The 143,007-nt window shown below is 41.8% G+C and overlaps 10 protein-coding genes and 2 long non-coding RNA genes across 19 annotated transcripts in view; 6 read left to right on the top strand and 6 right to left on the bottom strand.

Annotated features, from left to right (window-relative positions):
- Nucleotides 1-11,005, top strand: part of LOC108275466 (cadherin-11) — a 20,524-nt gene extending 9,519 nt beyond the window's left edge. Inside the window, exons 5-13 of one of the 2 annotated variants that reach the window (XM_017486306.3) lie at nt 392-573; nt 2,352-2,608; nt 2,717-2,853; nt 4,606-4,727; nt 5,404-5,521; nt 6,167-6,508; nt 7,165-7,339; nt 7,428-7,710; nt 7,927-11,005. In XM_017486306.3, coding sequence (XP_017341795.1) covers nt 392-573; nt 2,352-2,608; nt 2,717-2,853; nt 4,606-4,727; nt 5,404-5,521; nt 6,167-6,508; nt 7,165-7,339; nt 7,428-7,710; nt 7,927-8,592 — 2,282 coding nt within the window. In that variant the 3' untranslated portion in view covers nt 8,593-11,005. The remainder of the gene's footprint in view (nt 1-391; nt 574-2,351; nt 2,609-2,716; nt 2,854-4,605; nt 4,728-5,403; nt 5,522-6,166; nt 6,509-7,164; nt 7,340-7,427; nt 7,711-7,926) is intronic. The other variant, XM_017486307.3, reaches the window with a different exon arrangement.
- A 4,608-nt stretch (nt 11,006-15,613) lies between these two features.
- Nucleotides 15,614-18,834, bottom strand: mdp1 (magnesium dependent phosphatase 1). Its single transcript, XM_017486305.2, has 6 exons — nt 18,713-18,834; nt 18,059-18,122; nt 17,799-17,906; nt 17,235-17,342; nt 17,036-17,121; nt 15,614-16,620 (listed from the first exon to the last, which is right to left on the bottom strand). The coding sequence occupies exons 1-6, from the start codon at nt 18,744-18,746 to the stop codon at nt 16,538-16,540; spliced, it is 483 nt and encodes a 160-aa protein (XP_017341794.1). The 5' UTR covers nt 18,747-18,834; the 3' UTR covers nt 15,614-16,537.
- A 4,855-nt stretch (nt 18,835-23,689) lies between these two features.
- cltrn (collectrin, amino acid transport regulator) lies at nt 23,690-29,038 on the bottom strand. Its single transcript, XM_017486715.3, has 6 exons — nt 28,812-29,038; nt 28,290-28,351; nt 28,103-28,188; nt 26,276-26,392; nt 25,649-25,843; nt 23,690-25,093 (listed from the first exon to the last, which is right to left on the bottom strand). Exons 1-6 carry the CDS (start codon nt 28,876-28,878, stop codon nt 24,955-24,957), a joined length of 666 nt encoding a protein of 221 aa, XP_017342204.1. The 5' UTR covers nt 28,879-29,038; the 3' UTR covers nt 23,690-24,954.
- A 2,889-nt stretch (nt 29,039-31,927) lies between these two features.
- Nucleotides 31,928-50,998, top strand: reps2 (RALBP1 associated Eps domain containing 2). Of its 3 annotated transcripts, none has more exons than XM_017486710.3 (15): nt 31,928-32,121; nt 37,723-37,795; nt 39,406-39,523; nt 39,781-39,844; nt 39,985-40,132; nt 41,052-41,102; nt 41,766-41,817; nt 42,331-42,384; nt 42,632-42,701; nt 42,779-42,906; nt 44,520-44,584; nt 45,698-45,790; nt 47,408-47,550; nt 47,845-47,938; nt 49,150-50,998. In XM_017486710.3, the coding sequence occupies exons 3-15, from the start codon at nt 39,406-39,408 to the stop codon at nt 49,216-49,218; spliced, it is 1,149 nt and encodes a 382-aa protein (XP_017342199.1). In that variant the 5' UTR covers nt 31,928-32,121; nt 37,723-37,795; the 3' UTR covers nt 49,219-50,998. The 3 variants fall into 3 exon arrangements, with proteins under 3 accessions (XP_017342199.1, XP_017342197.1, XP_017342200.1); XM_017486708.3 differs by having other exon boundaries at nt 45,695-45,790; XM_017486711.3 differs by having other exon boundaries at nt 31,930-32,121; nt 42,653-42,701; nt 45,695-45,790.
- LOC128635105 (uncharacterized) lies at nt 42,703-44,511 on the bottom strand. The gene is made up of 2 exons (XR_008397973.1): nt 44,302-44,511; nt 42,703-42,896 (listed from the first exon to the last, which is right to left on the bottom strand). It is a non-coding gene; the product is annotated as an uncharacterized LOC128635105 (long non-coding RNA).
- Nucleotides 50,338-55,315, bottom strand: LOC128635106 (uncharacterized). Its single transcript, XR_008397974.1, has 2 exons — nt 55,260-55,315; nt 50,338-51,493 (listed from the first exon to the last, which is right to left on the bottom strand). It is a non-coding gene; the product is annotated as an uncharacterized LOC128635106 (long non-coding RNA).
- A 73-nt stretch (nt 55,316-55,388) lies between these two features.
- Nucleotides 55,389-101,211, top strand: nhsa (Nance-Horan syndrome a (congenital cataracts and dental anomalies)). 2 transcript variants are annotated; one of them, XM_017486702.3, is made up of 9 exons: nt 55,389-55,900; nt 88,007-88,159; nt 88,430-88,530; nt 89,312-89,374; nt 91,438-91,642; nt 94,399-94,530; nt 94,630-97,395; nt 97,526-97,649; nt 97,769-101,211. In XM_017486702.3, the coding sequence occupies exons 1-9, from the start codon at nt 55,612-55,614 to the stop codon at nt 98,346-98,348; spliced, it is 4,413 nt and encodes a 1,470-aa protein (XP_017342191.1). In that variant the 5' UTR covers nt 55,389-55,611; the 3' UTR covers nt 98,349-101,211. The 2 variants fall into 2 exon arrangements, with proteins under 2 accessions (XP_017342191.1, XP_017342192.1); XM_017486703.3 differs by having other exon boundaries at nt 55,390-55,900; nt 91,459-91,642.
- Nucleotides 101,212-102,125: 914 nt separating this feature from the next.
- LOC108275758 (BEN domain-containing protein 2) lies at nt 102,126-112,539 on the top strand. The gene is made up of 9 exons (XM_017486707.3): nt 102,126-102,295; nt 102,850-102,950; nt 103,377-103,454; nt 103,925-104,032; nt 104,158-104,512; nt 105,554-105,675; nt 107,524-107,728; nt 108,579-108,782; nt 112,258-112,539. The coding sequence occupies exons 1-9, from the start codon at nt 102,283-102,285 to the stop codon at nt 112,407-112,409; spliced, it is 1,338 nt and encodes a 445-aa protein (XP_017342196.1). The 5' UTR covers nt 102,126-102,282; the 3' UTR covers nt 112,410-112,539.
- A 541-nt stretch (nt 112,540-113,080) lies between these two features.
- Nucleotides 113,081-119,621, top strand: zgc:113423 (BEN domain-containing protein). Its single transcript, XM_017486704.3, has 10 exons — nt 113,081-113,247; nt 113,786-113,886; nt 114,316-114,393; nt 114,864-114,971; nt 115,097-115,451; nt 115,774-115,962; nt 116,907-117,028; nt 118,241-118,445; nt 118,607-118,810; nt 119,378-119,621. The coding sequence occupies exons 1-10, from the start codon at nt 113,235-113,237 to the stop codon at nt 119,533-119,535; spliced, it is 1,533 nt and encodes a 510-aa protein (XP_017342193.1). The 5' UTR covers nt 113,081-113,234; the 3' UTR covers nt 119,536-119,621.
- Nucleotides 119,622-119,623: 2 nt separating this feature from the next.
- Nucleotides 119,624-124,705, bottom strand: si:zfos-905g2.1 (uncharacterized). The gene is made up of 7 exons (XM_047160599.1): nt 124,669-124,705; nt 123,763-123,921; nt 123,386-123,481; nt 121,927-122,010; nt 121,230-121,574; nt 121,028-121,107; nt 119,624-119,847 (listed from the first exon to the last, which is right to left on the bottom strand). The coding sequence occupies exons 2-7, from the start codon at nt 123,763-123,765 to the stop codon at nt 119,835-119,837; spliced, it is 621 nt and encodes a 206-aa protein (XP_047016555.1). The 5' UTR covers nt 123,766-123,921; nt 124,669-124,705; the 3' UTR covers nt 119,624-119,834.
- Nucleotides 124,690-140,406, bottom strand: LOC108275754 (uncharacterized). 3 transcript variants are annotated; one of them, XM_017486699.3, is made up of 22 exons: nt 139,762-140,406; nt 138,399-138,505; nt 136,976-137,260; nt 136,457-136,807; nt 135,913-136,161; nt 135,338-135,595; nt 134,709-135,245; nt 133,215-133,469; nt 132,882-133,130; nt 132,552-132,788; nt 131,631-131,876; nt 131,288-131,536; nt 130,627-130,875; nt 130,204-130,452; nt 129,509-129,757; nt 128,907-129,155; nt 127,960-128,208; nt 127,267-127,515; nt 126,912-127,160; nt 126,580-126,828; nt 126,136-126,378; nt 124,690-125,696 (listed from the first exon to the last, which is right to left on the bottom strand). In XM_017486699.3, the coding sequence occupies exons 1-22, from the start codon at nt 140,063-140,065 to the stop codon at nt 125,451-125,453; spliced, it is 5,808 nt and encodes a 1,935-aa protein (XP_017342188.1). In that variant the 5' UTR covers nt 140,066-140,406; the 3' UTR covers nt 124,690-125,450. The 3 variants fall into 3 exon arrangements, with proteins under 3 accessions (XP_017342188.1, XP_017342189.1, XP_017342190.1); XM_017486700.3 differs by having other exon boundaries at nt 137,399-138,505; nt 139,762-139,779; XM_017486701.3 differs by lacking the exons at nt 134,709-135,245; nt 135,338-135,595 and having other exon boundaries at nt 139,762-140,404.
- Nucleotides 140,407-141,874: 1,468 nt separating this feature from the next.
- Nucleotides 141,875-143,007, top strand: part of scp2b (sterol carrier protein 2b) — a 4,574-nt gene continuing 3,441 nt past the window's right edge. The window contains exon 1 of one of the 2 annotated variants that reach the window (XM_017486697.3): nt 141,875-142,017. In XM_017486697.3, the coding sequence (XP_017342186.1) occupies nt 141,959-142,017 (59 nt within the window). In that variant the 5' untranslated portion in view covers nt 141,875-141,958. The remainder of the gene's footprint in view (nt 142,018-143,007) is intronic. The other variant, XM_017486698.3, reaches the window with a different exon arrangement.

Below are 143,007 nucleotides of genomic sequence, written 5' to 3'. Positions count from 1 at the left end.
GTGAAAAGACGTATGTCTCGGTAGAGTTTTTTAAAAAACAGTTGTGTATGAGAGTGTGTTGCTGCGTCTCCGTACTGTGTGCACTGGGAGTTAATTAGAAGGAGAAGGAAAGTGAATCAGAAGAGCTGGATGCCGCAGGCTGTTAAATGGACTGTTATAAATGACATCCACAGCTGGGTAAAGCCTCACTGTGTGATCACATAGGACTCGAGATCACGAGTGTGATTTTATAAATAGACAGCAGAGTTCCTGGGAAAAGAAGTTGCTAGAAATTCATTTGTCTTGGTTTATAGGCGTTCAGATGTGAAAGTTTTAGTACGGATCCTGCAGCGGGACATTGTAATGATGGTACTGCTGAAGATGATTCTCTCTCTCTCTCTCTCTCTCTCAGGCGTGTGGACGTTCTCCGTATCAGAGTTAGCGCTCCCCGGTGCTGAAGTAGGCCGTGTGAGTGCTACAGATGCTGATGTGGGTGAGAACGCTCGACTCGAGTTTACCATCTCGGACGGAGATGGGGGGGAAATGTTCAACATCACCGGACTGAACCAAGAGGGCGTGATTATACTCAACCAGGTAAATGCGAGGGTCAAACAGTCGATTACAGTCATTTGTCTTACTGAAATAGAACAGAAAGGGCTTGTGGGCAGTAAATGTGTGTGTGTGTGTGTGTGTGTTCTGGAGTGTGCACTGCATTAGCAAAAATTTCTAACTGATCTTTTGCATCAGTGTGAAGTGAGAAACTATCTGGACTGAAAGGGAAAGACAGGGACAGAGAACATGAGCGATAGACGAACAGAGAAAATAAATAAAAGAAGAGATAGGGAAACAGAGACAGAGTAAAACAGGGATAAAAAGGCAGAGAGCAAGAGTTAGAAAACAGAGTGATGAGAGAGCGTAAGCAAAAGAGGAGAAAAGAAAAAGATAGAAATGGAGAACGGAAAAGGGAAAAAGAAAGAGAGAGAAACAGGGACTGAGAGAGAGATACAAAAAAAGAATGAGAGGGCAAAGGAGAGATGGCAAAAAGAGAGAAATAGAATGAGTGAGAGAAAGAGGGGAAGAGAGGGAAGGATGAGAAAACAGACAGAAAGCGTGAGAGATAAGGACACACGATGAGAGAGAACAAAAGTGAAATAGAGATAAAAAAAACAAGAAAAAAGAAAAAGCGAGAGAGAAAAGAGAAAGACGATCAAAGAAGAAAGTGAGTAAAAAAAGAGAAAGACAGACAAAGAGAGAGAGAGAGAGATTGGATGTGATTAGATTAGACAGATAAATAGATGGAATTGTTTAAACATCAGACTGAGACACATAAAGTGATAACGTGGCTTTAAAGTGCAGCACGAAATAATCAGCAGCTGAATGAAAAGCAGAGAGGCGAATCTTCTGGAAACACACACACACACACACACACACACACACACACACACACACACAGAAAAAAAACACACTGCAAAATGAGTAGCGAGTTATTTTACGGCCTGATGGGCTCCTATAGAGACAGCAGTGTGTGTGTGTGTGAGTGAGAGAGAGAGCGAGAGAGAGAGAGAGTTAAACGCTTCACTCGAAGGAGTGTGTGATAAGCAGGAACTGCACAGCGTCTGATAATAGGAGGCAGAGAGGAGAGAGAGAAGGTCTTAGAGATAAAGAGACTCTCTCAGAGAAATGAAAAGAGACTAGAGACTGAACGCCTGAGAGAACGAGTGCAGGAGCATGAGGAAAGGATGGAATGGAACAGAGAGAGAGAGAGAGAGAGAGAGAGAGAATGAAAGGAGGCCCTGATTAACATGTGGCTAGCAAACTGGTTTTATAGCCTCCATTCTCGCTGTAAACAAAATCATTTGCTGCGTTCTCCGGTGTAATGAAACATCCAAGACATGTGTGCATCTTCATTTATCCACTGTAGCTAACAAACTAACAGATAAGAGACGGTTATAACTGCCAGTGTAGCGCTGCGCAAACGACAAGGAGCCTAGATGCAAACTAATTTATTAATAAATAATTCACACAGGAAATGAGAGAAGTCATGAATACTTTTTTCATGGAAACTTCAAAATTCGAATTTGCTAGTTCTGGCTAACGTTTCTCAATATGCCACAACCTGTGTCTTTATTAGCAGATAATGCTAGGTGAGTTTACAGTTTAATTTTAGTTGTACAGAGTGTTTTCTTAGAAACTTGCCAGCATATCTGAGGTAAATATCGATGTTCCAGACAATATTTTCTCATTTCTATGATCACTCTGTCTTCACATTGTCTGTATGGAAGACTAACTCGTGTGTGTGTGTGTGTGTGTGTGTGTGTGTGTGTGTGTATGTGTGTGTGTGTGTGTATGTGTGTGATCTCCTGCCTCCACAGGGATTAGACTTTGAGACACGTAGCTCATACACACTCTCAGTGGAGGTCCAGAACCCAAGTGTGGATATGCGGTTCCTCCGTGGTGGTGTGTTTAAGGATGAGGCGGTGGTGAGGATCAGTGTCCTGAACGCAGACGAGCCGCCGCACTTCACTCGCAGTCATTACACACTGAACATCACAGAGAACTGCAGAGCGCCGTGCAGCGTGGGACGAGTTCACGCTGTGGACCCTGATACAGGACACAGCACCAGTATAGAGTATGTATACACACACACACACATTTTATTGACACTTTCTTATCTTTTCTGTCAGCCATCCACTCATCCACTATTCTCTCTCTCTCTCTCTTTCTCTCTCTCTCTCAGGTACTCGATTGTCCCTGCGTCTGACCCTAAGGCTGTGTTTCGTATCTCCCCTGTTAGTGGCCTCATTACCGCGGTGAAGGTGTTGGATCGAGAGCGTGAACAGTGGCACAACATCACTGTCACTGCTGCTCAGAGAGGTAGCATATTATTAATACAGCTTCAGACTGTTAAATGGTCAGCGCATTATTACTGACAGATCAGTATCTCACTGTCAGACTCTTAAAGGGCCAGTTCACTATTACTGACAGCACGGTATCTCACAATCAGACTCTTAAAGGGCCAGTGCGCTATTACTGACAGCACGGTATCTCACAATCAGACTCTTAAAGGGCCAGCGCGTTATTACTGACAGCACAGTATCTCACTGTCAGACTCTTAAAGGGCCAGTGCGCTATTACTGACAGCACGGTATCAAACTGTCAGACTCTTAAAGGGCCAGTGCGTTATTACTGACAGCACAGTATCACACTTTCAGACTCCTAAAGGGTCAGTGCACAATTACTGACAGCACAGTATCACACTTTCAGACTCCTAAAGGGCCAGTGCACTATTACTGACAGCACAGTATCATACTGTCAGACTCTTAAAACGCCAGTGCACGATTACTGACAGCACAGTATCACTCCATCAGAGTGTTAAAGGGCCAGTGTGTTGTTACTGACAGCACAGTATCACACCATCAGGCTCTTAAAGGGCCAGTGTGTTATTACTGACAAAACAGTATCACACCATCAGATTCTTAAAGGGCCTTCACAATATTATTCACAGGAAAACATCACACTATTAGATTCTTTAAGGCCAGTGCACTGACCATCTTCCTTCACAATTTCTTGATTCTGCCTTATGTTATAGTTTCTTCATTCAGAAAAACACTCATGCTTTATCTATAATGAAAACTTGGGAGCGTGACCTGGAGGCTTATGGTTTCCAACCTGAGTGGAAGAATGTGTGGATTAATCTCTCACAAACATCAAAAGTGTAGCACACCAGTTGATGCATTATAAGCTAAATCATCAGGCTAATGCTACACAATATAGACAGACGTATGTTTTGGGACTGTCAGCTTATTTAAAAAAATTCTGGACATTTGTAAACATGTCTTTGTCAGAATGGATTGGAGTAGACTGTGATCTCAGTCCATGCCTGTGTCTTCATAATGACAATTCAGATTTCACCCTTAACTAACACAGGTTGATTTTTGCTGGATTTACTGCTACTACAGTTCAGTGAAGACGTGGTGTGAAGGTTGGAAGAAGGTAGAAGAATTCGAGTGTCCTGCACAGAGCCTGACCTCAACCCACTGAACACCTTTGGGATGAACTGGAACTGGAGTCTCCTCACATCATCACTACCTAACCTCAACATCACTAATGCTCTCGTAGCTGAATGAACACAAATCCCCACAGCCACGCCCCAAAATCTAATTTGAAGCCTTCCCAGAAGAGAGACTGGAGCACATTATAACAGAAAAGAGGGACCAACTCCGTGATAATGGCCATGGTTTTGGAGTGGGCATATTCTGTAAGGGTGTGATGGTCAGGTGTATATATAGTGTATATTTAAATTAATAACACAGGCAGGGATAACACAGTCAGACTCCTAAAGGGCCAGCACATTATTACTAACTAGAAGACGAGTCTGCTGTGGATGCGTCCTAAACTGCCCCCATTTTCACTATACAGGTCATGGGTTATTTTCATATCGGACACTACCTGGGATTTCAAGATGGCTGCACTGGATATTATGACAAAATAGTGCACTTTGTAGTGAACAAATTTTATTTTTAGACATGAGACAGACGTCTATGTTTTTAAGTATTTCTGTATCATTATTCAAGCCATGATGCTGTCTTCCTGATCCCCCCCCCCTTTTTTTTATCTCATTCCTAGACAGCCCCAATCAGGTTACCAGGGTAGGGGTTGCCATAGAAACGCTGGATGTGAATGACAACCCCCCTGAGCTGGACGGACCATATGAGACGGCAGTTTGTGACACCAGCACCGCTGGACAGGTCTGCCCTTTAACACCACCTGAAATAAGAAATATCAGGACGTCTGCGTGGAATGAGAATGAGAATAAATATTACACTCTGAGCCAAGCATAAGAGCTGAGAGTTAATTATAAAACAATAACAGTTACCAATGTGACACATGAAATACATATGCTGTGATGTGGAAAAATAATGGCACCCCATTTACTGGTTGATAACTTGATAATGTGCTTTAAAGAAAAAACTTTCTGTAAGTTTTTCTTGTTAGTTTTCCATCCATGCATTTATAAAACACTCAGGTCTGTGAAAATGAAGGAAATTCTAATTATTGATTGGGAATTGTTTTAATTAAATTGGATTTGTCGTCTCTTGTTTCTTCATGTTGCTCTGTTCCCTTAAAATCACTTCCCTTCCCACATGGAGTGACCTTTTTTGCTTAACCCTGGAGAAAATAATAGTAAAGTGTGACTGCTACTCAAGAGTAAAATCTTTTTGTTCCAAAACAAACAAACAAACAAACAAACAAACAAACAAACAAACAAAAAACAATTATCCACTTTTTATATGGAAATGTGTTGAATGCAGCATGGAGGATATTCAAATTGGTCGTGTGGACACTTTACAAAGATTTTTCTGTTTTAATCAGAAAAGTAAGTGTGTGTGTGTGTGTGTGTGTGTGTGTGTGTGTGTGTGTCAGGTGGTGCAGGTGATTCGAGCCATAGACAGAGACGAGATCAGCTCCGGTTCACCCGTACACTTCAGTGTGTCTGCGCACAGCAGCCGGTCTCTGAACTTCACCACTCATGCGAGAGGAAGTGAGCTCTGTTCCACTGTTTCTCTCTTTCTTTTATCTGTCTCTTCATGTTTATGACCAGGAGGTAACCCCGTGCTTTGTCAGAATCTCTTACATATTTACTTATTAATGCTCAGAGCTCAGAGCAGACAGAAGAGAAAGAAAATTCATTTTTAAAAGGTGAGAAATAATCACCTGAAGCAAAAAGCAAGTTAAGAGTCTATTCATTTCTTTTGGTCGTAAGTCACCGAATTTCTTTACGCACTGATGAGCTGAAAATTTGAATAAGACGAACACTCTTGGACTGTGATTGACAGGTGGGCAGATAATTTGAAGTGGGCAAATTTAGTAAGATTACATTAAAAAACTTGTCACATTATACTATTTATATTTATAGTTATATTAAATGTCAGTGATATGAGTTCGTTCCTGTTCGCACTTACGTTATAGCAGCTATAAACAATCGCTCACTAGACTCTCTATATTTCCGCCTTTAGTGGATTAATACCACTAATTATCTAATCCACAAATTTGTTTCTACAGTAACAATAAATAACTCACGTCAACATGAACTTACAGTGCTACCTCCTAGCCGTGACCTCTTGAACCCTGTCTCTGTAATACTCTTCTCTGTATTAACCTATAATAACTCCACCCACTTTTTTAGATCACACAGCCAATCTGCTGCTCCTGTCCTCTCTGAAGCCCATCCCTCGCCCCGCCTCTTCTCCTTTACACACTGTAAAAGTACCCATAATCCTCCGGGACAGAGCGTCTGAGCTGAGCAGCACGGGGACGGTGACAGTGACGCTGTGCCCCTGTCAGAATGGAGGGATGTGGGTGGAGGAGAGAAGGAGAGGGATGGATGGATGGAGGAGTGGTGATGGAGAGGTGCTGATGGAGTGGGAGAGACAGATGGTGTGTTTGTCTCTGCCGAGGTCCTCCATGCTGTTGGGATTCAGCTCGGCCACCATGTTGGCCATCCTGGCCTGTTCCTCCGTCCTCATCGGTACAGTCGAAATTTACATTTTCTTTTACTTCTTTACTCACTTACGAGTTTCTTCTTTTCTTTCTTTCTTCTATTTTATTTTTCTTTGCTCATTTTTCTTTGTTTGTTTCGTTGTTAGTTTTTTTTTTTTATCCTTTCCTTTTTTCTTTCTTGTCTGTTTTCTTTTATGTATTATTTTCACCATCTGTCCACTTCATGCGCTCATCAATCTGTCTGTTCGACCAACCTTCTATTTTTCCATCCATCCATCCATCCAGTCACCATTCCCACCCTTCAGCTATCCATTTATTCTTATGTTCTAGCCAACCTTCATCCATTCGTCCATCCATCCACCTATCCATTTTTCTATTTCTCCACCCATCCATCCATCCCTCCATCCATACACCCACCATCTATCCATCTGTCCATCCATTTGACTATATCGCCATCCATCCATTCATCCATCCGTCTATCTGCTAATTCATTCCTCTTATCCATACATTTATTGTTTTATTTATCCTACCATCTATCCATTCATTCATCTACCATCCTTCCACCCAAAAATCAGTCAATTTTTCAATTGTTCTATTCATCCATCTGTCTCAGAGTGTCATAAAATGTTCTCTCTCACTCTCTTTCTGTCTCTCTCTCTCTCTCTCTCTCTCTCTCTCTCTCAGTAGTGGTGGTCTTGTCGCTGTCCATGCGGAGGAAGAAGAGTGACTCTCTCTCTCCGGTGGAGGACGATGAGATCAGAGAGAACATTATTACATATGATGATGAGGGTGGAGGAGAGGAAGACACAGCTGCGTTCGACATCACTGCACTGAAGAGTGTCCCACACGCCATACACACGTGAGTCACAGAGTGTGTGTGTTTGTGTGTGTATGGTAACAATACACTATTATTATTATTATTATTATTATTATTATTATTACTCTAGGCGAGGTGTTGGTTCCGTCCCTCTGTACGGTCCTCTGTGCTACAGCATACACACAGCGAGTGGGAGCCTGTTTGGTGGGGGTGAGTCTCGGCTAGATCGGGATAAACCAGCGCACACACTCCCTAGCGGATACACACTGAACATCGAGCTGCTAGAACCGGGTTCTACACTCACAGAACCGGCTGAGGAATGGAAGAGTCCAGATCAGAACAGGCCTGAAGATTCTGATGATATCATACTGAAAAAGAGCCAGACAGGAAGTGATGTCATCGCTCAAGATCAGGTAATGAAACAATATTAGCTAATGATACTCTTTCTTCTCATTTCACTTGCCCCTAGTTATCACTTTCTGCTCTCAGCTTTCCCTTCTCTCTCTCCCTTTCTTAATTTTCACATGTATGTTTTTCTCTCTTTTTATGTCATGCTTTACTCTTTCTTTCACCTCCATTTCTTTCTTTACCTCTTCTCTCTCTCTCTCTCTCTCCCTGTCTGTGATCAGACTCCGTTAGTCCTAAATGACTCTGCAGATCATCCGGTCGCATCTCATACAGCTCACCTCCACTCCTCCGTCTCCTCATCTGTCGCTCCAGATGAAATCACGCCTCCACACAGCACAGGAATCAGCACAGCTCCGTTCAGAACCATGGAGGGAACTTTACTAAGAGCTGGCGGAGGGATACATCTGACCAGAACTCCTTTTATGTACCTGAATACAGGCCAGGACTGCATTCAGCACCTTGTCGGGCTACGTGTTGGAGGGCGGAGCTTCTTTAGACCTGATTTAGGGGGTGTGGCTGTCCCTCTGACTCTTAGTATAGAAGAATTGCTGCAGCACCGACTCGCCCGAGTGACCTTTGACCCCATGCAGCCCCCGTACGATTCACTGCAGATGTATGAGCATGAGGGGGCGGAGTCAGAGACCGCCTCGCTCAGCTCTTTGGAGAGCGAAGGAGATGGAGGGATGGAGGGGGAAGGGTTAATTGATTGGGGGCCCAAGTTTAACAAGCTGCTGGAGATTTTTAGAGAGAGGGAACTGAAGAAAGATGGACAGACGAAAGAGGAGGAAACGGAGGAGAGACAAATACATGGAGAGCAGCAGAAGAGTGTGGAGGAAGTGGACGGAAAACAAGAAGTACGGAATGAACTAGATAGCAGAAAGGATTGAGAGAATAAAGAATGATTTCTCTTCAGAGAGATGAGAGAGTGAACGATGAAGGAGAAAGAGTGATACTTAACAAGTTGCTGGAGATCATGAGAGACGGTAGGAGTATAGGCAAGGAGAAAAGATGGAGGGAATAAAGAGGAGCAGAGAAGAGGTTCAGTGAAAAGGAATGGAAAAAGCGAAAGGCAGAACAAAAGAGAAAGATAGAAGGGTGAGATAGAAGACGAGAGAGGCGGATTGAGCTGGTAGAGATCTTTAGGGAAAGTAGATGAAATGTGAGAGAAGAAAGAAGAACTGAGGTGAAAGAAAGCATGGAAGAGAAAAATAAACATGTGAAGGGGAGGCAAAAAGGAATAGAAGGTGGAAGAGAAAGAGAGAGAGAGAGAAAGCAAAGGCTAATCTAGCAAGCATAGCTCTTGTGTAACGTTGCAGGCGGAGTCTCAGACAGCTGTCAATCAAGTGTGCTCATTAGAATATTAGGCTACGCCCACACCTAAAGACTGAGTTAAGCTGCTGTTTGCGTGTTTTACAACATTTCTATTCTGTCTATAATATAACAGTGAACTTTGGAATCATACAAACACCTTTAATATTTTACTCCTCCTTCCCCATGATCACGGAGTGAGAAGTTACAAAACAGCTGAAATATTGATTTGGCTGTGTGAGCAGCATTGTGTTAAAAAAAATAATAAATGAATAAATAAAAGAGGCCTCATAAATAATACACGGTCTTCCGAATCTAAGGAAATAGAAACATCTCTCCCACAGGATAGAACCAAAAATCAGGTTTTAGGGAGAGCGAGAATAAAAATGTTTCTTTATAGAAAGTCACAAGTGAATATGCATGTACACACACACCCACACACACACACACACACGCACACACACACACACTATCCTATGTGCATAACTTGGTAAAACTCCTTCCGACGTCCTTTTCCTTCACTGAACAGATCCAAACTCCAGACGTTGCACATCAGTAGTGAGAGAGTGAGAAATCAATCTCACGCTAAACCATTTAGGATGCAAGAAGAAGTCTTATCAGTCAAAAAAAGCTTTCAAAACGTCTTCCATTCTTCCTTCCAGCCTTTATGTATCTCCATTCAGTTGCTTTTGTGCTGTGATTATTGAGCAGCGCTTGAAGAGCTTTAGCTGCCGTCATTGTTCTCCATGTCCATCTCACAGAACAGACCCAGAACACGAGTGAACCAAGCCAGGCAGCAGAATTCACACGCTGCTTTGGAACTCTCTCGATCCTTTATCAGTAATGCATATAAACGTGTTCATAACATTTGATATCATGTGCATAATTACATAATTATCATCCCTGGATTAAACCTGTATAAATATGTATAAAGTCTCGTTACTATAATTGCACTTTATAACACGAGTGGATGACTTCATCATGCCCCGCCCTCCACATAACGCATTATAATATCGGTACGTAAGGACATATAAGGTAAACAATGATTATAATACATAATACACGTTACGGTTTCTATAGTGACAGCTCATGTACAGCGAGCACTCCACTGATAATAAACAGATAAAAAAAACCTATGGTGAAAATTTCTATAAGGAGAAATTTGATTATGGAAGGAGTCTCCAGTGTCAGCGCTTTGTAACGGTCAGAGGTAAAGCTGTAACTTTAAGTTTTCCCACATCTTCAGGACAAAGAGGTTTACACTTCTTTGTGGGTTCTCAATAACATGCGTAACAAGCTGTGTTTCTTTTGTCTTATTGACTTGAAGAGAGAGAATAGAGAGAGAGAATAGAGAGAGAATAGAGAGAGGGCTGGTGAGGGAACGAGTGTTTAGAGCTGCTATAACGTGAGTGAAAACAGGAACTGACTCGTTTCACTGACGTTCCATGACATTAAATGTAACTATAAATGGATAAAAGTATGACTATGTATGACTATGAGTATGTTCTTTAATAATACATTTTACATTTACATTTAATTGTTGGCAGATTGTTGCAGATAATTGCAGATGATCTTTTTATTCAATTAAATTGCAGATTATTTATTTTTTAAACAATGGCGTTTTTTTTATCCGTTTATAGTTACATTAAACATTATGGAAGTTTCACAAGTCAGAGCTGCTGTTGTTATTATTTTGCTATTATTATTCAACACCCTCACAACGTGGTATAAAGTGATTTTAATTCCTGAAACTCTGCCTTTTAATTTAACATCACGATCACGATGCATTCACTGTGATGGTTCGTGATGTAAGGAGTTTCCTTCCAGTTTCCGGACTTTACGGGTTCCACTTTCAAATAAATGTTGTGAACATTTTTTTTTTTATGTTGGTGAAAGTGACTCTGCATGAAACGAGCAGGTGAACGAAGCGTTCCAGTTATTCGGGTTGTCTTCGATTAACAATTAAAGATACTTCTGAACTATTTTTTCTCATTTCCTGGTCCTTGTCCTCCTTGACATTCTGTTGTCTCAGCTTTGTAACTTTTCTGCAACAGTTCAAATAAATCTCGACCGATTTTACTGTAACGTCTGAAAAAAATCAGCTCCACAGAAATGTTTACCAGAGAATCAGGAAGTCATAAACATTAAATGTAGCCTACATTAATTATCATAAGAATATCATATTGTTGTATTTACTGTATACGAATCTCTAGCTTGATCTGTGACGATCTTGCGTTCTGTGATTTTGCGCCCGTTTCACCCTGAACATTTTGCGGCACGTGTATTATGAAAAATACACCTGCTTGCTGTTTCAAGACTTGCATCATCCACATGATGGCTCAATCTTGCGCGTTCCTGACACGTGTCTCGCACGAGAGTAAGCCCAGGAAGTAACACAAAAGCAAGTCTTTGAACTATCAGCTGAAAATAGCGGCGCTGCTCGGTCCAGTTTTTGTTTACCGTCAATGATTCATGGAATGATGCATGCTGGGAAATACAGCTTAGGACTATACTTAGCCATTTTTCTGGAGGGTAATATGATATATAACATCATATATCTTGCACCGCTACTGTTTATTTTCTCACAGTCCTGGACCAGAATTCCAGATGATGCCAAGTCCTGATGTTATCATGACCATCAGTGGGTCAGTGAAGCTGGACCTTCTTTTAAATCATACAAATTGCTTAGCATAAAACTCTGGTTGTAATTACACTTTATAACAGTTTAGCAACATTAGCTACGCTGCTACGCTAATAGTGGCCAGTAAACTTGACCTTGTTAGTAGCTAACTATCTAAAATAGCAATTAAAACTAGTAGGTCTGCTAAGTTTATAGTGTAATATCCATGCTAACATTTTTATCTAGCCAAACATTTTCTAACGAGATGTTTTCTCTGTAGTCTGAGAACATTCTTTGAGAACATGATTGGCTTTCGTGCCACTGCGACCAAAGATGGCCAACACTAAAGTATCAGTCAGTGTGAAAAATTTGTGATGAAATTCTGAGTTTGAGCGCTGCTACAACGCTCATCTCAAATCCACTAATAGGAAACTCACAGGACAGCTACAAACTCGCTAACGGCGATGGCGAAACGTAAACGAAACATGCTAATGGCTCATTTTATTCACGTTTTCTAGACGAGTTGATTTCTGGATCACGCTGATTGATGACATAAGCAGCGCTGCACTGTAGGTAGTCATTTTTTAAATCTTTGTTGCAGATCTCCATCATATAATTTTATAACACTTTGAACATACGCTATAACAGTCTGCTACAGAATTCAGCCCAGATTTTTATGATGATCTCGTACAGTGTGACGAGTAAATAATCAGCTGAATTCACCCCCCAGTTTCAGTCAGTTTGGATAAGAGTCTCAACCAAATGTCATAAACGTAAATGTAAATGTAGTGAAGGCCTTGCTCAATTACACACACAAACCGAATGTGGGTAAATCAATGCCAGATTGCTAGGCTAATTACAAACCGTGCTAATTGCAAATGGCTGATCTCCATATTTTCATCCTATATGACAAACACCTTCACATGAATGAATAATATCACAATTTGCACAACAAAGCAATTAATTTTGACGACTGCTAGACACAATGAGGGAATAAACCTGGTTCATTATGAGGAATTATCATATTTTATTTCAAACACACACTCAAATGAATATTGTTATCACTTGGAAAAAAACAACAACAACAAACCTTCCATTTTGATGAACGTCCTGTTCACTGAGCGGGAAAAAAGAGCAAAAGTGTGTGATGTTTATCCTGCAGGGGTTTCGTCTCAAAGATAGAGATAGAGTGTGTGTAGAGGCTGAGTATCTCAAACAAACACACACACACACACACACACACACACACACACATATATATATATATATATATATATATATATATATATATATATATATGCCTCCAGGCTGTGTGGCCTCTGACAGCATCACAGATCACAGAAGAATTTCTGTCTGCTTTTAGTTTCAGCTTGTAGCGCTGCAGATATACACGGATGTGACGGGAAACCGTTATAAAGGATCTGAAATGATTATGAACGCAACACTGGCCCTCGTTTTCACCCTGGATAGGAACACATGTTTTCATAAATCATTCTCAGGAGCTTGTGCTCAAGAAATGTGGTGTTCATGCAGAACTAGTTAGTACGGGTTAGTAGTTAGTACATTTATACACCGATTTACATGGTGACGTTTAAATCGCTTATTTCAGTTATGCACCAATGCAATGAACATTTCATCGAATTCACTCATTTTAATATTTTCGAAGCAATTTCAAAATCCATGAATTAAGATGAATAAGACGAGCTGTTCAATTTGGATAAATGTAACACACTGTAATAAGAGTAAGAGTTCGCATGGTAGTTGGTGCACTGCGGTGGCTGAGCTGGATTACTGAAGGATTTTCCACTGTTTAGTCGCCATTTTATGATCTTCAGCTCTCTGTGAGCTTTGCCTTTATTTTTGTATGTGTGGCAGAATGTAAATCAGCTGTACTGTGAACAAACTTCGTTGTTTACAACTGACTGACATTCGTCAACATACACAGTAAGAAAATCGGCAGAAAAATGGTAAGAAATTCAGTTTGTATCTGTTCCAGTACTTTCCGTCGCTTGTCTTTCCCCATTTCTGCAGTAATATGGCATTTAAGTTAACTTCCCTGCTTTACAACACTCACTCCAAGACAGCAACAGATGTTAATTATATAATTATAATTATAAGTGATAATTATAAGTAAGTGGATTCAGGTGTGTTAGAGCAGGAAAACATTCAAATGTGCAAGGCAGAAGGTTCTCCGGGGTCAGGGTTGGGACATAGCCAAAGCACAGCGCTTACTTCAAGAGTTCTTTAAGGAGTTCATTGTATAATTAAAGTTTCTTAGCATCCAAAACACTATTGTAGAGTTCTACATAGAAACATTAAGGGTTCTTCTGTAGAGGAACGCCCAAAGAACCCAAATTATTTTTAAGAATGTATTAAATGAATACTTAAAGAATGATTCATTATGGCCACATATCAAATCTTCGGAAAGTTCTATCTGAATTTATTATAAATATGATATATAAATAAATACATATTAACAGTTGTATCTGAGAGTTAAAATTTTTATTCATAGAATTATCAGGCCATTATTCGGAGATGCTGAAATGTCATCACTGCAGATTTATGATTTATATGCAGATCGTGTATTGTGACTTTTGACGGTACATAAACTTCATATTTATTCAGAGTGACTAACAGCTATTGTCAGAACCCAGTAAATTCACAATATAAATTTATATCATTACTCGGAACAGGGCGCAGACTGACTCGCTCTCCGACCCTGAAAACGACCTCCTGGAAATACGAGCCATTCATTTTCAATCCCTGCACCTGAGACGCCATTAGAGCCGTAAAAATAAAGCAGGGGAAAGTCCTTTAGCTGTGAATAATGTAGCGCAGTATTAACAGTGCTGTCACACACTGCCATTTTCACGTAATGAATGAATCATGCTGCTCAGGAGAACGACACAGCGCTGAATCAATGATTTATGAGCTCAAAAATAGATTCAAATACCTAGGAATGGAGTCAAAAGTTTTCTTTTATAGTCTGTCTGCACATGTAACTAAAAACTATTTTTTCTGATTTCCTGATGTCAGAAAAAAACACCACTCCACTTGGACGCATCATGAATCAGAGCCTGTGAGATGATACTTTCTCATGGTGTTGGTACATATTGATTTGTGTCGTTTTTGATATAGCTCACGACTCCTGACTTATGTGCTCTTGTGCATGTAGGGTGTAAACCAGCTTTCACAGTTTTGTCAGGAAATATTATAATGCCGTTACAAATATGACCTATATTTAAATCTACACGTGTGGCGTGTTGTTCACAAACGAGTCGATTCAAATACATGAGCGATTGTTTTTGGTAGATTTGGCGTATTACTATATTCTTTTTATGAGGACAGGTTTTTACAGTTTTACAGTTATTCAAATAGATTTCGGTGACATTTCACACTTTCAGTGACATTTAAATAGAGATGTTGTAAATATAAGAGGTATGATGCTGTAAAGTCCAAAACGATCAGCTTGAATGACTCCTCAGACCAATCTCATGGAGCGTGTCTTCTCATGTTTCTTCAGTTCCTCGCTCACAACTTTAGTTCCTACCTGCAATCAGTTTCCGTTTACTGTAACAAGAAAAAACTTATAAGCTTGGTTTCATCTTCTCCTGTCATTAAAGGTGTATAGGGACATTATGAGGAAAAAAATCAAGCTTTCAAGGAAGTAGCAGAGATCGTTGGTTCCTTTGGTGATTGTACGTATGTAGCTACACTGCTGGAAAAAAAAAAAAAAAAAAAAAAAACACAATAAAAACCGTCATAGAATTTAGTATGGTTTTAATGGTTAGAAAGGGAATTGTATTGGTTTTAATGGAAACTGTAATGGTCCCTGTGAGTCTTATGGGTTTTAGAGTCGACTCTCAGGGATGAGCGGAGTCAAATGATCTGACTCACTGAAAAGAACCATCATTGGGTATGGTGCTAATATATCACAAACCACACACACACACACACACACACACACACACACACGAGGAGACTGGATGAATATGGTTAATTTAATATTGTAAAATACATTTTAAATTATTTAGAATGAGCAGTAACAGACATTTAAAAATAGGTAGATATAACAGTTACCTCTGTAAACTCTTTCTCTAATACACTGATGTCTCTAACAGCTTTATGTGTAAATATAGCCACATTTTTTTCTAACAGTTCCACATGATGCTGTTGATCTCTTAAATTAACGTTAATATTTGGAGTAAAGTCAAGGGTGTAACCATGGTATGGACACTGGGGGGGTCCAACGAACTCGGCGGGAGGATATGCAAGTGAATGTAACGTTAATGGTCTTCGTGCGTATGCAAATATCAAAAGTTAATTGACGTTCTTAAGAACAAACCAAGCCATGCTATGATGCCTTCTATACTAAGCTAAGGTTACCTACTATTTAGGTATCTAGTTACTTACTGTCTGAAAAAAAAGCTTGTATGTTCTGCTGCACTTTTCTACGCTTGGCTGCTGTCTCCATTTCTTACAGACTGAGCTGGTGAAATATATCAACGAACTTACTTGAGTATAGGCGCAACCAAGCGTACAATTGGAGTGGGGGCACACACCTATTTTCCTTAACAAACGGAAATATATTTAAAAGTAATAGAAATAAATAAATAGAATAGATGAAGAAAAGACAGATCTGTTGGCAGGGTTCATTAAATGGGGACATATAGAAAATATTTTGTACTGTATATTGAGGGGACAGATTGGTATTTCCTCAACATTGGGGGGGACACGAATCACCCCCCCCACCCCCACCCCCACCCCCCAGTAACGCGTGGTTAGCCCATGAGTAAAATCAAAAATACACTCTTCACAAAGTGTTACAGTACGCAGTGATGAGAGTGATGATCTCTGCTGCCCCCTGCAGGACACACTGTACACTGCAGCAGAGATTTACACACTCAGGTCCTCTTCATGAACTTCTGAAGCTCATCATGAAGGAGTTTAGAGGTAACACCATCAGGAACAAGGACACAGTGCACACCTGAGGGACATACAGAGACAGATCAGGCGAAGACAGTATCAGTTCAGTGTGTTCGTTTTTTTTTTTTTTTTTTTTTTTTTAAAAAGCATTAGTGTCTGTGGTTAGTAGTGTACAGGGTTGAGTGTGATTAATTTTGGGATTTAACCAGGATATAGGTTTGAGTATGGATGGTTTAGCAACCCTTGCTAGGGGACAAAGTTCAATGTGAATGGTGTAGGGACTCCAGGCAGGGGCATGGAGAGTTTAGGGAGCCATAATAAGGCTCATGTTTGATTGGCCGTATAACATTATAGGCTCATTTATATTAAAAAACCATCTGAATGTTTATCCCTGTAATAGGATATAGGTTTAAGTGTGGGTGGATTAGGGACCCTACAAAGGGTATAGGGTAAGTGTGAGTGGGTTAGATTTGTACCCAGCCTGCCGACTTCAATGATGTTTCTGGGTTCATCATCAAAGAACATCATGTCTGTGTAGCACACACCACTGTCTGCCTGCAATCTAGAAAACACACACACACACACACAATGTACTATAAGTCTCCTCATATTGTTCTTTTCCCCCAAACACACACATTACACCATCTTAATTACACAGATTCCTCTTTGCCTTACCTGTTAAAGTGTGGGACCTTTGACCCTGGGTAAATCTCTTTGAAGGTAATGTATTGGTCGAGGTTGTAGAGTGAGAGTAGCTCATTGGCTCCATCCACTTCCCCTGTGCTGAAACACACACCCACACACACACACACACACACACACACACACAATAATAATAATTATAATAATAATAATAAGAAGATGTATGATATACTGTATTATAATAGAATAATATATAATCATGGGATTAAACTGCCATTAATAAAATGCAGTAAACAAAGTAAAAAGTAAATAAAAATCAATAATCAACAAATATTATAGTCTTAAGAGTCCCCTCTCCATTTTTAATTTTCTTTAAAAAAAAAACCCTTTTAATGGCTCAGTCTTTATTACAGTAATGACAAAGTCCACACAGGTAAATGCGCAGGTATTATTTGCTTATCAACCAGTTTATTCTACATTCTTGAATGCTTGTTTTAGGCGTGTCAGGGGTTTTAAATGTGATGAGAAAACAAAGTGGACTTTGTGTTCGGGATTAGGAAACAATGCTGTAGAGATAGTGATGAGTGTGTTTCTCACCGCGAAGCCACGCCGATCTGTATGCCCTGAGTGTGCAGAAAGCGGAGAACGTCTACGGTGTCTTCATAAAGCCGGACATGTTCATTGCATGAGTCCACCACCCTCCCACTGTGAGAGAGGGAGAGAGAGAGAGAGAGAGAGAGAGAGAGAGAGAGAGAGAGAGAGAGAGAGAGATCATACTCAATTATAAAAGCAGTATTATTGAAAATGTTAGGGTTATTAACATAAACACATAATGAACAATAAGAAAATAAACTAACCTCTTATCCTTGCGGAAAGGAGGATTGACGTGGGTATCCACCCAGTAAGGCCACAGTGTGAAATCTATTCAGTGATACATTACAGTAAATCTCATATCACTAAACACCTAATTAAACACCAATAAAATTGATTGGGGGGGGGGGGGGGGGGGGGGGGGTCAGGTGCCAGTGACCCTGACAAGGCAGTTACTAAGGATGAATGAATAAACGCTGCAATGAATGAATGAACGCTTTGCCATTTCTCAAAGTTACTGATATTAACTTATTAACATATAAGTATTTCAGGTTGGCTCGTTTTTGACATGTTTTTAATCAGGAAGATTAACTCTTCCTCTCAATTCTGACCTGCTTATAACTAGTTTTTTTTTTATTTAGGACATTTCAGTGAACCTGACGGATTTGGATTGCAGATTTACATTTTAAATAATAATAAAATACACATTTCTATAATATAAAATTACTATTCAAGGTCGCATACAAGTACAATGACTATTCAGGTTACTGTATTAATAAAATCCCCAGATGTCTCTCTCTCTCTCTCACACACACACACACATACACACAGGCGCGTGCATGAAAGTTAGCGAACGTTTCTTTACAGACCGGAAGTGTTGTAAGTCTGTGATTACATGGTGTTTAAAAATGTCAACTTACCGAGGTCAAACACAACTAATTTGGGTTTAGACATGTCTAAACCTCAGCTTTCCCCTAGTACAAGGAAATACTTTTTTTTTCGTACTGTTCACGTGATGTTACGTCATTTCCGCATTTGTCTTACACCTCCCTGAATACGTTGGGCGCACGATTTTAGTCCGTTAAAAACGTATTGTTGTTTTAAAACCACGAGATACTTTATAAAAATACAAGTAAATTAATAAAATGACAGTTTGGCTCCTCTTAAAATATTTACAAAGCGCTTAAAGCAACAGTCGTTTGATTTCACCTCCAATTAGGTTTTGTACTCATTTGTAAAATCACTACAAAGACAGTATCACTAAGGAAGCAATTAAAATATCAACAATCCATCATGCCACCTTCATTAATACAATTTAACGGAAAACTTCACACTGGAACACATTAAATATGTTTTTTTTTTTTATATTGAAGTAGGTGTATTTGTGATGTGTTTGATGATTGGTGTTCATTTGTTGTCCAGTGCTGTATTTTTGTTGTACCTGTGAGAAGTTAGTGGTTATTGCTAATGCAGAACAATGGCATTTTATAGAAGAAACATTTTGAACAATCTCAAACATAAGTGATAACGATCAGGTGCCAAAAACCAAAAGAGAAAGAGCACCATTTCCCTACGATGTTCAACATCATAGTAATGAGACATCCAGAGCAGAAGTAGTGGAGATATCAAGCAGCTGTGCCGAGTTACAGCAGAGACTGGTCTCGGCTAGTTAACGATCTACTAGATGACGGTGGTATTAGCTTGAAAGTTGAAGCTTTGGAAGCTGTCCTGTTTGAGCAGAGGGTACAGATGAGGAGGTGGGAGAGCTTCACAGACTACAGGGCTGAAGCGCCACCGCATCACTCAATGCGATCGGGGGTAATGTAGGACTCTACTAAACCAAAAAGAAAATCGTTTCATCAACATGTCGATTAAATAAATTTAAACAAAAACAAAAAAAAGAATTTAATTATGAAATAAATCTCAGATGCCATTGAAGCTCAGATGATAATGATAAAGATTAATATGCAAGTTATTCAGGGTGGAGTTTGAGTTCCTTCGAGATCGGCCCAGTTGTCACTGCAGTGAAAGTTTGGTGTTTTTATAAAGTTCATGAATCTCAGCAGGACCTCTAACACAACCCAGTGATCCAGATTTAGTCAGGCAGAGATTAGGATCTAAAAATATCAGCTTAATGACAGAGTAAACCTCCCGGGTTCTGAATGCGTTTGCCTTTGGAGTCGTGCGTCAGCAGATAATTGATTAAGGTGGTGATGGTGCGCCAGCCTTGTGGGCTTACCAATCTGTCCCCTTGTGGGCATGGCCGCCCTACAGCATGACAGTCACTGAGCAATGAGATTAGTTTAATGTATGGCTGCCTTTATATTGCATTCTCTGTAGGCATGTCTGTATGCAGCCAGTTTGCTTTTCTGAAAGTGTGTGTTTTTGCTCGGTGTCTTACTCACACTCACTCTCTCTCTCTCTCTCTCTCTCTCTCTCTCTCTCTCTCTCTCTCTCTCTCTCTCTCTCTCTCTCTCTCTCTCACTCACACACACACACACACTCACACTCAAGGCTGTTTTACCTCAAGCAGGGTCACACAGCCCCTGTGTTTAGTCAACACACTCTCAGTTTAGTGATTTTGTTGACTTTCCACTGTTTTTCCCACAGGCTCAGGCCGACATTGAAGACGCTGACTCAATCTTTTTCATACGCAGCACACACTTTCTTTTCAAATGGAAAGGTTCAAGAAGCAACCTTGTTTAGCTCAGTGAGCCTTTTGAAAAAAACATCAGCTGTGTTTTATGGTGTGAGGGACTTCAGGGCATTTGTTCATCAGCAAAAAAAAAAAAAGTGTAATAAAAAAAAGGTGAAATAGCTGCTGCTTATACAGTAGCTACGTCATATACACTTTAACAGGAACACCCGTACACCTGCTCACTTGTACTCATGCTGCCACACCATTGTCTGATTTTTTTAATTGCACAAATGAGCAGATGTATAGGTTCATCAGAGCTGCTGTTATAGAAAATTAATCAACTCCTGGTATAAAACGGATCACAGAATGTGCTGCAATATCAATTAACACTAAATACATCTTACAAAAATATATCAAACACATGAATTCACTCTATATGTCTTCACACACACACACACACACACACACACACACACACACACACACACACACACACACACACACACACCTGCTGGTTGGTGCGTCCCCAAACTTGAGACTTGCTATTGTGTGTCTTTAGTGTTCATCTAGAACCTGGTTGGTCCTTTCAAATGTTATTTTCTGTCTCAGCTGCTCAAAGTCAATATGAGCTGTGAACTGTAGATCTATTGCTAAGTACGGGCAGAGCGCAGGGGTTAATCAGCACGTGGCTTTGTGTTCAAATGTGGTTTTATCCTGGTTTCAGTGACAGGTGGTGATAGATAATGGAAAAGCATCGAAAAACAGCTTAATATGGAGTTAATGTTTAATCTGACCTGATGGTAGCTCAGCAGTTTATATACTCATAACTCTCTTACACACACACACACACACACACACACACACACACACACATTTGTCTTACTCTTTGTGAGGACCTTTCATTTACATAATTATTAATGTGGCAAATTAAATTTCAGCTCTTTTAGTTTCTTAAATTAAAGCTGCGCTTTTTCTCTCTTTTTTTGTGTGTAAAAAAGGCGTTTTCTTCATGGGGATCAACCAAATGTCCCCAAAAGATATTCCTATACTTGTGGATAAACACACACACACACACACACACACACACACACACACACACACACACACACACACACACACACACACACTCATTGCTTCGTAGCAGTGGTAAAAAAAAATAATGGCCTCTGAAACTCTGTCATCTGATTAAAATGTATTAGAAATATTGTGATGATGTCATCACCTTTTAATCTCTAATACAGTTTATATTGTGTATCTCAAATGTGCTTTAAGTATATCAATAACTTAGAAAGAATGGGGAAGATAAAGCTATTTAAAATACAGATAACAAATGCACACAGAGTAACGTAAAGGACATCGTGCTGTGAACTGATTGTGTGTGTAAATATGAAACACGGCTAGGATTAACTTTTAGATGTACAGTGTAATATATGTACAGTACGTCCTGTGTGTGGAGAAATCAGAAAGCAGTGAATGCAGATTTAGTTCACAATGCTAAACTGGTAACATCATTGTCATCGTCATCATCGTCATCATCATCCTGAAATCACTAAACAAGCATCTTAAAGTGGATTTTAGTTCTAAAACACTTCAGAAACTTTTAGCTAAACACATGCAGGTCCGAAATATGCCTGCACTCGTCTTTTAATCGAGTGTGTGAGAGGAAAGACTTCCACACTTTCAGTCAACATCATTCAGTTGTCCATTAAAAATATTTCAAATATAAAACTCTCCAAAGCCTTATTATCTTTATCTTTTATTATAACATCAGGGTCATAAGAAGGAAGGTCAGAGGAAAGAAGCAAGGAAAGAAAGAAAGAAAACTAACAAAAGGAAAAGACAGAAAGAAAGAAATGTGAAAAGTGTGACAGTGCTGTTTTTTTTTGTTTTGTTTTTTTTACCAGTAACTCATTTACTCAGCAGAAACGTTCTAAATGTTCTCAGCTCTCCGTGAACAGGAGCGTAATCAGTGTTCCAGAGATAACACATTTATACTCACAGCACTTTTACTTTCTTCATTTCCTTTTTGCCCAGGAATTAGCCTCGCCCCCAGCCTCCTACACAATTCAGCAGTTCACAAACTTCTTTATTCCCCTGAAAGTCTCACTGTGTGGAAAGAACATCACTGTATTGTTCCTTTTATGCCACAGGAATTCGTATACATTTTTAATTTATTAAGGAATGACACGTCATACTTCTTATCCGTTTATAGCTACATTTAATGTCGGTGAAACGAGTTAGTTCCTGTTCTCGCTTACGTTATAGCAGCTGTAAACATTCATTCCCTCACCACCCCTCTCTTTATTCTCTCTCTCTCTCTATTCCCTCTCTTTATTCTCTCTCTATTCTCTCTCTTCATTCCCTCTCTTTATTCTCACTCTCTTTATTCTCTCTCTTTATTCTCTCTCTATATACTCTTTCTTTATTCTCTCTCTCTATACTCTCTCTTCATTCTCTCTCTCTCTATTCTCTCCCTCTATTCTCTCTCTATTCTTTCTCTTTATTCTCTCTCTCTATTCTCTCTCTTCATTCCCTCTTTATTCTCTATTCTCTCTATTCTCTCTCTCTTTATTCTCTCTCTCTTTATTCTGTCTCTCTATTCTCTCTCTTTATTCCCTCTTTATTCTCTCTCTCTAGTTATTCTCTCTATTCTCGCTCTCTTTATTCTATCTCTCTATTCTCTCTCTTTATTCCCTCTCTTTATTCTCTCTCTTCAAGTTAATAAGACAAAAAAACTTCGCTTGTCGTGTTACCAAGAAACCGCAAAGAAGCATAACCCCGTCTGTCCTGAAGATGAGGGAAAACTTCTAATGTTACAGCTTTACCTCTGACTGTTACAGAGCACTAACACTGGAGACTCCTTCCTTACGTGTTACGCAAACACATTTCTCCTTACTTCAAAAAAAGTTAGCATATCAACGTTTACACGCATTATTAAATGTTTATTATCAGTGGAGCGTCCGCTGTACACGTCCCTGTGAACAAGCTGTTACTATAGAAACCATAACATATCGGAACGAGTTATTATAAACCTGCTCTACTGTCAGAGCTGCTGTTATAGAAAACTAATCAACTCCTTCTATCGTAACTCTTACATGCTGAGAGAAAGAAGCTCTCAGTTTAACAGTGATTGCAACAATGAGTGAATGTTTTTGTGCTGATTCTGAAGAATGAATGTCTGTGAATGATCATTAAGCTGCACACACACACACACACACACACACACACACACACACACGGCCGAGTCCAAAAGTCCACGTGTGATACAAACTGCTTTTATTTCATCACGTACGCTGTGTGAAAAACTCTAAACATTTACACATTTACCTTAATTCCTCAAATCAACCTGAAATATCATTCAGTTTATTTCCTCAAGCTGGTCTTTATATTCACACACAGCTCATTCACACACAGCTCCAGACTCAGTATTAATCATTATTCACTGTACTGGATTTATATTAGTGCAGTATAGCAGGTGGAGAAATGGCATTTGACAAATTAGCATGATTAAAAACAAATAACAAAAAATTACAAAAAAAAAAAAAAAGGTTAAAGTTATGATGATATTCGTCATAACAGTTACGTAACTAATAATTTTAGAATAATTTCCACCTGCATGACCATCTTGCATATAATTATAGCTATTATATAAATCTGAATATAAAACTGATTCGCTTCAGAAAGAATTGGGTAATATTTTTAATCATACAGTCAGCTCACATTACATTTTTTCACCTATATTACTGTTTTATTTCAGCTTTTATATCACACTATTTTTATATGTAAATATAATAATAATAATAATAATAATAATAATAATAATAATAATAATGAAATCTGACCTTTAATTCTTTGTCAATTTATTGAAACAAATTTTTTTTTCTTCTTTGATTATTTTTATTTTTATTTTTTTTACATTTTAGAATAAATTTACTTATAAATTAAAGCTTAGATTCCTGCTATGTTTTCAGTGGTTCCAGATTAACCGCAGTTTCCTAGCTAAATAAATAGCAAAACAAATTTATTTGTTCACAAAGACTTTTTTCATAACCTTTTCTTACACAGAATCAATATCGGACTGATACCAGCAAAAAATGGTTTATCGGATATTGAAGAGAACATCTGGGATATCAGAACAAATGGCAAAGATTGGAATTGGATTTAGTAAAGAAATTTATTTGGAACCGACAAATTGTTGGGATTGGTACAATGTAAAGTAAGTGATTTTTGTGTGTAAGAGTGTAACTGTGAAGTGCTTCAGTTAAAAGAAAGAAAAGAAAGGAAGCTTAATAGTTTTAAAAGAAAACGATATCGGAGTCGGCTGATGCTCAAGGTTTCAGTATCAGAAAAGAAAAGTGGTATCGTGCCATATTTATGTTTTACCAATATTTATTTACCAAGGCTGCCAATAATTCTGGAGCTGAGTGGAAGTAAAGGCTAGTGAAGCCTGACTTCTGCTACTAGCAACATTAGCTCAGTTGTTTGCACTAAGTTCCTGATAAACGTGTTAAACTGCATCGGTCTTTAGAGTTGGGTGAAGCGATCATCAGCGAATCCTCGGTTATCAAAGCCATCTTTCTCCTTCAGAATCTCACACGTTATTCCATTTCCTGTCACTCTTTCTCCGGTTTCCTCCACTTCCTCAGAGTGTTTCCTCTTCGCCCTGAGAGGAGGAGAAGAGGGCAGAGTTGGGTTTTAGTTACTATAGGAACGATCTCTGGCCTTCTCCACCTGAACACCGTGATTGGAATTTCTAGAATCTGTTGTTTTTTTTATTTAATATTTTTTGTTTTGTATTATTAAATTGTTTTGGGTTTTTTTTCATGAATGCAGCTTTGAAAGATGCTTGTTTTATTTAAAAACTGCCATATGGGTGGGCTATACGACAAATATATCATATCGCGATACTTTAGGACACTTCTTCGCCGGACAAGATGTGTGACAATATGTGGGTTTGCTAACAAACTGCCAGCACAATGTACTCACAATTGTACTCTGCACAATGACAATAAAGTTATAATCAAATAGAATCTAATCTAATCTCACTATCAATATTATATAATCATATTGCCCAGCCCTAACACACACACACACACGCACACACACGCACACACACACGCGCACACACACGCGCACACACGCGCACACACACACGCACACACACGCACACACACGCACACACACGCACACACACGCACACACACGCACACACACTGACCGTGTCTTCTGGATGAAGGAGCTGAAGAGCATGGCAATGATGCCGGCACACACGATTCCCATCACCACTCCGAACACGATGAGCCATGGTGGAGTGTCGTACTGCACCGGAGCCGCCAGAGTCGGGTTTATTCCCACAAACTCCAGTGTCTGATCCGTCAGCAAAAACGCGTTATTGATCCGATTCCTCGAATTCCTGAAAAAAAAAACTTCCCTCAGAAATTTATGACATGAAACTTTAACCTTATAGGAGTCAATAATACATCGTGTGTAATATAACCTACATACTACAGTATATACAGCAAGTGACCGACATATAACATATAAAACACTGTGTGGCGCTATTCTAGTAATGTACTGTTACCAAGAAGATGATTATTTTCCTCTAACAGCACATCCCCAAAGTGTTTATTCCTTTTACACCTGTGATATGCAGCTGCGCTACTGTCTTTATAGGTCTGCTGTTCTAGAAAACTAATCAACACCTTCTGACGGATATTAAATAATAATGTAATCATTGTTAGATAATTGATGGGCAAAAAGCCAACATTAGATCTTTATAATTTTGAGAAATAAATGAAGGTGCCAGAGTTTTATTGGATGAACCATGTGAAGTGTGTGTTTTTACCTGATGGCGTTCTCCACCACATTTTTGGGAATGAGCTGAGAGCTGTCGCTCGGCGACGACACCACGAACCAAAATGATACTCGCTTTGTTTCATTACACACCAAGACGTTTGAGGCGCTGGACAAAAACACACAAATATGCATGAAATGCTCAGTTCAGCTCAGACTGACCCATTTTAAATGATTAATAAAAGTGAGAAAATACTACGGATGGTTTTGCCACAGTTTGTCTGCATTTCTCTATTCCTACAACTGTTTTTATTTCTTTATTTATCATACTGACGAACGTGTAAGATGCAAACTAACAAAACTAGCATTAAGCTAGATTACACAAAGTTCAAAGACTAGCATAAAGCTAGTCAGGGTGATGTACGCCACAATGACATCACTAAACAATATCACAATATTGATAATAATGATAATAACTCAACAATAGACTGAGAATTTTTAAACGACCTTCCATTTTCCAGACAAGAGAAAAAGGCATGATCATAAAAGTAATGGCACCCCATACCATGTCCCAGCATCCATTATCTTGTATTTACAAAATACAAATTTCAGATGTCTGTTATCTACATTTATATAAACAAAGAAGCTGACGTATAGGCAAGCATGTAGCTTATATACACAAAATACAAAGCTAGCATAAAGCTGGAATATATCAACGCTAGCTGTTAACTGAGAGTGACCTAATGGCCACACTTCCACTGTCACCACCAATCTTCCATCCATCCATCCATCTTCAACCACTTACTCCTTTTCAGGGTCATGGGGGAACCTGGAGCCTATCCCAGGAAGCATCAGGCACAAGGCGGGGTACACCCTGGACAGGTTGCAAGTCCATAGCAGGGCACAATCACATACACACTCAGACACCCATTCATACACTACGGACACTTTAGACAAGCCAATCAGCCTACCATGCATGTCTTTGACTGGGGGAGGAAACCGGAACACCCGGAGGTGGAAGTTAGTAAAGAGGTCCTTTGACTCTGTTAATTAGTCCTGTACAATGCTAAACTGGTGGCGATTTGTTTCCCTTATTTCTTAGCTACATTAGCTTCATAGCCCAGTGCAAACTTCAGCCCCGTGATGGATGACTCTCAGAGTGATAGAAACATTGTGAGTTTGTCATTGTTCGCTGTTACAGAAATAGTGTAAATAAAGAGTTTTTGTATTCCTGTATTAACATTTTTGTTCAAACTCAAAAAAAAAATGGGTTCAAGGCGAATCTTAGAAATGTTTGTGATGTTTTATTTTATTCATTTAAAACAAACAAACTCTAAATCTCATTGAAAGTGTGTTTAAATACAAAGATTTAGGTATTTGATTCAATATTTGTTGATTTTTTTATAGTTATATAAATGGTAAATGGCACACTTATATAGTGCTTTTATCCAAAGCGCTTTACACTGTGTCTCATTCACCCATTCACTCGTACCCCAATGGTAGCAGAGCTGCCATGCAAGGCGCTAACTTGCCATCGGGAGCAACTTGGGGTTCAGTGTCTTGCCCAAGGACACTTTGACATGTGGAGTCACCCAGGCCAGGAATTGAACCACCAACCCTACGATTAGTGGACAACCCTCTCTACCACCCGCACCACAGCCGCCCCAGTTATATAATTGAGGAGTTAATGCTGGGACATTCTGTGTAGCGTTCCGAACAACATTAATGGATAATCTCGAGTATCTTTATACAGTTGGCTTTATATTTAACACTGCAGTAACAGTGTGTGTGTGTGTGTGTGTGTGTGTGTGTGTGTGTGTGTGTGTGTGTGTGTGTGTGTGTGTGTGTGTGTGTGTGTGTGTGTGTGTGTTCCACTCACGTGTAATTCTCATTGTTGGTGTAGCTCATCATTGCGAAGGCCACTGAGGCTCTGAAGAAGTACATCTCACTGTCGTTCCAGTCATACTGTCACCACAAGCATTATTCTTTTAATCGTTTAATAAAACAGCTACATGAACAGGCAAAACAAGGGCTCAGACATTTTCAGGAGATAAATAGAAACTTACAGCATTATCTCCCAGCTCTGTTTTAATACTGAGCCTGACAAGATAGCCATTGCTCTGCGATTCTACAGACAGAGAGAAGAGAGAGGCGTTATTTCACATCTAATGAAAAGTTCTCTGTCAGAGTCGTCTTCAAACGTCCAGGTACCACCGAGGAAATCCGAGTACCATTCACATAAAGGTGCTGTGAGGAAAAAAGTGATCCTGGTTGTCCAAGATGGCCGCCGCTGTGATGTTCTAGTGTTCAGCTTCATGGTGAGGTTTATTCTGTGTTTATAGCTGTTATTGTTCGGTTATTGTTAGCAGTTATTGAGGCAGATATCCACTAAGAATCTGAATCTTTAACTTTGACACTTAGAGATAATGAGACACACTGGGAGACTTTAAGAGAGATTTTGAGATAATGAGACAGACTGAGAGACTTTAAGAGAGATTTTGAGATAATGAGACATTGAGAGATTTTAAGAGAGATTTTGAGATAATGAGACACACTGAGAGAAACACTGAGACCTGGCTGAGTCTTACCTGATTTACATATGCTGCTCCCTAGAGCTGGAGCCACACACAACACACACACAATCCACAACTTCATCCCTTCTTCTGTTTTCCTTTTATCCCTCTATCACAAACTTTTTCCTCTCTCTCGGTTTCACACACGTACACACACACCGGGTCGTATCTGAACTGAGAAAGAAGTGCGTGTATCGCTGTTGTTTCCAGGACTGGACAGGAAGAGTGGAGAGGGTGGGGCAGAGGGGTTTAATGGTTAAGCAAAGTGCTGCATGTGATAAATGTCTTACACACACGCACACACAGAGACAGAGACAGAGAGAACACTGGATTGTGAGCTGGATAGAGCTCCTAGGTAAACACTACTCTCTTAAACTGCTCATTATAACGCTAGTTTGTGTTTTAACCTTTTAACTGTCATGCTAGTTTATATGTTAGCAGTCCTCTTCATATATATTTAGGGTTACTGTTGTTTGTATCTCCTTCTTTCATGTCAAACAGATTAACCCACGAACTAGCATTGTAGATAACACATTAACACATAAGTGTTTTAGTGAACCAGCCAATCCACTATCTAGCTTTACACGTGAACTAGCATTATAGTAAACATGCTAAAACATGAAGCTAGCGTTATAGTAAACAGCTTGAAACACAACCAGCGTTACTACACCATCCTATACTCTATATGCAATTCACAACTAGCCTAATTTAAAGTGAGACTAGTTTAAAAGTAACTGAAAACAGGAATATATCAACTTATTTTTCGTTATTGAAAGTCAACATGTAAAAACTTCAGTTCATGTTGATCAGGTTCATCAGGGTGTATCTTTAAAGAAATGCAAACACATTGAAAATCATAAAATAGAGCTACCTGTGAGAGCCTATTCCTAAAAATATGGTTATTTTATACCACAGTACAGCACTTTGGAACTGAGAATCCATTAAAGAAAAATGAATAAAGAATGAACTCTCCCTTTGGCTATAAAGCATTTCAGAAAGGTTATCCATAAAGCCATGTATGACCATAAAAATGTATTCATAAAATATAATGAGCGATTGGGTATTGAATATATGAGCTATGCGTAATCGTGTTTATAAGCAGTTCTTTTACAAGTAGGGAACGTCATTAGGAATTAAACTGATGTACTTAACAAGAGTTTTACAGAAGCACAAACACATCAGTATTAACTCTGCTATATAAATACAGCTAGCTTATATTTTCCAAATATATAGCATTACAAATATTTCACATAAAATCGTGTGGAAAATAGAAGCTGAAATGTCACTTTAGTCCATTCACTATAAAACATGATTGCCCTATTAAGTAATGTGAATTTATTTATTCTCTTTAACTCCAATTGTCATGACAAGTTTTGGATATTGAGCTCAAGTTTGTAAGTTTTCAAAAATTAAACTTCAGGTAATCCATTGTCACGATTTTATGGCAGCAAGTGAACTTTTGTTTTGAAGGTTAACCATCTGAAATGTTGTACAGAGTTTAAAAAACAAACAAACAAACAAACAAACAAAACTTTGGTGTTGGAAATGTGCTTCATAAAATTCACCTGAAAAAACCTACAAATCTAATCGTCTAAAATAAATTTAAGTAAATAAATAAAGAAAATAAGCCTGTTTGAAAATAAAACATCACCTGAGTGAAAGTGTCTTCTGTAACGTTTTCATCCTAAACACTTTGTAAAATGCATAATGCCTTTATATCAACAAAAGACAAACTGTTAAGAGACAGGAAGACATAAATAAGAGACATTTTAATGAAATAAAGACGTCTATCCGAATAAATACGATCTCGGAGAACGTTACTGTAGAACAAAAAAACAAACAAACAAACAAACTGGAGAGTTTCTCCGGAAACTGCAGTCCTTAAAATAAAAATAAATTAGATAGAAGTGATGTGAAGTTCAAATGAAGAATGATCTGACCTGAAACACATGAGTGTGATGAGATACATAACATGTACCGTTTGTAATAAAGTAAAAATGTGCTTGTGCAGCTGATGAATAAAAGACTTTTGGCCAAAACGTCCGGTTTATCTTTACATTTATTACTCTAAAGTTAGAAACATGGGTGAAAAACAAGATGTAGGTTTGGTTTCTGTTTTAGTCTGATGGCTTTTGTTTATTTTATTTATTTATTTTGCAGAAAATTATTAATATGCAGACCCGAGCACACTACATTTCCTGTTTGAACACTGAACTGAAGAATGATGGGGTGTTTGTGGAGCATTACTAGACATAAACTAAATTAAAATGTGATAACTGATGAAGCAGTAAAATGAGTCAGTTCTCTCTCTAACCACACGGTGGCAGCACAAATCCACCTCCTCAATCCCCGCCACCAGGAGTTCTGGATGCTGATTGGTCAGAAGGTGTTGATTAGTTTTCTGACAGTAGTGCAGTTGCACATGACAGGTTTATATTAATGCGCTCGTTCTAATACGTAATCCTTTCTATAGTAACAGCTTGTCCGCAGGGACACGACAGCAGATGCTCCACATAAACAGATTTTAAAAAATTGTTATGATGGTGAAGTTTTCTAAAAGTAAGGAGACGTTTATTTAATGTTTATAAAAGGAGTCTCCAGTGAGCTAGGTAAATGATTCAGTATAAACAGATTTTTCAGATTGTTTATTGAATAGCAAGGATACAAGGGATGTACATAAGCCATGCTTCCTTCCCTAATAATATCAGATACATAAGCCACGCCTCCCTTACTGGTTCTGTCAGGTGCATGAGCCATGCCTCCTTCACTGGGACTGAAAGATACATAATGCACGCCTCCTTCCCTAATATTGACAGGTACATAAGTCATACCTGCCTTACTGGTACTGTCAGGTACATAAGCCACGCCTCCTTCACTGGTTCTGTCACGGAATAAGCCACGCCTCCTTCATTATTATTGTAAGGTACATAAGCCACGTCTCTTTCTCTAATACTGAATTAAGTCACGCCCCTTCACTGGGATTGCCAGGTACGTAAGCCACGCCTCCTTCATAGCTCGTTAGAGGTGTGTGTGTGTGTGTGTGTGTGTGTGTGTGTGTGTGTGTGCGTGCGCGTGCGTGCGCGAGCTATAGGTTCGCGCACTGCAGAGGCCGCGCCTCTCTCTCTCTCTCAATCTCTCTCTCTCATCTGTTCTTCCTTTCTCGTGATCGGATCACAGTGTCTCACACACACACACACACACACTGCAGATCGGCGTGAATGCGCGTGGAAGGTGGGCGGGGTTTTGAGATACGGATGGATCTCTCCTCCTCCTCTCTCTCTCTCTCTCTCTCTCTCGGTGTTTATACTCGGTGACAGGCGGCCAGGTGAGTAACACACTCGAGTTTCGGTATATATACATATCTATATATATATGTGTGTGTGTGTGTGTGTGTGTGTGTGTGTGTGTGTGTGTGTGTGTGTATGTTCACAGTAGAGTTTGTGTATTGCTGCCTCTTCTGTTTCTCTCTCTTTTATGTGCCGGTGTGCTCACGTGCTCACAGCAGGATTGGACTGTGTAATTTGGCGGATATAATGATTTTTAAAAATGATAATTAGATATATATTTTCTTGCTGGTGCTCTAGACAGAGCAGGAAAGCCCAGAAACCCTGATCTTTAATGTTCATTCATTCTGATCTTCATGGAGCTTCAGCAGCAGCAGGCAGACTGGCTTTACTACACAATCCTGTGTGGAGTCCAGTTCAGTTTCACTTCATTTTCTCCGATGAATTATGAAATAACTCCTTTTGTTATTTAGTTTTCCATTTCAGATCATATTTATCTTTGCTCTTTGTTTACCGTCAGTTTTACATTTACACCTGGTTAGAGCATTTAGCAGCGCATTGTTGCTGACTCTGGCTTTTATTTCCTATTGTCACTCTCCTTGTAAAATACATGTTTATACATATTTTAAGATTAAAAGCATTTAGCATTAGTATTAGTTGAGGGTGTTTAATTTGAAGGAGGATTTGTTTTTATTTTATTGTGTTTTGAGGAGGACGGGTCACGGTGGCTTAGTGGTTAGCATGTTTGCTTCACACCTTCAGAGCTGTGGGTTTGATTCTCCCTGTGAGTTTGCATGTTCTCCTTGTGCTTCAGGGGTTTCCTCTGGGTCCTCCGGTTTCCTCCCCCAGTCCAAAGACATGCGTTGTAGGCTGATTGGCATCTCTAAATTGTCCGTGGTGTGTGAATGTGTGTGTGAATGTGCCCTGAGATGGGTTGGCTCCCCGTCGTGACCCTGTGTAGGATTAGCGCTACAGAAAATGGACGGCTGGATGGATGGATGGATGGATGGTTTTGAGGATTGCCCTGAGGATAGAGATAGAATTGAGAGATAACAAATTTGTATTTAAGATCATTAAAATGCCATGCTATTTTATGCTAATTGAGAATGATTATTGAATGTCAGCCTGACTTCCATGAAAACACCACATCATTTCACAATCATCAGTCACTCCAGGATTTTGCAGTTTTGCGATCGCAGAAATGAACGCAAAATCAGGAAACAAAATTTTCAGAGGAGGGTGTAATTTTTCAAAATTACAGAGATTCGGGCGAGATGTGTCATGTGACATCATCACGACGCGCGTTCAGCCAAAGCCCTCTACAATTCATGAGCATCGAACATGACTACAGCTAAAAGGTCTCGTTTACCAACAATCATCACTGTGAAAGAGCGCGCGGTGCTATTTCCTGCAAATGCAATTTCGCCAATTCAGTTTTCTGATGAATTATGTGTTGATGGATAATTCACTCAACACAATACTAACTGAATCTCATTAAAGCAGCAGTGTGTTATAGCTTTATATTATTTCTTATTCAGCTTTTCTCTCTTTACCGGTTCATTTCACACACACTTTATCATTCAAATAAGGAAATGGCCTTGAAGGGTTTGTTTTTTTTACTTCTTAAACAAAAAATAGAGCTTCTGTTAAAAAAAGTAAAAGTCAACATACCTGTTTCTGCTTACTCAAGTGTTAGAGTTACCTTTAGACTGAAAAATCATTAACCAATGATAAAACCATGTGTGTGTGTGTGTGTGTGTGATAGAGGTGACAGGAAATGTATTAGTTTCCCCCACAGACCTGATTCTGAGTCAGTGATTAACACCACACCTCGGATTTGTTTTTTGTTTGTTTGTTTTGATTAGTCTACACGAATTGATTTTATTTTAGGATTAAAGAAAACTTTCCTACTCTTGTGTTGCTTTACTTATTATTTACTTATTTACAGTTCTTTACTTACTACCTACTTCAAGTACTTACTTGTCTGTGTACTTATTTACTGCACTTTACATAATATTGACATATTTAGCTACCTACTTATTTATGTACTTTATACACTTGTTTACTTAATTGTTTACTTACTGCACTAACATTACTTATTTACTTTACATACAGTACATATTTACTTAAATCCGTATTTACTGCTTACTTTACTTACTTATTTACTTTACATACTACTTACTTAGTTACTTTACACAGAGTACTTGTGTACTTAATTCTTACTGTAATTTCTTTACTTACTACTTATAAACTATACTTACTGATGCAGTTATTTAATTAATTCTTACTTATCACTTCATTATATAGTTACTTTACACACTTATTTATTTACGTCTTGCAGGTATTTACTTAATTCTTTATTTACTTTGCACATTTACTTACTATATTACTCTACCTTACCCACTACTTACATTATGTCCTTCATTTATTATTTATATACTTATTATTTACTGTACTTTATTTACTACTTACTTACTTACTTACTTTACTTATCAGCTTAATTTTAAGTGCTTATCTACTTAATTCTTTAGTTACTCTAATTACTATAATTACTTACTTTACTGTATTTTAATTACTACTTATGTAGAATGTACTTTACACACTTATTTACTTAATTCTTTAGTTATTACTTATTTTACTCATTTACCTGTTTACTTACCTTATTACTGTACTTTACTTACTCCTTGCATTATGTCCATTATTTAGTTTTTATATACTTATTATTTACTGTACTTCATGTATAACTTACTTGCTTAGCTACTTATTTACTTATTTTGGTTACTTTATGTACTTCCTCTACTAATTTACCTACTTTACATATTTATTTACTTTATTTATTTACTTTCTGTACTTCACTTACTGACATGCTTAACTGTAATTTACTTATTTACCTACAAGCTTTTTAGAATATTTCTTCGGTTTTAATTCTCAGGGATTTTCTAACTCACACTCTATTAAGAGCTGCAGTGAACACACAGATGCAGTGTGGATCAGAAGTGTGTGTGTGTATATTTTGTGCCAGTCCATGGGGGATTCCTCGCCCTATTGTGTGTCTCTGCATGGACAGGATGTGCAGTTTGGACCACTGATCTGTTTCCTGTCGATCGGGGGACCCTTAGTGACACTGATTGGCACACACACACACACACACACACACACACACACACACACACACACACACACACACACACACACACACACAGATAGCTGGAGCGTTGAGTAGAAGAAGGGCCTCGTTGTGTTCGGTTTTGAAAAAGTTAAATATTATAAAGAATTACAAATGATATCATCAAAAAAACACCAGTCACACACACAGACCCGAAGAGACTTTCTTCATCCATGCCATGTTACAGACAAAGGGAGAATCATATAAATAAGAAACAATAAATGAATTTATATTGAAATTTGATGTATAAACGATACAAATGAGACACGTGTTTATTCACTGAGCTGACTGGGAAGAGGATTCTGGGTAAATTCGGCACCTTGTGAAGTTCTGATGGAAAAAAAATATTCAGTTCAAGCCCTTGCTCATGTTTTCCCTTCTTTCAGGATCACTAAGAATTTTCCAAATATTTGTTTTCTATTTTTCCACTTTACTCTGCACTTCTCACACGCACGCGCACACACGCGCACACACACACACACACACACACACACACACAGATACAGCAGGATGTTCCTGGTGTGTAGACAGGACTGACCTGTCTGACCCGTCAAACGTTGGTGTGGTTTCCTGATGTGATGAGCTTCACGTCATTCACAGCTTCGAAGATCTGCGGCTGTGCCTTCATCACACCGTTTACAGGAAAATATTAGACATCGGGATGGAGTGATGAAGCGGGGTTACCATTACCACTCTGGAGTTCATTATGTTCTTCTAACAGAACTTCCCTGAGTGTTTAAATCCTCTGTGTAGTAAAACTTTCACTTACAGCTTTACCTCTGATTGGAACAAAGGGCTGACACTGGAGACTCCATCCATACGTGTTACACAAACAGTTTAACGTTAAAAAAAAATTCATAACAATTGTAGAAATGAAAACGTATCAGAGCGAGCGCATTAATATAAGCTTTGATTTGCAGCTGCACTACTCTCAGTGCTGCTGTTATAGAAAACTAACCAAATGGTAAATGGTCTGCACTTATATAGCACTTTTTAATTCACACACACACACACCAATGGTAGCAGAGATGTCATGCAAGGCACTAGCTTGCCATCGGGAGCAACTTGGGGTTCAGTGTCTTGTTCAAGGACACTTCAGCATATGGAGTCATGTGGGCCGGGAATCGAACCACCAACCCAACGATCAGTGGACAACCCTCTCTACCACCTGAGTCACAGCTGCTCTAATCAACACCTTCTTTCTGACCAATCACAATCCAGAACTGTGTCATTAAGCCCAAACCTCCCCTTCATACCCAGAGAGACATAAAGCGCTGTTGTTGTGTTGTTGTGAGTCTCAGGGTGACTCACGGATTTCCTCTCTGATCAGGAAACTATGCGGCCTGAACCACACACACACATTCTAATTGGAGCTGCAGCTAAATATACTCTAATAAACACAGTAACACTGACACTGTAATACACACGGGCATAGAGAGAGAGAGAGCGTGTGTGTGTGTCCATCTGGTCTGGCAAGGCCACACACTAAGCCAGGTGGTGTTCTGATTATAAACAAAAGCCGAATTTGTTGTTTAATCGTTTGATCGATCTCACCATATTGATAGCGTCGGCCTAAAACGCCTTCATTACAAATCCGCCACATAATAAATGAGTAAAATGCGACTCTGTTAATTCGGGAAAATTATGTTTTATTTAACGTCACCCTGATATATCTGTGCTCAGAGTGTAGAGATCTGACCGGTAGCTTCCAAACAGAACCTTTGTCTTGTTAACAATAAATGAATGATTTAACAATAAAAAAAATGACGTCACATGACGCATCTTGGCCCAAATCTGCGGAAATTTTCGAAAATTGCACAAAAATTTTGCGCTAATTCCTGCGATTTTCTTGATCTGGAGTGACTCGTAAGAGGCCGTGCGTTATAATCCTTTTCTTGTTTACTCGTGATCACCACGTCATTTTCTCGCCATCATGACGTAACAAAAAGCTGTTTTCTCACAACGAGAAAATCCACGCTCATGAATGGGACTGGTCAGATGCAGACTGTTTTTAAACACCATCTTTCAAACGTCATTGCGTAGCCGTGCGGTTTACCCGGTCCCTTGAGTTGGCTTTCAGTGTAACTGACTACACGTTCAGGGTTGCTATATCGTCTTCAAGCCATAAAGTTGTGGACATAACAGCCTCAATCCCAAGCGTTGGACTCTAGTGTACGGTACATACAGCTATTTCAGCTCAAGCGCGTCCCTAATCAAAGCAAATACGCTTTTGCTGCCTCCAGAACAATAAGAACATGTTGTGCCGATATCAAACAAGAAGGAGAAGGACAAAAAACAAGAAGGAAGAATAACACTAATGCATGTGTGTTTATATATATATATATATATATATATATATATATATATATATATATATATATAATGTTTGATGTTTTACCATGGCTGTATTGGACTTGTCTATTACAAACACACTAATCATGTGGTCACTAATTGTGTCTCTTTTTTCCTGTCCCAGATAACGGAGGTGTGTGCGTGTGTGAGGTGGAGCGGCAGCAGGAGCGTCCTGTGTGAGTGAAGAGCATGAGGAGGTAAGGCGGAAGCGAGAGAGAAAAACAAACAGCATGAGAGGATTAGCTCTGCTTGCAGGGTTTTACACTAAAGACCGAAGAATCCCTGAAGTTTATCCAAAGCTATGCAGGGAGTCCTATCTCGCTAATGCAGAACCTGTAGCTTATTTCATTAGCTTCAGTGGTTCAGACTGGACATAAGTTTGACTGGCAGTGTGACGACTTGACTTTAGATCAGTGATGAGATTTTTCACTGACAAATGATACAGAGTGGTGTATGAGGCCCCCCCCCCCCCCCCCCCCAAAAAAAAAAAATCACCATCCCATTCTGTATATGAAAAGAGAATTATACACAGCTAGCATTGTTAGCTAGCACGACTGGGATTAGCCTGGATTCCTGATTAGCTTTGTTTCAGTCACACTGAGAAATAAGCTAAAGCCTTAGAGCTAAGCTGCAGGTCAGTGTGAGGCCAAAGCTAAAACAGTGTGTGTGTGTGTGTGTGTGTGTGTGTGTGTGTGTGTGTGTGTGTGTGTGTGTGTGTGTGTGTGTGTGTGTTATAAGCTAATACAACAAACCTGCCATGTTTAGCCATCATGCTCATGTCTTTGTGGCTTCGTGATCGGCGAAAGTTCTTAAAAGTCAGACTCTGAGATATACAAGAAAATTTTCCTCCAGATTTGCTGAGGAAATCACCCCTATTTGACACAAATGTAGCATAACTTAACTACTCTGACTCTTTATGTTCTCAAGCACAGCTCTTCATATGCTAGCCTACCATAGCACAGTCATAGGTTCACACCTACAGTAACAAGGTTAGCACCTGACATACATTTCGCACAAAGCTACAGGATACAGTATGTAAACTAGCATATAAACATCATACATTTGCTGCTATAGTGAATAGAAAAGTAGCAGAAAGCAGTAGCAGAAGTTAGCATTAGCAAGCGTAGGCAGATATCCACTAATAGCGTTCAGGACATTCCTGTAAAACCGTTCAGCTTTACTAGTCATGGAAGTGCATTAAAGTTTCTCACTGCACCACAGCAGCCTGTATTTATGCTAAGCACAACGTATTTAGCTAGCTATTTAGCTATATTATTATGTTAATGTTATTAACTGACAGTTTAGTGCTAATTACGTCTGTGTCCGGCTCGACTCCTCAGACCACATTCCTTCCAGAACTTTCTCTCCCTCGCTGATTCAAATGTTGGGTGTGACATAAATAACATTTATGAGAATGTGTGTGTGTGTGTGTGTGTGTGTGTGTGTGTGTGCACTAGCAGCTGTCTAATTAATGCTCTCTTGTGGTGTATCAGTGTCTCTGTAATCTCCCACCTGTTACACAGGCAGCATTTCCCCTGACACACACACACACACACACATACACACACACACACACACACACACACAGCCTAGCAGTGCATTATAATAAAACACCAAAGCACTGATCTCTCTTCTGCCTTTTTCTCTGTCTATGTTCATGATGTTATTTTCTTTTATCTGTTCTTTCTCTTCACTTTCCTCCTCTTCTCTCCTCTTTTCCTTTCCCCTCCTCTTCTCTTCCTCTCCCCTTCCTCTCCTCCTCTCCTCTTCCTCTCCTCCTCTCCTCCTGTCCTCCTCTCCTCTGCAGATGGATGTGGATCAGTGTGATTATTCGGATGATCCGTGGGTGATCACGGCTGAACAGTTGGATTATTACACGCATCAGTTCCTCAGTCTTCAGCGCGACCTGAGCGGCCTCGTCCTGGGTGAGAGAGAGCGGAGAGCCAAGAGCTTCCACCTCCTCGACCCCATAATTCCCACAATTCCCATAATTCTCTTCACAATTTACATTTTAAATACCTGTTACGACGGGTCAGGTGTTAATTCATGTTAATCCACTACTGCAGAAATCCCTTTTGTTTTTCTTTGTGTGATTTTCTGTGTAAACATTTTAAATTGATCAAGCTCATTTTAAATTGTGTTGATTCAGTGCTGATATAGTGTTTTATTTTTTATTTTTCAGGCCCTGATGCGAAAAACTTCTTCACAAAGTCGAAGCTGCCCATCCGTGAGCTCTCTCATATATGGCGAGTCCAACATAGAATATCTTTGCTATACAGTATTTCTGTAAAACAAACATTATCTGTTTTTTTCATTTTCGTGTTATTCTCGTCTCGGAGTGGACGGATGTGTTTTCGTTATTAACCCTCCTCCCTTCGTCCTGTAGGGAGCTGAGCGATGTGGATCGGGACGGAGCCCTCACCTTCCCAGAATTCTGCACGGCGTTTCACCTGGTCGTGGCACGAAAAAATGGTTACCCGCTTCCTGATCACCTGCCGCTCACACTCCTCTCAGCTTTCAGACCTGCACCTCAGGTTTATTTATCATTAACGCGCACGTTCTGATACGTTATCGTTTCCATAGTAACAGCTCATTCACAGGGACGAGTACAGTGGATGCTCCTCTGATAATAAACAGATTTTTTTTTTAAAAACATTAATACGGTGAAGTTTTCTGTAAGGAGAGATGTGTTTATGTAACATGTAATATGGAAGGAGTCTCCAGTGTCAGCGCTGTGTAACAATCAGAGGTAAAAGATGTAACTATAGGTTTTGCCACATCTTCAGGACGGACGAGTTTACGCTTCTTTTCTTATTTATTTGTTTGTTTTGTTTTGCTAACCGTAAGAGAGAGAGGAAGAGAGGGAATAAAGAGAGAGAATAAAAAAGGGAAGAAAGAGAGGGAAGAAAGAAAGAGTAGAAAGAGAGAGAATAAAAAGAGAGAAGAAAGAAAGGGACGAAAGAGAGAGAATAAAGAGAGAGAATAGAGAGAGAATAGTGAGAGAGAAGAAAGAGAGAGAATAAGAAATAGAAGAAAGAGAGAATAGAGAGAGAGAGTAAAGGGAGAGAATAGAAAGAGAGAGAATAAGAAACAGAAGAAAGAGAGAATAGAGTGAGGTTGGTGAGAGAACGAGTGTTTATATCTGCTATAATGTACATGAGAACAGGAACTAACTCATTGCCACAACATTAAATGTAAGTATCAACAAATAAAAGCTATGATGTGTTGTTGTTTAATGAATAAAATTTGAACTCATTTGTGAGTCGCTGTGGTGTAAGAGGAATAAAACACTTCCAGGTGGTAAGAGTAACTCCTCTTCATCACTCCTCTCAGTATTTCCCTGTAACAGCGATTTATTCCTTAATGAACCAAAACTACAGAACCGTTCTATTATAATGAAGGTGTTAATCATCTCAGTGTGGCACTGATCATGTCACCGTGGTGGTTTTACAGGACTCGCAGCCTCTCATCGTGTTTGAGGACGCAGAGACACTCAGGCAAAAGGTACTTCAAAATACTCCTTATTTTAAAAATCAATGAAGACGAACGTGGTCACGTGACATTGCCACATGTCGCTGGGACCAGAACGTGGATTCTAGATAAAATTCTGCAGTTAATTTTTTCTTTAGAAAAGAAATGGACAAAAATAGAACATTACTGTTATCATGTAAGTACAATGAAATGAGGTTAGCATCACCTACTAAAATAATACGGTGCTGTGCGTTTAGTTTAGCTTACGTTAGCTAGCTTGTGTCTAGTGCTGTAGAGTTAGCGTGAGGTAAGTTAGTGTGTTAGCTTGCTAACTTTAGTACAGCGATAATGTTGTGAGATGGTTATATTTGATCGTTTATTCGCATGTAGTACGCCGAGCCGAACGAATTAAACGAACGTTTGATTCTTTTTGCTGGAAAATCAGGGCTTGACCGTTTGTTTTATATCCGTGTTTATTTACATTGTGCATTCAGACTAACTAGTGACAAGGTTTATTATTGAGTATAGTATGTCAAGCTAATGAAATGACCTTATTTACGTCTTTTGACTTAAACATGCCCGTTAGTCTGTAAAATTAAGACATATTGTATTGACACCTATTTTTTTTTTCTGATATAAATCTACAAGTCCTGTCATTTTATCTGTGTGTAATGTAAACGTTGTTGTGTTGGACAGGATATAGACATTATCAACCAGCAGGAAGTCAGAGACAAGATGCATGAGCAAGGTACTGTGTATATAATATGTGATATATTGTTAAGAATAAGATAGAGTAGACTGAGGTGTGATTGTGTTTTAGTCTGTGATCATTTTTTAAATATTTGATATTAGATAGGATAATATGTGCACCTACTGAGCAGCACTGTTGGATTATCAGTATTCATGATAGAGAGCCCCCTGGTGGTGAGGATGTGTAGAACCGTCACTGTGAGACTGAACTACAGCTAGCACAATGACTACTATGTTTGTGCACTACACCATTGTGGGGCAGTGGTGGCTTAAGGCTCTGGGATAAGGCTTACTGATCGGAAGGTCGGGGGTTCAAGCCCCAGCAAGTTGAGCAAGGCCCTTAACCTCTCTGCTCCAGGGACGCTGTATCATGGCTCACCCTGTGCTCTGACCGAAGAAAAGAATTTCACTGTGCATATGTATATGTGATCAATAAAGTGAACAGGCGTGACGGTGTTCCCTGTGTGTCGTCTCTGAGCTTCTACGGTGATTTGTGTTTCTGTTTCTGCAGATTTCAGTCAGGAGAGAGCAGATGAAAACCAGCAAAGCAGCACTTTAAAACTAGGTAACACACATGTGCACACACACAGTTAGAGACAGAATTACTGCTTGATCTAAAACACCAGATTTCCCCAGACTGGCACAAGCCATATTCAGTACCGAGTAATGTCAGTACATTTAGTACCAGTCTTTTTGAGAACCAATCATTTTCAATACCATTATTTTCCAGACCAGCTATTTTGGGTGCTAGTATTCTCTTCATATCAACTGTTATTACTATTGTATTATTACTTTTGTAATAATGTGTGTAGGAATGTGTGTGTGTGTTTCAGATCCTCCTACTGAGCTGGATATTAATGCGAAGTCAAGAACGAGACCCAGGTATAGTAAAAGTTTTTATTAGATGCCCTGGTTCATGATATACTCTTTACATATATGTGTGTGTGTGTGATTCACAGGTCTTACTCCAGCACCTCTATAGACGACGCTATGAAGAAATCAGAAGAGCCCCCAACTCCTCCACCACGTCCTCAGAAAACACACTCTCGCGCTTCATCGCTGGATCTGAACAAACTCCTGCAGCAGGGTAACACACTGTTATACACTGATACATTACATTTGTGGCATTTAGCAGATGCCCTTATACAGAGCGACTTACATTTTTTTTTATATATATATATCTCAGCAGTTGAGGGTTAAGGGGCTTGCTCATGGGCCCAACAGTGGCAGCTTGGCAGTGCTGGGGTTTGAACTCACGACCTTCTGATCAGTAAACCAACCACTGAGCTACCACTGCCTCGATGTTATACTGTTACACACTGACACTGTTACACACTGACACTGGTATCTCAGGAGTATCATATGTAGCTCGACATAGAGAGAGGTAGAGAGAGAGAGAGACAGAGAAAGAGAGATACAGTATGTCACAAAAGTGAGTACACCCCTCACATTTTTGTAAATATTTGATTATATCTTTTCATGTGGCAACACTGAAGAAATGACACTTTGCTACAATGTAAAGTAGTGAGTGTACAGCTTGTGTAACAGTGTAAATTTACTGTCCCCTCAAAATAACTCAACACACAGCCATTAATGTCTAATGTCTTTGGGGTTGTTATCATGCTGGAATACTGCCCTGTGGCCCAGTCTCCGAAGGGAGGGGATCATGCTCTGCTTCAGTATGTCACAGTACATGTTGGCATTCATGGGTCCCTCAATGAACTGTAGCTCCCCAGTGCCGGCAGCACTCATGCAGCCCCAGACCATGACACTCCCACCACCATGCTTGACTGTAGGCAAGACACACTTGTCTTTGTACTCCTCACCTGGTTGCCGCCAAACACGCTTGACCCCATCTGAACCAAATAAGGTTATCTTGGTCTCATAATCCATGTTCTCAGTCTGCTTGTCTTCAGCAAACTGTATGCCAGCTTTCTTGTGCATCATCTTTAGAAGAGGCTTCCTTCTGGGACGACAGCCATGCAGACCAATTTGATGCAGTGTGCGGCGTATGGTCTGAGCACTGACAGGCTGACCCCCACCCCTTCAACCTCTACAGCAATGCGGGCAGCACTCATATGGCTATTCATTGAGGGAACCTTGAATCCCAACATGTACTGTGACATACTGAAGCAGAGCATGATCAGTATGCGGTATTCCAGCATGATAACGACCCCAAACACACCTCCAAGATGACCACTGCCTTGCTACAGAAGCTGAGGGTGAAGGTGATGGACTGGCCAAGCATGTCTCCAGACCTATTGAGTTATTTTGTTGAGTTATTTTGAGGGGACAGTAAATTTACACTGTTACACAAGTTGTACACTCACTACTTTACATTGTAGAAAAGTGTCATTTCTTCAGTGTTGTCACATTAAAAGATATAATCAAATATTTACAAAAATGTGAAGGGTGTACTCACTTTTGTGAGATACTGTAATTAGGTATGCTTATTGTCCTGTAATAGTTAAGGACAGCGTACTTTGCGTGAGTGAAAGCAGGGACTCCGGTGAGACTAGCAACGACAGCAAGATGGACAGACCATGACTTGGCTTTTAAGTTCGGCTCTTCTAAAGGTTTCTTCCTCGTGTCTTACTTGTTGCTCTCATCTCCAGCTTGTTCATTGGGGATCTAAAGCTCCATCTGGATGGAACTGAATTGAAGAAATAAAAATGTGTTTGTTTGTTGCTTGGTCCTCAGGCGGGAAGAGCGGCTGGCTTCCTCCTCCTCCTCCCGCACTTCCACCTCGAACTCTGACCTCACAGGTACACACACAGACACACACACACATACAGAGATTAGAGCAGGGGTCGAGAACCTATGGCTCACAAGTTGTATATGGCTCTTCCACTGATTGTGTATGGCTCAAGCCGGGGGGCGAGGAAAACTCGACATATTACATATTTTAAAAGATTACATAATTCATAATTGATGTCTGTTTGTCATGTAGACACCAACCAATCACAGTGTGGCACAACAAGCTCAAATTTCATTGGACAATGTAGATGGAGCGGTAATTTCCCGGTTTAATTCATAAATCGGTTGAAAACTACATAGCCAGTCTGTTTTCAGTTTTTTAATAAAGGTGAAACGACGAGTGTCGTCTTTCTGGTCTGAATGGACAGACTAATTTGCATATTTGGAAGTTACATTAATGGTAAGTAGTGTTCAATTTACTCTCACTTACGTACTGCACCTTGTATTGATTTACCATTTGATGAAATGATCGTAGTTGGTTAAATGAAGTCCATGCGCCACCTACAGGCCTATTAGGTGAAATACAGGCTGTTGAGTCATGAACAGGCAATATGTCAAATGGCCTTTATTACATTAGCACTTTCTATAACTATGCAATAATAGCAAAAATAATAACTATAATAAGAAGACATATATAAAATAAAATGGTAACTTTTCTCTGGCTCTTTAAAGAAAAAAATAGAACTTATGGCTCTGCCAGCTGAAAAGCTTCCCGACCTGTGGATTAGAAGAACTGATGAGTACTGATGACTTTAGATGCATCACTGCCCTACTGTATGAATATGCAAATTGGACACGCCCACAGCTCGATATGCTCCACCCCTTTCCCCAGTGCTAAACCAGTACAGCATGATCTGGCATAGCATTTGCATATTGGAACATGATTGGCTATCATATTTTATGATGCATTAACATCGGCTTGTCACTTGTTCAAACATTTTCTCCTATAATATATATATATATATATATATATATATATATATATATATATATATATATATATATATATATATATATAGCATTCTTTGATTTGATTTTGGTTCCACATTTCATTTTACTAGTAAATAGATTTGAATAAAATACATTTTAATAAATAATAATATTATTTCCCCGCACAGCAGACGCCTCACTTCCTCCCCGGCGCGGACCAGAACTCCCAGCATGCAATGCAGAAGCCTTATTTTGCAGACATTAACAAGTGCAGAGTTCAGGAGGTGAGAACACACACACACACAGCTGGTAGATTTCTTAAGGTATGTATTCCGAGATCTGAGCTTATAGCAGCTTAAAAACGAGACGTACCTAAATAGACACACACCCTTAAAGAAACACTCTCTCTCTCTCTCTCTCTCTCACACACACACACACACACACACACACACACACACACACACACTTAAAGAAATACACACATATACAGAGTTGGTATTTTCCCACAGTTCAGTAAATCCTGACACCATCAGATTCACTGCTGCAGGGTGGTTTTCCCAGCATACGCTAATCCTACACACACACACTCACACTCACACACACGGCATGGAATGGAAGTGTAAAATCCACACCTTGAACAGAATTTTTCCAAATGTTACTAGAAATTTATATATATGAATATATTATATATAGCATTCAGAAGGTTTTGGAATTCAGTGTCTGTGTGTGTGTGTGCGCGCACATGTGTGTATTCCCTTAGTACAAAGCACCTTTTCTCCTCCACTGTCTCTCTCTCTCAATTTTTTCTGTGTGTTACTTTATAAACCGGACTGACATAATATAATATACATTATAAATATATACAGTAACAGATCTGTTTGTGTGTGTGTGTGCGTGTGTGTGCGTGTGTGTGTGAATGTGAGTGTGAATGTGAGTGTGTGTGTGTGTGTGTGTGTGTGTGTGAGTGTATGTGTGTGTATGTGAGTGTGTATGTGAGTGTGTGTGTGTGTGTCTGTGTGTCTGTGTGTCTGTGTGTGTGAGTTTGCTCTCGTTCTAGATTAAACTCGACCAGATGTGTCTTTACACACTCACTGCAGGAATGGAAAAACCAAACACAGACCTCTCCCTCAATGTGTGTGTGTGTGTGTGTGTGTGTGTGTGTGTGTGTGTGTGTGTGTGTGTGTGTGTGTGTGTGTGTAGAGAGAGAGAGAGACAGACTCTGAGATGTTCAGAAACCATATGTGGAAATGAATTACTGATCTTAGCAGTTTTAAAGCAAGAATGCAGGAATTAGTTCAATTTAATTTAATATTAAATATTTATTTTCATTTAATAGCAATTTATAATCCATCTAATTTCAGTTAATTTACTTAAACTATTTGTTTAAACAATCGGGTTTAATTTCAGGTTTCATTTTATTCATTATTTATTTAATTGTATTAAATTTGAGCTTCTTATGTAATCAGGGTTTCACAATTAAAACCTTTGCACACACACGTACGCACAGACAAGCAGAATACTGCCATTTTGTTTTATTTTATTTTATTGTATCCACCTGTGTATAAACACTTGTATTTCCCAATGAAACCTTAAACACAGTTCTAACGCTGTGTAAACTAACGGTGTAATGACACAGACTCACCACTGCATGGCGCTGTTGATCACGTAAACATTTAGACCGGACTGTAGGAATCTGAAATCTGAGCAATTGTTTTAGACTTTTAATGCAATTTTATTTTTTAAAAATCTTTTAATTTATTGTTGTTAAGTCACTAAACAACGTGTGGGTGGGATTCTCATCACTTTTGGGTCTTTAAACCATTCAAACAAACAAATAAAACTAAACAAGAATAGAAACTGAGAGTCAGGAATTGTTTAATCGCACATATCTCTTTTCCCAGGATTCAACAGTGCGCTCCCCAAGTCACACCCCTCAGAAACCTGCACGCAGAAAACTCCACTCGGAAAGCCAGAATGCCAGTCATACAGTGGGCGTGGCCTACCCAAACCCTGCATCTTCATCAGTGCCCAAACTGGCTCATAGGTTAGTTATTAGTGTTTTAAGTACTTGTGTGTGTGTGTGTGTGTGTGTGTGTGTGTGTGTGTGTGTGTGTGTGTGTAAGAATTCAATGTTGAGAGATGCACATCACACACACACACACACACACACACACACACACACACACACACACACACACCATTAGTCACCTATTCCGCACCGTGTGTGGTGAAATGCATGTGCTTGACCTTGGACCTATGTGGTAGAGAAAAGCTATGCTCACTTTTGCAGGAATGTATGTGTGTGTGTGTGTGTGTGTGTGTGTGTGTTTGTGTGCAGGCAGAAGAAAGAGATTCAGACAGCCATCAGGAAGAATAAAGAAGCGAACGCAGTGCTGAAACGCCTCAACAGTGAACTGCAGCAACAGCTAAAGGTCACACACACACACACACACACACACACACACACACACACACACACACACACACACACACACACAGACTAGTGAGCATTGAATTTCAGCATTTTATTCAGATTTTTGTAATATTAACACATGGCTGAAACTCTCTGCACTCTAAATGCATGTTGTTTATGTGGATGTGGGCGGAGTCGTCCTGGAAGAAGCCATGCCCACTAGGATAAATAAATGCCCCCCTACAACTTAACATAGCCAGTCGGTTTTCTTTTATTAAACTCTAACACACACACACACACACACACACACACACACACACTTTTAATGTTATTTTTAGCTGTGGCACACATTCTCTCTCTCTCTCTTTCTCTTTCTCACACACACACACACACACCCCACACACACACACCCACACACATGAGAACACATGCTGCATAGCTCTATACCCTACAGAGCCTCTCATATATCAGATGTAATGACACACACACACACACACACACACACACACACACACACACACACACACACACTTTTATTCAGCTTGCATTCAAAATAGGACTGGAGCAGCAACTGCACAGTGTGTGTGTGTGTGTGTGTGTGTGTGTGAGACCATTTAGAGCATAACTAGTGAAACTATCATGTCCGAGTCTCAAATCCGATGATCAGATTGTTCTGCTAGCGAACAGGACAGATTATTTCTCTGTCTTTGACCATTTGGAACACAATTCTGCATTCCACTAAAGGTCGCAACTCGTAATTCCTGATATCCGAGTAGGAAAAATCCGAAGAAAACGCCCCCTTACCTCGGCATTCCCACTCGTTAACTCCTCGACTCCCGACACAGCGAAAATGACACAACTTCCCACTTCCGAGGTAATTCTAACGCAGGACAGAGCGTGATGAGATGAACGATGGTGTCACTGGTTAATGACAAACACAGATGCTCAGAAGTAAAGGTCAGAGGTCATCTCTATAAAGCTAGCCATGTGTGAAAGTTAACGTCACCCTGATTCTGTGCTAGGGTTCGAAGGTCACTACCTAGACATCATTCAGGGCTTGGGCGTGTGTGTATGTATGTGTGTGTGTGTGTGTGGGCATATCATGCTTTATGGAGTTCCAATTAAAACAAACTTTATTCTAAACTAAATCATGTGCTATTTAATCTGATTTAATGAAGTCTGGTTTATTTAATCCAGTTAAATCATTAATCTCTCTCTCTGTCTCTACAGGAGATTCATCTACAGAGGGTTACTTTAGAGTCTCAGTTGGACCTGCTGCGTCCATCGGCCTCTACCTGACCTCCTGAAAACACACACACACACAAACACACACACACACACACGCACACACACACACAGTCTGGAACACAGACTAAAAGCACACTGTGTCAGTGAAAAAGGTGCAAAAAAAACTGAATTTCTATGGAACTGCGGTATCTTAAGATTTGCTTTGCTTTGATTAAAATCTGTATAGCAGGAACTGAGCAGAGTTCAGACAGTTAATAAACACAACTCCACAATCGTATCTATAGGGCTAAAACTAGAGCTCACACAGTCTTCTAGAGAGTGGAGGATTAGGATAGAGGAACATGAGGAAGGAGGAGAACCGATTTAACCAGGAGAGCTGGAGTAGGAAAGGTAACACGGGGACCAGAAAACCAAGCACCGTGTTCAGAGTTGAGTTAATCGAGTGCGATGAGGATTTAATACCGAAGTCGTTCGCATCCGTATTCAGGTGTTCGACGTAACTATAGAGACTAAAGCGCTATTCAGAAGTTACGTGAGAGTTATGCACATGAGAGTTTGTTCTCAGGTGCGTGCAATCCTGACCTTGAACTCGAGAGTTTCCTGTTTGCGTGATATCGGCTCGAGCGATGAGCACCGCTAAGCCGGCGCCACCGTCTGACAGTTTAATGTAACAACAACGTGTCACACATGAGTAACCGATGGAGCACGGTGTGTAAGGGATAATCCACGGATCGTGTGTTACACGATTTTAATGAGGCAAAGAACCACCTCACGTGAAGTGGACCACTTTATAATGGTGTAACGAACACCTTGCCGTGGATTATCCCACTTACACCACGCTCACTGTCGAGTTAAATCTGTCATCGATGTTTGCGGCGCAAAATATCTCTAAATCATACACAGAGATAAAGTAGTGCGATTAGATTGCGAATGAATTGTAATAAATTGTTATTAGAGAGAGAGAGAGAGTGAATTACCTGCGTCTGTGCCGCATCTCTACTAATAATGAAGCTGTGAGTTTAACTACTGTACGCAACTGTAACTGTATGTTACCATGGTTACAACTGTTTACAGGCAGCACATTAATGCATTCATTTAGAATGGTGATTAAACTGACCGGAACTTCCTGTGCACACTTTCCAGCCAATCAGAACGGAGTATTCAGATAGACCATGGTATTAAAAACAACACCAACTGCACAATAACAGTCCGCGCTGGATCAAGTGCTGTTCTATACGCCGCTGAATAACGAGCGAGGAAGCCATTTTGTTCAGTTAAACCCAGTGATTAATGAGATCGTTACCGTTAGGACTGTAATCTACAGTTTTAGATTGAGATTTACATTCAACACTCGCCATCTTCTCAGTCAGATATCATCATGTTAGTCTTTTTATTTTTCGGGTTAAAAGGCGAGTGTTTGTGTTTATAGATGTTATTGAGGAAGCCCATCTTGGACGCTTCTACTCTAGAAAACTCTGACGTGAACTACAGGTACGTGATGTGAACAACCGGAACGTGGCGAGCAGTAAAGCAGCTCTGAACACAGGAAATATTTTCTTCAGAATAACTTCCTAGTACTTGGTTCAAGGGTTCTTTAGAGGGTCGTTATGATGATAATTAAGGGCTGTTACTATAGCTTCCTAAAAGGGTTTTTCTGATATGGACATACTTTGGGTAGGGTTCTCCTAGAGAACCTTTCAAGAGTGTTCGTGACCGTCCGGCCACAGAAGACTGGAACGTATCTACTGATCATGATTTATTGAATGTCCTTGAAATTCTTCTTACTGTGAATCTGCGTTCATACAAACTTTCCTCATATAATGTTTATTTTTATAAAAGGAACAGAATTAAATCCACAGGTTAATAAACTGTTTTATTTTATTTTATTTCTATTCACACTGCGTTATCATGACAGCATAGCAGCATCCTCGCACCACTAGTTTCTTATAACTCACTGTGGATTTGTTTATTTATGTTTACAGGTAATATTTCATAAATAAAGCTACAGAGTTCCATTTTTAACAAGTGTGTTATCTATCTATAACGCCTTATCTATCTATCTATCTATCTATCTATCTATCTATCTATCACTATTGAACACCGGCATTCTCTCTTTCTCGCTCTCTCTTTTTTTCTCAATCCAGCACCAACGCCCAGATTTTAACACAGACATTCTCTAAAATATAAATGTTCACACACCATGGAACACCAGCGTACTCCATCACACACCATCACCTCCTCCATCAGTTTCCTTTTATGGAGTAAATCAGAGTCGCTGCCTGAGATTAAAGAACCGCATCACATTTCCTCTTACTGCTGAATTTATCTGCAAAGCACAGGGTTGAATTAGAAAGTCATATTTAATATCTGTCTTAGTGAGCAGAACCCCACCCCTACACACACACACACGCACACACACACACACACACGCACACGCACGCACACACACACGCACATATACACACGCACACACAGAGGATTTAGGTCACATGCATGAGCGTCTTAGCCGTATTCTGCCAGGATACAGCCCCATAAACAGCAGTTACTGAGTTCACCTCGGGTTCTCATCCACTCCCTCACTCTCTCCCTCTCCCTCACTCCTCACTCTCCTTCACGCCTCACTCTCTCCCTCACTACTCACTCTCTCACTCTCCCTCACTCCTCACTCTCCCTCACTCCTCACTCTCCTTCACGCCTCACTCTCTCCCTCACTACTCACTCTCTCACTCTCCCTCACTCCTCACTCTCCCTCACTCCTCACTCTCCTTCACGCCTCACTCTCTCACTCTCCCTCACTCTCTCCCTCACTCTCCCTCACTCTCTCACTCTCCCTCACTCCTCACTCTCCCTCACTCCTCACTCTCCTTCACGCCTCACTCTCTCCCTCACTACTCACTCTCTCACTCTCCCTCACTCCTCACTCTCCCTCACTCCTCACTCTCCTTCACGCCTCACTCTCTCCCTCACTACTCACTCTCTCACTCTCCCTCACTCCTCACTCTCCCTCACTCCTCACTCTCCTTCACGCCTCACTCTCTCCCTCACTACTCACTCTCTCACTCTCCCTCACTCCTCACTCTCCCTCACTCCTCACTCTCCTTCACGCCTCACTCTCTCCCTCACTACTCACTCTCTCACTCTCCCTCACTCCTCACTCTCCCTCACTCCTCACTCTCCTTCACGCCTCACTCTCTCCCTCACTACTCACTCTCTCACTCTCCCTCACTCCTCACTCTCCCTCACTCCTCACTCTCCTTCACGCCTCACTCTCTCCCTCACTCCTCACTCTCTCACTCTCCCTCACTCTCTCCCTCACTCTCTCACTCTCCCTCACTCCTCACTCTCCCTCACTCTCTCACTCTCCCTCACTCTCTCCCTCACTCTCCCTCACTCTCTCACTCTCCCTCACTCTCTCCCTCACTCCTCACTCTCCTTCACGCCTCACTCTCTCCCTCACTACTCACTCTCTCACTCTCCCTCACTCCTCACTCTCCCTCACTCCTCACTCTCCTTCACGCCTCACTCTCTCCCTCACTACTCACTCTCTCACTCTCCCTCACTCCTCACTCTCCCTCACTCCTCACTCTCCTTCACGCCTCACTCTCTCACTCTCCCTCACTCTCTCCCTCACTCCTCACTCTCCTTCACACCTCACTCTCTCCCTCTCCCTCACTCCTCACTCTCCTTCACGCCTCACTCTCTCCCTCACTACTCACTCTCTCACTCTCCCTCACTCCTCACTCTCCCTCACTCCTCACTCTCCTTCACGCCTCACTCTCTCACTCTCCCTCACTCTCTCCCTCACTCTCTCACTCTCCCTCACTCTCTCACTCTCCCTCACTCCTCACTCTCCCTCACTCCTCACTCTCCTTCACGCCTCACTCTCTCACTCTCCCTCACTCTCCCTCACTCTCTCCCTCACTCCTCACTCTCCCTCACTCCTCACTCTCCCTCACTCCTCACTCTCCTTCACGCCTCACTCTCTCACTCTCCCTCACTCTCTCCCTCACTCCTCACTCTCCTTCACACCTCACTCTCTCCCTCTCCCTCACTCCTCACTCTCCTTCACACCTCACTCTCTCCCTCTCCCTCACTCTCCTTCACGCCTCACTCTCTCATTCTCCCTCACTCTCTCCCTCTCCCTCACTCCTCACTCTCCTTCACGCCTCACTCTCTCATTCTCCCTCACTCTCTCCCTCACTCTCCCTCACTCCTCACTCTCCTTCACGCCTCACTCTCTCACTCTCCCTCACTCCTCACTCTCCTTCACGCCTCACTCTCTCACTCTCCTTCACGCCTCACTCTCCTTCACACCTCACTCTCCTTCATGCCTCACTCTCTCCCTCACTCCTCACTCTCTCACTCTCCCTCACTCCTCATTCTCCCTCACTCCTCATTCTCCCTCACTCCTCACTCTCCCTCACTCCTCACTCTCCCTCACTCCCCCTCCCCTCACTCCTCACTCTCTCCCCTCACTCCTCACTCTCCCTCACTCCCCTTCCCCTCACTCCTCACTCTCCATTTTTTTCATATTGATTTCAAAAATAATAAAACTTTCCTCAGACTTCTTTTTTGGGGGGCTTCAGGGGTTTCCTCCTCCAGTCCACAGACATGCACTGTAGGCTGATTGGCATGTCCAAAGTGTCCGTAGTGTATGAATGGGTGTGTGAGTGTGTGTGTGATTGTGCCCTGCGATGGATTGGCACCTTGTCCAGGGTGTACCCCGCCATGTGCCCGATGCTCCCTGGGATAGGCTCCAGGTACCCTGTGACCCTGAAGAAAAGGATAAGCGCTATAGAAGATGGATGGATGGATGGATGGATGGATGATTTAAAAAATAATAAAACTTTCCTCAGACTTCTTTTTGGGGGGCTTCGGGGGTTTCCTCCTCCAGTCCACAGACATGCACTGTAGGGTGATTGGCATTTCCAAATTGTCCATAGTGTTTGTGTGTGTGTGTGTGTGCCCTGTGATGGGTTGGCACCCCGTTCAGGGTGTTCCCTTCCTTGTTCCCAGAGTTCCCTGGGATGGGCTCCAGGCTCCCCGTGACCCTGTGTAGGATCAGCGCTACAGAAGATGGATGGGTTTTATTTTTCTACAGTAATAAAGTGAAAGTGTAGATGGGCAGGATCAGCTGCCGGAACACACACTACTCACATTACTGCATACTCACATATATATATACACACACACACACACACACACACACACACACACATAGATAGATATAGACAGTCATGGCAGCTGACACACATAGGGGTCAAAGGTCACATGACTATTTGCTGCATTCTATACACTGACTCTCCCTGTCTATACACACACACACACACACACACACACACACACACACACACTTTGTGTGCCCCAGCTCGTCAGGCTGTCCAACTCTTTCACATTCGCTGAGTGCGAACTTCACTAAATCCATCCAGCCAAATCGAAAGCCTCTTCCTGTAGAGAGAGCGGCTGACATCAGCACACACACACACACACACACACACACACACACACACACACACACACTCTCCATCATCCTAACTACACACACTGTACAGCTTTTACTTTTTTGATTTGTTAAAGAATGACGTGTCATACTTTTTATCCATTTATTGTTACGTGTAATGTTCAGTGAAACACGCTAGTTCCTGTTCTTACTTATGTTATAGCAGTTTCCTCCTCAGTCTCGCTCTCTCTTCAATCTCTCTCTCTTCAAGTCAATAAGACAGAAATAACAAATTGCCAAGAAGTGCAAACTCGCAAATCTTACAGTTACAGCTTCACCGCTGACACTGGAGACTCCTTCCATATGTGTTGCACAAACACCTCCTTACTTAATGAAAACTTCACCATGTCAGTGATTTTTAAAAATCTGTTTATTATCAGCGGCACGTCCTCTGTACACATCCCTGTGAACGAGCCGTTACTATGGAAACGATAACGTATCAGAATGAGCGCATTAAAATAAATCTGCACTACAATCAGAGCTGCTCTTATAGAAAACTAATCAACTCATTCCTTTTAACCAATCAGAATCCAGAACTCATCAGCTCCGTGGTGTGAGTATAGTTACAGTATAGTTATGGTGTATACTTTACTCTGCTATGATCCGCTCCGCTGTGCTCTGTTCCGGGTGTTCGGTATAACCCCTCGCGTGCACCCGCCCCCGGTTTAAAGCAGTGGTAAACAGTGCACGCAGCTCCTCCGAGTCTACAGAGTAGTTTCTGTCACGAGCTCCGCGCGGTGCTCCGGTGCGACCAGGATGGAGCCCGAGCCGCGTGCGCGCTTCGAGCCTCCGGAATAAAAAGTCTTGGGATCCCGCGGGTGGAAAAACAACATTTAAAAAATTCTTTTATTCTGAACTTCTAAACTTTCCGGTGGGATTTTATACTTCGAGCGCGCGCTGGTGGGAAAAAAAAAAAAGAAAAATAAAAGAATAAGATTAAAAACATGCCCTTCGCCAAGCGGACGGTGGAGCCGCAGCGGCTGTGCAGGAGCGCGGACCCGGGAGAGGACGGCTCTGCGCCGCCGCTGATGGATGACCTGTGCGCGGTCAGTAATGCCGCTCTGTCCCGCACCGTGCGCCAGCTGTCGGACGTGGCTCGGCACGCGGGCTCGCTATTTCACGAGCTGGAGCGCGAGCTGGCGTCTACCGACCGGCGGCTGCGAGATCTGCGGGAGAAAGTGCGCCGCATGGAGAGGAGCACCGAGGAGCTGGACCCCAAACAGGAGGCAGTGCGTGAGTGAAAACGATCAGCTCCTCCTGTTGTTGTTGTTGTTTTTAAATCCGATTTAACACTGTTTACATTCCGGTGCACCATGACAGCAGTTGGACTGGAGAAAGTTTTCCAAAGTTTTGTGAAATGTCGCTTGTCAGTATTTTCTTTTTGTATCCTGGCACATTGGAATTTCAGGATCAATATTTGACAGAATAAAAACAAACCCCAACGCGGTGTTTACTCTGAAACACAGTGATGTACATTATGAGTCACGTTACTGATTCGATTCTTGCAACACCAAAAAAGATCCATCTAGTCAATGGATCTGTGCGTAAAATGATTCATTTGATTCAGATTCTGATTCAGGCTGTATTAGTTTTTTTTTGTTCACTGTTCCTTTGTATAGGCTACCTGCAGTATATAGAGCAACAATACTTTTAGATTGTGTAATGAGAAACACATACACACTGCCATATCCATATCAGTGTCTTTGCTGTTCTGAGAATGAACCACCAGCGCTCACATCATATCAGCTCAGTGGTGAGGTAGAGGGGTGCCAATACTTTGTGCAGAGCAACAGATGGACCGCATCTCGAATGTGAGCAGTGTGACAGGTGAGCCTGATCAAAAGGACAAAGGGTGTGTAAGCAAATAAAAGAACTAAGCCAGTAGTTTTGTAATTGTGATTACTATAAAAGGGCTCGGGGCGTTTTGATGAAATCATGATGTTAACGCACAACCTGTCACTTTGTGTTTTTTTTTCTTTTAGAAATCCCTCTGATAACATGTACACATTCCAGTGGACATACTCATTTAGGAGATATACACACTGTAGGGGCTTGTCTCTTTTCTCCACAGAGTGTGTGTGTGTGTGTGTGTGTGTGCGAGAGAGAGAGAGAGAGTGTGTTTAACGTGATGATGCTCCATTAGACGAGTGTGTGTGCGTCAGTGTTGATCTGGAGTGTGTCATACACCACTGATCTGTTTATACACTGCTTCCATCCCTCTCTCTCTCTCTCCCCCCCCCCCCCCCCCCCATCTCTCTCCATAACAATGTTATTACACAATTATACAACACCGGCAACTGCACATTCCTATACTTATTCTCTCTCTCTGTCTCTCTCTCTCCCTCTTTCTCTCTCTCTCCATTTCTGTCTCCCCCCTTCCTCTGTCCCATTCCTTGTTTTACATTCTCTCCCTCCATCTCTTCTTTCCTTGCCCTTTCTCTTCCTATCCCTCTGTCTTTCATTTTTCTCACTGCATCGCTTATCCTCTTCGTTTTTCTCTGGGTTTTCTCATCTTCTTTCACGTTCTCTTCCTGGCTTCCCATTTTTTCATTCCCTTTCTCCTAATCTCTCTCTCTCCCCATCCCTTTCTTTTATTTCTTTTTTTTCTTTTTTTTTTTTACAAAAAAAGCTCCTCCCCTTGTGCACATTGCCCCGCGCTCCCTAGTGATCACAACATGCCCTATGGGGCTCAGTGAGAGAGTCTGGCCTTGTAAAAGGTCAGAGGTCAGGGAGCAGTGACAGGCTGACGCTGAGCACCTGTGGATGCAGGAATTCCCACAATGCCCGGCTCTTTCAGCTTTACAGGAAGCACTGATCGAGCAGCGGTTTTATTATTAGTTCTCCTATCAGCAGCGTTTTATGCAAATGTCAGCTTGAGACATGACTTCCTTCCTTCGAGCGCTGCCTTCATCGGCTGCTCATCTTATTCGAATCGAGACAACTCGCCTGTCAGTGTGTTCTCTAGACGTTGGGATTAAGACATGCCCCATTGCCCTTGATTTCTTTTATTATTTTTCCCCCTATCAGGCTTCTCAGCAGGCATTATAAACCAGTGCTGGATTGGGGCAAGACCCACTGCCATCCTGTCTCTTCATCCTGACCGTTTCCTTATAAGGAAGTGTTGTCTTTATTTCTGTTTCAGACAGCAAGTAGTGCAAACAATGTCGCTATGGAACACAACCAAATGCCTTTCTTTTTCCATGTCCTGCCTTATTACTCGGCATCTCGTTCGGGACGCAACCAGCTTCTTCCTGCTGTCCTTTTTTCGAGTAACTATATATTTTTTACATTCTCATACACCTATAAAGTGCAGGAATTGGATTGGGACGTGACTTCATGCTTCAGAGTGCTCCCTATTCAGCAGCACATATTTTGTCTGTTATGTCATCGTTCCATATTTTTATGAAAATAGTGAACTGAGATAAGACTCTTCTATACTTTACTTCCTGAGTGGGCGGCATTTCACATTCTCCATTCAGGTTGGGAACACGACCTAACTTGTTCCAGAGGCCTTTTATTTTTTCCCTTTCAGACACCTCGTAGGATTGGGACGTGACCCTGATGCCATCCGTCCTCTGAGTGTGTCCTGATTAGAAGTGTTTTTTCCATTTGAAACACAGCCATAAATCAGAACAACTCTGTTCAGACACCCAGACCTTTATCTCACATGTCCTGGTTTTCTGTGAGTGTGTGTGTGTCTGTGTTTGTTTGTGTGTGTGTGTGTGTTTCAGTTTGAATCAGACCCTGTAATTACAGTGAATGAGCAGTCAAAACAAAACCTCACAATTATAGCATACTGTAAAACCTTGCGTGTGTGTGCGTGTGTATGTGTGTGTGTGTGTGTGTGTGTGTGTGTTTGCATGCATATGTTTACTAAATTCCTCTAATTGTTGTGTTAATGCATTTGTGAATGCACCCTCACGTCCTTTGTTTAACAGTGTAGAGCCTAAAGGCACACAGAGCTCATCTCAATCTCAATCACTGCTAATGTGTTTGTGTGTGTGTGTATGTTTGTGTGTGTGTTTGTGTGACAGGTCACGCTACAAAACAGTAGAAAATGTACTCTACAAGCACATCTCCGAGTGTTTTATTCCGTGTATTACTGTCCTGAAGATGTCGGAAAACTTAAAGTTACAGCTTCACCTTTGAACGTTACAAAGCGCTGAGACAAGAGACTCCTTCCATACGTGTTAACTGTAAAGAAAACAATTAAATTGAGCACTTAAAAAAATCAGAACGAGCTGTTGCTATAGAAACGATAATGTAGTAGAACGAGCACATTGATTATAAATAAAGCTGCGATGTGCAGCTACGCTACTGTCAGAGCTGCTGTTCTAGAAAACTAATCAACACCTTCTGACTAATCACCATCCAGAACTCAGCAGCGCTGTGGGATAAACGAATCTACAGACGTTTTAACTTGGTAAGCAAAGCCTTAAACTCTGTGTGTGTTTGTGTGTGTGTGTTTGTGTGTGATGTCAGACATGATGCTGACAGAATCAGGCCACAAAATGTTGGAAGCTCTCTCTCTGTATTTAGACCAGACATTTTTCACATGAGTCACTGTGTACATGTGTGTGTATTGCATAATAGAGAGATGTCCCTCTTTACCTCTATGTTCTGTTTACTTCAACGGTTCAGCTGAGAAGCTTGCACAGGAGCACGTGTGTGTGTGTGTGTGTGTGTGCGCGTGTGCGCACTCGTGTGTGGTGCACGTGCCTGGCTCTGTGCCTTACTCAGAGTGCATGTTGCTTCGAGGGGAATCTGGAAATGTTCAACACTTTCTCCTCCCTTTAGGAGTGTGTATATTTCTCTCTCTCTCTCTCTCTCTCTCTCTCTCTCTCTCTCTCTCTCACACACACACACACACACACACCACACACACACACACACACAGTACTGTCGGGATAGAGCACTGTTGCTAGGAAACCTGGAAATATGGAAGCTATGCAGGAGCTTAGCTAGTGACTGAAACTGAAACTTAGCTAAGTCTTGTTATAGACAACGTGAGGGTACAGTGACGGTGTAACTGAGTCAAAAGTGTTGGAACTATCAACATTTACCTCAGATGTGTTGTTAAATTAGCATGAAAATGCTCCTTATAACTAGAATTACACAAAAATTACACTTAGCATTCAACTGTAAACAAACTAATCTCTTTAGGAGTGTGTATATCTCACACACACTGTCCATGCAGAACACTGTTGCTAGGAAACCGGGAAATATGGATGCTGAGCAGGAGCTTAGCTAGAGACTGAGAATGATAGCTTAGCGATCTTTTAAGTGTTTTTTTTATAGATAATGTAAAGGCACAGGGACACTGGAAACCAGTCAAACGTATTGTAAATATCAACATGTACTTCAGATGTGTCGTTCAATTGGCAAGAAAATGCTCCATGCAACTAGAATTACCCAGAAATTACACTTAGCATGGATTGACCACTGACTAAACTTTCAGAATTTTTTTTTATCCATGAGAACTATATAAAAATTATGTCTTCGAATGTTATTAATGTTGTGTTTAACACAACAGCAGGAATATAATACAATATAATGTAATACAATACAATACAATATAATATAATATAATATAATATAATATAGTGGAATCTTTTTTTTTTTTTACAAGCACATTGACACATGACTCCATTTTGATTATAACATTAGCAAAGCTAGCAGACATGCCGTAATCACACTAAACTGTTTCCTCAGTCATTTTCTTCTGGCAGATGGTGAAGTGATGCAAAGTGTCACAAAGCACACGCCCACAAACAGTACACACCCACACACCTACACCTCCTTTCTCCGTTGTGATAGTTGCGCAATGTTTGGAGTGAGACTTAAAGCAGAGCTCTTTCTGTTTCTCACTTGCACTGGGAATCTGATAAACTCACTAAACGTGAAATCCAAGCTGAGATTAGCATCTGAGTCTGTATATGTGTGTGTGTGTGTGTGTGTGTGTGTGTTTTAACTCCCAAACAGATTATTTACACTCTGTAATGAATAGTCACATTAGTTTTAGAGAAGGAAAACCCGTCCTGTACTTCTCCAGAAGTGCCTTATTTGAATGTGATGATGTAATTATGAAAATGGATGTTCAGGTGCCGGTATTGAGAGGGTGCCGTGTCACATGCAGGGGGGTTTATAGCGTGCTTATAGAGGATGGTCTCAGTCTGAAAACTTCCACTGAACTGAAAGTCGTCTATTTTTATATACGCCTGCAGTGCGTCAAATCGTGTAGATACGGGTCAAGAGCTTCGTTCACATCAAACATCAGAAAGGTTCTGTGATCTCTGGGACTCTGAGCATAGCCTGGTTGTTGGTGCCAGCTTGAGTATTTCAGAAAGGCTAGAGTTTACACAGAATGGTGTGAAAAACTTTCAGTCGCGTTGTTGATGACAGGTCAGAGGAGACTGGACAGACCGGTTCGAGCTGACAGGAACGCTACGGGAACTCCAATAACCACTCTTTACAAACGTGGTGAGCAGAAAAGCATCTCCGATGCCTTTGGTAAACAAAAAGTATTGTATTGAGAGCCTTGGAATGTAAGCGGGCATGTGTATTTTGTGTGTGTGTGTGTGTGTGTGTGTGTGTGTTTGTGTGGCTGGTTGGCATTCCGGTCTAGAGGGTGGAGCTCATACAATGAAGCATTAGACCTTGAGAAAGTTCATGAACCCTAAAACTGTGGTAGTGTGACGCATGTAGATAATAAACTGGGATTAGTGGTTGTGTGTGTGTGTGTGTGTGTGTGTGTGTTATTTCTGCTCTAAAATAAATGGCATGAAATTTCCCATGGCATGGCTCAGCTCAAGACTTCCTCAGACCTTTGACCTTTACAAAGCAATTCCAAGCAGCAGAATGAGATTCTCATCGTAAATACGATTAAAGCTGATCAACTGAATTTACACGATTTTCATTAAGATGACGTTTCTAGCGTAAATGCTCCTGCGAACGATTTTACGGAAAAATGTATTCATATCCAGTTTAAAAATAAGAGGCCCGTTGATGCTTTTATTGAACGTCCTTAAAAATAAATAATTTAACACTTTAAGAAAAGGGGAAAATGAAATATTCCGTATGAGATTGTTTTTGAGTCTCTCCGCTTCTGTAAATCCGAGTGTGTAATTATCATAAAACTACTGATGATGCCAGTGATGTCTCAGATAAGTGTACTGTGATATAATGTATCACTTATCCATATTATATCATCATTTAATTGAACCAGAGAAATTTAGCATAAATAAATAAATGCATTGAGATAATTAAACCAAACTCTGTTACAAAGTTCTTCAAAATTTGTTGGACAAATCGGTGGACATTGTTAGTTGAAAAACAAAACAAACAAAAAAACAAACAGATGATTTAAATAAAATACGTTGAATAAAGTGCCAATTTGACATCTTTCATTGTGTGTGTGTGTGTGTGTGTGGACATGTCCAAGGTATAGTGAAAGGTAACACACTGTACCTTAAAAACTATTCAGAAAAAAACCCATTTCTGTTTGATTTCTTCAGAAAGCCATCAAATGCATTCCTTCAGTCTTAAACCATTCTTGGATGAGCGCTTTCCCCTCCCCATACACACACACTAACACACACACACACACACACACACACACATGCATTGACACATCCGTACGCTGGGATTTCAGAGATGAAACACACTCTGGTGTCCTGTCTTTGTGGACGAGCTCCACCACGTGTGTTTACGACTCCCCTGTGATAATCATGGTAATAATGATAATAACGCCACTTACCTCTTCTCTACTCTTTCATTTCGAGCGCAGGTAGTAGGTTGTGTGAGGCCACTAATTTGGTCCCGATGAGAGAGAGAGAGAGAGAGAGAGAGAGAGAGAGAGAGTGTGTGTGTGTGTGTGTGTGTGTGTTTTTAACCGGGCAGTGCTTTGTAGTGGTTGCCAGACTCCTGCAAAACATCTAAAGAAGATTGCAGTCATAAACACCACATACAAACCAGACTGACCTCTGCACTGCTGGATATTAACTACCTGATCTGTGTGTGTGTGTGTGTGTGTGTGTGTGTGTGTGTGGATGTGTGTTTGGCCTTAACTGCAGCCGACAATGATAGCAGTCAGAGAAAACAATTTCCATTTATTTTTTCCTGGGAAGAAAGTTCAGAGTAAAGCCACACACACACACACACACACACACACACACACACACACACACACACACACACACACAATCGGAAATGAGCCACACAGAGCTTTATTTTCCAGATTCCATATCACACACACTTCATCACCAAAGTGTGATAAATAAAATGCAACTCAAATCCATTCCTCATATAATGTTACACAAATGTGATGTGCCAATCACAGAGCCCCATCAGGCCACTCAACCAATAACAGAAATCTATAGAGACACTATACCAACAGCTCATCATGACATAGGACCAATCACAGAGTACCATCAAGATAGTGGACCAATCACAGGCACACAGTAGGACACTGGGACAATCACAGAAATCCCTTTGGAACACTGAACCTTCAGCCTTTAGGACTGGACCAATCACAGAGACCTTTTAAGATATTAGACTAATCAAAGAAAGTCTACAGGACACTGGACCAATCAGAGATCCTATAGGACGGTTCGCTAACCACATGAGAGCCTTCAGGACACTGAGACCCAACAGGTCATTCTACTAATGAGACAGGCCCAACAGAAAACTGAGCCAATCACGGAGCCCCATCAGGACACTAGACCAATCACAGAGCCTCTTCAGGACACTGGACCAATCACAGAGCCCTATCAGGACACAGGACCAATCACAGAGCCCTATCAGGACACTGGACCAATCACAGAGCCCTATCAGGACACTGGACCAATCACAGAGCCTCTTCAGGACACTGGACCAATCACAGAGCCCTATCAGGACACAAGACCAATCACAGAGCCCTATCAGGACACTGGACCAATCACAGAGCCCTATCAGGACACTGGACCAATCACAGAGGCCTATCAGGACACTGGATCAATCACAGAGACCTATCAGGACACAAGACCAATCACAGAGCCCTATCAGGACACTGGACCAATCACAGAGCCCTATCAGGACACTAGACTAATCACAGAGGCCTATCAGAACACTGAATCAATCACAGAGCCCTATCAGAACACTGGACCAATCACAGAGCCCTATCAGGACTCTGGACCAATCACATCACAGAGCCCCACAATTCTACGCAAATAGAATTAAAATAAATAAAGAAAAAGACAGAAAGAAATTTAGGAGGAATTAATGGAGAAAATGCTTGAAATTTTGTTATTAACAAAACAGTATAGGATTTATGCTTTGGCAATATTGTCAACTTTTTAATTAATGTGTTCCTTTAATGTTTAAGAGAAAGAACAGTTCCCGCGACACTCAGGGAGTAAACGTAAGAGTATATCTGGATTTTATTCGAGAAATCCCGCCCTGCCTGCTCACTGCATCTCACTGCACAAACCAGCTAAATTCTCACACTCGAATCCACCAGCATATGGAAAAATAACATAAATCAAATTAAAATGCTACCAGTCCTTAAACCAGACCACCAGACTGGCACACTTAATCATTAAACACGTCCAGGAAAGGAAAATTCTAACCAGAGAATAAGTGATGTGGGGAGAGGAAGACACCACAAAACCCCTGAGTGCTGAGCGAGAGAAAAGCGACTTGGCAGTGCTGAGAGCGAGTGGAAGTGGAAGATGAAACACATTTTTCCTCGATTGCCAGTAACCCAATAAGAGCAGCATTCTTTCAGAATGAATATTGCATTCCCTGTTCAGTGATTCTGATGAACTGTACATTACGTCCTGGGACAGTGAATGCAGCAAGTCCTCACTGTGTGCCTCAGCTCTCTACAGATATACTAACAGAAATCACGAAAGAAATGAAACTGCACCGGTTTATTGATAAGATGTTTGCTCCTCATGGCACAGAAAGACAGTGTCTCGTGCTGCACAAAATATTGGCACCCCCTCGAACCTGTCCATGGCTAGCAAACGTGTAATATCACGTATAATATTCTCAGTGTACACCTCTACTTTCTATTGGCTTTTCATTCTGTGCACAGCGTATCTTTGTACCTCCGGGTTATTTTTTGATTTTACCTTTGTAGTTTATTACCTACCTCTACTTATTCGTATTTAACTGCCTGCTTTGTTGCTTAAATTTCACGTGACGTTTATACTACACTGTGTAACCTGTAATGTGGCAATAAATCTAAATTTATTGCTGCTCTGGTTAAACAATGACAGGAACACCAATAAAGTGTTATACATAAACCAAGAAGAGAGACAAGGATTTAAGAGTATAAAGCAAGAGAGATGAAAAAAGGAACAGACGGAGAGAAGAGAGAATTCGGAGACGAGACGAGACGGAGAACGTGTGTGTATCTGGGTTGTGTTTGTGAATGAAGCTGGCTGCCTGCACGTCTGGACCACAGTCGCATTCCTCCTCTCTTCCTCTCTCACTCTTACACACACACACACACACACACACACACACACAGGACAAATCTGACATTTCCTTTATCACCTTTTAGCGAGTGGGTGTGGAATCTTGTGGGAATTCATCCTGATTTGAACTTCTCAAGCTTGCGTCAGTGTTTAATCTCACCTGGACACTGTAGAGCTGCTGCTGTAATCATAAACATTGTCCTTTTTTTCTGGAACTGGGGCTGTTTGAGGCCAGAGCTTGGTACAATTGATGAAGTGTGTAAGCTGTCTTCAACCCTGGGATTGGTCCAAAGATGCGATCCCTGCTCCTGTTGAATATGGTGCTTTGGGGTTTCGCTTCAACCATCAGGTGCGGAAGCTTTGAGAAGCTCTGCCGGGTAATGTGCTCCGTTCAGTTTGTCCCGTTCCTTCCTCTCACTTCCTGTCATTTCTTGTTTTGTGATGACAGGGAAAGAGTTGGGATGGTTATCGCATGGTTAAAAATCTTCTTTCATACATGAATGGCTCCACATTTTCAGGTATTCCCACACGATGACATGCCATGCGTCCAAAAAGAGCTGTTCTTCACTGCCTGAGTGTTGATAGCACAGGGCAATCCTTTTAAAGGGGTCATGACATGAGAAATCAAACTGTCCTTGATCTTTTGGTCATTGTTCCATTAAAACATCCTGCAAGTTTCATAGCTTAATACGTCGTCCTCGGTACAAAAAGAGCTTTTATTTAACCAAGCTCCAAAAAACGGCTCGTTTGGATGTGGCGGGATTTCTGATGTCACACGGGTGAAGATATTTGCCTATGACTGCCCCTACAGCAAGACACTGACGCCTTCTTTTACTTCATCGCACTGTTGGCCCCGCCCTCTGGGGCTCAGCCGCAGAAAACAGTTCCACACATTTATTTATGAATTAATTCACTGGCAGAGATGTTAGCCAATCATAGCAGTGGGTGGTTAGGTTGAAGTCTTAAAGGTAAAGGACACAAAAACCAATCGAGGGTCAGAGACCCTCAGGGAAGGTAATAAAATTAAAATATTTTTTTTAAATGTCATGACCCCTTTACAAAAACAGCAAATAGATGAACCCAGTACATACCATTTTGCAAACCCGAGTGCACAATGTGGCGTATACGGACACGAATCGAGCCATGATTTGGAAGGAATTCGTCTACGTGAATGCAAACCTGCGATTTTGAGCCCCGTCCCCCAGACGAGCCCAGAATCAGACTCGAGTGTGAAAATACCAATCTGCTCATACTGAACATCCTGACCCTGAGCAGCTCCTAACCCTAACCCTGACCCTGAGCAAGATAAAGCACTTGATGTTAAATCTCTCCACAAGCGAAGAAGAGCCACAGACGTCGTTCATTATGTTACGATCAGGCTCAACATTTCTAATCCGTGAGAAAATTATACTAAAATCACACTATTTCCTGCGCAAAAAAAAAGTTTCCTGTTAACTGAATGTAAAAGACAGAACGTAAAAACAAGACTCTGCTAAGAAAACACGCAAAAACAAACTGTGTTGTTCTTCCTGTAATTGTTCTGATGCAGATTATAATGATCAGGACTTGGGTCGTCGCATGTTATGCTATTTTAATCTGATTTAAAAATTAAAGCACTAAAGAATTGAACTGAAATTAAATGGGTGTGTTTTCGAAGCAAACAGTGTTACAGGACTCGTAGTATGAGACATCAAGGCATCAAGGAAGTGCAATATGTTCCATTCCATGTTCTTGGGGAAAAAGCAATATATCAAGGAATACATCAAGAAGCCGAGTAATAACTTGCAGACACACACACACACACACACACACACACACACACACTGAGTCAAGAAGCCAGTTCTGTATGTAAGGGGACTTCCCACGACATCTGAGACACTTCCTGATGCATCCAAAAAGCCATGATGCAAAGCTGGGAATTGTGTGTTATCACAGTGTGTGGAGTTACATACAGTACACACTCCCAAACTGCACTTACTTACACACACCCTGCCGAGAGCAAAACAAGGAGCATGAAGAGAAAGAAATATAAAACTCAACTTCAACTTCCCCATTTCCCTCATTTCTTCTCCGTCATTAATGCTCCATTAGAGTTCTGAAATGTGGCTTTATTCCACTCCGGGGAGCTTATAACATTTCAGGTCTTTTAGATACGCACTCACACACACACACGCACTCACACACACACACACACACACACACACACACACGCTGGAACTTCCACTGGAATTGTAACGGAAGAACCGGACACACTTCAGAGGCTCCACGAGCTTTTATGAGCTCAAAGAAACCATTGTAATGTTACAACACACAGAGCAGGATGTTGTGTTCTGTATCATTCACACACTCCAGCGTGTTTCGCTTAGCATCGGGTAAAACAACCATGTGCTAGCAATATTACACAACATTACGTCACCGATCTTTACTCAGACTGTTACGTTACGTGTTGTTCCGCAACACCAACCAGAGAGACAAAAAAACATAGACCGAAATATATAAATACAGATCAAAATAAATATAAACTGAAATAAATATTAAAATATAGACAGAAATAAATGATCCTAGCTATGATTGGTTTTGATGTTAGCTAACATTACAATGGTCACTGAAATGCATTATCGAAATATTTATAGCTAGCTAATAGCTAATAACTGCATAACATGCTATAGTAAAAAGTGTTAAAATTCCTCACTGAAAAGTCATTGATGTAGCTAAACATATCTAAACAGTTAGCTCGCTAAACAGTGCTGTAACAAAATGTAGTAAATATAACTAGCGCTACCCTGATGGAATCGATCGAAACAGCTAGCTAGCTTGCTAATAAGCTGCTATTATGCTAGAAGATAAAGTATTAAATAAACTAGGTAGCTAAACAGTGCTGTAACATAAGGTAGTAAATATAGCTAGCGCTACTTTGATGGAATCGATCGAAACAGCTGGCTAGCTTGCTAGTAAGCTACTATTACGCTATAAGATAAAGTATTAAATAAGCTAGCTAGTTCAGCACTGTAACTTTTTAAGCGTCCTGTGGTAAAGATGGCGTCAGAAGGGACCACTTTAACAGAACGGAGTGGGTCAGATGCTAGTGCAGAGATTAGACGGATGTTCGCTCATGCTGCGCTAACGTGTGGAGTCTGGTGTGCATTTATTGTGATAATGGAGCCACTGTTTATAGGAAATTTGTGGTTGGAGACATACAAAGTGTGCTTGATTGATTTAGCAGATTTCGAGGTGATGAGAGCTGAAAGACTCGTCTGCTGCGAGACCACCGGCGAGAGCATTCAGGATTTTCCCCCTGAAGCGAGCTGGCAGGAGAAACGAGCCTGAAGGCTCCAGGAAGGATCAGAGCTGCGGTTTCAACACACTCTCAGATGTGTCGAAGGTTTTAACGATATACACGTCCTGATAAATGATACACTATATCTACGATACGAAATCAGGCTTTTCTACTGATATACAGGGTTGTGTGTTTAGTGGGTCCTGAGTTAGCACATGGTTAGCTAATGATAAGGCCACATTTGCTACACGGTTAGCATGGTTAGTCCATTATTAGCACAGTTATATAACTATACAGAGGAAACATTCTGATGACTCTTGGAATCTTGTCCAATTCATGTCCAATCAAAATGTCCTCTAGAGTGCATTTGTCCCGCTGCATAAACAAAACTATCGCTATACAGTAACAGCTAGTAAGCTTGTTGGTGTAGTTTGAGTTGTGTAGCTTTCTGCATGTTAATAATCATTATAGACCATCCCTTGTGTGTTGAAAATACCCAGCGCCTGGTACCAACCTGATGAGCGGTGGTTGCTACTGGGTACTGAACACGACAAAGTCTCAGCACGCAAATTGTCAGTGAGAAACACTGTTTAAGAGTAACTCTGTTTAAACACTGGCTGCGTTTTTATCCGGTTTGACTCTTCATTGGAAAGTAGATAATGTGTGCTCAAAATATTCGTTAGAAGTGGACAAATGACATAAACTAATTTACATATTCAATGACTCATTGTGATCATTTGTATTTCAAAATGTTGTTATCAGTGATTGGTCAGGAGCAACAGTTATCAGTGATTGGTAGTTGGTAGCTATGGTACTCAGTGACTGGTCGTCGGGAACAGTGATTGGTTGCTGTTGGCAAGCCCTTTGACACGCCCTCCTCCCTGACTTCCTGTTTCAAAAGGAAATTCATCAAATCATGGCATCATTACAATATGTAATCATGTTATGGTGGTTGTTTCCACAGCCAGCTGTAATAACCAGAATGTGTGTGTGTGTGTGTGTGTGTGTGTGTGTGTGTGTGGTGTGTGTGTGTGTGTTTATGACCGTTTGTGTCCTAAACTCTGCTTGTTTGACCCTTTCAGTGAGAAACCACACAGTGCGTTGTGTTTAGTGCTTGGCCTGGAAACAGCTCTGATTGTGTAGTGCACACTTTTATGCACATGTTTTACACACACACACACACACACACACACACACACACACACACACACACTCTGGCTTTAACGCTAACTGTGTCTGCGATTGTTTTTACGAGTCAGTCGAGTCTTTCTTGTGGTTTTTTTGCTACTTTTGTTTTCAGGCTTAAATATTGTTCTTGGAAAAAGCAGGGACCTGCTGACTCACTTTCGGGAATCAGTGTGTGTGTGTGTGTGTGTGTGTGTGTGTGTGTGTGTGTGTGCATGTGAAAGAGTGGGTGTGTTACATCATAGGACCGAGGGTCATGAAGTCACTAATAGAATCAGATCCAAGTTCTCTGGGGAGCAGTGTGTGTGTGTGTGTGTGTGTGTGTGTGTGTCTGGGCCACTCTGGAACTAGTCAGGATGGAAAGTACCCTGGATGGGTATGTGTGTGTGTGTGTGTGTGTGTGTGTGTGTGTGTAGTAATATTGTTATGTTTTAGTGTTGTTTTAGGTGAAGTTTTTGGACAGACAGGGAGACAGGAAGGTGGAAGTGTGGGTGTGTGTGTGTGTGTGTGTGTGTGTGTGTGTGTGTGTGAGAGGGTTATGTGGTATGTGGTTGTGCAAGTGTAATTGAAAGCAGCTTTGAATGGGTTCAGAGCCATAGCAGCCCGTATCTGTCTCATGGAACGTGTGTGTGTGAGTGTGTGTGTGTATGTGTGTGTGTGTGGGTGTGTTCTGTTTGTGTAAATGTCCTCTGTTGATTAAAACAGAAAGTGCGCGTTTGTTTAGAAGCTTCATGGCCACCATTAAAATCCCATGTTATATTTATATTAAAGCCTGGAGTCTGGTTTTCATGGAAACCGTTGACTGTCGAAGTTAGCTGCCTAGCAATACCCCACGGTGCTAGCTTAGCTAGGTTAAGTAAATGTAGCTAATGGTGTAACTAGTGCACTGGTTGATCACTTGACCATGTGACAGGGTTTTTTCCCACCCTTTCTGCTCTGAGGTAACGGCACAGCTTAGAACTCGTCTCCCTGACAGGGTTCTACTTTGTTCTCTCGTTCTTAACGTTCACGAAAGTAGATTACCTCAGACATCATTACCTGATGACCAGTGGCGGGAAAAAACTCAGGGAATCTGTTAGAGTGATGAGTTATGTGTTTGTGTGTGTGTGTTTTCATGCCCCGGATGTTTTTGGATTGCAGTGTCTGCAAGTGTCTGCGCCTGATTGAGTAACAGCCTGAAAGTGTGGGTCATAACTGAACATGTGTGTGTGTGTGTGTGTGTGTGTCTGGTCCAGCTGATCTTCCAGATGGTTGTGTTGGTGAGTGAGCTGCTATATAACACACATACACACACACACACACACACACTCACACACACACACAAGATGACAATTTGTGGCCTATATAGTGAATAGTGAGTAGGGTGTGTGGTTTGGGACACGCCCATAGTGGAGTGATGATGGTGTTTGTGTGTGCTATATAGTGAATAGGATGGGTGGTTTGGGACACGCACACAGAACACTTGATCTTGGTTAGTGTTTAGAATTTTGACACTTAATAACCAGAATGCGTTTGATCCCAAACCATGATGCATTCTGGGAGAACTCCGGACTCTAAGCTGCTGTTTCACTCAGTAAAGTTCCTGTGTTTGATGGAGGTCGAGCTGAGGGCGTGGGAGATACATACCCACTCTGATTGCTAACCATGAAGTGTGACAAAATGTGTGTGTGTGTGTGTGTGTGTGTGTGTGTGTGTGTGTGTGTGTGTGTCTCCGGTTACACACTCCTGCCCCTTGGCAAAGTCACCTGATACACTGAGAACCATCAGAGGGATGCATCTTCTTAGTATATCTCTGTTTGTGTGTGTATATGTGTGTGTGTGTGGGTGTGGGTGTGTGTGTGGGGGGGTGTGGGAACACAGTTGGAAATTTCCGGAAAGTGACTGCAAACGTAAAAAGAAAGATTAAAAAAACCTGAATTCTGTTAGAGATAGAGAGACAGACAAACATATCAAGGCAGACAGACAGACAGAGATATACAGAGAGACACAGATATACAGGCAGACAGACAGACAGATACAGATATACAGAGAGACACAGATATACAGGCAGACAGACAGACACAGATATATAGCAGACAGACAGACATATACAGACAGAGAGACAGACAGACAGATATATAGGCAGACAGGCAGGCAAACAGATATATACAGGCAGACAGACAGCGGGACATACAGACAGACAGACAGACAGACATATACAGACAGAGAGACAGACAGACAGATATATAAGCAGACAGACATATACAGGCAGACAGACAGCGGGACATACAGAGAGACAGACAGACAGGGAGACAGACAGAGAGACAGACAGAGAGACACAGCTATATAGGCAGACAGGCAGACATACAGACAGACAGATACAGGTAAACAGACAGACAGACAGATATACAGACAGACATGCACATAGACACAGAAAGACAAATACGTATCAACTAATAAGTGAAATAAAATGATTTATTGAAGTAAGTTATCAACATCAGGAGTTTTCAGAAACTGAAGCTGCACTTTATCTTCTCGTCTCACACACTGCTGGCCAATCACACGCAGGGATTATGTGACTCGTCCAATAGCGTGGCACAACTTCACTCAGGGTTTAATCACTTCACGGTCACTGAACATCACCGCAGATATTAAACACTCATTCATACCGGGTCTGACAGCAACTGGCAAAGCTACAGGCACCACACACACACGCACACACACACACACACACACATGCACACATGCACACACACACACACACACACACACACACACACACACACACACACACACACACACACACATTTTGGTAGGCACGTCTCTGTACTCACTTACGCAAACAGTTAAATCAGGACAATGTTTACATCATGTCCACAGACACTCGTTCTCTTTTTCAGAGCAGAAAGAAAACACAAGATGTGATGTCATTTCCTGTAATCTGCTGAAGTCACTAGGCTAGGGGTCATGACCCTGAGTGTTCCCTTCACCACTGAGACAATTTTAACCTTCTCCATTCTCACGTCCAGCCGTCGTTCCGTCTCATTGCCTTCACGTGTCTGTGTTCTTCAGGAACTATTCTTGATAGTGGACTCTGACTTTTGCCATGCAAAACGAAAGACGCACATATGCAAAATGTTACTTGGAGTGTGTTTTGTAATAACACGCACACCCGCACGCACACACACACACACACACACACACACACACTGAATACTACAAAGTTCTCATTTTGCTAAGTGACAGACATTCCTGGACTAACTGGGGCGAGACTTAGGTTTAGATTTTGTTTTCCCTTCATCAACTTTGCATAAAATGCTAGTTTTTGCCACAGAATATACTCATTTAGTCATAATTCCTTAATGTTGTGTTAGGTAGCTAGCTTAGGTGATTAGCCATTTAACCTTAGCCAAGTTAACATTAACATGACCCTTTCAGGAGTGGCTATCGGATGTTCTGATCTCTAGCAAGCTAGCTAAACTTGTATTGTGTAATTAAAACCAAATGCTAAGTTCCCTGGCAGCTAACATTCTATAATTACATTATCTACTTTAAAAACCACAAGGTTTGTTAACAAAGCTAGCTAACATTAGGCTAGCTATCGCAGTGATGTCATACGATGACGTTTTTTGATAAGCTCCGCCCCTTATCGGCCACAACCACAATGGACATGGTGTACTGTTTTAAAAGTAGCTGGTTATACTGTTTAGCCACCTTGCCTACACACACACACACACACACACACACACATCATCATCATCATCATCATCACCGCCACCTGAAAAACATGTAGCGACAGTAAAGCTTGCTATGCATGACATCAAAAAAGGATTCTTTTTTCACCTGCTGTGTTTTTGCAGCTGCTCTATGAGGGGAAACGCCCACACACTCACAAACACACACACATGTACAAGTCAGTACAGGATGTATTCAAGCAGTGAGTGGATGCTATTAGCTTTATCATGCTAAAATCTGTCCCAAATCACACCTTATTCACTACATATTGCACAATTTTTGACAGTCCACCATTTTGTATCATCACACTAATAAATAAGTGCACTAAGTACAGTAGAATGTGTGGTTTGGGATGTTCCCTCAAAGAATCTTAGCAAGCCAATTTTCTTAAACATTAGCTAGGTATGTTAGCTTGCTACGTTCAGCTTGTATTGAGTGCAAATAATGCCGATTCCACTAAAGCATTAGAATGTTTTTTTAATAACATGTTTGATTAGCCTATTAGCTTTGAGTCTCGTCATGTTTATGAGAAGATTTCACACTCGTGTACTCGGTAATCGATACTCTGAGTATCTGAAGTCAAGATTTTCTGGCGTGTGTGTTGTGATGAAGTGTTTCTTCAAAATGAACCTGTGGAACTTTAGCTAGCGGTTGATGCTAAGTTGATGCAGTGTAATTTTGGTAAATTAACACCATATTTGAGGTAAATGTCAAGGTTTTGTACAATTCTGTCTCGTTTCCCCGTCACTATTTCTTCACGTTGTCCATATACAACACTCGACCGTTACGTACTAGCTGCATAATTCACTAACCTCAGTGATTAGCTAGCTTATACTCAATATACATGTTTCCGAGTTGCCTAGCAACAACACTGTTCTCACAACTTTAATCACTTAAACAGCGAGTGTGCCGTGTGTCTGATTCCAGTCCATAAACATCTACCATATCTACAAGTGTGTGTGTGTGTGTGTGTGTGTGTGTGTGTGTGTGTGTGTTTTATCATACACTGTTCCTTGTACTTCCACATGAAGAGCTTTTCTTTCTCAAGAGGAACATCAAACACACACACACACACACACACAGACACACACAGACACACAGAGTGCAGGATCGGAATCTCCCAGAGACCTGCAGCCAGAAATGCTTTTAAAGAGTATGTGTGTGTGTGTATGTGTGTGTCTGTGTGTGTGGTGTTCATACTTCCATTACAGTTTAATGGTCAATGTTAGAAGACCGAGACAGAGAGAGAGAGAAAAGAGTGTGTGTGTGTGTGTGTGTGTGTGTGCAAATCAGCATTTTAGAAAGCCACAGCATGAGCTCATCTCTAAAGCAGCCGCTCTGATCTGCACTCACTATTCCCTAAACACTACGTAGTACACTAATGAGAGTGCATAGTGTGTAAAGACAGTGGACATGTCCCAAACCACACACACACACACACGCACACACACACTTTTTCTCACACTCATCCTTTTCTCAATTTCTCTCTCTCTCTCTCTCTCTCTCTCTCTCTCTCTCTCTCTCTCTCTCTCCCTTCTCTTTATGCTTAACATCACTCTGATCTTTCTTTCTTATTTTTCTACATTAATGTATGACTAATCTCTCTCTCTCTCATCTTTTTCTCTACTTCTTTCTCTCTTGTGCTCTCTTTCTATTCCACTTCTGTTTTTTTTCACTCACTTTCATCTTCACTCTCACGCTGTCTTCTGATGAACGTTTGGTATTCTCTCTCTCTCTCATTCTCTTTCTCTCTTTTCCTTCATGAAGGCCAGATTATCCCTCCATCCCCCCACACACACTTTCGTCTCGTTTAACCGAGGTCTGCGATCATCTAACTCTAGTTCCACTCTGATCGAGGCCACGCCAAGCAGAATGAATGCTTTGTGTTCATGGCCCCTCACTAATGCCCCGATTAATACCCCTCCCATACAAACTAATACCCCTCTCACACACACACACCAGTGGCAATGACCCACATGACCTCTGACACGCTTATGTAGGATATGTGTGTGGTCATGGACTTGTCATCACGGCCTGAAGAACCTATAAGGACTTGTAGATCTGTGTGATATATGAGAATAAAAAAATAATAAAGTGTAATATATTTAGAGTATATCTACAGTAGATATTTATAGCTCAACTAGTCCTGGTGCTTTTTGGTGGCGACACTGCTTCAGGAGATCAGCAAGATACACCCGAGCCTTTTATTTATTATCTTAATGATGTAATACAAATATGACTAAACTAACGAGCTCTTTTCTGGTAAGGATGGTCAAGAAACAAGTCACAGTGCTCCAGTCTAGAAGGTGTACAAGACATGCGCTAGTTTCTCAGCATCTCAGGTTAGCATTATAGCTAGTGCATCACGGAAAATGATCAACAGTCTAGCGTTGAGCAGCAGGTCATTTACCACTTTAACCAGCGCCAATTCTGTACTATGTTTCCTCCAGAAACCAGACTTAGTTTATTTTATATATATATATATATATATATATATATATATATATATATATATATATATATATATATATATATATTTTAGATTAGTAGACTAAGATTAGTCATTAAAAAAGAACAAAGCTGTTGGATGCTGTGGATGGAAGTTATTAGGAGAGGGCAGTCTGACAAAAATATTATAAAAAATGCACAATTTTTAATATGATTTTTATTAAATAAATCTTACATGATCAATTAAAATGCTGAAAAGGAGGGAAAAACATTTGAACGATTTTAAAGATTACGTACAGAATTTTAGCATGAAATCAGCTGCTTCCTGTCAGTTTGTAATTAAACAATTTTTTTTTTTTAAATCTCAGAAAAGTGTATTGTAACATCATTTATCATAATCTCAACTTTATATCATCTCATCAGTAGGAGTTTGCGGTTTTTCCCATCATAGAAATGAACGCAAAATCAAGCAAACGGCGTGCTATTCGGAGGAGCGCACAATTTTTTCAATTTTACCACATAGTTGGTCCGAGACGTGTCATGTGACGTCGTCGCAACACACGTGAATGGAAGAGGGCTTCGGGTGAACACGGATACAGCTAAAAGGTCTCGTTTACCGACAAACACCGCTGCGATAGAATCGGCAAAAATTTGCGTTTTAGCCAAATTCAAGTAGCAAAAAAAACTCCGCAAGTCGCTTCGCAAATTTTCTAAAAAGTCGCAGGAAAATCAAGCGTTTTTGGCTGCAACCATCCCGAAAAAACCAAACCTCCACGAAATCCTGTACGGACTGCAGTGTGAGGTAGTTGTTAAATCACTGACTTTTATTTTATGAATCTCCTTCTTGGTTTTATTTTTATAGTGAGATCGAATCCAGTCCGTGACTCTGTGATTCTCTCCACGTTTTCCCAGCCGCCTTTCCACCTCGGCAGACGTTACTCCAGCCGCGGCGTTCAGGGGCAAAGCCGTACAGCTCGGCCTGGATGCAATTACTCCCTCCGAAGCCCCTAATTAGAAAACAAGCCCGTTTAACAAGCGCGGTTATGATCTTTACACGTGGCTCACCTTCAAACGCCAGTCTGCTCAGACCTGTAAAAATTCCCCGCTCGGATATTTAGACCAATTATAGACATATTTCTGTCGTCTGATCCCGAACTCACTCTCTCTCTCTCTCGTTCTCTCTCTCACTCACTCTCTCTCACTCTCTCTCACACTCTCTCTCACACTCTCTCTCACACTCTCGCTCTCTCGATCTCTCTCTCTCGTTCTCTTTCTCACTCACTCTCTCACTCTCTCTCACACTCTCTCACACTCTCGCTCTCTCGATCTCTCTCTCTCGATCGCTCTCTCTCACTCTCTCACTCTCTCTCTCTCTCACTCTCTCTCTCTCTCTCTCGCTCTCTCTCTCTCGCTCTCTCTCACACTCTCTTGCTCTCTCTCACTCTCACTCTCTCTCACACTCTCTCTCTCGATCTCTCTCACTCTCACTCTCTCACACTCTCTCTCTCGATCTCTCTCTCTCACTCTCTCTCTCACTCTCACACTCTCTCTCACTCTCTCTCGATCTCTCTCTCACACTCTCTCACTCTCTCTCACACTCTCATACTCTCTCTCTCACTCTCTCTCACTCTTTCTCACTCTTTCTCACTCTCTCTCACTCTCACACTCTCTCTCTCACACTCTCTCTCACACTCTCTCTCTCACACTCTCTCTCACACTCTCTCTCACACGCTCACTCGCTCTCTCACTCTCTCTCACAGTCTCTCTCACACTCTCTCTCACACTCTCTCTCACGCTCTCTCTCGCTCTCTCTCTCACTTTCTCTCTCACACTCTCTCACTCTCTCTCTCACTCTCTCTCTCACTTTCTCTCTCACACTCTCTCACTCTCTCTCCCACTCTCTCTCTCTCACACTCTCTCTCACACTCTCTCTCTCACGCTCTCTCGCGCTCTCTCTCATGCTCTCTTGCTCTCGCTCTCTCTCACGCTCTCTCTCACACAAGTGTAGCCGTGCGAGGCATGCTGCCTTTAATAAACCAAACAAGGGCAGAATCTTATAAGAAATGAGTAGTGCACTATTTTCCTGAAAGTCTAGTGGACTATATCTAGTGCCTTTAAATAGGTAGAAGGAACGTTGTGCTGTTCAAAGACCTGGGTTGAATGATGTTTGGGACACACCCACAGTGGACTGATGATGGTGTTTGTTAATGCACAACACAGAATAAAACAGAGAACGAGACACGCAGAGGAAGAACGTTAGAAATAGAGAGAGAGATGGAGGAACGCCATATTTTCACACACGTGAGCAGAGAGAAGAAGAACATGACAGACAGAGAGACAGACCGAGTGTGGCGTCGCGTCGCGTCTCTTCACGGTGTGTGTGGGAGTGTAAATGAGTAAACAGACGGTTTGGTCCAATCTGTGCTGCGCCCACCAGACAATACAAACACTACCACACACACACACACACACACACACACACACACACACACACACACACACACACACACACACATAAGCAATGCTGAGCTCTGGCACCTGTCATTGGCTGGCTATTATGCTTCACTGTCCAATCACAGTGTGTTTGGGTTTAAATCAGGACACAAAGAGTGTGTGTGTCTGTGTGTGTAATCCGTATAGTCCAATAGGGTTCCCTCCTTTCTGTTGTTTGGGTTTGATTTGAAATAAATAACGTGATAATATAGCTTCCAGTAACACACAGAACTTGTGTGTGTGTATGTATGTGTGTGTGTGAGTGTATGTATGTGTGTGTGTGAGTGTATGTATGTGTGTGTGTGAGTGTATGTATGTGTGTGTGTGTTACCAGTTATTAATGGTAATCTTTCGAGTAGAGCTTTTTAAAATTGTACATAATTGTTGTTGTTGTGTGTTTTTGTATTTTGAATGTTAAAGTGACCTTGAGTTTCTCTCAGGTGTGATGACAGAGCTCTGTGTGTGTGTGTGTGTGTGTGTGTGTGTGTGTGTGTGATGAACACAGCATCCGGTTGCTTTGTGTACTCTTGTACACGGTGTTCGAAATGAAGCCTCTAAGACCGCGGACTTTACGTCAGACTCATCTTTTAATTAAGCGAGTGTTTCAGTAGCTGTGTGTCGTCTGCAGTTTCTGTTTGTTTTGTAGAAATGAAATAAAACTCGTCGCTCTGTTATCTCTCGCTCCTCTTTCTGTATCACTTTCTTTTCCCCAAACCTTGGGCAAATTCTTTCTTTTGTATCCTTTTATTTTTCACCTGCTTTTTTAACAAGAACACCCCCCCCCCCCCTCTCGCTCTCTCTCCCACTCTCTCTCCCTCTCTCTCTTTCCCTCTCTCTCCCTCCCCCTCCCCCCCTCTCTCTCCCTCTCTCTCTCTTTCTCTCCCTCTCTCTCTCTCTTTCTCACCCCCCCCCCCCCCCCCCCCTTACCCGGCGGGACGGGTGAGGTCGCACAACGAGGACTAATATAATAACTGAGCTTTTGTTGTAGTTGTGTACCAAGTTGTTGAATTTCCAGTCCATAATTGCAGATCAGGATGTCAGCTTTATGTTCAGGAGGTTTCACAACGTCACTGAGGTTTTAAACAAAAGAATGAAAAAGAAAACCAGACGCATGTAGGAGTCGCTGAAGTTATTGAAATGATCGCTTTAGGAGATTAAATTACTCGGCCTTGAAACTGAGCTCTGCTTTTCAAAATATTCTCTCAGATACTGAATAATAAAGAGATTTATTACTCGTAACTCTCACTCGCGTCTGTTTGTTAATGAGACTAAATCTGATATCATCATTTTCCATACCAAAACCATCATTATGCCCAAATGAATGAACTAAAGTAATTGTAAATAAGCGAATTGTAAATAAATACATAAATAGATAAATCAACAGACGAAATGTAAATACACAAAGTTCAGTAGTTGTGTTGTTAGTGTTCTTCTTTAACATGATAATTCAGTAGTTAAATAAAATGATGAAATATTTCACAAATGAAACGCACGCTGATGACATGTTAATGTTTCACATCACCGCCGTCGTTGTCTGTTACGATAACACCAACATAAACACACTTTCTGGCGAGTCACGGTGTCATGTTTACACCACACACACACCTGTCTCACCTTGAAATGCCTTACCATGCCTGTCTCACTTAGACTGTCTCACTCTCATGCTAGACCGTCTGTCTCAGACCTGTCTCACCCTGACATGTCTTACTTCAATATGTCTCACTCTGGCCTCTCTCTTTGACCTGTCTTACTCTGATTGTCTCACTCTGGTGTAACTTACTCTGACCTGTTTCACTCTAGTGTGTCTCACATTGGCCTTTCTAACTTAGACTGTCTCACTCATGCTAGACTATCTCTCTCTGACCTGTCTCACCCTGACATGTCTTTCTCTGACCCGTCTTTCTCTGAGTCATTTCACTCTAGTGTGTCTCACTCTGAGCTTCATCACTTTATCACTTAGATATTCCACTCTCATGCTAACCTGTGTCACTCTGACCTGTCTCTTTCTGACTTGTCTCACTTTGATCTGTCTCTCTCTGATCTGTCTCTTTCTGGCATGTCTCTCTCTGACCTGTTTCACAGTGACCTGTCTCACTCTGACCTGTCTCTCTGTGACCTGTCTCACTCTGACCTGTCTCACTTTTATCTGTCTCTCTCTGACCCGTCTCTCTCTGACCCGTCTCTCTCTGGCATGTCTCACACTGGCCTGTCTACCTCTGGCATGTCTCACTTTGTCCTGTCTCACTCTGACCTGTCTCACTCTCTCACCAGCACATATGAACACTTAAATTAAATGATTTCTATGGAAAAGTCTCATTGGAACAATACTAAATTCTTGGCTTTGCTGCAGGTCACAGTGAGACAGGTCATAGTGTTCTGTCTCACTCTGACCTGTCTCACTCTACACTCTCCCCTTGCCTGTCTCCGCACTGTTCCCCGCCGTGTGTGTCTCGGCGTGTGTGAGTGGTTAGCGGTAGACCTGTTGTCTCCTCTTTGCTATGTAAATCCCTCTGTCAGTGCGCATACTTTCCCCGTGAATAATCTCTTTCCCAGGCCACGCTCCAGGCGAGCGGCAGTCTGACCTCAGCACCAGCCAGGTGTGGACGCTCCGGCTTTTATTAAACTTTATTCTCCGCTCTCTGCTTCTCAATAGTTTCCAGACTGCGGCTCTGAATTGGCTGCTAAAGCCGTTAGCATGACCGAGCATTACACATCCACAAGTAGGGATTGGGGTGAGACGTAGATGCTGTAGATGCTGAAGCCTGTAACACGTGAGTGATGGGAACAGCAATGTGCTGATCATGCTGAGAGTTTACGGCTTTAAATCGACAGAGTTACAGTCACAGAAAGCCAAGCTATGAGCGAGCAGCTAAAATCGATTCTATAATACGACACGTTATTAAAATCAGCGCAAACATCCATCCGCTCAGATCCTGTAGAGGGGAGTTATGGACTTCTGGGCTAATTTTCTTAATTCGGTTACCGCCATATTTGTTCATTTGCGAATGTAATCATAAGAACTAAGAATTCTTACAACTTTTACATATGATGCAATCGGAAATAACAGTTTACACTTTATAACATGTAAAACATTTCTGAGCAAAACGTATGATCGCAACATTGTAATGTGTTAATGGAGTCAAGTGTTGGTGTTGACAGAGCTGAGGGGGCAAGGCACAAGCCAGGTAGTTGACTACAAAGAGCCAAAGAGGGCAAGGCTATGGACAGGTGGATGGGTCTAGAGAGGTGATTGGGTGGGGCAAAGGCCAGTTAGATTATTCCAGAGAGCTGAGTAGGTGGGGCCAAATGGTTGAGCGCTGAAGCAGCGGGGCAAAGACCAGGTGGATGGATCTAGATAGGTGAGAAGGTGGGGTAAAGGCCTTGTGGATGGATCTAGAGAGGTGAGGGGGTGGGGTAAAGGCCAGCTGGAAGGACCTAGAGAGGTGAGGGGGTGGGGCCATGGACAGGTGTATGGATCTAGAGAGGTGAGATGGTGGGGTAAAGACCAGGTGTATGGATTTAGAGAGGTGAGGGGGCAGGGTAAAGGCCAGGTGTATGGATGTAGATAGGTGAGGGGGCAGGGTAAAGGCCAGGTGTATGGATGTAGAGAGGTGAGGGAGTGGGCCGAAGGCCAGGTGTATGGATGTAGAGAGGTGAGGGGGTGGGGTAAAGGCCAGGTGGATGGATCTAGAGAGGTGAGGGGGTGGGGTAAAGGCCAGCTGGAAGGACCTAGAGAGGTGAGGGGCCATGGACAGGTGTATGGATGTAGAGAGGTGAGGGAGTGGGCCGAAGGCCAGGTGATTGGATTTAGAGAGGTGAGGGGTGGGGTAATGGCCAGGTGGATGGATGTAGATAGGTGAGGGGGTGGGGTAAAGGCCAGGTGGATGGATTTAGATAGGTGAGGGGGTGAGGTAAAGGCCAAGTGGATAATTTAAAAAAGCTGAGAGGGCGGGGCCAAATGGTTGAACGCAGAGGAGGCAGAGGTAAGGTCAAGTTGATGACTGTAGACAGCTGAGGGGGCGGGGCCAGGCAAATGACTCCAGAGAGCTGAGGGGAGGGGCCGAAGCAATGCTTTACAAGATGTGTGTGAACAGTGATTTACAGAATATTATTCATGACAATCACACACAAAGCTTACAGATTACAAATTTACAGATTTAAAAATGTGACTAATAAAACTGAATTAAGAATCATAAAGTTCAGATTTTATTACCTTATTAATCATTAATAAAGTAACAATAAAACCCGTCATCTTTTATCCTTTTATCTTTTCTCCTCTCTCTGACGCAGACATGTTGTGTTTCAGGTTGTTATTTTTTCACTTGTTCTCACAGTGAGTGATGAAGTGAGATTTAAAATCGTTCTGTCTCCATCTGTGCCCGCTTTCCCTAAATCCTGCTTCATATGGGGGCCTGATGGAGGGATTGAGATGTTTCTGAGACTCAGAGAGAGAGAGAGAGAGAGAGAGAGAGAGAGAGAGAGAGAGAGAGAGAGCTGTCTGGATGTGAGAGATGAAAGGAGGAAAATATGAAACACAAACAGAGGGAAACACGGGACGTGGCTTTGATGTTCAAACCTCACGGGTCTGTTCCTCTGTGAACACTGGGGCTTGGTCAACACACACACACACACACACACACACACACACACACACATTCACACACAACATGCATTTCACGAACACTAAAGAAGAGAAGAGAAAAAAGAAAAAGGAGAAAAGAGGGGAGAAACGGATGGATGGATGGAGAAACAAAGCGATTGTTGAAAAGATGGCGGGATGTACAAATGAATAGATGGATGCAGGGATGGAAAAACATTGACAAGAACAGATGAAAGGATGATTGGAGGGATGGAAGAAATATGCAGAAAAGATGGGTGGAGGAGAAATAAAGGGCTGAATGACTGGATGGATGGAGGTAGACAAAAAAGAAAAGAGAAGAGAAGAGACGGAAGGATGGATTGGATTGGAGTCGTGGATGGTGGAATGGACTGACATAGACAAGAAAAGATGAAAGCAAATGAAATGGATAAATGGCTGGAATATGCAAAATCAGATGAATGGTTGGAGGAATGATGGGATGTATGGATGGACGGATGGAGGTAGAAGAAAAGGAATGGATGGATAGTTGGAGAAATGACGGGATGTATGGATGGACGGATGGAGGTAGAAGAAAAGAGATGGACGAACGGTATCATGGATGTCGAAATAAACGGACGGACAGATGTGGAAAAGAAGGAATAGATGGGTTAAAGGAGGGAGAGATGGACTATGTAGAAAAGGTGGATGGATGGATGGATGGATGGGTGGATGTAGAAAAGAAAGGATGGACGGATGGGCGGTAGAAGCCTGGTAGAAAAAAAGCGAACAGTGATAAACGGATGGATAAATGTTGGGGGAATAAGAGGGAAAAACGAGGAGAGCAGAGAGTAGGGAAGGAAGGAAAGGAAAAAGAAAAGACGAGTGTGTGAAGCCACTCCCGTGATCTGTGCAGAGAGAAAAACAAGTTACACTTCCCTCACCACCTGCTGAAGGGATCGAGTTACAGTTCAGGAAACGCTGCTCGTGTTCCGCTGCGTCCTAAATCCCTCTCCTCCCTCACTCCCTGTCTCCTCCCTCACTCCCTGTCTCCTCCCTCACTCCCTGTCTCCTCCCTCACTCCCTGTCAGATGAGCGCTTGGGCCGACGCCCGGAATGTCAGGGAGGGAAAAGGGGTTTACACAGATTTAACACCTGCCCTGCGCTCAGCTTCGTCTCAGGAGCATTCACACAACGAACCTGTCCGTTATTTGTTTTGCTCACACAGTTTTTTCAAATCAAGACCAGCCTCTACAAGTGGCACGAAAGTAACGGCACCCCGTGAAAGTGGGAGGAGTCAGTCTGTAATTTTTTTCGTGTCTCTGGAGTGTTGTGGGCGTGGCTATACCGTGAACGTGCGCACTAATCCGTTCACAGGCGTTTGCTGAAGTGAAGCATGATGGGATTATTATATCACAAGTGCTGAGAGTGGAATAGATAATAAACCTTAATAGACAACGCCCATGTGACCTTCGACCTCACGTACACACCTTGACCACCAGAAGACAGGCGGTGTTTGCACAGCTCTCCTTCTTTAACCCGTGCCACCTTGAGGTGTGTGTGTGTGTGTGTGTCTGTGTGATGGGCAAAGAACAAAAACACATATTTGGAGATGTTAGCATGTTTATTTGAGGTTCAACACAAACACACACACACGCACACACACACACACACACACACACACACACGTACTGCTGCAGTACTACTGTCTGCAGAGTTTGCAGTGTTATGGTGTTTGTCTCTAAGGTTTGTTACTGCTATTCAGAAAAACACACACCCTCTGTCTTCTCTCAGGCTTTGACCTCATTTGACATGTTTCGTGTGTGTGTGTGTGTGTGTGTGTGCCACTCTGCCTAGATTGTTGCCACCCGTCCTTATGAGGATGCCTCCTCTCGACCAATCAGAAATGGTGAATCCCAGACGAGCAGTGATGCTGCTGTTTCTGCTGCTCCGTGTGTGTGTGTGTGTGTGTGTGAGTGAGTATGAGTGTGAGTGTGTGTGTATGAGTGTGTGTGAGTGAGTATGAGTGTGTGTGTATGTGTGTGTGATACTTCATACTCTTGTCTTAAGCTGAAGGAGGATAAACAGCTCACTTTTAAGCTCAGTTATATGAAACCCGCTCTCTCTTAACTCTTTTACAAATATTGGACACATGAACACACAGAGACGTACACACACACACACACACACACACACACACACACACACACACACACACACACACACACACACACTGGGACAAGGCTTGGGGCTCCTCTGGCATGGGCAGGTTTCCATGGAGATACTCAGCTAAAAATAACCATGGAGACGGCTTCCCCGTGCCAATCGCCAACGCCGAGTGTTTTGATGCCCTAGCTACGTCACTCACACACACACACACACACACACACACACACTGTGTTTTAAGCCTGTTTCATGTCATGCTTTATTCTGCATGTTTTAAAGGTCTGTAGTTCCCGCCCCATGATACTGTAACCAATCAGAGCCTACTTCCCGCCTCTCGTGACAATATAACCTCTGACCTCACCCTCATTCATTCATTTTCTCTTTCTTTCTCATATTGTTTTTCAGCTTTTCTTTCTGTGTGAGATCTACTCATGTCTGTGTGTGTGTGTGTGTGTGTGTGTGTGTGTGTGTGTGTGTGTGTGTGTGTGTGTGTGGTGTTAAGAGCCGAATCCTTATAGAGTCCTAATAGTGTAGAACTTTCATACCTGAGCACAACGCTCATTTACCCTCTCTCTGTCGCTCTCTCTCTGTCTGTCTGTCTCTCTCTGTCTGTCTCTCTATCTCTCTGTCTGTCTCCCTCTTTCTGTCTGTCTCTCTCTGTCTGTCTGTCTCTCTCTGTCTGTCTCTCTCTGTCTCTCTCTCTCTGTCTGTCTCCCTCTTTCTGTCTGTCTCTCTCTCTCTCTGTCTGTCTCTCTCTGTCTCTCTCTCTGTCTCTCTCTCTCTCTGTCTGTCTCCCTCTTTCTGTCTGTCTCTCTTTCTCTCTGTCTGTCTCCCTCTTTCTGTCTGTCTCTCTCTGTCTCTCTCTCTCTCTGTCTCTCTCTCTGTCTCTCTCTCTCTCTTTGTCTGCCTCCCTCTTTCTGTCTGTCTCTCTCTGTCTCTCTCTCTCTGTCTGTCTCTCTCTGTCTCTCTCTCTGTCTGTCTCACTCTTTCTGTCTCTCTCTCTCTCTCTCTCTCTCTCTCTGTCTCTCTCTCTCTCTCACTCAGCCATGTGTGTTGAGTCATACAGGGTGTGAGTCCCATCCGGGTTTTCACTCTGATCCTCACACACCTGACTCAGGTAACATGAGCTCTGAGACCTGTGGTGTGCTTAAACCTCACTAATACACACATGTGGAGACGCCACAAACCCACACTGAACACACACACACACACACACAGTATAAATCTTGTGTGTGTGTGTGTATGTGTGTGTGTTTATCCTCATCACATCTAGCGATGAGAGAAGAGCAGTGTACGCAGGATGACCTTTGACCCCAGAGCTCAGATCAGAGTGATTTCTGTTAAAGTGCTGTAACGAGGTGCACAGAGGTCAAAGGTCATGTGTGTGAACGGAGATGCTGAATCCTGGGATTAGCCGTGACCAATGACTGAGCCTTTGTGTGTGAGTGTGTGAGTGTGTATGTGTGTGTGAGTGTGTGTGAATGAGTGAGTGTGTGAGTGTGTATGTGTGTGTGTGTGTGTGAGTGAGTGTGTGTGTGTGTGTGTGTGTGTGTGTGTGAGTGAAAGGTATGAAAATGAATGGTGAAAACAGAAGCAGAGATAAAAGAAGACTGATGGTTATTATTATTGTTATTAATTATAATAATAATAATAATAACAATAATAATTGTTTCTCCTCGTGTTTACTTTGACCTTTGGTTTGTGAGCCAACAGGATACAAGTGGGTGGGGCTATGTGTCCTGATGAGTCAAAGCGCAAGTTAGAATTTATCATTGATGCTGTTGGCATGGAGAAGTCTCATACGTCTTCACACGATAGAGTGTGTGTGTGTGTATTTCTTGTTAGCCACAGTGCTACCTCTGCAAGGGGGTTACGTCCAGGTCGTGTAATCAGTGAAGAAGTTAGTTCAGAACAGGAAGTAGCGAAGAGATAAATGACGACGTGTTTCCGTTTTTCTGATTAAAGTGTACATTTATCAGCGTTGTTATCTTTAATCTGTGTGTGTGTGTGTGTGTGTAGACGAGTCGTCTCTCTCCTCTCCTGTCCTGATGAAGATTTGAGCTGTCAGTCGGTTTCCTTTAATCAGCAGAGAACACACACACACACACACACACACACAAAGTGTAGGCCAGCGTGGGATTGGAGCTGTAAAAAGTGTATGAAGTTATCATCACATCAGGCTTAAACACACTGAACATCATGTCAGGGTGTTACAGCGATGCAGCGGTACCTCCCGTAATGATCTGCCGCTGTTGTGCAGGAAACCCCATGTTGTGTCTCCGTCAGTGTGAGACACGTTTTAATGTTGTAAACATTTTCCATGTCATCACGGACGAGTTTCAGGAAGAGCTGTGATAAAAACAGCTCCTCTGTCCGTCCTACAGCAGTTCACATGACATCACGGTCCTCACGGAGGAACCCGGGACAAAATGGTGCTGTGTAGGGTGTGTGTGTGAGTGTGTGAGAGAGAGAGGGTTTAAAAGTTCAACACACAGCATGGGGTTCTTTAAGGCTTCAAATCCACATTACACCCACACACAGATGCCACGCCTCCTTTAGTAGTACTGATAGAAAGGCCACACCCCTTTTACTGGGGAACACACACACAGAAGCCACGCCTCCCTTACTAGGACTGATAGAAAGGCCACACCCTTTTTACTGGGGAACACACACACATACACAAACACACTCACAGAAGCCACGCCTCCCTTACTAGGACTGATAGAAAGGCCACACCCCCTTCCCTGGGACTGACACAATGAGTCCATACCTCTTTTACTAGGACTGACACACACACACACACACACACACACACACACACACACACAGCCCATGCCTCTTTCACTATTACTGATAGGCACAGAGGTCATGCCCCCTCTATTGGTTCAGATTTTTGGGCTGTTTTCTTACTGAGTTTTTTATGATTATTTCCAGCTTTTCTTAACAGTCTCTCTCTCTTTCTCTCTCTCTCTCTCTCTCTCTCTCAATTTCTCTCTCTCTCTCTCTCTTGCTTTCTGCAGCTGTATCGAGTTTGGATGTTGAGGTTAAACTCAGTGAACATTTCCAGTCTGCTTGGCAGCTGCACAGAAACGTCTTCGTCCCGTCGAGTCGGCCACCGTGTGTCGAGGAGCTTCACCAAAACGCCAAACAGAGCCTGAGAGCGCTACACCGAGGTCTGAGCACTAATCAATAACTAATCAATCATCAATAACTAATCCATAACTAATCAATAACTAATATATAAAATATATAAACAATAACTTATACTAATAATTATACTAATATATAATTGCTGTTGTTGTATATGAGTACAGTGTAATCAGTGCAGCTGTGAGTAAGCTGAATTCTCACACTGCCCTCTAGTGTACAAGAGGAGAAACACAGAGATATTCTACTCATCATTCTTCCATTTGTGTGTGTATGCGCACATGTGTGTGTTACAGATCAGCAGCAGAGACAGGAAGTCAGTGAACGAGAGCGGAGGGTGACCCTCTTGATAGCCCCGCCCACACCCACTTCCCCCTCCCACCACACGCACCACACGGTAATCACACACCTCTGTGTCCAATCACCTGTCTGTCTGGTGCGGGATCAGACACCAGCCTTAGATTTCCCCAGAAATAAATCCTCTATAACAGCATTCTGCTGAAAAAATGCTGTTTGAGATCCCACAGGTTACAGATCCAGGGCTGGGAGAAATCTGGGGAATTTACAGGAATTATGTTTATGATTGATATACAGTATCTTATGCTTGTCCATGAGGTCTACACACACACACATCTTTCTTCAATTCTGCAAGGTTTAGCTCCAGCCTCCAAGCCTGTAATTTTATAGTACGCCTGAAGACCTTGGTCAGTTTGTTCAGGTGCGTTTGATTAGGGTTGGAGTTAAACTCTACAGGACCGTGGACCTCGAGGGCCAGATCTGAAGAACCCTGATCTATCATGTTGGTACAGGTGTACAGCTGGTGTGTGTGAATGGATTTGATCGATATGCAAGTACAGTGTTCCGCTGGGCGTTGTACAGATGAACAGCTTCAAAAACAGAGCTGTGGTGTGGTGATAAAAGCAGACAGTCACTTCAGCGCAGAAGAAAGTTTTTAGCAGAACATCATAACACTGTTAATGAGTTCACATGGGCGGGGGTGGGGGGCATTCATTGCTATTGTTGTTGTTGTTGCTATGTTATTGGTTGATGTTCCTGTTTGTTGTTTTGATTGCATGTTTGTTATTTGTTGTTGTGTCATTGGTTTATTGCTTCTTTGTTGTTGTTTGTTGTTGTCTCACTGGTTTATTTTCTTCATTTGTTTATTGTTTGTGTTATAGTTTGAAAGCATCCGATCCTCTTCCCCTACTGAATGTTGTCACTTCTCTCGTCGGATCAGACAGGTACAGCATGAAAGCGCTCAGACTTGAACAAGTTGCACTATGCCCTATCCCCTAAGCCCTATCCCCTATACCCTAATCATGGTCTATTTGAGTGTGTCTGTAAAGAGTTGGTGAGGTTGCAGGTTTCCATTCCAACCAAACAGAAGCTCTAGAAACCTGCAGCCATTTCAACCCTAATCACAAATCACTAACCCCTTATCATTAACCCCTAATTGCTAACTCCTAATCACTAAACCCTCATAACTAACCCTTAACTCCTAATCACTAGTCACTAATCCCCTAATCACAAATCACTAACCCCTAATCACTAACCCCTAACTCCTAATTCCTTAACCCCTCTAACCCCTAATCACTAACCCCTAATCACTAATCCCCTAACCCCTAATCCAGGGGCGGAGCAAAGATTTTGTCTCTGGGGGGTGTTCAGGGCCCCCTTATTATTAATATCTTGTTGTATAATAAAAAAAAATAGTAGCAGTAAATGCAACCTCGGACATGAGTGGACACACGTATCTATTCAACAGTCTGGATTGGCAAACCAGAACGATGTAGGCCAGGGTTAGGTATTGTATTCAGCGGTCTTTCAAATCACACACGTAGTACACACAAATGTTCTGTATCGTACACAAACAACAACGCTTGGACAATCTCTCGCCACAATTAGCACCCGTATTCAAATCCTTATAATCTTTAAGGCAAGAATTATATAAACGCGGGTACTTTCTAACCTGCACTCATTTCCATCTCTTCTCTTTATTCTGTTTTTTCTTCCACTACATTGAGAATCAACAGCACTGGCTCATTGCTGCCACCTTGTGGAACAACTAATTAGTGCAAAAAAATGAAACCTGCATGTCCCAAGTTTTATAAAATGACAAAACTCCGCCAATGCACTAACCTCCTAACTCCTAATCACTAACTCCCCTATCTCCTAATCACTAACCCCTAACTCCCCTAACTTCGGCACTTTTTTCTTCTAGACCTGCACGCAAATATAAAACATATAACAGTAGATTTTTTGGATGGAAAAATGACTATTAATAGTGTTTCATTTTTTGCGATGTGTAACTTCTGGGAAACACACACACACACACACATACACAATTACAGAAGCATGTAGCCTGGTGTTTCATAATGACAGGGTTTCAAGGTTGATACGTGTGTGTGTGTGTGTGTGTGTGTGTGTGAACCCATTAACCAACACAAACTCCTGATCGTCTGAGAGAGAAATGAAATGTGCAGCAGTTCCGCTCTCCTTAATTTTAATCTCTAATCTCCTTTTTTATATATATTGTATTTTATTTTTATTTAGACTGCTTGGCCCCTCTGCGCTGTATTACTTCACCATTTCTGCCTCATATTTACTCCCAGTTTTCATGTGTCCTCTTTTCTCTGTGGTTTTATTGCTGCTTTTTAAAATGACGTGAATTTAAGAAGAAATGGGATGAATGAGTGTTTAGTGTATAATCCCAAACCCACTGAACAAAACCTCTCTCTCTCTCTCTCTCTCTCTCTGTCCCAGTGGCCCCTGTTTTTGCTTTGATTTTGCCTCTCTCTCTCACACACACACACACACACACACACACACACACACACACACACACAGACCCCCTCTCTTTGCAAGAAGTTTCTGTGGTAACCCCCTGCTTTGTGAACCCCATTTATTGTGAGGCCTCGCCTGAGTTTGACCTCTGCCTGTTTCTGGTATGTGTGTGTGTGTGTGCGTGTGTGTACACATTGTGTGTATATATGAAGCTGACACACTCTCAGCACTCACAGTTAGCTTGCACTCTGTACACACTGTGAGGTAAGTGTTTACTTTAACTTCATATTGAGCAACTTAGAGAGGATGAGGAAACACACACACACACACACACACACACACACACACTGTGTGTCTTCTCTTGCTTTTTTCCCGTTTGTAGCATGTGCAGATACTTTACTATCACCCTGATCCCTGATTTACAGCGTCTCTCGTTCTCTCTCTTTCCCTCTCCTTTCTCTCTCCCTCTCTTTCTCTCTCTCTGTTTCTCTTTCTCTCTCTCTCTCTCTTGCCCTCACAGTGTTCTTTCTCACGTTTGCAGGTGGATTCCGACCCTGATTCTGTGTCTTTAGGCCACCGATCCAGGTTTCCTATTCCCAACGTTCCCTCCCCGCTGGACACACAGACCAACTGGAGCGTGGCTCTTCCGTTACCTACTCCCGAGGACAGGATGAAGAGCCAATCTCAGGCCATCGTGTCCTGCGTGGTGCCCATCGACGTCACGGGTAAATACTTTTCTAAATCGGAAGCAGATACACATCACGATACCGTTGTGTGAATTCATGCTATCCTAGCTCCTGTGTGTGCTTTGCTGAGCTAATCTATTTCCTCACGCTAGTTTTGTGCATCATCATGATGTCAGATTACGTAACTATCATTACTCAGTGTGAACAGTACCCAACTCTGTGGGAATTCTAAAACAGCTTGATTGTTTAAAACTTGTAAGATTTCGATAGAAAAATGATTTTGATATACACTTTTGATGCAATATTTTTCGTAGGTAATGATAAAGGAGTTACATATTTTGACCAGGTTTTGCTTAACCGAATGGAGAACTGTGCCAAAGATTTACTTATTCCGACTGCAGATTATACCCGATCTGTTCGTGTGTTCATCTTAAACCATGACGCAAAATTTCTGTTCGCATATACGCTGTCTTAGGACTGGGAAATATGACAAAAGAATCCAATTGTCTGCTTTCAATTCGAGTTTTTATAAACCGTGCTGACGATATTGCAGATAAGTGTGCTGTGACATCGTTTATCATGGTACTGATGTCATATCACCCAGTTGTACACTATGTGCAAGCCGAGCCGAAAGGACGTGCGTGTTTGTAAACAACATATTGGCACGGTGCGTTCTGTTCACTCGCACATGTTAGGGCTCAGCAATGTGATAACAATATCATATCATGATTCTCTGATACACGATATATAAATATATATATTTATATAGATCTGTGAACAATGTCCCAAAAATACGCTAGTGTTAAATAGTTATTTTTTTATATTCAAAATGTTTATTCAAATGTTTCCAAAAATCTAATAAAATATACACAACACTAAAAAAGTAGAATATTTTAAACATTTTACAAGTTAAAAAATGAAGTCAAATATGTTATATAACACCGGCTATATGATTATTTAATCAAAATAAAAATTGTAATAAAAAGATTTCATGATGCATTGTGACATAAAATGTATTCTGACGTTAAATATCGATATTATAATAATTTTTTTTGTGATCGTTGCGGCCAAAAATGTTTGATGATTTTGCTGTTTTTTGTTTTTTTTTTTATTTGCGATGCAACTTGCAAGGTTTTTGCGGAAAGCTACTCGAATCGGCGAAATCGCAATCGCACGAAATAGTTCTGCGCGCTCTTTCATAGAGATGTTTGTTGGTAAACGGGACCATTTAGCTGTACCCATGTTCGACGCTCGTGAATCGAAGACGGCTTTGGCTGAACGCGCGTTGTGACATCACGTGATGCGTCTCAGCCTGAATCTGCGGAAAATCTGCGGTAATTCTGAAAAAGTGCACGCTCCTCCAAATATTGCAGAGTCTGCTTGATTTTGCGTTCATTTCTGCGATCAAAATCCTGCAGGGACTGAATATCATCATGTCTCCCAGCCCTGGTTGGAAAACTGTTTATTATTTGTTATTTTTTGAGTAAACGCATAAACATAACCTGTATGAAATAAATTAAAAGATTACGATTGTTAAAAGAATCATATTTAGAAGTTCACGCAGTACTTATTGAAAGATTACCAACCTATTTAAATCTGCTAGAAGTTTCATTGAGCTAGCAGTGAAAATGATTATTGTTGGATTATTCATTTCAGGCTGATATTAGCACATTTATGCTAGTCACTATGTCTTTTTATCTTTAACCGTCTCTCAGCGTGGACCTGTGGCACAGTTCTCCTTTTTTTTATATTTTTATTTTATACATGCACTGAACTGTGCGTGTCGTTTTCAGAGGATTCCTCCATCGCTGCTCGTCCCTCGGAGGCGTCTGCCTTCCTCAGTGAGACATCTTTTAAATGTCCATTAATGTCCATACCTCATCTCTCCCAAACCCACCATCCACTACAGCAAAAAAAAAAAAGTAAAAAAGAAGAGAGAGGATGTATAGATGTTTGGATTCTGAGGTTTATATAGCTAAACAAATAGTCAACTAGGCTTTGAATTCAAATGTGCAAGTCATCATGGTATTAAAGCTGACGACTCTCTGGCTGTCCTCGGTCCTTAATTTGTGCCAGGAAATGCAAAGCTGTGAGACGCTACTCTGCGCATGCTAATCAGCCGCATTAAAATTACAAAAGGGGCTGAGCGAATTAGTCCGCTCTGGACCGGAATGGAAGCTTAAAAGGATTTATTTCTACCCCAAAAATGCTAACAGGAAATGATCTGTATAGCAATCTGCAATAAGGTTAACCAACCCTGTAGTCACTGTAGTCTGGACTGGGCTTGAATGCATATTTTATCCATAAATTGCTAACAATGAACATAATTAGCATGATCTTTATAAGAATTTCCATAAAGCTAATCAACGCCTGCTAACTTGCATTCAGTATTAGCAATGTTAGAACTTTCAGGTGATAGATTTTGAAGAAAAGAGAAACTAAGAAGAACATTATGGAGAGAAGATTGTATTCAGTTTGTGACGGTCATCTGGTGTAACTCCATAGCTGTGAATCCCTTGTTTCCCTTGCATGAATTTGTGTATTGTGCCCAACACTAAACTCCATGCATAAACATCACTCATAAACATTTATTCAACCATTTTGACCATCTAAAACAAAACAAAAACAACATGATCTGTGTTTCAAAGTAGCAGCTCTTGCGTTTATTTATATTGTGGGAAATAATATATGACACGGTTACCGACTAGATTTAACAGCCTCCATGAAGGCAGAGTGTGAGAAATGGGAGGGTTTGGCAGAGATCAGCTCCTCATGTCTTGGCGCTCTCTTCACAGGGGCCGGGTTCGACAGAGATGCCAGTGTTCGCTGCTCGCTAGCCTACTCGCAGTCAGTGCTACAGAGGAGACGGAAGCTGAGAAGACGGAAAACTATCACGGGCATTCCCAGACAAGTGCAGCAAGACTTAGGCATGTAATTTTTTAAAAATCTAATTAGATGTAATCTAATCTAATTGATTTACAATTACTGGTAAGCACTTAATAAATGGTATTCTCCCTCTTTTCCAGACTCAGACGAGTCTCCCGTGGCTAGTCAGCAGGCAGTAATAGTGCACTCCAGACCTGAAGCTTGCCAAGAAGACCTCACGCTCACTCGTCACAGCACCAGAGACTCTGGCTGCCAGACGGAAGACTTCCTGGTTGCTGTTGCGGCACCATCTCGTAGACGGACCAGAGCTCAGAGGGGCCAGAGCGCGACTTTTCCGCTTTCCCATTCCACAGGAAACATACCGTCCCTGCCAGACAGTTCGGATAACATGTTTACCACCTCCATCGGCTCCCATTTGCGCTCGCATAGCCTTCCTCGAGAAGGCGTCCGATTACTCGACGAAGTCCGAATCAACAGTGATAATGATGACGGCGAAGAAGATGGAGATCTTTCGGCATTCGAAGGAGAGGAATTCCTTCCATTACCAGGAGAGAACATGCTAAAAGATGAAGAGGAGAGCACTGATGACCAGGTACAGCCAGAGAGGCAGCTAGGTAGCTTCAATCAGCATCCTGAGAGCCCAGAGCATGTGTGGAAGCAGAGAGGTCGGTCTCGTCTGCCTTGTAAAACTGATGAGATCTCGTCAAGCTCTGACACATTCAGCAGCCCTATTCGCTCCAACGCTGGAGTTCTGGCCAGCCAGATGGACCACAAGGAGGACCACCAGTCTTCCAGTGGAAACTGGAGCGGCAGCAGTTCCACGTGCCCTTCGCAGACATCAGAGACGATTCCTCCGGCTGCCTCACCGCCACTGACACACTGTGACTCAGAGCTGTCTCTAAACACAGCTCTTAACATCACCGAAGACTCTGCTGAGCCATACTCTGGAGATGGGCTGCAAGGTCTGCGAGGTCACCAAACAGGATCATTTGCTTCCACTGCAATTGACATGCTTGATGACGCTGGAGTCATCACACCAAGCGAAGCCGACTGGAGCTATCCTCAACACAGGTCCTGCAACAAGGACTACAGCCCTGAAAGCTCTAGGGAAGGGGAGGGCAGCCTAGAGTGCCCCAGCTTTGTTAGTATAGCCACAATCGAGAGCTTAGATAAGCCTCCCTCTGACAAGGCAGACACTATGTCGCACTTCTCTGTGGATGCCGAGGGCTACTATACCTCCATGCACTTTGACTGTGGTCTTAAAGGTAGTAAAAGCTTCACATACAACTATGCATCTGTTGACCAGCAAAAGGAAGAGTACAGAGGTCCTGCATCAAATGGGAGACGCAGTCTTTCTCTAAGGAAGCCAAAGGTGAAGCCATCACCACCAGAACGTTGCTCATCGTTAAAGAAAATTAGCAGCCAAGCTGGACTGGCTCCTGAAACGAGTGAACCAAAGATATTGAATGAGCAGAAATTACTGATGTCTTCCAAGGAAAGGAATTCACCATTGGCATCAAGTGACCCTTCTGACCAGCCAGAGGACAAGGAGTTGGTGGAGGCCTGGGGCGGACAGATTGCTAATCAGATTCCAGATGTGGCTTTGCTTGGTTCCGCAGACAGACTGTCCTTAAAGAATGAGGACGCTGTCCAGTCTGTGTACGCAGACCTCTGGCTTGTGAATGACTTGAAATCCAACGATAATTACAGATCTTTGTCAAACTCCAGCACTGCTACAGGGACAACGGTCATCGAATGCATGAAGTCACATGAGAGTTTCGAGTCGCATTCTGGCTCAAGGGCTTCCACTCCTTTACTGCCATCTGTGGAAGCTGAATTTCGACTGCCCTCTCCAGAGAAGTTGGTGAATCTAGCATCCCCTTCCAGTGGCTATTCAAGCCAGTCCGAGACGCCAACATCTTCATCTGCTTTTTTTCCAAACCCCAATCCTTTGTCCCCTATTGGTGGAAAGAGGAAACCAAAAGTCCCAGAAAGGAAGTCCTCCCTCACTTCAATGCAGAAGCGCACATCCAAAAAGGACCTTGAACTACCCATTATACCCCCCACCCATCTCGACCTAAGTGCCCTTCACAATGGCAAGAAGGCTTTATCCCACAGAAACCATGTGCATATCCTTAACAAGAACAAACACAAAGTGGCTGTGGCCACGACTGAAAGTGTTGAACCTGGCAGCAACAGTCCTTTGGAAATCACCCCCATGATGCTTCATTCTGTCCAGCTACGTTCAGTAAGCAAATCTGGTGAAGAAAACCATGATCCGCCTTGCACAGATGCTTCCACTAGACCCAAGAGACCCACTGTAAGCAACCTCAACGAGACCAGGAAGCCTCCACCTTATAGGTCTCTCACCAATGAATCCCTCTCTCAAGATAACTGTGAATCCATGTTTACTCCTACAGATGGACCAGAGTTTGGAAGTCTCCCCAGGATTTCCTTTACGAAAAACAGATTTGACAGGATAGCCCTGTCACCTCTTTGGAGCACGACTGCTTTCAGCGCAACTTCCGAGCAAGTGAGCCTAGATGACATGACGGCAGACGTATCAGAGAGTCAAAAGGTTCCTGCTGAACCAGAGGGACTCTTCCCTCAGAGCAGTATGGAAACGGAGAAGGACCAGGAAGCGAGGCTTGAACCAACAGACGAAAACCCGAAAACAGAATCTCCATCTGGTCATGATGGTACACTCTGTACGAGATCAGAGAAATTTGAACAAGTGCCTGATTTAATCCTTCACTCGTCGCTGGAATCATTAGAAATGGATCCAATTAGCGATGCCAGCAATCACAGAGAGGAATCACTATCATCAGGTGGTCCAACCAGAAGTGCCTCACAGGAGACCATGGGGGAAGTATCTACACCTGATACAGAGGATTACTTCAGCAAAGGTAAGTCACTGCTCCAGAATCTGTCTACTAAATCAAAACAGCCTTCCTGGCTAGCTTCTCATCTTATTGCAAGGCAACTTGAATGTATTAATCAGATCAAATTAGATGTACCGTTGAAATTCCTTTGCAGAATCCACACCTAGCGAACCGGTAGTATCCCCTTTGACGGACGAATCAACGACTGAGGATGACAGCGTTTTCCTTTCCCCTACCAATGCTCGTACAACTGAGGATCTCTTCGCCATGATTCACAGGTATGCTTCAACTTTCAGGTTTATCCTAGTAAAGAAAGAATTTTCGTTTTTCTTTTTTTACCAAATACTAAATTGATGTTACAGATAAATTTATAATCTATAACTGTCTGTCGTTCAAGATCAAAAAGGAAAGTCCTTGGCCGAAAGGACTCGAAAGGAGACACGGCCGTTCGGAGTTCCTTGGGTGCTACTTTTGCCTCACCTGCCACCTCCCCAAGCACTCCTGTTACACCAACAAGTTCCCAACGAGCACCAAGCCAAATATACAGGAGTGTCAAAAAGTCCAACACCTCCAACGAGGAATTCAAACAGCTTCTTCTTAAAAGGGGAAGTCGCTCTGATTCGAGCTTTCGTATTTCGGCTACCGAGATCCTGAAAAGTCCCGTCGCATCGAGAACTTTCTGCGACCCCCTCTCGGAAGGTGCAAAGCATCCTGAAGGCTTTCCTTCGCCATTCCAGCCTCAGTCTTCAGAGAAAACACCTGAGGTTCTTCATAGCCCCTACCCGAAAGCCAATGTTGAGGGGTTCTCCACAAAAGTTTTTAGTTCTTCCAGACAAGGTCGTTCAAGGTTACCACCAGCTGCAAACAGCAGTCGTTACAGCACACGCAGCCGGCTATACACGACACCCATGCAGGCGATTTCTGAAGGGGAAACGGAAAACTCCGATGGAAGTCCACATGATGACCGTTCCTCTTAAACGAAGAATGCACCTTTACCAGGTGTTTATAAAAAAGAAAACACAAAATCAAAACTACTAAAGCTAGATGTTGTTGTTGTTGTTGTTGTTGTTGTTGTTGTTAAATTGATTGAAGCGATTTTAAACCTGTGCTGAGTTACTGCCCTTTTGTAGCCCAGAGGAAAAAAAAATGTTTACAACTTATGAAATTGACTAGGTATATGCAGCACCGTTTGCTATACCGTTAGCATTATGCGGAGAAGGCTAATTTTAAAAATGTTCTTATTGAATTTTACATGGGCATTAACTGTGAAATGATAGAGAAACGTAGGACAATCAGATAGTGGCCTTTTACACTGTTGTAGCAATGAGTTGATTAGCCAGAGTCGACGTGTCAGAACATCGATCTGGCTTTAGCTAGAAATGACCCTTATTTGGCAAAAACGTTTCGCAGGTTATTCCTGCTACCCATTTGCACTTCTTTGACATTGTAATTTTAAATAAATAAATATGCAAATATCTTAAGTAATGATACGAGATTAATCCCATCAGAAAAGTTGATCGCTACTTATAATGTAGATCTCTGACATAATTGGTACCTGTACCTCGGCCAATATCACAAAAATTCTGGGTAGATTGTTTAGATGTGTGTTCCTATGAGTGTGTTTATCACGTTAAGTTCCGTGTAAGCAACACGCCATTTCTAACATTGAAACAAACGCGTGCTTATAAACAAAACGGCTTCGAAAAGTGGTCCGAATATATTAAACCCACAAACATGTGCTTCTTAGAAATTTTTCAGAATGTCTTCAGAGCTTAACAGATGCATTATGCCGTATTAAGTCGACTCGTTTTTGCAAATTCTTTGATGATGCGTATGCCAGGATCTTTAATCGGTTCATCGCTAAGAATTAATCTTTGGCCCTCAGGGAACGGAAGCGAAAAGAAAAGCAAACCGAGGTGTAAAAAGGTTTAAATGAAGTGCAGAGGGTTTTGGTTTAAGTCAGGCTTTAAAGGATTGTGCTGAGATTTGTGGTGTGTGTCTGAAAACACAGGCGTCTGTAACGGAAGAGTGACTTGAGACGGGAAGGAAGAACGATTTAGACATAGATAGAGATAATTTTTAAAAAAAGAAGAAGAAAAAGCTAGAACCAAGACGTACAGATCAAGAAGTGATGTCGTGTGTGTGAGAGAAAGAGCAAGTCTGTTAGAGTAGGTTTTTTCTTTCTTTTTTAGAAACTTTTAGACAGTTTATAGAAACGTGATTACTAAGATTCGAGGTTTTGTTAACGAGAGGCCTGAAGAGCAACTCTGAAGCATTCGCTAAAAATTTTATTGAATTTTTTCATAAACAAAACTGATGATTTATTTCGGTACTAATCCTTCGAAAAGATCCCAATGTGTGAAGCGTTTAAGACGTTAGATTGAAGACGTTTTACTGATGAATTTGTCTTTACATTTACGCCCTTTTTGTCATCAGATGATTTAAGCTCTGCTGAAAAAAACGACACTGGTCTGAAAGACACCTTGAACCACTTTAATGTCATAACGATAAGCTAACATATCCTATTAGCTGCCAAACCCTGATGGTTGGAGCACTGAAAAGTCCAAAATATGTCATTTTCCCAAGTTACCTGATGCTCTGTTTTCATCATTGTGTTTTTAGCTTATAAAGTTAAAGCGGAACACGACGTTGTAAACGACTCCCTGTGTAAAAGCTATTATGCCACAGCGCAGCTGAATTCTGGATTCTGATTGGTCAGATGGTGATTAACTGCAAATCACAGGTGTATATTAATACGCTAGTTCTAGTTCTGAACAGACAACTTAAAAAAAACGTGTAATCATTCATACGGCGACGTTTTCTGTAAGGGGACGTTTGTGTAACATAAGGAAGGAGTCTCCAGTGTCAGTGCTTTGTAACAGGACGTTTTGTGGTAACATGAAAACCTGCATATTTTTAACTTTTTTTTTTTTTTTTTAGAAAAAAGTCATCCTGGTGAGGGGACGATTATTTCTAGCTGCTATGGTTTCACGGACATTAAGTGTAACTAGAAACAGATAAAAGTACAAAAGCCTTAATTAAGACCCTATATATTCAGTAGGGAGCTGTTTAGGATTCTGTGTTGTTTCCACAGCGCTTTAGCTGTGTAAAGTGAAACGCTGGAAGTTTGCTAAATCTAATAACAAAGCTAATAATTACGCCACCAGACACGATTTTATCGTCGGATTATACCGAGAGCGCAAAAACGCAGAGGAAAACATTCATTCCAACATCCGAAACTGTGTTATTGCACTGATACAGATATGAAGTTTTGTCTTTTGCTGTAGTAAAACTATTTATACTGAAAATAATTAATAAATAGATCATCTGAGTTTATAAACCGAGCTTCCTTGAAAGGCTGCGACACTCAGACGAGTCGTAACAGTGCGCGTAACACACATTTCTGTAGATGAGAACACCAGCACTCGCACGGCGTTAATTCTGATAGTGTGTGTGTGTGTGTGTGTGTGTGTGTGTGTGTGTGTGTGTGTTTTGGTACGAGCCACGCCTCACTCTGACCGAAAGCTTTGAACAACCAGTAAGCATCACTTTTGTAAGTTTTGTACAGATTTGTGTATATATGAGACTTTTTTTTTCTTCCAAATATTACTTTTTGTAAAAAAAAGAAAAAAAAGAAAAGAGTTTACATGAATTCCAAGCTTTTGTAGATTTTGTATTTTTTTTTGGAGCTGTTTTGAGTCTTGTATTTATTTTTAGGAAACTTCGTGGAAATTATGCCCTTAAGCTGTGCAGCAGTGTGATGAGCTGCTGTGTGTGTGTGTGAGTGTGTGTGTGAGTGTGTGTACAGAGAACACCAATAAATGTGACTGCTTCAAACAACACCGTGTGTGCTTGCAACTTATTCATTAAAGAATGACGTATCGCACTGTTGATCCTTTTATCTAGATTTACCCTGGAACAGGGTTTGGTGTGCAGAGAAAACTCGCACGTTGTGAAAGTATTTTATGGATCGTGAGTCGAGCTTGGAGTTGACAATTTAGTGCCAGTGCTAGCGAAGATGGTTTACGGTGAAATTTGATAGGCGACGCTCATCTAAAATCCAGCGATAGGACGACGGAGAACTCACGCGACAGCTACAGATACGCTTAGCAGCGATGGAGAAACGTAAACGAAACGTGCTACTGGACAGAAAAACATCCCCGTATTACCTCCAGCTCACTGTGAAGGATGTGAGTTTATTACATGAGCTTAGAGGATCTTCATCGTATAATCTTACATTTAGAAACCTGCGATCATGCAGTCTGTTACAGAACTCTCAACAGAGATTAGGATCGTGTACAGTGTAATATTGTAAAATGCTGAACACACGAGTGTAAAACTATCAGTCTGTACAGGACTTCCTGGAGGTTTTTTGCAGCCAAAAAAGCTTGATTTAGCTGCGGTGGTCGCACAACAAGACAGTTTATCTGTACTCGGGTTTGATGCACGTAAATCGAAGAGCATGTCGGCCCGTATCTGCGTAAAATCTGCGGTCATGTTTAAAAATTTAAAACACACTCCGACGAATATTGCAGCGTTCCCTTGATTTTGCGTTAATTTCTGTGATGTCGAAAGCACGAAATCCTGTAGCGACTGTCTGGAGTCGGTTACGTTGTTTGAATGTAAATTTAACAGCAAACATGAATTTACACTCGGTCTGCACATCAGCACTGTATTATACACACTACACAGCGGTGATTCCGACAGAAATTCTGCACAACTGATCGCACCTTTAAAATGCGACCACTCTGCGTTCCACGAGCGGCCCCGGAACGTGTGTCCGCGCATGCGCAGTGCGCCGCTCAGTGTGCTTGTGGAAGGAGGAACTGAGCAGTTGGAGTAAAATAAACATCCACCTCTGTGCAACACCAGCGGCCAGGAGCAGCGAGAGAAAGAGAAACACCTCGGATCATGTCTTCACACGGTGAGAGACGGGCTTTATATCGCGCTTAGGAAGGAAGGAAGGAAGAGAACAGAGAGAGAGAGCTGCTAGTGTGTTTATTGTGTGTGCAGAGAAACACTGCGCTGTGTTCGTGCACACATTCCCAAATTCCCGGATATTTTGGAGCCTAGACTGCAACAATCAGGGGGGAAAGCTTCCTGATGGATCTAGTGCCCTACATAGGCGGCCTACGTAGTGGACTTTATTCGATAGGTTTATGGATAGACGGCTGTATCCTAAATGACCTCCTTGTGAACGCTACATGTGTGTAAGGCGATATTTCATCCCCTTGTGCGGAAGAGGAAGACATTTGGGACACATTTATCATTTCCAAGGCGAAGTGAAACTCTTCATGTTCCTCCAATCTCAAACCTTTTTATTTCAGGAAGTTCATTTATAATAATGCTGAAGTTTCTTTATGCGTCTAAATGTTTCATCAGAGCTGTCTGGATTGTAAAGTGTGTGTCTTTTTTCTCTTGTTTTATATACGTGTGTGTGTGTGTGTGTGTGTGTGTGTGTGTGTGTGTGTCCTACAGATGCCTGGGAGACTAAACTCGAAATCAGAGCATGTAGTTTTGACTCCAGTCCAGCAGGGGGCGACAAACACAGAGACTGCAGCTCCCCTAATGACTCCACTGTAAACTCATCTTCACTTCTATTCCGTTTAGTTTCAGTTTTATTTATAAAGTTACTGTATCTCATAAAAAGGGCACAACTAATAGGAAGTTGAGATGAAGGCCAGTGAAACATTATACATTTTTACATCATTGCAAATGATTGATGTGTATTATTTAATATCTATAACGTATTTATATTATATTTAATTTTTAGATATAAAATTAGAAATTGTAGTTATTTAATTTTATTTTATGTCTAAGAAATGCATAAAAACCGAACATGGTTTAATAGTGTAATCATCTACAGCTAGCATAAAATGTATGCTTGATATTTATTACACAATATTTATCATGTTCTGTCACTTACATGAACGTTAAATTAAACTCTTTACTCCTCATGCATTAATTGCTAGAAAGTCAGAAACTGTTTCTCGTCCTGTCTGAAGGGTAAAAGTGAGACGTGTGCAGAGATCTTTGGCACCGATCCTTTGAGAACTCTGGGAGAAATCCTCACCTACTGTCAGGTAACGCAATCATATTTCTCGTTACTCCTCAGCGCTGATGAGTTCTGGATGGTGATTGGTCAGAAGGAAGGTGTTGAATAGTTTTCTATAAGAGCAGCTCTGACGGTAGCACAGCTGCACATTGCAGGTCTATTGATCATTAATGCGCTCGTTTAATGCGTTATGGTTTCTATAGTAACGGCTTGTTCACAGGGACGTGTACAGAGGACGCTGCGCTGATAAACGGATTAAAAAATGAGTGTAATCACTGATAAGGTGAAGTTTTTTGTGAGGAGAAATGTGTTTGTGTAATATTGATGGAAGGAGTCTCCAGTGTCAGAGGTAATGCTGTAACGTCTTCAGGACAGAGAGAGGCTGCTGAGAGTTTGTAGCTGCTATAGTGTAAGCGAGAACAGGAACTAACGTAATGTTGCTGTAATGCTGTTCACTGGATGTTTCTTGGTTTTTATCCTGCGTTATGTTTCCTACAGGTCATGTACGAGGCCATTCAGAAGCTGGATGAGAAGTTTGAGCTGCTGCAGGCGAGAGTGACGCACACTCAGGAGGATCAGATACACGTTGAGGAGGATCAGTCAGAGGTAAAACCAGACACGGAAGCTAACCATGCTCACAATGCTCACAACAAGTCAAGCTTAAGATCTAGGACGATGTTATTTTTTAGCATTCGAGGCAGAGATGTAAACTCTTTCTGTTCTTTCTGAAGATTTACACACTGGACGACCAGATAAACGACGAATCGGCTGAAACCTACCATGTCCTCCATCACCTAGTTCCTCCCTCAGTTCCTCCATCTCCTGAAGGTTCAAGAACCCTCAGACTTGTTGTTACCTCAGAAAAACCCACAGACCCATCACCGTCTCCTCAGAATCAGCCCCAACAGTCGGGTTCGACCTCCAGACCACGTGGAGCTGTGAGAAAAATGCTCTTAGAGCAGCGGAAGGTTCCAGAAGATCATCCCAACACCAACACCGGACACTCGGCATCTCCACAAACCGTGAAGGAAGTCTTCCATCATCGCCGGAAAAGTCCCGATCCTCAAACACACAACGCAACCGTAGGTACGTTTCTTGAGCGTTCCACGTAAACATCACTCACACGCACAGGTTTTATTGTCATCCTGATTATACACTCCTACATTATTGGGAGGAAATATTGCACAATAACATTTTTTATGATCAGTAATTAAACATGTCGTCTTTAAATGCTTCTGAAGTTGTTTATTTTAATATCTTGGAACTAAAAACTAGCAAATAGAAAAAGTAGTGACGTTGCTATATTGTTAGTGCTGTACAGTGTGTTTGGGGGTTAGTCATTCATGCAATTATAATTTAAGTAGAAATTTGTGTTTTATTGTTAGGATCTCCACAAATAACAATAACTCCAGCCATCCAGCATGTCCGCTCCATTCTTTACACATTTTCTAAACTAAATTAACCATGGCGTCTTTTCTTTATCTGCCCAAATGTCCTCACTGTCTCTATTAGTCATGTGTCATTTTGGAAAGGAATCGACTCACTGAGCCGACTCACGTATGAGCCGGTTTTTATTAAAAAAAAAAAACGTTTGTCATACGTGTAAACTATGAAGTTATTCCAGCACTGTAATTTCTTTTAAATGTTTCCATGGAAATCTGTTTTTAACATCTGAGCTCATCATTCGTGTGAATTGATTCAGTACAGTTTGATCCTTTTGTTAGTGAAATCGGATAAATCCTTTGTTTCTTTGTCTGTCCAAACGGCTAGATGTTGGAGCTGAACCGTGATTGTGTCTCATACGTTGTGTCTTAGTCTGTCTTCACTGTTAAATACTGCAAACTTTGTCTGGTTAAAACAAAGTGGCACTGAACTGTTCCGGAGTCGAAAGAGTCGACTCTTATTGGTCAACCGAATCTTATAATCTGACTCACTAAAAAAAACAGTTGGTATATTTTGTTTATCACGAATCTCTCTAGGCAGACATTTTAGTCACATGACAAATAATTAATTTCTCTGATTTATCTGGAAGTTGTGTGCCATGTTTGTTGAAATGTTTTGGGATTCAAATGTGTGAACTCGCTGTTTTAGTCAGTATCAAGTGAATGGTTTTATTTTCTTCCACAGAGTGGGCGCAGATGACGTACCCGGAACATGACCTGCGTGAGAAAGGTAAAGACTGGAAGGCCTGTCTGGCTGTTAAGAACAAAAGAGCCAGACACATTCGACTGAAGGACAGGAAGCGTAAGGTACGCAGTGTTTTATTGAACATTTATGGGAGGTCTCTCCAGTGTTAGCACTTTGTGGTAAAAGCTTTGCCTCTGCACTCAGTTGCTGGTTCAAATCTGGCTTGCCCCAGTAGGTAGTACCGGAGGGTGAGGGCCAGCCATCGGATTATGGTGAGCCACCTGGAACAACCAGAATTCCCGACGGCTCTTCTGGACCAATATTTGGGTCGTTTCCTCTTTTGTGTGAGTGTCCTATGTCACTCGATATAATTTCTCTTTAATAATTGCAAAGTAGGGGAAGGAGAGCGCAACGTTGGTCCGAACTCACTGACCATTAAATACTTTCACTTGGTCAAAGGTGTGCCTGAGGGTTTTGTCACGAGTCTGCTCCAGAGAGAAGTCCCCGAGAGGAATTTCCCTGTGGGTCGTGCCTTCTTGATGTGGAGCTGACATTGACAGCCCAGGCAACACCTCCCCAGCCAATGCTGCCCACCCTCCACCTCGTGATTCGCTACCACAGGACGCTTCCATAAATACTTCCCTCACTAATGTCTGAAAACCTGCCCAATGTGTCCCCAGAATTAGTGGATGAGTAAGGTGAGGACTAACTGCCGCCTCCCCTCTATGCTTTTGTCCCTGGAATTTAGTAATGATGGGCACCAGCGGATATTTCTGAATGTCTCGATGCATGCACCTCATTTTCACCAACCGTGCAATTCCTAGTGCATTGAATCAGGTTTTGGTGGACGGTGGTCTGGTTACATCCTGAGTCCACCAAGGTACATTCCTCCTCGATTGAAGGGGGACCGCGGTGTGTCCGGGATCCGGATTAGCGTTCCTGCTTCCATGAAGGAATGCGTATCTTGGAAATGCCTGGCTTCCCCGCCTTGCTGGCGGACCTGCCTGGGCTTTGCTTCAGTCCTGTTAGGCGCGTGTGTGGAGAAGTTAGGGGAAATATGGGAGGTGAAGGAGAAGGAGAGGAGGGAGGAGCAATGATACCGTGGGACCAGGGAACTGGTTTAGGGTGAATTGGCCCTCGTTTCCATGGTGCAGGGATGAGGGAAAGGTGGGAGGGGGAAGTATGAGAGAGAGAGAGAGAGAGTGCTTGAGAAGAGGGGGTTCACCTACCCCCGGATTTGCCACCAATTGGTCTGCTGCCAGCTGGATCACCTCACCTGTTCTCCTTGTGCTTCAGGGGTTTTCTCCGGGTACTCTGGTTTCCTCCCCCAGGCCAAAGACATGCATTGTAGGCTGATTGGCATCTCTAAATTGTCTAGAGTGTGTGAATGGGTGTGTGAATGAATATGCCCTGCGATGGGTTTGCACCTCGTTCAGGGTGTCCCTCGCCTTGTGCCCTGAGTTCCCTGGCATAGACTCCGGGTTCCCGCGACACTGTGTAGGATAAGTGGTACAGAAAATGTACCCCTTTGGTCAAATCCATTACTTTGCTAGCACAAGGGACAATGGTTAGGTGGTGTGACCTCTAGCGTGCATATCTTTGCTACCTCCTGACCCAGTGACAAAGCTCCTCCAAACTGAGCTACAGTATCTTCCAAATATCTCCCCTTTTTTTAAATTTATTTATTTATTTATTTTTTATTTATTTATTTTTTTCAGATTGTACTACTGACTCACAAGTTTTGGTGTCAATCCAAATATCATTCAGTTAAATTAAATGTTATTTGCACTTGTTTTTTGTCTAAGGTAAACAGATGTCTTTTTTTTGGTCCAGTACACTAGACAGACCGGAGACCGAGTGTGATGTGGCCTGTTACCTAACACTCGCTTGACTCCACTGCTATAAGCCATATTGCGTTGGATTATTATCGCATCGTGACTTTATAACATTGTTACCTCGTTACTTCGCAGTTTAAGGCCGTGAGAGATGCGAGTGAACAAGCGGCATCAGTCCAAGAATTCAATCCCGAGCCCACTGCTGAGATCGACGTGGAGCTCTCGGACGGTGACGGTGAGGACCTACAGCAGACGACTACACTTAAAAACAAACTCAAAAGAGAGTCTGCGGAAGAGCCGCTGTCAGAAAACGATTGTTCCTATGAATCGGGTGCTCAAGGTGAGTCTTAACGGGAATTAGGAGCAACTAGGAAGTTGTACAAATCTCATCCAATTCCCACATTAATTTTGCTTTAACTTACCCTCCAGGACTTGCAGAGAAATTTTTTAAACTGTTGAGATTATAATTTTTTTTAAAGATCATTAGGTTTTCTGTTCAGATGGGAGGAGTCCGTTGGTAATGAATCATTTTTTACACTGTGTCTCATTCACCCATTCACGCACCTGCTGCCATGCAAGGTGCTAACTTGCCAACGGGAGCAACTTGGGGTTCAGTGTCTTGCCCAAGGACACTTCGGCATGTGGAGTCACGCAGACCGGGAATCGAACCGCCAACCCTACGATTAGTGGACAAACCGCTCTACCACCGGACCCACAGCCGCCCCATGTCCAGCAGGATCGTATGCAAGCTAGCGGATTTTTTAAATAAAACATTAAACATGTAAAAGTCGTTAGACTCAAACCAACCTTAAATAGAACATTGAATAAAGTTAAAAGTCTTTAACGTACGTAATAATTTGAGAGCTACAGCACAACAACGAGCTACTTATATTTGTATCCGGAAGTCGAGTTCGTCCCACATTTATTATTTATTTTTCTCGACCTGAGAGGCTTCAGAAAACATGACATCATTTCTAGTAAGGTAACACACTGAGGTTTTTGCGGTGCATTGTGGGATTTTTTATTTTTTTTTGGGGACCGAACTTTCCAGTGCACTGAAAGTATTTTGTGATTGAGATGGCTTTTAAAATGGCTGACTCTCTGATCAGTGCCCTGCCTACTGAACTAGGGAGCTGATAATTAGTCTCTCTCTTATATGCTAATCAACTTCTTCTCCTCTTTGACTGTAGTGTATCTGGGCCATCCGGATCGGGATGTGAAGGTGCCTCAGTTTGTGATGTACTCGGCGTTACAGAGGCCGAATCCTCCGCTTGTCGCTCGCTACCTCATCAGGTTCATCTTCCCCGTGGAAGTGCTGGTGCAGAGCAACGTGTACGGCAATGCCAAGTACGGAATCCAGCCACTGGACCACAACAAGATCTCAGCATTGAGGGGTGACACACACATACACACACACACACACACACACAAACACACACTCTCCAACCACATCACTGACTACTCTAGCATGGAAACAATGGCAGAGTATGCTAATGTAACTCTGATATACTGGGTCATGTTATTGTAGCTTAAACATTATGGATCATGCTATAACTCGAATAGAGAATTGAGCAGTAATAATATTACTTCTTGCCAGACCTTCAAACATGGAACTGGAGTTTAGACAATTAGACACAAAAAATAAAAGAAATCTTGTCTAAACCAGGGGTGTCATACTCATTTTAGTTCAGGGACCACATGCAGCCTAATTAGATGTCAAGTGGCCCGGCCCAGTAAAATCATAGCATAATTACCTATAAATAACAATATGTCCATGTTTTTCCCTTTGTTTTCGTGCAAAGAAGTACAAGTACATTAGGAAAAATATATCATGAAATACATAGGAAATACATATCATGAACAACCTCAGATTTCTTAAGAAAAACATGCACAATTTGCTTCTGATTATCATTTACATGTGTGCATTACAACTGGTCACAGTGTTTGTACAAATGCAAAAAAACTTTAAGTCACAGGTATTTGGAACTGAAAATATAGTATTGCACTTTAAAATTCATGGCATTGCATGAACAATAGGATTCCACCAAACCAATCTCTTTTGTAGTGAAGCTGTTGACTAACATTAAATTGCACACTTTTTAACTATTACTACAGCAAGGATTCATTTTCACAGAACTGTATTCTTCAAGTGCAGTTAGTGTCTGAAGCAGCATTTTAAAGGAGTTAGTCATTCAATTCAATTCAATTTTATTTGTATAGCACGTTTTACAATAGACATTGTCTCAAAGCAGCTTCACAGAAATACCAACATGGTATATAGATATTGAAGGTGTGAATTTATCCCAACTGAGCAAGCCACTGAGTGGCGACGGTGGCAATTAAAAACTCCCTTAGATGTTAAGAGGAAGAAACCTTGAGAGGAACCAGACTCAGAAGGGAACCCATCAGATCAGGCAGGTCTGGAGAGCAGAGAGGATCAGGATCTCTAGTATCTCCATAAAATCGTGTGTGGCTCGACAGAAGGAGAGAGAGACAGAAAAGATTATTAGGACTGTGCTTAGCATAACAGAAAGTCTACTCAGGGTAGGCTTGAGTAAACAAATACGTTTTAAGCCTAGACTTAAACACTGAGACTGTGTCTGAGTCCCGAACACTAATTGGAAGACTGTTCCATAACCAGCCATGTCTAGACTACTTGGTTTTTGCTCCTGAAACTTGCCATCTTTTGGTCTGCACAAGTGCATCAATATCAGGCTTCATGTCCTAAGTAGCAGCCCTCTCATAATGTCATTTAAGTGCTTGTGTGTGAGCATTGAGTGCAATTTTGTCTTATTGATGTTCATTACTGAGAAAACTTGTTCACAAAAGTAGGTTGTCCCAAACATGCACAAAATTTTTGCGGCCAGGGCTGTTCATTTGGGATACCCTGACAAGAGATAATGATAAAATGTGTCTAAGCCCACTGAGGCAAATTTGACCTTCAAATCTGCATCACATTGCAAATCAATTATTTCTAGTTGGATGTCGACAGGCACATCGGAAGCTTTCACTGTGAAGGGTGAGCGAAAAACTGCGAATTCTGTCTCGAGTTCATGAAAGACCTGAAACCGTTTCTCAAACTCCCACAGCAATCCCGCAATCTGGTCTTTATACTGTTTCACGTTAGCATTAATGACTGTCACACATACCTCTCTTAGAGTGGGGAAATGAGCAGGGTCATGACTTGCCAGCTGTGTCTCCCACAAAGTCAGCTTCAACTTGAATGCATGTATGCTGTCATAAAACTGTGTGACAGATTTTTTGCGGCCTTGTAACATTTTATTCAGATTATTCAAGTGCTCTGTAATATCCACCAGAAATGCAAGGTCCTGCAGCCATTCACGAGATTGCAATTCCATCACTGGTTTTCCTTTTTTCTCCATAAACTGTCAGATTTCCTCTCGTAGATCAAGGAAATGCCTCAGCACAGCACCTTGACGTAACCATCTTACTTCAGTGTGGTATGGCAGGCTATGGGTAACGTGATTGTCACTGAGAAGGCAGTCAAACTGACGATGATTCAGACCTGGCTCAGATGAAATTAACAGTTCGGACAACCACCTCCATGACATGATACATTTTTAACGATTTGCAACACAATGCCTCCTGGTGCAAAATACAGTGAAATGTCCAGAAACCATCTCCTCCATTAGTGGTTTGTAGTTTCTCTCTGAATTTTGTCACAACGCCTGCTTTTCTTCCGATCATTGCTGGCACGCCGTCTGTAGCCAGGCTGACAGTGCGGGACCAGTCCAATCTGACTCTGTCCAGCGCTCCAACCACAGAACCGAAAATGTCCTCAGCTGATGTGGTGTCCATCATAGGCACCAACTCAAGGAACTCCTCAGTGACAGTCAATGTCTCCTTAATTCCACAAATAAATATGGCCAGTTGAGCAACGTCTGTAATGTCTGTGCTCTCATCAACTGCAACAGAAAATGCAAGAAATTACTTGACTTTGTGTTTCAACTGTCTGTCCAAATCTGCCGATAGTTCCGAAATCCTCTCTGCTATAGTAATCCTCGTCACACTAATGTTGGCAAAAGCTTGACGCTACTCGGGACACACGAGTTCTGCAGCCTTCATCATGCATGTTTTAACAAACTCACCGTTAGAATACGGCTTTGATGCTAATGTTATTTCATTAGCAATTAGGTAGCTGGCTTATACTGCTGCTTCACTGACCTCGGCTCTGGGTCAAAATGGACTGTTGTTTTCTCAGACCCACCAGCAATTCATCTCTCTTCTTTCTTCTCAGTTGTCCTTGCAAGCTGTCGTATTTTTTGCCATGATGAGTCTCATAGTGGCGCCGAATATTATATTAGAGCACCAAAACTTGTTGCATACACACCAAACACACAGGTTTCCCATTCATCTTTGTGAATAAATTGGAAGCAGTCCATTTTTCTTGGAAAACTCTACACTCTGTATCCACTTTTCTCTTTTTTGACAAAGACATTTTGGTTAATGAGGGTGTGGGACCCCTAGTGCGCCCCAGCAGATAATGTGCACCCCTAGTGGATAATTTAGGAATAGCATTTTATTAAATATTTCTTGTTCTGTCTTTTATGCATTTTTTTCACTTTCAAAATTCATCATGCGGGCCGGATTGAACACCCTAGTGGGCCGGTTTTGGCCCGTGGGCTGTACGTTTGACACCCCTGGTCTAAACTGATGGAGGGATGAAGGAGTGAAATATAGTTGCTTCAAAAAAAACAACAACTCAAAAGATTGAAAATGGTACTGGACGTAACTAAAGTGAAGGGGGAATTACATAATAAAATAAAAAGAAGGATAGAGAATGAAAGTGAGTGGAAAGAAAGAAAAGGGAAAGAGAATAAATAAAGTCGTGTTTTTCTCTCTGTGCAGAGTATCTGTGTGAGCGTTTCCCCACCATGAAGCTGGATGAAGCTGGACCCAACTGGAAGACTTGCGTCTACGCCATCAATGCCGCCATCCGGATGACCAGACACGCTCTGAAGAAAGGTCCCAAACAGGCACGAGAAGCGATGATATCATGACCCCGAGCAACAAACAACCGGCAAATCATTTTGTGAATTGTAGAGAGGTTTTTTTTTCTGTGCTTTTTTTTGTTGTTGCATAAATACATGCATAACTGAATAAAGTCAGACAGTCTTCGACCCGAAACGATGCCTTGTGTTCTGTGTTTATTTGCATTCTCTCATCTTTCAGTTAAAAAAAAATACTGTTTTTTTAAGCTACCATCGCACAGTTGAGTGACATGTCTCTGTTCGTCAGCTTAAATTATTTAGTAATCTTTAAAATTTCAACATTCTGAAGCATAAAATGTTTCCATTGTGTAAATTAACAAACTAATTTATCTACCTTTTCAATACTGTGGTCAAATTTGGCCCCTATATGAGACTGATTTTTTTTGTTTGTTTGTTTTTAATTTACTTTAGTGCTTATTTACTTTAATCTAGTTTTATTTTTCTAGTTTCAATGGTCGCTTACTGTTTAAGTGGGGTCCAGGACACCACTGTCCGAATATTGCGATCTGGACTGTACGATTTGGAGTCGGTTACGTTGTTTGAATGTAAATTTAACAGCAAACATGAATTTACACTCGGTCTGCACATCAGCACTGTATTATACACACTACACAGCGGTGATTCCGACAGAAATTCTGCACAACTGATCGCACCTTTAAAATGCGACCACTGTGCGTTCCACGAGCGGCCCCGGAACGTGTGTCCGCGCATGCGCAGTGCGCCGCTCAGTGTGCTTGTGGAAGGAGGAACTGAGCAGTTGGAGTAAAATAAACATCCACCTCTGTGCAACACCAGCGGCCAGGAGCAGCGAGAGAAAGAGAAACACCTCGGATCATGTCTTCACACGGTGAGAGACGGGCTTTATATCGCGCGAAGGAAGGAAGGAAGGAAGAGAACAGAGAGAGAGAGCTGCTAGTGTGTTTATTGTGTGTGCAGAGAAACACTGCGCTGTGTTCGTGCACACATTCCCAAATTCCCGGATATTTTGGAGCCTAGACTGCAACAATCAGGGGGGAAAGCTTCCTGATGGATCTAGTGCCCTACATAGGCGGCCTACGTAGTGGACTTTATTCGATAGGTTTATGGATAGACGGCTGTATCCTAAATGACCTCCTTGTGAACGCTACATGTGTGTAAGGCGATATTTCATCCCCTTGTGCGGAAGAGGAAGACATTTGGGACACATTTATCATTTCCAAGGCGAAGTGAAACTCTTCATGTTCCTCCAATCTCAAACCTTTTTATTTCAGGAAGTTCATTTATAATAATGCTGAAGTTTCTTTATGCGTCTAAATGTTTCATCAGAGCTGTCTGGATTGTAAAGTGTGTGTCTTTTTTCTCTTGTTTTATATACGTGTGTGTGTGTGTGTGTGTGTGTCCTACAGATGCCTGGGAGACTAAACTCGAAATCAGAGCATGTAGTTTTGACTCCAGTCCAGCAGGGGGCGACAAACACAGAGACTGCAGCTCCCCTAATGACTCCACTGTAAACTCATCTTCACTTCTATTCCGTTTAGTTTCAGTTTTATTCATAAAGTTACTATATCTCATAAAAAGGGCACAACTAATAGGAAGTTGAGATGAAGGCCAGTGAAACATTATACATTTTTACATCATTGCAAATGATTGATGTTGTGTATTATTTAATATCTATAACGTATTTATATTATATTTAATTTTTAGATATAAAATTAGAAATGGTAGTTATTTAATTTTATTTTATGTCTAAGAAATGCATAAAAACCGAACATGGTTTAATAGTGTAATCATCTACAGCTAGCATAAAATGTATGCTTGATATTTATTACACAATATTTATCATGTTCTGTCACTTACATGAACGTTAAATGAAACTCTTTACTCCTCGTGCATTAATTGCTAGAAAGTCAGAAACTGTTTCTCGTCCTGTCTGAAGGGTAAAAGTGAGACGTGTGCAGAGATCTTTGGCACCGATCCTTTGAGAACTCTGGGAGAAATCCTCACCTACTGTCAGGTAACGCAATCATATTTCTCGTTACTCCTCAGCGCTGATGAGTTCTGGATGGTGATTGGTCAGAAGGAAGGTGTTGAATAGTTTTCTATAAGAGCAGCTCTGACGGTAGCACAGCTGCACATTGCAGGTCTATTGATCATTAATGCGCTCGTTTAATGCGTTATGGTTTCTATAGTAACGGCTTGTTCACAGGGACGTGTACAGAGGACGCTGCGCTGATAAACGGATTAAAAAATGAGTGTAATCACTGATAAGGTGAAGTTTTTTGTGAGGAGAAATGTGTTTGTGTAATATTGATGGAAGGAGTCTCCAGTGTCAGAGGTAATGCTGTAACGTCTTCAGGACAGAGAGAGGCTGCTGAGAGTTTGTAGCTGCTATAGTGTAAGCGAGAACAGGAACTAACGTAATGTTGCTGTAATGCTGTTCACTGGATGTTTCTTGGTTTTTATCCTGCGTTATGTTTCCTACAGGTCATGTACGAGGCCATTCAGAAGCTGGATGAGAAGTTTGAGCTGCTGCAGGCGAGAGTGACGCACACTCAGGAGGATCAGATACACGTTGAGGAGGATCAGTCAGAGGTAAAACCAGACACGGAAGCTAACCATGCTCACAATGCTCACAACAAGTCAAGCTTAAGATCTAGGACGATGTTATTTTTTAGCATTCGAGGCAGAGATGTAAACTCTTTCTGTTCTTTCTGAAGATTTACACACTGGACGACCAGATAAACGACGAATCGGCTGAAACCTACCATGTCCTCCATCACCTAGTTCCTCCCTCAGTTCCTCCATCTCCTGAAGGTTCAAGAACCCTCAGACTTGTTGTTACCTCAGAAAAACCCACAGACCCATCACCGTCTCCTCAGAATCAGCCCCAACAGTCGGGTTCGACCTCCAGACCACGTGGAGCTGTGAGAAAAATGCTCTTAGAGCAGCGGAAGGTTCCAGAAGATCATCCCGACACCAACACTGGACACTCGGCATCTCCACAAACCGTGAAGGAAGTTTTACATCGTCGCCGGAAAAATCCCAATCCTCAAACACACAACGCAACCGTAGGTACGTTTCTTGTTGATGTTTGTAAAAATGACGGACACCTCTGGCGTTTTCCTTAGCAGTCGATGCTAAGTGTAGTAACAGTGTAATATTATGTATATTATGTAGTGTCTTTTCTTTGTAATTTATCAACACATCTGAGGAAAATGTTGACGTTTCAGACAGTTCTGTCTTGTTTGTTTTGCCGCTTTGCCTCACAAATTTAAAAATGGTGAAAACCAGAGAAATTTGGTTAGCAGTCTACACTAAGTGTAGTAACAAAACAAAAGTCTTTTTTTTTTCATTTCATTTTTTAAGTAATGTCACTCTTTTATTTTTCCTCCAGGAAGCAGGAAGTTTGTCATCCCCAGCAGTGTGCTGATGATGGCCAGTGCGATGGCGAGGCCGACGGCGGCCGCTCGCTATCTCATGCGCAGCCTTTTCTCCCGCCAGGAGCTGCTGCACGGGAGCATCAGAGGATACACGTCTAGAGGATTAAAAAAACTCAACCCAGAAAAAATCAACGCCATACGAGGTGAGATACTAACACACATACACGCGCACACACATATGCATGCAGGTTTTATTGTCAGCCTGATTATACACTCCTCCATTATTGGGAGGAAATATTGCAAAACAAAACAATATTTTATATGATCAATAATTAAACAGGGGTGTTTTAGATAAACATGGCTTCTTAAACAACTTCAGAAGCATTTAATTTTAATTTCTTGAAACTAGCAAATAGAAAAAGTGATGTTGTTGTTGTTGTTGTTGCATCGTTAGTGCTGTACAGTGTGTTTGGGGGTTAGTCATTCATACAGTTGTAATTTAAGTAGAAATTTGTGTTTTATTGTTAGGATCTCCTCAAATAACGATAACTCCAGCCATCCAGCATGTCCGCTCCATTCTTTACACATTTTCTAAACTAAATTAACCATGGCGTCTTTTCTTTATTTGCCCAAACGGTCCTCACTGTCTCTATTAGTCATGTGTCATTTTGGAAAAGAGTCGACTCACTGAGCCGACTCACGTATGAGCCATTTAAAAAAACAAAACCGAAAAAACTTTCCTTCTTCTTTGTTTTACGTGTAATCTATGAAGTTATTGCAGCACTGTAATTTCTTTTAAATGTTTCCATGGAAATCTGTTTTTAACATCTGAGCTCATCATTCGTGTGAATTGATTCAGTACAGTTTGATCCTTTTGTTAGTGAAATCGGATAAATCCTTTGTTTCTTTGTCTGTCCAAACAGCTAGATAATGGAGCTGAACCGTGATTGTGTCTCATACGTTGTGTCTTAGTCTGTCTTCACTGTTAAATACTGCAAACATTGTCTAGTTTAAAACAAAATGGCGCTGAACTGTTCCAGAGTCGATAGAGTCGACTCTAATTGGTGAACAGAAATTTTTGGGATTCAAATGTGTGAACTCGCTGTTTTATTCAGTATCAAGTGAATGTTTTTTTTTTCTTCCACAGAGTGGGCGCAGATGACGTACCCGGAACATGACCTGCGTGAGAAAGGTAAAGACTGGAAGGCCTGTCTGGCTGTTATGAATGAAGGAGCCAGACACGTTCGACTGAAGGACAGAAAGCGTAAGGTACGCAGTGTTTTATTGAACATTCATGGAAGGAGTTTCCAGTGTCAGTGCTTTGTAGCAGTTAAATGTAAAGCTGTGACTTTAAATGTGATCTTCAGGACAGCGGAGCAAGTTTACACTTTGTGGTTTCTCGATAACATGGTAAGCTGTTTATTGTAACATTTAAAGGGGTGGGGCCAAGTAGGTAGCTGAAGTAAGGGGCAGGTGACAATTTGGTGATTTCAGCGAGCCAGTGGGGTGGGGCTGCGACAAAAATCTACAGTTTTAAACCCGGGTGTCCAATCTTACTGGGAAAGGGCCTGTGTGGGTGGCTCCTGCTCAGTTGGAATGAAAACCTGCAGCTGCCCGGATATTATGCCCCCTGTCCAGGGTCACGCCTTCCGGCCATTCCGCACCACGTCTGCACATTGTGCCTGAATCTTCTCTTTCTGAACCTTCCACACTCATATCCTGGAGACATGGCTGGGGTTTGAATCAGCAACCTCTTCACCCAGAGGCGACGCTCATCCGATTAAGCCACAGGATCTCATACCCACAAAAAGCTGCTAAAAAGCAGATTCGACCCAGCAACCTGAAACACCAGAGACCACGACTCTATCCACCGCACCACCATTCCTTCAGATGTGTCTTACTGGTTGAAGTTCAGTGATCATCACTTCTCATCAATCCCTGTTCTTTCAGTAACAATGTGTAGCTATAGGCACAACACTAACCAACAAACTGACTTACTGACTTACAATAATAGTTATTTTATATGGAGTAGTTCGAGTCATTACTTGCATCTAACTCTCACCTGCAGGAACCATGACTCTATCCACTACATCACCAAGAGACACCTTGGTTTAACATCATGAACTAAAGAAAGAGGAACTGTTCAGTATCGCAGTAGCTGATTTCAGAACTCAACATACATATCATCTTCCCCACTTTATTTCCCCTTTGGTCAAAACCATTACTTTGCCAGCACAAGTAACATGTTTGTTGGTGTGATCTCCAGCACACATATCCTCCTAACCCAGTTGACCCAGCTCATCGAGTTACAGAGCAGTTACAGCTACAGATTTTTTTGGTCCGGTACACTAGACAGACCGGAGACCGAGTGTGATGTGGCCTGTTACCTAACACTCGCTTGACTCCACTGCTATAAGCCATGTTGCGTTGGATTATTATCACATCGTGACTTTATAACATTGTTACCTCGTTACTTCGCAGTTTAAGGCCGTGAGAGATGCGAGTGAACAAGCGGCATCAGTCCAAGAATTCAATCCTGAGCCCACTGCTGAGATCGATGTGGAGCTCTCGGATGGTGACGGTGAGGACCTACAGCAGACGACTACACTTAAAAACAAACTCAAAAGAGAGTCTGGGGAAGAGCCGCTGTCGGAAAACGATTGTTCCTATGAGCCGGGTGCTCAGGGTAAGTCTTAACGGGAATTAGAAGCAGTGCACTTTACTTTTACTTTTACTCACCCTTCAGGCCTTTTTTTTTTTTTTTTTTTTTTTAAAGATCATTTTAATTTGAGGTTTTCTGTTCAGATGTCTGTTTCAGTCTCGGCTTCTTGTCCTCTGTGAGTGTAGTGTATCTGGGTGTTCCGGATCGGGATGTGAAGGTGCCTCAGTTTGCGATGTACTCGGCGTTACAGAGGCCGAATCCTCCGCTCGTCGCTCGGTATCTCATCAGGTTCATCTTCCCGGAGGAAGTGCTGGTGCAGAGCAACGTGTATGGGAATGCCAAGTACGGCATCCAGCCACTGGACCACAACAAGATCTCAGCATTGAGGGGTGACACACACACACACACACACAAACACACACTCTCCAACCACATCACTGACTACTCTAACATGGAAATAATAATAAAAACATGAACAACTTGGATACATCCAACTCAAATAACTCCGATGATGTTAACTCAAATAGGTTAGAATTCCAATGCAAATATCTTGGCTAAGGCTAACTGGTATTCCAAACTCTGATCATTCCAGATCAAACTCAGAATATGCTAACGTAATTCAGGTACCTTGGGTCACTCTAACATAACTCAAATAGAGAATTGAACAGAAGTAATATTACTGTAGCACATTTCAGTGAAAAGTTACTGTAATATATAATGGAGGTTAGACAATTAGACAAACGTCTTTGGATGGATGAAAGAATATAGTCAAGTAGAATATAGTTTCCACAATAAAACCCTCAATCATATATACACACATATAGTCTGTGTGTGTGTGTGTGTGTGTGTGTGTGTGTGTGTGTGTGTGTGTGTATGTATATATGTATGTATATGTATGTATATGTATGTATATGTATATATGTGTAAGAGATGAAGTCATATTCCTCTCTGTGTAGAGTATCTGTGTGAGCGTTTCCCCTATATGAAGCTGGATGAGGACGGACCCAACTGGAAGGCTTGCGTCTACGCCATCAATGGCGCCATCCGGAAAACCAGACACGCTCTGAAGAAAGGTCCCAAACAGGCACGAGAAGTGATGCTGGTGACATCATGACTCCGAACAATAAACAACCGCCAGATCATTTTGGGAATTTTTTTTATTTTTTTTTAATGCATAAATAAACAAACAAACACAAGCAATGTTGACGTCAATTCAGTTTATTTGCAAAAAGAAATTAATTATGAAAAAAAACCCCACAATGAATCTTTATTTAAATGTTATATTCAGACAATAAAAACAGATCAGCTTAATCCTGGCAAAGTGTGAAACGAGAGCATCCATCACACGCAGTAAAGAAGAGCTCCCTTCCCACGGTGTGTCCTGAGACACGTCAGACTGTCACGTGTACTGCGTTATTCTTTATAACTGAAAGATGAGAGAATACAAATAGTCATTAAATAAAAAAAAAAGAAGCTACGCTCACAGTTGTTGCTATGGTTACATCTCACTGTTCGTAATAGTAATTATACTATTTCAACATACTGAAGGCTAAAATGATTCCTTTTTTATTATTATTAGAAGATAACACACAGCTGAGGTGGGAATGCGGTGCGAAGCGGAGACAGTTTCTCATCAGGTCTGCGTTATTTTCTAATAATTCAACGGATAATTAGTTTTAATAAGAATTTATTGGTCACATATACATATGCTCAGTGAAATTCTTTTCTTCACATACCCCAGCATGTTAGGAAGCTGGGTCAGAGCATAGGGTCAGCCATGAGATAGAGATAGTAGATATAGTAATGGAGGCTAGAGCCACTGATATGCAGTTACAGGAGAGAGAGAGTTCACAGATTTTTTTTTTCTTTTCATGCTGATGATATAAAAATAGAACAAACAAACAAATACATTTAGATAGGCCTACTTATTCACAGGATTTTTCATTTCTTATTACAGCAGAAAATACAATGAATAAATAAATGAATATTGATACTCTCCCTCCAATAACTGCATATCAATGGCTCAAGCTTCCGCTTCGCCTCGTGTCCCCATTACCACCCTGGGTGCGCGTTATTTTTCTGATAATTCACCGGCCGGTCATCAGTTATTCCCTACTTATTTCTGGAAAATGGAAATTTTCTGTCATGTTGTTTGTTGTTAGCAGTGTGTGTGCTGCGGTGGATAATAGGCTAATTTTGTTGTTATTTCAGTTCACTCGGCGAAACCGTAATGCGGTCAAGACCTGACTGGAACTACTTTAGCTGAAAATTAATTGCACACCTCAGAAAGTCCATCAGCCAATCTGAATCGAGAATTCAACAGCGCTGTGGTGTAAAATTAATTAATTTTGCTTTAGATCCGTCCCTTAGTGGCAGACACTTACTGTAGTGCACTACGTAGGGTATACAGTGCTATTTGGTTGTAACGATTTACGTAACCCCTTTATAAAGGCGGATCATCTCTCCTGGTGGGAAAAGCGGCCTGTCTCCTCCCCCTCAGCTGAAGGTATCCACTTCAGCTCCCCTTTAAACGTTACAACAAAGCATACTCTCTTTTATTTGTGTCTTAACTTCAAGACAGGGAAAAAGAGAGTGTGTCACATTACCTAGAAACCGCAAAGCGTAAACTCCTCAATCCTGAAGACTTAAAACATACGTCGTACACGTCCCTACGAATGAGCTGTTGCTATAGAAACGATATACAAGAACGAGCGGGTTAATATAAACCTGCGCTACTGTCAGAGCTTCTATTATAGGAAACTAATCAACACCTTCTGACCAATCACTATCCAGAACTCTGTGCATTACCGTTCTCTTCTTCTCCTCTATGCTTGGCGCCTCCTCGGGTTCAGATCTAGCTGCAGCGGGACGTTTCCTATGTTTTCTCTGACGCTTCGCTCTGTCGTTCTTCTGCATGTTGTTATCTCGCGGATCCTCCTCTTTAGCATCTCTAGCCGCTTCCTGTTTTGGCTCGGACACTCTCTGAGCTCGCTGTCTCCTACGCTGGTTCCTCTTTCCACCGACGTTGTGCGGAAGGACGTTCGCTGAGTCCCACCCCCCTACAGGGTTTCCCAGGTGTTCTGTTTGAGGTGAAGGCCCAAGACGCTGAACCAGGGACCAGGAGAGCTGACAGTCTCCTACTGCCACAGTCGTCTGTCAAAAAATTTTTTTAAAAATAAATCAACGAACCCTGAACGATGTCGTGTCTTTCCGTTCTGAATAAACCACATGCACAATGATTGCATGGCTGACTGACAGAACTGACCCTGACCCCCACCTGTGGTGTTTAATAACACGCATCCTGGACAAGAACCCTGAAATCTGCTCGAATTTACAGCAGCAAAGCTACGTTCGATTCCTCTGCCGTTCTGGGAATTAGTGGAGACGTCTGGTTTGATCGAGCTCTCATGTTTCCTCATATCACAAGCCCCGCCGATGGCCACATGATCTTTTATTCTTTTTAACCTGAAGTAATTCGAGAAAGTGAAGGTGAAAGCTGCACTACCTCTTCTGAGATCTCTGGATTCCTGTGTTTGGACTGCAGGTTGTCGATCTTCTGCTCGAGCCTCTGCACTGCTGCATGCAAGAACTGGAAAGTAAGGGGGGGTAAAGGATTTTATTATTGAAATAATGTCTGAGGCTTAAGTTACAGTTTTTTTCCGCACGTGGTCAGGGGCATCCAAACATTTCTCATTGGGGGTCAGATGGAGAAAACCTAACTCCTCGATTCCTCCAAGTGCATTTGGATTATTAGGAATGGTTAAAGATGATCCTTTCTTTTACCTGAAGCACTTCAATGACACATTGTACACTGTCATATAATAACGTATAAATATAATCAATCCTAACAAAACAAAAAGTACAATTTCTTTTATATATATGATCCTTAAACTAATGGCTGACAACTTTTCTTTCGGATCTGGAAATGTTATATTTTTACATTTATTCATTTAGCAGACTTACAAATGAGGAAATACAAACAAAGCTATATAATAAGCAGAGAACAATACAGGTAGTGCTACCATACAAGATCCGTTAATTGAGTTCCAGAAGAAGCAAAGTGCGCAGACTAGAGGTGTAAGTGCCAGAGTAAATTTTATTTTATTTTTTTATGGGTTGGTTAAGTGTTCACGGAAGAGGTGGGGCTTTAGCTGTTTTTTGAAGATGGCAAGAGATTCTGAGGTCTGGATTGAGGTTGGAAGTTCATTCCACCACTGAGGAACAGTTAGTTTGAATATTCTTGAAAGGGACCTTGAGCCACGCCGAGTAGGCACTACTAAGCGTCGGTCCTTGATTGATCGCAGATTGCGTGAGGGAACGTAAGCCTTCAGGAGAGAGTTGAGGTAGGAGGGTGCTGTTCCAGACAAGGTCTTGAAGGTGAGCATCAAGGCCTTGAATTTGATGCGGGCGGCTACAGGATGCCAGTGCAGGGAGATGAACAGGGGTATGACATGGGTTCTCTTGGACTGGTTGAAGATGAGGTGTGCTGCTGCATTCTGAATATATGTACACACGTACACACACACACTAATATATATATATTATATATATATAAATATTATTTTATTTACATATACATATATACATACATACATACATATATATATATATATACACACACACACACATATATATATATATATATATACACACACATTATATATATATATACACACACATTATATATATATATATATATATATATATATATATATATATATATATATATATATATATATATATATATATATATACACACATATATACACACACACACACATATACACATATACATATATATATATATATACACATATATATATACACATATACACACACATATGGATCCGATATATCCGATACGTTTTCTCCAATATCCAATCCACCACCATTTTTTGTTGGTACCTGCCCAAGACAGATATCACGTATCGGTTCGGTGCCATAAATTGGGCAGTAATGCTTACACCTGTGATGTAAAGGCTGAGCAGGAAGTTTACCCTGCAGTAGCCGAGGACCTCGAGTAGTACGTTCTGCTGTGTTTCAGCAACTCTTGCGCTCTCCTGTGATAAAAAAAAAAACAAAACAATCACGTGGAGTAACTTCTTGTGGAATGGAATGGTGAAATTAAAAGTAGTACACATTACAGTCTAAATGTGAGGAGAGGAAAATGCTAAAAGGTCAGCTTTAACTCAGACTATTTAAGACTTGGGACTTGGTAAACAGTACAGGCATCTGAACACGGACGAAGCGACCACGTTTTGGATCTGAAGTACGAGTCAAGCTCAGAATGTGTATTACCGATTACTCCATTCTATCATTCCTGACCGAGGAGTTTACTAACCATGCCTGGAGGAGGATGAAATACAGGTGGCTCGGTCGCAGCCGGAGAACTCCTCTTACCGTGAGGTACAGCGTACGGTGCAGACGCTAAGCTCCTCTCTACCTCACACTCAACTGGCCAAGATGGCCGCTCTCCAGTAGAGTTGGTTTTACTCTTGTCCTGCGAGTTCAGATAAAAAGCATAATCATTCCATTTCACCATTTCATCCAATCACGTGTTATTCAAGGATGTCACGACATACCGCTTCAAATGTACAGTATTAATACTGATTTATCTGGAAATAGTTCTGTGCTACACCTACATGCGCACAGTATCCCAAGTAAAACTCGTCTAATAATCGAGACAGAACCAAACTCTCGAGTCGTATATAAGAGAAAGAACATCTCCCGAGTGTAAACAAACACAACGTCGACTCAATTAAGGCGCTCACAATCATCTGAAAGACTGCATGGGTGTTAAAGGAGATACTTGAAAACTGCCAGAAGGAATTAGTAATTCGCTGTTCGTCCACTAGAGGGTGATCTCACAAGTATGTGATTCAGTTCACCAAAAAACAAAGATGGTTGAAGATTAATAAATTCATGAATTCAGCTCTGATGTTGAAAATGGAAACATATTGATAAATAATATAATCAAATAATTAAAAATATTTGATATAATATATTATTATATTTGATAAAATATAATAATAATTAAAAAAAACAAACCAGAAGAAAGCAAAGAGCGGTTTCAAAAGAGTCAACACGAAGTTTGAAAACCCCTGCTATAGACCAGTGTGGCACGGTACCAACCAAGAACGTGCAGAAAGCGTCTTCGTTTCTCTCACATTTCCACGTCATTAGTTGTAACTTATTTAAGAAAAATGGACAAAGACAAGGAAAGGACCAAACATGAGAAATAACTCACAACAGCAACGTGACACTGAAATTCGTCTTGCAATGCATTTATTTATGCACACCTCCAGATCTTGGTTGGACTTTTCTTTATTTTTAAAAACAGGAAGTTGTTACATCTTCAGCATCTCCTACCAACCAAGTCCTCCATCATGATTTCGTGATAGATTTCCTACTCTCCAGCCACGCATTGTTGGAGGAACTTCAACTTTTAACGTCAGACTTTTGGCGTGAAGGGAAACTAACTAACACTGTACATCTCCGGCTTTACTGTCCACTGTCTCAAAGTCCAGGTTTAAGCCGCTGTCCCAGATCTCCACGTCAGAATTCCACCGGGGTCCAAAGTTGCCAAGCGTTTTAATTGTAATAATTATTAGTCAGTGAAATTATTGGTGGGAAGTTTTGGATTAAAAGTACTGATAGGAAAAGGGAACGGACCAATCTGCATATGCGTTGATTTACTGAAACGAGACTGAACTACAGTACTACAGACTTTTTTATTATTTTTAATTCACAGTATTAACACTACCTCTTGAGCCATACAGAACACATGATTTGAACTAGACTAGGTTTTTTATTTTCTAGAGTGAATATGAGGTAACTGATTTAAAACCAGGCACAATGACATCAGCATGTGCACGAGATCGAGTCTTTCTCTCAAATCCTCCTTTATCAAGCCGTGTAATCCTCCAGTACTAATCACTAACTGAAAACATATTCCTCTCGTCCACAACGTTTACATGCATCCAGATTTTTTATTCTTTTTTTAAAACTCCGTTTCATTCAGCTCGTCCGCTATTGACTAAGCCCGTGTTTGTCCTCCAGGTGCTTGAACATGTTGGTCGTGTTTCCTCCGTGACTGGACACTTTATGGAAGCACATCTTGCAGATCGGACGTCCGTCCACGTTAATGGAACCGTCCGGATTCTTCAGGTACCCGAAATACTCCCAGACGGAGGAGCGGACGCTCTTGGACGGAGGGTGAAGGTCGGTGGGTTGGCCTCCCGCGTCTACTCCTAACTTTGAAGCTCTAATCGCACTCTAGAAAGACAAAAACATACAGTTTTGAAAAATGCAGCAACACTCTTAGCAGTGCTAGCTAGCTAGTATCCAGCCTAGCTTGCGCTCTAGATTAGATTAATTACTCTCAGTACGAGAAGATGAAATAACTGCTGGTGTATTTCTGGCGATGAGGACGACAGTTGAATTAAGACGCGTAATTTTCGGCTGCAGCAACATTCGAATACTGGCAATGAAATATTTAACTTTTTTTTCGGGGGGAAACCTTTTGGAAGCTCCAGTATGACCATAATAAGCCGAAACAAAGCGCACTGCTGGATGTAGATTTCTGAAGCCAATAAAACATTATCATAAACATCATTTTGAAAAATACCCGACTTGTTTACAGTTTTAACGAAATTGCCGAGTGAGTTATATAATGCTAAACTCTGAAGACTCAAGACTGAAACCCTGACGTTACCTTTAACTCTTCATACACAGAGAAATGGCAGAAATGCAGATGTCTTATCATTTTCCTTCCGTCTTGGCTCGAAACCTTTTTGCCGCAGATTCTGCAGATCGGGCATCCGTCCTCTTCTATGACTCCATCAGCGTTTTTGGGAAGTCCGAAATGTTTCCAGATTGGAGACAGAGGCTGTTTGGATGGTGGGTGGAGTTCCGGGAGATTTTCAGCCGACACCGCTTTCGGCCTTCTGTCTGGTATCTAAATAAATAAAAACCCCGGCCCCGCCCCAAATTTTTTAAATAAAAATTATGCTAAATTGGAATTATAATAATCTCGATATAATAATTGACGATATTATGATGCTTCATTGTTCTTTAATAAAAAGACTTAAAAAAATAAATAAAGCTCATTGCTGCATCCATAGTTATTATAAAGATAACAATATGACAAGTTTAAAACCTTAAGGTCATCGTAGATGCTTCTGTGATGATCTTTGAGATGCGCGGTCATATTGGCCGTGACCTTTCCCTTATTGGACACTTTGGAAAGGCAGATTTTGCAGATAGGGAAGCCTGCGCAGTCAGCCGGACCCTCCGTGTCCCTCAGGTAGCCAAAATATTTCCACACGCCAGACCTGACTCTGTGTTCAGGTGGATAAAGCTCTGGGAGCTCGGTGGCTCCGCCAATGGTGAACGGATTCACTTCCCTCTACGACAGAACAATAAAATCAAAAACATCATGTGCGTTCTAGTTTATAAACGAAAGCGTTTAAAAGCGTTCAAATTCTTTACTTGCACGTCGGTGTAGATGCCGTTGTGGTTCTCTTTAAGGTGCTGCATCATATTCGCCGTCGTTTCTCCTTTAGAGATCAGCTTCCGTAAGCAGAGTTTACAGATCGGTGCTCCGTCTTCCACGAGGTCCCCGTCTGCCGCTTTGCGATATCCGAAATACTCCCACAGTTTGGGGTTGTACTGGCCGCTCGGAGGATGTAGGTCAGCCGGCTGGAAAAGATCTTCGAACGTCTCGCTCGTAACTGCACTCTACGGCGCGAGATCATCGACGTATTATTGATTTATTTATTCATTTAAATTTCCAGACTAATCAAAGAGAGACCGCTTTAACAGCACCTAAGTTGCGCGTACATACCCGGACCTCGTCGTACACAGTTCGGTGGTAATCCTTCAGATGTTTAAACATGTTTGTAGTGCATCGTCGTTTGGAAGCCACCTTCTGCTGACACAGTTTGCAGATGGGGAAGTCATCACACACAACCGAGCCGTCGGCGTCTTTGAGGTAGCCGAAATACTGCCAGACCGCAGACGTGACATTCTGTGTTGGTGGATGGAGCTCCGGTGGTTCGATACCCCATGCTGTTCTAAGCGTGGTGATCGCTTCCTGATGTACAGTCAGACATTGAGACGTTACACTAAGAAACTGACCCGATGTTAAGTTGCTAGTTAGCTATATAGGTTCTGTACTGCGTTAAAACCTTTATTAAACAATAAGCCCTTGGTGTAACTGTAGCTAGCAGTTGCTATAATTAAATGAAATACTATATTTTTATAAAGCTGTAATTGTACTTAGCTAACGATCTCTGATATACAAAAGCGAGCCAATACAAGCTGGTACCATTAATTTTTTTAGTAACTGTAAAATGCATCACTAAGGCATGACACTATGATATCATCTCGTACTTACAAACATGTTAAACAGATTTGACTTTTTTAAATAATTTTTTTTAAATGAAAGAAAAAATTTCTTTGCTTTCGCATTTTGGCTGAAATTATTTACGGCGTATTTATTTCACGTAGTTGTACCTTACTGATAAATGCATTTCACCTGCACTTCGTTATACACCGACTGGTGTTTCTTCCGAAGGTGCCTCAGCATGTTGGTGGTCGGTGTCCCGCCCGTCGGGGGTTTGATCATTTTCCGAAGGCAGATTTTACAGATCGGGGCTCCGTCGTCCTTAAGCTCTCCATCGGCGCTTTTCTGATATCCGAAGTGATCCCATAACTTGATGTCGTCTTGACCGCTCGGTGGATAGAGATCGAAAGGTCTGTAGATGGACTTTTTAGTGATGGCTGGCTGAAAATGAATAAACACACGAGTGTTTATAACCTGAAGAAAACATGTACATGAACGCACTAACATGCATATAAAACTGATGAGATCAGATGATACTCATTTTAATCATGTCTGAGCCCCCACAAAGCACGTGTGACTTCTGTTCCCATAATCACAATTATACAAATATGTGAGTGTGTAAATTTAGCTTATTTTCCCCCCACTATACTGGTGGCACCATGGTCCCTATAAGGACAATTACAAGGTTTGTGTGCGTGTTTCCTTTTTGTGCCTGATTGTGTGTGTGTGGGTGTGTGTAAACTAGCTCTACAATTCTTGTCTCCATGGACATATGACCTTGATCCTTATCATGACAATTACATGTATGTGTGTGTGTACATTTATGTGCCCGATTGTGTGTTTGTTAAACTAGCTCTGTAGTATTTGTGTATGATTTTGTCCCCATAATTTCACTGTTACATGAAAGTGTGTGTAAATTAGCACTGTGCTTTTTGTCCTTAATATGCAGGTGTATGACTTCGGTCTTTATAAAACTATTGTTACATGACATTTTGTGTGTGTGTGTGTGTGTGTGTGTGTGTGTGCGCGCGCACGTGTGTGTAAATTAGCGCTGTATTTTTGGTCCTTGATATGCAGGTGTACGACTTTAGTCCCTATAAAGTTATTGTTACATGACGTGTGTGTGAGCTGAACTTTACCTTGACGTCCTTGTACACATCCAGGTGGTAGGCCCTCAGGTGCATGAGCATGTTTGTCGTGCTGCCTCCTTTAGCCGTCACTTTCAGCTGACACAGTTTGCACAGAGGGTAGCCGTCACACACCAGAGACCCATCTGCTTTTTTCGGGTATCCAAAATATTTCCAGACTGGGGACAGGGCATCCGTCGTCGGGAGATGAAGCTCCACGGGTTCCAGCTCGTTCTCAGTCCTCACAGGATCAAACGTTGCCTGAAACGAGTTAAGATCAGACTGATTAGTACGTTTTTCCATAAAAATACATTCGGTTCCGTCTAACTAATCTCAACCAAAAACAAGGTCCAGAGGAAGTACTTGTTAAACGCTAGGAGAATCCCGCTGACCAGCAAAGATAAATGTTCATAATGAAAGCCTATTAAAATGAGCCTAAGTACAAGTTGCCCATTTGTTATTGTGTATTTACGGTTGCCCTGATACTCCAGACATTACGGTAGTTAATTATCCCTTATACAAGGGAACGAGGAGGTTATAAACGTTTCACTGCAAGAAAGTCTTGGAAAAGACGAACTCTGTTACGTTAATGGGACAAACACGAAATTTCATACCTTGATCTCATTGTATGTAGTCCGATGATAATCTCGGAGATGCGTGAACATGTTGGTGGTGTTCCCTCCTTTAGCAGACACTTTCTTTTGACAGAGTTTGCAGATAGGGAAGCCGTCACTCAGAACCAACCCCGCCGCGTCTCTCGGGTAACCGAAATACTTCCACACGGCCGACTTCACCTTCCGCGTCGGAGGATGAAGGTCCGACGTGCCTGTGTCCAGCTCCAAGACGAACGAGCTCAGGACTTCCTGTTAGAGGGAAAGACCTGGTTAAAGATCCAAAATGTCCCTGAGAAACCTCACACTTCAAAACATGATCACTTAATAATAAAGCAGTAATAACAACAACAACAACAACAACAACAACAACAACAACAACAACGGCTGAGGGCGCGAATGCAAAGCTTTTAATTTGTTTTGGTGAAACTAACAGATAGCAAATAAAGAAAGTACATTTTTAAAAACATTTCTTGTAACGCTTGTAAATGGATAACGCTTAAGTCCGGCCCACCGAAACGACGCTTCACTTGGGTATACTGAAATACGTCACGCTGCAGAAGAAGAGACGTGTCTAAATTTTGATTCCGTGTTGTCTTTAAGACAGCAATAGAAATGCAACCAAGGACCAACTATAAGTCGAGAAGAGTTTTGCTTAAACAAAAAACAACTCCAAACCCCCCCCCCCCGATGTGTACCTCGGGTTCGGTGTACACAGTGTTATGGTTTTCCTTAAGATGCTGCTTCATGTTTCTCGTGGTCTCTCCTCTCGACACTAGCTTCCGAAGGCAGAGTTTACAGAACGGCGCTCCGTCCTCTTCCACGACTCCGTCTGCATTTTTGCGGTATCCGAAATGCTCCCAGAGCGTCGGGTCACACGGGCTGTTGGGCGGGTGGAGGTCGGCGGCTGATAGAACATCCTCAAACACCTCGTTAGTTACTGCGGACTGAGAGAGAGAGAGAGAGAGAGAGAGAGAGAGAGAGAGAGAGAAAGAAAGAGAGGACTTAAGTGGGGATCCAAGTTCTAATTACACTTTGATAGAATTTGCCCAGTTTTCAATCTAAAGTGGGCGTGGCTAATCTACGGTAAATACTGGCGTGTTAATAAACCACACTCGTACCCGGATTTCGTTGTAGACGCTCCGATGACCGTCTTTGAGGTGTTTGAACATGTTGGTGGTGTTTCCTCCTTTAGAAGGCACCTTCTGGTGGCATATTTTGCAGATGGGGAAGCCGTCGCATACCACCGACCCTTCTGCGTCTTTCAGGTATCCGAAATGCTCCCACACGGAGGACGTGACGTTTTGCGTCGGGGGGTAAAGCTCGAGGGTTTCGTTACCCCACTCGGGTCTCCAGGCTCCGATTGCCTCCTATAGACAGCGAGACAGGCGGGACCGAACACGTTTAGCGTCGGTTCGCAGCACGGACTGCGCAAGCACTGGAAACGCACATTTAACGCTTTTTATAAGCTGCTGTAACTGAATTTTGGATCATTAGAACAACATCAGCTAAATTTCTGTCGACGTTTCTGAGAAAGTGCGTCGGCGTTCGTTCCCAATTTCATAAAGCACTTCATAAAGGGGATGAGATTTAATAAAACCATGAGTTATTAACACACATGCCAAAATATATTCTGCATTCGGGGAATGCGTTGGCTAGCATAAATTAACATTAATCAGCATATTAAATTACAATTAAGCCCAAATGCCACAAATCAGACGTGCTAATCCCTGTTTTATTCACAGAACGATGACTTGTAGAAGCAGGTCTAACGCTCGTCACCTGAACCTCCTCGTATACGGATTGATGGTTCCTCCGGAGGTGCCTCAGCATGCTGGTGGTGAGGTTTGCTCCTCTGGACGACGTCGAGAGCTTCTGAAGGCAGATTTTACACACCGGCGCTCCGTCTTCTTCAATCTCGCCCTCTGCGTTTTTAGGATATCCGAAGTGATCCCATAATCTGATGTCGATCTGCCGACCGTTCGGTGGACAGAGCTCAAAGGACTTATAAACCCTTTTCTCCACCGCTGGCTATAAAAACATTTAGACAATATTTGAAAGATTAGCCGTTTCTCCATCACCACCTTCACGGACTACACTGGATGCTACAGGAGATGAACGTTACCTTGATATGCTGGTACACGTTCCGATGGTTGGCCTTCAGGTGGTGGAACATGTTTCTGGTGTCTCCGTCTTTGGACTCCACTCTTTGGCGACATATTTTGCAGATGGGGAAGCCGTCGAACACCACCGATCCTTCTGTGTCCTTCAGGAAGCCAAAATATTCCCAAACGGGATACGCGTTTTGGGTGGGTGGATGAAGCTCTGGAAGCTCAGGTGCGCCTTCTGTGCTCGGGTTCTCGAGAGCTTCCTAAGAGAAGACGGGCAGTTTTCTAAACACTCCAACTGACCTGAGGACTGGATTATATCTGCAGTACTGCCAATTTGTGGAATTAAAAATGTGCGTTCATTGTTTATATATATCCAAATTTATTCCACAGAGTGACACCAAATCTCTTTCTGTAAAGGCGACGCTGTGACTGAACTGGCAGAGAAGAGAAAAAGCACATAACTGTATATATATTTAACTTAGAATGTGTAATATTTGCAGTTTAGCAAGTGGTGTAATTTTTTTTTTTTGGCACACACCTCATTATAACACGTATAATATAAATATATTACAATAATATTTACGGTAGCTGTGCTATTCCAGCAGTTCCAGAGGTGGAAGAACTGGTAGCCCAGTTTTTATTCATAGTCTGAAAGTCCGAAATGTCAGGTCAGGAATGAAAGAAAGGAAGTCACGAAAGAAGGAAGAACATCAAGAAAGAAATGAAATCGGGAAGGAAGGAAGCAAGGAAGGAAGACAGGAAAAAATGATGGAAGTAAAGAAGGAAGAAAGCAAGAAAGAAAACAAGGAGGGAAACAAGGAAGGACGCCAGGAAAGAAAGGAAGGAAGTCAAGAAAGAAGCACGGAAGTCAGGATGAAAGAAAGTAAGGATGGCACAAGGGTGGCACAAGGATGACACATTCTGCACGAGCGTACCTGTACTTCAGCGTACACTCCTTCATGATTCTCCTGGAGGTGTTTCATCATGTTGGACTGGCCTTCCGACATCACCTTCACGCCACAAATCTTACAGGCTGGAGCTCCGTCTTCTACCAGGATGCCGTCCGGATTTTTCAGGTATCCGAAATATTCCCATAATTTGGAGTTTTGTCCATCTGGAGCATGGAGAATTGAAGATGCGTGGTCCGGAACGATTTCCTCAGGAACGCCAGGCTGGGGCAGGAGATAACCGGAGACTGGAGTTTAAATGAAGTCAAGTAATTAAAGGATTCTTTAACACAGTGTTACGAGAGGAAGGATTCTTACCCTGATTTCATCGTAGATGGACTTATGATGATCTTTGAGGTGTTTGAACATGTTGGTGGTGTTTCCTCCTTTAGCCGCTACGTTTAAGTAGCAGATTTTGCATATAGGAAAGCCGTCGCAGACCACCGTCCCCTCCGCGTCCTTCAAGTAGCCGAAATATTCCCAGACGGCGGATTTGACCCTGTGAGTCGGTGGGAAAAGGACCGGGGCCACCAGTCCATCCTCTCCTCTCAAGGACCTGGTGGCCACCTACGATGCGACGACAGCAGATTAACATTTTTAATATACGTTTACAACAGAAGACGGTTGGAAACGTGCGAAACGCATATCGACCTTGATGTCGAAGTACACAGCGTTGTGTTTCTTCCACAGGTGCCGGTACAGAAATTTGGTGCTCTCCCCCGGACAGGAGACTTTAACTTGGCAGATTTTACACGTCGGCTGCCCATCCACCTGGACAATTCCGTCGGCGTCCTTCGGGTATCCGAAATGCTCCCACACGGGCTCAAGGACATCTTGTGGTGGGAAAAGGGGGTAAGGATCTCCAGTCTGTCGTGGGGTTTGGTCATCGTTATCGTCACCGCTCAGCTATAAAAGGAGGAAGAAAAATAATGATGACGACCCAACATCCCCCAACACCAAACAATATGCCAAATACCCAAGTGGTAAGGAGACGGTTTACTAAACTGCTTCTATCTCAACAGGATTTCTGGGAAAATGATCAAGTAAACAGGTTTAACCAAATTAACTGACAGGGTCTAGACCGGGATCCAGTGCCACTGCTAGCCACTGCTTTCAGCAGCGTGTTAACACAGCTTTGCTCAAACACGCCATTTATCCGTCCGACAAATCGAAATGTACACATTCAGCCAAAAATATACACACAATAAGTGTATATTTGTAAGGCTCTAGGTTACTGATTGGAAGGTTGGGGGTTCAAGCCCCAGCACTGCCAAGCTGCCACTGTTGGGCCCTTGAGCTTGACCCTGTCTGCTCCAAGGGCGCCGTATCATGGCTGACCATGCGCTCTGACCCCAGCTTCCCGACATGCTGGGGTATGTGAAGAAAATAATTTCACTGTGCATATGAATATGTGACCAATAAAGACTATCACTATAAAAAAATAATTTTTTTTTTTTAGCCAGACGACTCGGGAGAGAAATATTCTGAAAAGCAGCCGATAAGTGTCCAGTATAGGTGTGAACTCCTTTAATATCGTTTAAAAAGCATCTCAAGGAAATTCCTCAAGAAATCAGGTGAGAAAACACCAAGAATACATTTCTGGAAATTCTAGGCAAAAAGGGCATCAACTTTGAAGATGCTAAAATATTAAATTATTTTGGACTTTTTTTTTCATCACAACATAATTCCCATAGTTCCATTTGTGTTACTCCAGAGTTTTGATGACTATTATTATTCTAAAATGTGGAAAAAAAACATAAATGGAAAAAGAACGAGTGTGTCTAAACTTTTGATCGGTGGTGTATATATAAATATATAACGCTATAATTTCAGTGGGTTAACCGACACTTTTCTGGCCACAAGCTTCAGGATCTTGAAAGCCACATTCTGATTGGCTCGCCTCGCTTTTTTGTGACACAATGAGCTTTTTTTCCCCCCCAGGAGCACGGTATTTTGGTGGCAAGTAAACAGTAAATCTTGCGTGTTTGTTGAAAAGCTCTGCGATTAGTCATCTGACATGTCAATCAAATTACTTTTTGTTTGGTTTATTTAGTTTTTTTTATTAACATAGCTGACGTAGACTGTCGGCCGGGTTTCACCGAAAAACCTCGCTCATAATTTCGCAGCATTTTAAGCATCTTTTACCCTCATTTCTGCGAACTCGGTGGAGTGGTATCTCTGGAGGTGGACCATCATGTTGGTGGTACATCCTCTGGGCGTGCTGACCTTTCTCAGGCACAGTTTACAGATCGGGAACCCGTCCGGCACAACCATGCCCTTGGAGTTCCTCAGATATCCAAAATGTTTCCAGACACCCGATTTCAGAGCCATTTTGGGCGGGTACAGCTCGTCCGGGTTGGCCTGAATGGGCGGGGCACGGCTTCTCTCTTTATACGGCCTGTACCTGCGCCATCCAGTTCTCGACTTCAGCTCCTCGTATAAGGAATTGTGATAGAACTTTAGGTGGCGTAGCATGTTGGATAAAATGCCCTGCTTGGAGACGATGGACTGCCGGCAGGCTTTACACTTGGGCCGCTCGTTCTCCTCAATCACGCCGTCTGCGTTTTTCGGGTACCCGAAGTAATCCCAGACGGGGGACAGGGGCAGGATGCTGGGGGGAAACAGCTCAGGCAGGTCATTTCCTTCCTCTGTACGAATCACAGGCAAGGTTTCATTCGCCAGCTGCAAAATAATAAAAAAAAAAAAAAAAAACATGACGATTTGCTGTCAGATCACGATGGCGCCTCCAACGCAATGCAACGCAGCGGTTTTACCTTCACTTCTTCATACTCAGCCTGGTGGTGGCGCCGCAGGTGGTTCAGCATGTTCGACGTGGTTCCGTCTTTAGCCGCCACTCTCCGATGGCACATTTTGCACAGTGGGAACCCGTCCTCCTTTAAATCACCCTCTGGGTTTTTAATAAATCCGAAATATCTCCAGACAGGTGAGTTTCTGCGCTTTACAGGAGGATGGAGCTCCGTGGCATCTGAGGGGTCCGGTCTCTGCTCGGCTCCTGTAGGGGCCATGGCGTGCTGCAACAGGAACCGATTCACAACTGATTCAGAACGGATTCGGGCAAGAAGATTCAGTTTAACCCGTCAGCAGTTAGTCTGAATAAAATAAGTTATAGGAATAAGATAATCAACGATCGGGTGGTGTGATGAAGCAGAGTCACTGTTTCTACCCAAAAGATGATTTGGTTTCCTAACAGCACCCAAGAGCTACGTATTAGGAGTGCATTAATTAAGCGACACCTTGTGACCAATCAGAATCCAGAACTCAACAGTGCTGTGGGATAAATTTGGTTATTCCCTGATAACGGTGGATGAAACTGAGGGCGGCGTTTTACCTTCAACTCTGCGTACACGGCTTGGTGGTGGTGCTGCAGGTGGCTGTACATGTTGGACGTGTTTCCATCCTTGGATGCGACAACTTGGTGGCACAGCCTGCAGATGGGGAAGCCATTCTCTTCCAGCACACCTTCGTTATTCATGACGAAGCCGAAGAGCTTCCACACGGCGGATTTGCGAGGCGTCGAGGGCGGGTACAGTTTAACCGGCTCGTCTCCTTCAGGTAAAGTTATAACAAGACCGGCAGACTATAGACACAGAGTGAGAGAGAAAGAGAGAGATATGTAATAAAACACAAGGAGGCATGGCCTGTGTGCCTGTCAGCCCCAGTGAAATAAGGCGTGGCCTCTATTAAAAGTCTTATTAAAAGATAATAGGACTATCAGTATCGGTAAAGGAGGCGTGGGCTCCATCAGTGCCAGAGAAGGAGGTGTGGCCTCTCACTCAAAGCTAATAGTTTTTAGTGATTTAACAAACACTGAATTATGGTGTAAAAGAGCTGTAGATTTGAACATGCTGATCTGAACAGACGTACACCCCTACCTTAGTGAGAGGACATACGATCTGATGCTGGCTCTGAAGATGATGTCTCATGTTGCTCGTGCTGCCTGAAGACCCTGCAGTGAGTTTCCAGCCACAGATCTTACAGCTCGGCCTTCTGTCCTTGTCGTAGTGAAAGTACTGCCACACGGCTGATCGGACCTGCCTCTTCCGTCTCGGAGCAGCCGGGACTCTGTGGTCGCTGTAATCTGCATCACCGTCGTCATCGCCCTCGTTTTCCTCTTCGCTCTTCTTCCCTACACCGCACCAGTCGTCCGCCAGCTCCTGCTCATCCGACTCCACCTTCATGTCCGAATCAGAGGAGTCCAAGTCTAGCCACAGGGCGTCTGCTCTCTGATACACAAAACACACAACACTGAGTGAAGCGGCCACAGGGGATGGATCATAGGGTTTATGCGGAATATATCTGTGGTTTGGCACACGCCCACCGTGGAGCGATATTGGCGTGTATATAGTGAACAGGGCGTGCGGTGCGAGACGTTAAATGAGACACAGCCATACCTTGGCTTCTCGGTAAGCGAAGGCGTGATGTTCCTGCAGGTGCCGCAGCATGTTGGAGGTGTTTCCTCTCTTACACGCCACTTTCAGCTGGCACAGTTTACATGTCGGGAAGCCGTAATCTTCCAGCTCGCCTTCCGGGTTTATAAAATACTCAAAGTATTCCCAGACTCCGGAACGAGGCGTTTTGTGAGAGGGGAAGTCCCAGAGCGTGGATCTGGCACGTTTCTCAGGAGGGGCGTGGTCAGGAGGCTCGTCCGTATCGTCGGTTTCCTCCATCATTTTAACCTAGAACACGAGACCTGATTTTATTTGGGGAATATTAAACCAGGACCAAAAGGTGAAGAAACACCGCCACCTTTTCCACCAGCGTGATCAGCAACCTCAGAGACCAAAAGTGTCCAAACAATTCAAATCTAGCATTACCTTTCACACACAGCCGGAGTTCCTCGAGTCCAGCACCTCAAATCCGTGTGTTTCCGTCTTTTTAATCTCGTTAACGCTCCCACCAGCCGCCGCTCGCTCTTATAAACACACACCTTTTTTTAATTTATTTTTAAATTTCAGCTCACGGTGAAACATCCAGAACGTGCAGTTTCGCTCTGGAGCTCTGAGGCTAACACACCACTAACAAGCAGCTACTCGCCTGACCCAGAGACTCGAATTATTATTATTATTATTAGACTTATTTTATAGAGTTAAATTATTTTGGGATGAGCTGAACACTGTTATTAGAAATGAGAGTAGAGCTTTTGCGTAGATTGAAAAATAAATTTTAACATCATTAGATTTTCGTTGCCGTTTGCATATTTCAGTCGTTCTTGTAATCTTTAATAAACGAAGTGCATCATGACATCCTTAAACACACACACACACCCCTAAGAGTTAATAACAGAAACAAATAAATTTAGCACTATTATTCTAAACAAGAAAATAAACAAATAAATAAAAACAAATTAATAAACAAATAAATAAATAATGGTCAATCTAACGCTCTTATAACCTAAAATAAAAGAAAATGCATAACTCGAATATAATTTAAATAATAAATAAATGAGACGATGACTAAACACAAAGCATGTGTATTATTATTTTTTCATTAAATACTTAAAATAGAAACACGCAACAATCTCTAAGCATTAAGCTCATATATATGTTTGTACATTACTACACAATTAACAACATGATTATGTTTACAAATATATGTCTATGAATATATACAAATAGATCCAGACTAAAACATTTAAAAATGTAAATATGTTTAAGTTTAAATCAAGTAAAAATAAGTATCATGTGAACTATCATGTAGAGAATGATGTTAAATGAAAGTGATGGCTCTCAGTGTGATGGTGATGTTTTTTAGTAAAAGCAGCGAGTGTGTACGCGTCGGTGTGTGTTAGGTGTCAGCGTGAAACCCGATCGTTACCCCGGACACAGCTGCAGGAGGACCGCACCGTCTCGGGCGAGCGCGTTTCGGCCGCTTCCTGCGTCTTCTTGGGCGTCTCTGAGGAGAAACGATGTCTTCATCCCGACCTGGGAGGAACAAACAAACAGAAATAAACACAAATGTGAAATATTTTGGCTAAAAATTAGATTACTGTGAATCTTAAATAACACCACTAATTCAAACGTAAAAACAATTTTTTTTAAAGGAATTTGACTTTAGATAAAGTTGGTGCTGAGTGACCTGACGATACGATATCAATACTGCGATCAAATCTGTAAAGTTTTTTTTAAGTCGATATCTTTTTTTTTTTTTTTTAATATAAAAGTCACTTGTTCAAAATAATAATAATACTAAAAAAGTCACGAAATGTGTGCTGAGACTGGATGTCAGCAAGAAAGAACTTCATTCATGTTGTCACAGCTGTAGCTACATACTATCACCACGTGGTGGATGGGTTTTGAACTGCAGTGACAAAAAAGGTTTAAAAATTACAGCGAATTATTTGGGGTTGATATTAAGAAACATGGACCTATATTCAAAGCATGAAAATATCTTACACACACACACACACACACACACATATATATGTTTATACAGTTGTTTTAACTCCTGTAACATTGCAATTTTTCTCAGAATCAAAAAAACGTGTCGATCTCTCTCTGTGCGTGTAAAATGGCCACACCTCTGCAGCAGATCAGATTTCCTGTCTGACAGGATACTTTTGGTTCAGTGCGTGCCTCATGGATATCTACATCTCCTGCAGTGCGACCCATAACCGGAGCACGCCGTTCATCAACCTGACCTTACACCACGGCGCCGCCAACTTCTGGGCTCTGATTGGATGGCATGTGGCAGCAGCGCAGCCACAAACTGCTGACTTCTATCGTGGATGTCCCATAAGATTAAACGTAAACAGAAAGGAATAAAAAGTATGACATGTCGTTCTTTAACGAATAACAATGGCTGCGGAGTAAGAGGAATAAAGCACTTCCGTTGCAGTAAACTAATCAACTTCGGTGCGGTAACAGAGACTCTGCTCCATCACTCCAGCATGTTGCTGATTAGTTTACTACAACAGCACTACACACAGAGGGTTAATGACTTTGGGTTTGGATCTTCAGTGGCGAAGATTTCAAGAAAGACAGCATTCATATGCAAATGATCCCACGGTACTATGACGTATGCAAATGATGTTGAATGATTATTTTGCATATGCAAATTAGGTAGACAATAGCAACTGATCCATGCAGAAGATTTTTTTTAGAAAACATTCTGCGCGCGTGTGCGTGCACACACACAGTGCATTATGAGAAAGGTGGTGTGTTAGCTGGAGGTGATGTACCCGGAGCACAGGGCCAGCAGGCCGGGTGTGTGTGTGTGAGCGGCCGCGGTCTCTCTTCCTCCCCGTCCTCCGAGGACTCGAGCGGGGCGAATAGGCTGATCTCCAGCGCTGACCCGCAGCCTGATGACCGCTCGCTCCTTTCCGCCTCCGGTCCGTCTCTCTCGTCTTCCAGCTTCACGACGACAAACGGATCCGCCGAGACGCTTTTCTCTTCCTCCTCCTCCTTCAGCGCGTCCTCCTCTTCCTCCTGCTCCGTGTGGGGAAAACTTTGGGAAAACATCGCTTTCTCCGCTCCGCCTTTCATCCTCTTTTTATTCTCTTTTATCGGTTTTAAAATGTCTGGGGAATTCAGATAACGCCGATAAACAACATTTCCGCGTGAAACTGTTCGCTGTGTTGAAACAAAAAGACGCGAATAAACGCTTATTTCCGCGGCTAGTAATGGCTCCTTGCTAGTTCCATATCTCCACCGCGATGTCTCGCCTCAGTGGGCGTTTCCTCTTTCACCGGAAGTCACCTGCTAATCTATAAATGGCGGTTATTTCCGCTATTATCGTAATGGCGCCTCGTTCAGTAGTGCTCACTACATTATTCATCACTAAAAAATGGGCTTCTGATACGGTATACTAACCAAAACACATCACTCCTTTGTGGGCGTGTCCCAAACCACATGCCCTATTTACTATATACTGCACACGAACACCATCATCACTCCCCGTGGGGCGTATCCCACCCCACATGCCCTATTCACTATAAACGGCACATAGGCACCAACAGCACTCCACTGTGGGCGTGTCCCAAACCACATGCCCTATCACTATATAGTGCACACTAACATCGCTCCACTGTGCGCGTGTCCCAAACCACACGCCTTCATCACGCTATAGTGCACATAGTCACCTTAATCACTCAATTGTGGGCGTGTCCCAAACCACACGCCTTATTCACTATATAGTGCACCTAGACACCATAATCAAGCCAATGTGGGCGTGTGTAGTGCAGTATTCACTGCACTACACACTTTCAGACGTTGCTCCAAAAATCCCGTTAGTCCACTATATAGTGATTTCAGTACCGATTGAGCGTTGTCCCATTTGTGGTAACAGCATCTATAGATCATCTATCGATTACACGGACTAAACCATTTTACTTCCTCATTACTGACTGACAAAATAAAAGTATTTGTTCACGCTGGGTCAGAGTAATTTTTTTTTCCATCACTTGTGTAGTGTGTAATAAAAAATAAAATAAAAAATTCAAAAAATATGAAACCCAGTTGAGATGTACTTGTGTTGTAACGGAATACAAATAATTTCGGCTATCTTACTAGATTGCTAAACACAAAGGGGTTTTTTTTTTCAAATGATTGAATGTGATTGGTTCAAAAGTTGTAGCTCCTAGTGACATCACAAGCTCATATTTAGCCCCGCCCCCATAATCATTCTTATACACAAGTTCGGGGAAAATCTCATTTCTTTATGCTTCAGGAAGAATATGTTAATAATTGTAACATTTCCTAAAACATAAAGATCTGCAGTCCATGTACAGATATTTGACAAAATGACTCACCTTGAAAACAAACTTTATTTTCTGTAATTATTTTGGTCACTGGTATTATGTTCATCCTCCATGTTCTCCAAATGAACCTTTTCTCCCCCCACACAAACAAATCATTTATCATCTTTTGAAGGAGGAATATTCACATTATTTTACACACTGGCTTCAAGTTTTAAAGCCAGAATTTATTTTTCCCTTTATTTCCCTATATTTTGAGTAGTTTGGATTTTTATGTGACTTTTAATAATTATCATGAAAAACATCTCATACATGTATGACAGTAATAGCTGTATTAATATCTGTGTGTTAGAAATTGACAATCAACTGTTTTATTATCTTATTTAAATTAAAATCCTTTTAAAAAAAAAAAAAAAAGATTGCACTGTGATGTGTAAATGAGCACATTAACCCTCCTGTGTCTCATCTGCAAATTTCTTATATAAATGTGTAATTTTGAAACAAATCATAATACCAAATACATTTTCAGATCCTCCTAATTTTTCCCACCTGACATGACCTATGAAATATATCATACATTTAAACAAACAAACTCTTTATGTAGCCTACAGATTACTTTTATTTTGTCTCCTGGTTAGTCAGGTCTGACTGGATTCGTTGTGTTGCTAAGCTAAAGGCAGAAATGGTCCGTCCATTTTTTAAACAATTTGACAGCAAAATGCACATTTCGGAGATCCCCAGGTGAGATTTATAACCGATTTAACATCTTTAACACCGTATACGTTTCTCTAAAGTCGTGTTTATCTTTAAAATCTCATCCTTTCCCGTCTTTTATTGCTCAAGGGTGTGAGAGGACTCCAGAAAGCGGAAGCGTCCATTTTGCGCAGAATCATTCATTAATTATTTTTATTATTATTTTAAAAAAAAAAAAAAATCGGTTATTGGAGTTGGCGCGCGTGCACGCTGCGTGTAACAGAGAGCTGTTTGCGTAAATCTGACGCAGCCACAAAAAACACCACAAACAGACAGACTGCCTTAACTTAATATAACTTTAATCTATATGAAGCAGTGTGCGGCTGTGTCCCAAACCGCAATTTTTTTATTATTTATTTATTTATTTACTAAATAGTATTCTAGGTAATGCTCCACCTACCTGTAGGGATTATAATGACCTGTTTGGGTGTACTGTTTTAGTGTTAGTGATTTAGGACGCAGCCCGATTCTGCTAAATATATATATACACACATACAGCCAGTATTTTTTAATTCATAACATACAATTAAACTTAGCATGCTGACCACTAATCACTTGATTTAGTTTGTCAAGCATAAGACAAGCAACTGTAAAGGACAACACAAAAATAAGACAATATACATAAAGCCAACTGATTTTTGGTCCATAGGAGATCAGGTTTTTTGTTGTGTTTGAGTGTAGATTAGTTTCAGATTAAGTATAAACTGATTGCAGTCGAGATTAGATTATCTATTTACTCCACATTCTGGAGCTCCACTGATTACAATAATGTAACCAATCACATTTAGAGACCAAAAAAAAAATCAATTGGAATGCTGATTCGTGCACAAATTAAAACATGACTAACCACATTCAAAATAAATCAGGGTAAATCGAGTGGAGTACTCTGTGCTTTCAGACTACGTAATATTCCAAACTTTCAATTAGAACTTTCTTTCCTAAACTTCCTGTCGTGACCAGTAGTTGCTTTGTGAAATT

This window comes from Ictalurus punctatus, chromosome 15 (genome assembly GCF_001660625.3).
Source record: "Ictalurus punctatus breed USDA103 chromosome 15, Coco_2.0, whole genome shotgun sequence".
Classification (NCBI taxonomy): Eukaryota; Metazoa; Chordata; class Actinopteri; order Siluriformes; family Ictaluridae; genus Ictalurus; species Ictalurus punctatus.
This window is presented reverse-complemented; position numbering and strand designations above follow the sequence as displayed.

Bases quoted from the DNA above. Each gene is read 5' to 3' on its own strand.
- cltrn (XM_017486715.3), bottom strand. From the start codon at position 28,878: ATGAAGTTGTGGATTGTGTGTGTGTTGTGTGTGGCTCCAGCTCTAGGG. The intron at 28,189-28,289 runs GTAAGTTTCTAT...TTGTGGTGACAG, and splicing joins CAGAGCTGGGAGATAATGCT to TATGACTGGAACGACAGTGA. The intron at 26,393-28,102 runs GTGAGTGGAACA...GTTTTTGTCCAG, and splicing joins ACCAACAATGAGAATTACAC to CGCCTCAAACGTCTTGGTGT.
- nhsa (XM_017486702.3), top strand. From the start codon at position 55,612: ATGCCCTTCGCCAAGCGGACGGTGGAGCCGCAGCGGCTGTGCAGGAGC. The intron at 55,901-88,006 runs GTGAGTGAAAAC...TGCTTTCTGCAG, and splicing joins CCCCAAACAGGAGGCAGTGC to CTGTATCGAGTTTGGATGTT. The intron at 97,650-97,768 runs GTATGCTTCAAC...CTGTCGTTCAAG, and splicing joins CTCTTCGCCATGATTCACAG to ATCAAAAAGGAAAGTCCTTG.
- zgc:113423 (XM_017486704.3), top strand. The intron at 115,452-115,773 runs GTACGTTTCTTG...TTTTTCCTCCAG, and splicing joins AACACACAACGCAACCGTAG to GAAGCAGGAAGTTTGTCATC. The intron at 118,446-118,606 runs GTAAGTCTTAAC...CTGTGAGTGTAG, and splicing joins CTATGAGCCGGGTGCTCAGG to TGTATCTGGGTGTTCCGGAT.
- LOC108275754 (XM_017486699.3), bottom strand. From the start codon at position 140,065: ATGAAAGGCGGAGCGGAGAAAGCGATGTTTTCCCAAAGTTTTCCCCAC. The intron at 130,876-131,287 runs GTGACGAGCGTT...CGCTGTCTATAG, and splicing joins CCGTATACGAGGAGGTTCAG to GAGGCAATCGGAGCCTGGAG. The intron at 130,453-130,626 runs GTACGAGTGTGG...TCTCTCTCTCAG, and splicing joins GCGTCTACAACGAAATCCGG to TCCGCAGTAACTAACGAGGT.
- LOC108275758 (XM_017486707.3), top strand. The intron at 102,951-103,376 runs GTAAACTCATCT...TCCTGTCTGAAG, and splicing joins GCTCCCCTAATGACTCCACT to GGTAAAAGTGAGACGTGTGC. The intron at 108,783-112,257 runs GTGACACACACA...CTCTCTGTGCAG, and splicing joins CAAGATCTCAGCATTGAGGG to AGTATCTGTGTGAGCGTTTC.
- mdp1 (XM_017486305.2), bottom strand. From the start codon at position 18,746: ATGTCTAAACCCAAATTAGTTGTGTTTGACCTCG. The intron at 17,343-17,798 runs GTGAGAAACACA...TGTGTGTTTCAG, and splicing joins CAGATCGGCGTGGCTTCGCG to CACAGGGGAAGTGGATGGAG. The intron at 16,621-17,035 runs GTACAAATCTAA...TATGTCCCTCAG, and splicing joins CATTGAAGTCGGCAGGCTGG to GTGTGCACTGTGTCCTTGTT.
- reps2 (XM_017486708.3), top strand. From the start codon at position 39,406: ATGGATGTGGATCAGTGTGATTATTCGGATGATCCGTGGGTGATCACG. The intron at 39,524-39,780 runs GTGAGAGAGAGC...TTTATTTTTCAG, and splicing joins CCTGAGCGGCCTCGTCCTGG to GCCCTGATGCGAAAAACTTC. The intron at 45,791-47,407 runs GTGAGAACACAC...CTCTTTTCCCAG, and splicing joins ACAAGTGCAGAGTTCAGGAG to GATTCAACAGTGCGCTCCCC.
- si:zfos-905g2.1 (XM_047160599.1), bottom strand. The intron at 122,011-123,385 runs GTAAGCATTACT...CTTACTTTCCAG, and splicing joins TCAGCCTTTACATCACAGGT to TTCTTGCATGCAGCAGTGCA. The intron at 121,108-121,229 runs GTAATGCACAGA...TCGTTTCTATAG, and splicing joins TAGAGGAGAAGAAGAGAACG to CAACAGCTCATTCGTAGGGA.